This window comes from Desmodus rotundus, chromosome 3 (assembly GCF_022682495.2).
Source record: "Desmodus rotundus isolate HL8 chromosome 3, HLdesRot8A.1, whole genome shotgun sequence".
Classification (NCBI taxonomy): domain Eukaryota; kingdom Metazoa; phylum Chordata; class Mammalia; order Chiroptera; family Phyllostomidae; genus Desmodus; species Desmodus rotundus.
The window spans coordinates 32071911-32209110 of NC_071389.1; the positions used below are offsets into that span (position 1 = coordinate 32071911).

General features: G+C 38.8%; 1 protein-coding gene across 6 annotated transcripts; it reads right to left on the minus strand.

The window, feature by feature from the left end:
• Positions 1-16421: 16421 nt before the first annotated feature.
• Positions 16422-114133, minus strand: SPATA6 (spermatogenesis associated 6). 6 transcript variants are annotated; one of them, XM_045204175.2, is made up of 13 exons: positions 113876-114133; positions 96793-96930; positions 95232-95280; positions 78795-78836; positions 77632-77756; positions 71339-71419; positions 66698-66991; positions 61683-61770; positions 52064-52104; positions 43067-43251; positions 39167-39218; positions 30430-30521; positions 16422-19375 (listed from the first exon to the last, which is right to left on the minus strand). In XM_045204175.2, exons 1-13 carry the CDS (start codon positions 114125-114127, stop codon positions 19195-19197), a joined length of 1620 nt encoding a protein of 539 aa, XP_045060110.2. In that variant the 5' UTR covers positions 114128-114133; the 3' UTR covers positions 16422-19194. The 6 variants fall into 6 exon arrangements, with proteins under 6 accessions (XP_045060110.2, XP_024426837.2, XP_045060108.2 ...); XM_024571069.3 differs by having other exon boundaries at positions 39119-39218; XM_045204173.2 differs by having other exon boundaries at positions 43067-43254.
• Positions 114134-137200: the final 23067 nt, after the last annotated feature.

Below are 137200 nucleotides of genomic sequence, written 5' to 3' on the forward strand. Positions count from 1 at the left end.
ACTTAAATTGAGCTAGTTACAGTTTACTTTCATATTTCAAATCAAATCTCAGCTTTTGCCTGAACTCACAAAGTGGAAGTGTCCAATTTTGACTGTATGTGATCTTACATAAAATCTATAGCCTTCACTTAAAGAAGGAAGAAAAAACCCACCATTGTACTTTACCCCCTGAATAGAACACAAAAGCCCTGGTCCATCTGTCAGTATAGTTTGTATGTAAATTTTAGAGTTACGTACATTCAAAATGGGAAGGGCCCTCAGGAGTCAGCGAGTCTGCCCCCTGCCCTCCTTAGTATGGGTCAGAATCTCTCTGAACAGCCTCTCTGACAGGTAAGGTCACCAGCCCCTGCTTGTACCCCTCCTCCAACCCCTGAGACAGAGCATCCGCCATGGCCCTCACCGATGATTAGGAAGTTCTCTTTTACTGCCTAAGTCTGCATCCCTGCCTTTCCAACCACTTGTACAAATAAACCAAACAATGTAAATATACTCAAATGAATCATCTCCTCAAAAATTACATCCCCCCTATTTGTGATCTATTCTTAGAGGAATAATTCACAAAACTGGGAACTCCCTGCAGAAGCGCAAGTTTATCTGTGATGAGACATACATGAAGACTAATAAAACTTATGCTTTTACAAACCCTCATGATTATTTCATAAAGCATTTCCACACAATTATCTCACCTAGTTTTCAATACCACTCTAATATGCTGAATTATTACAAATGAGGGAAAAACTCAGAGGAGTGAGTGATGTGCCCAAGGCCTGCCACTCAGTAGTAGAGCTGCCCTTTGAACCCAGAATTCTGACTCCACCTTCAGGCCTCTCCCGTTACACCACTCTTGTATACATAACTGTGAGTGCTACATGTTTCCAGGCATGTGGAATTAGTCTGTAAATAATGTACAGTCCAAGCAGAAGCCAATCTAATAGACGAAGGCAGGCAAGTAAGCAAGTTAATGCAGTGCATTGCAATAAAGACTGAAATTAGAGGTAGAAACAAAATACTTTGGAAAAACAGGGAAAGGAGCAACAAACTCCCTGAAAGAGTGAAGGAGGGCTTCACGGGCAGAACACTTACCTTGGGTTTTGCAGGATAAGTAGAGATTGCTGGGTGGAAAGTGGAATGGGATTATATTGAGGCAGAGGAAACAGCACCAGGAAAGACAAGTAGGTGAGAGGGCACGTCTGGTCTGGGGTAGAGATGCGGTGTAGCTGAAGCATCCGGTGTGTAGGGGGATAGAGAGATCAGTTTGGAGAGGTGGGCAGAGGCAATCCTAAGGACAGGGAGTGCCACTGGGAACTGGGTGCCACGGTGTAGCCAAGGATGGGATAGGGTCGGGGAGGGTGAGTAAGGGCGATAAGTATATATCCAAGGAGCATTTACTGTTTGTTTTAGAAAGATCGTAATAGCAACAGATGGAGAATAAGGGGCTAGGGGCTGCTAATGGACGGCAGTTTATAAGATTGTTGCTATATCACTGGCAAGAAATGAGTCTATCGACAGATGAATGGGTAAACAACACATACACACCCACACTGAGATACTCTCCCGCCATAAAAAGGCATAGAATGCTGGAATGCTGGCAGGTGCTACAATGTGGATGGACCTTGGAAACACTATGCTCAGTGAGTGAAATGAGCCAGAGGACAAATGTTGTGTGATTACACTTCCGAGAATAGACAAATTCAGACACACAAAGTTGAATAGAGGTTACGAGGTAACGGGGAAAAAGGGAGGCATATCGTTTAATGGGTCCAGATTTTATGGTGGGAATGTTGAAAAAGTACGGGCAGTAGTGATGGGAACACAATTTAGTGAACGCATTTAATGCCACTGAAGTGTACACTTCCAAGTGGTTAAAATTACATTGCTGTGTGTGCTTTACCACAACACAAATAAGAATTGGTGGGTAGATGGACAGATGCTAAAGCAAATACAGTGAAATGATGAGTTCAGACCTGAGCACACTGATTTGTTGGGGTACCCTTGGGGTACCCTGCTGGACTTACCCGATAGTTGTGTGTGTCTGTGGATCTGGAGCTTGGTGAAGAGATCAGGGCTGAAAAGCTGCCTTATAATTCCTACTTGGGAAAAAACACCTACCTCGCAGAACCAGTATCAGGTCTATGTTTTGGTGTTTGGGGTGGCAGTGCTGCCCAGCAGTGTAAGTAATTTTGGGATATTGACTTACTCAAGATCTTATTTTGTGGGGGAAACAGGGAAGGGGCGAGGGTGAAGCTCTTTGTCCATGCAGGTTTCTGGGAACTGATTTGCATCCCGAATGTTCTAACAGAACTTGAAGCGGAAGAAGTGAGGACAGGAAGGACTGGTGCCCGCTGCGGGCAGTTCTGAGAGGAGGCGGCCTTCTGCTGTCAGCCCCAGCAGGGGCTGCCTCAGCGGCACAGTCACCTTGCCCAAGGTCTCAGCACCCCCTCCCCACCACCCACCAAGTGCAGCCCATATCTGAGGACTAGCGAGTATAAAGGCACAGCCACTGCAGCCTGACGTGAGACAAATCTGTGGGCCATTTTAGCTCCGGAGGCCCCGGTGGGGGTGGCCGAGGCTGCCATCAGGCCCATCACTGCTCATCTTCTCCCTCCGCCCAATCCCGTGTCCTTCCTTCCACTGGTGCGGATCCAGGGCCCTCCCTAGTAAACATCCTGCCCACTAATTCCACTCTCAGAGTGTGAGCCCACCCTGTGACAGGGGTCCACACTAAGCTCCTTCCGTGTTACCTAGTCCTCGTACTCACTGTAACCCCTAACTCGGCTGGGCAGATCTCTGAAGACAGAGCCTAGCTGAACCACACAGCTTTGCATATATACTGGTGAGTAGCTCATGGCTATTTTCTGTTCTACAAACTAGTGTTAACAGGCTTCAATTAATCCACTTGGGCAAGTAACAAAAAGACTATACCACGTGTTCAGCAAGTAACTCCATCCTGGCTGTCCAAAGACCTGCAGAGCAAAAGCCAGTAACCCTTGTGTGTTTTATTTTCTCTCTCCTGCCCCCTGAGTGTTGGCTGGTGTTGGAAGTCTGGGAATAGTCACGGGCCCCGTATTTCTGAATCTTCAGGCAAATTCACGGCTGCCCCCTTTTCTGATCAGCCAATCCATTCTCAACATCCTTGCTTCTGGCTATACAGGCAGAAGAAAAAATAAACCTCTTTAAACTTCAAGGTCACAAAAATTGTACTAGAGAAAGCTCCCAAAAGAAAAACTGGATGGTCACAGAAGACAGGTTTTACTAATAATACGTGTATTTGAGATGTCTGTGCATTGGCATGAATTGAATGAACCAAGGTTGGGGGCAAAACGTCGCTCATTCAAAGCCTTTTGAAGGGATTTAATTTTTTGCTTTGCTTTGCTTTGGTTTGGTTTGTTTTTATCTTTGTATACTTCATTCACAACAAATTTGAAGCCCAATTAAACAAAGTTGTACTCAACTTTGCAGTGTACTCAAATTCCTCTCTGAAGTTTGCTTCATAAGCATAGAGGTGCACACACCTTCATAAATAAGAGGATTTCAAATGGACTCATTCTTTAAAATGTAGCTGCCAGAAGGACAGCAGCTAATGTGAACTGAGCACCACGTGCCAGCCACTGTGCACGCACTTCTGTGCTTCATCTTGATTAATCCTCCCAACCCACCTGAGATAGGTAGGACCTCTGTGTACAGTGTGAATGATGCCTCCCTCAGCTGTGCTACGTGGCAGCCCTGGGGACAGGTGTTATTCTCTTTTTCAGAGAAGGAGGTATAGAATGGCTCAGCACCGTCACCAACTCACACAGCTGGTGCCCACCACCGCCAGGCTGCTCTGACTCAGCCTGGCTTTTACTGCCCTGCACTGTACCTTCCCCTCTGCTGTGTTACAGGATTTACTGGTGGTCGGATAGACAGTCTCTGTTGCCATGACTTCCTTTGTTCCAGCTGTTCTCATGGCCCACACCATCCTGTGCGCTGCTGCCTGCTGAAATCCCACGCACCCTCTAAGGCCCAGCTCCAAAGTCTGTGGAAACTCTTCTGGACCCATCTGCCATCCAGCAGATTTAACCATATTCTCCCTTTGTCCCCGCAGCACTCTGATCGTGGGTATTTCCTGTTTCCCAAGACGGAATAGGAACAGCATTCACAAATGTTTAGTAAGTGCAGCTCTAACGCTGAGGCGAGGACAGGAGTTCCTCTTGTTCCTCGGGACAGGAAGGAGCACCCTCTCTTTGCCTGCCAACCCCTACCTCTCTTTTATTCTCAACCCTTTCTTAATTCTCAGAGTTCACCACTGGTTGGTTCATACTTGTTACAGTATTTTCATGTCGAAGCATAATGCCCCTACTTGTCCCTTTCTCCTTGGGGCTCAAAGCCCCTCGAGAACAGGGCTGAAGTGTCACTTGTCTCTGTATCCCCTTTTCCACAGCACCCAGAACAGGGCCTGGCACCTATGCGCTCAACAAGGTTCAAAGCAAGCCTTCTGTGACCTTCGAGAGTTGTCCTCTGCGTGTGCAGATATGTCCCAGTCCAAGGAGAGACAAGCTCTTCTCGATTGTGTAAATGCGCAGGAAATAATTCAGAGTGTATTTATCAACATGAAGGTGAAGCATTACAAAGGAATAGATTAAAAAATCTATTAGCCCGTTTAAAAATGACTGCACAGAATATACAAAGCCCTATATTTAAGTTCTTCATTTGTGTTGCGATTGAAGGAAGTTTTCCATTTCAGAGAGAAAACGCCGTGAGCTTAGATAAAATGTATCATTAACGTCTGCACCGGGGTGATGATGCACCTGCACCGCAGGCTGTGTGACACCGTATTCGAGACACGCATCCTGGGGTAGGAGTTGTGTGATACAGTGAATTCTCTCACACAGGAAGCTCAGCAGAGCCTAAATGCACTTGTGTTTCTCTCATATTAAAAACTTACATGAAATTAGAACGTTAGGTCAAAGTAACTATACTTAAATGTTTAATAACTGAATTTGGAGTGAGGGTTAATATTTATACTTCCACCCTTCGGACACAGCACGTTCACCCACCCGGATGGAATGGAGCAAACGAAAACTCGCCATAGTCCACGGTGATGACATAACAGCAACCCTCACGAGGTCCCTAACAGGACATGTTCATTCTTATTTTATACAGTCACATCAAGCCTACTGGAAATCGTAACAGAACATTGGAAGAGGAAAAGGAAATTCTGGCATAATGAGATGTGTCAGTTGTCGGCAAGGGAGGAACCGACATCAAAGTAGCGACACCAACGACAGAGCCGTGTAGCGTGGAGACAGTCCCTCCCGGCACGGGGCTCTCCTCCCCCCCAGCAGCCCCGCATCATACCCGCTGGTGCAACAACTGACGAACCATCGAAAATGAATTCAGACATGTGCATCTCCTAATACATATATTCACACATATTCAGTATTCTCTATTTTAATGAGGTTCGGAAGTATGTGGTAAATTTAGATGTTCTAGTCAATAGTTAAAAGAACAAATATTTTGAAGTATAACAATTATTTGAAAAATTCAGGGATTCAGAACTCAGGGTTCAGATGGTGGCGGTTTTACTATCATGGGACTTCATTCAATGGAGAATGTAGAGCCTGTCATGACTTAACTACCCCATTTGTTTTCAGAAAGGCAAAGCAAAGCTTCCAATGCCAACAGATACCACTGATGTTTCTAATTCAAATTAAACTTCAATATCACTGTTCAAATGATTTCACTTCTGACTATACCTAACTTGAAATACAACACAAGTATCTCCAAAATCACTTACATGGTGCGGACAATCCTGCAAAAGGACTTTCAGATGACAGCATGGCGGGGTGTTGCTGAAAATAAAAGGGAGAATCTGATTTTTACATTTCCTTCCCACCCCACCCCCATCTTCACAATCGGCTTAATAATCACCACTAAAGAACCGCACGGCACGCCACGTGGAAGTGTTTACACCTGGCCAGACTTCAGGTCTCACTGGACACATTTCCTCTCCGTGTCTCATAAACATTAGGACACTAGGGCTACATCCTTTACAAGCACATACGACCTAACCAGCCAGAGGATTGTTCAACATTTCCAGTTTGCTACTTTACCTTCTGACGAGTTCTAGTAAGGAGAAGGGAATAAACTGACTTGCATTACGTACAAGATGTTGCCCGCACCAGTGCCAGAAAGGGAAGCAAAATGAACAGCCGGAACATATGGCCGTGAGCTGACAGCAGAGAGAAGCGAGTTCTGCGTGAGCAACGAGGAACATCTTGAAATGTACAAGACATATGTGTTTTAGGAAGAAGACTGAAGTGTTTCATAATAAAAACAGGACAAAGTGAACCATGGGTGCTGAATAAAGTTTTAATTAAAAGTGGGTTTTAGCCTTCAACGTGAATACACAATCTGCTTCACAGATGGATTTTATATTTAAACCTTATCCAAACCAAAAAGTAAGCGAGACAAACCAAGCTTCTGAAAATGGCATAGAGGCTAAAACGTATGTAAACAGAGAGAGAGTTCCAGTACAAACAAACAGGAAGGAAGAACCGCCTTCTGTCTCCTGCTTTCGGCGGCCTGCACGGGGCACAAGCAGGTTATGTAACCTCCCTTCGGTGTGAACACAGTCCTCCTAGGTTTACATGCACGACAGACACAAACAATTAGGAAACAACTGAAGTCCAAACACAGAGACACGGGTAAATTATTTGATAGTACACCAGTGCAACATTAGATAACCACTAAAATACATCTGTGCATCATTTTAGAAAAAGAAATGTCTTTGTATTAGCATTAAACTACTGAGATACAAAATTTGTAAAAAACTAACAACTTTGTAGACTCTAACACCATGCATAAATATCACAATATACAAAAATATTGCCAAGTTATCTCGTTTTTACTTTTATATGAGTACTTCTATAAACCTTCCAGTTTTATTATGCACTATTGTTTTTCTTAAAAAATAGTTCACATTTTTTAAAGGCCAGTTAAAGCTGAAATAGCTACCTAGACAAACTGACATAAAATGAGTTTTAAGTTTATCAGAAAATGTTTTGTCTTCGATGTCCAAGTTACAGTGGTCCTTGTACATGCACAGTTTCATTCGCGATCCGAGGCGAGGAGGAGTCATCCCCAGAGTGGCTCGCTGACTGCAGACGGACAGTGAGAAGCAGACGCCCAGCAGAGGAAGATGCGGCAGCCACTCTCCCTGCACACAGGACCAATGGCCGCACTGTCTTCCTCCTTCCTTGGGGGAAAGGCGTCCGAACTACCTGAAGCTCTTTCCACTGCACTTAAACAGCATGAGTTCAAGCTGGAAAGTCTCTGGCAATGACCTCAGTGTTTGAAAACTATCTCAATGCCAGGAAACCTCTTCTATTACAAAATTATTTCTTAAAGTTCAGTTAGATTTGTGTTTTATGTGAGATCTTTAAGATGGATCAAAAGTACATTCAGGAAAGCCTTCCTTACTAGGTTTTCAGGTTTCATTTTGTTGAGAAGCTGTATTTATTATCGGTACTTACTGATATTCTCCCCACATGAAACCCGAGCTCCAGGCATGCCACGTGAGTTGCCCTCAATTTCTTGCAACTGCTCCATTTTTTTTCCCTTTCCTCCTTTTCTCCTTTCCTTTCAAGTACACTTAAAGTACTTTCCTCCTTTCCTACCCACTCCAATCCAACCCATTCTTCAGATGGAACTCACCCCTCCCCTGTATGCATGAAACCTTTGCAGGTAAACGGCTTCAGTTCTCTCCATCTTTTGAACTCGTATCACTCATTGACTCTTGAGCACTTACGAATTCCTTTGTGGTATCTCTTACTGCGGTCTTTTCAAGAATTTCTATCACATGTGAAACTGGACTGAATAGGCAGTCCCACATTCATGTGTGGTGGATAAAATGGGGAGGGATGCCTTGGGAGTGAGTGATCCCAGCCCCAGGCCAGACCACACGGCCCAGGGTTCCAGCCCGGGGAAAATAAAGCCTCACAACTTCAGTGGGGGTTGGGTTGGCAGAAGAAACTGGTCTCTCAGGAGGGGCTGTTTAAAGGGCCCGCACACTCCTAGAATGAATGCAAACACACCCGCTCTGGGAACCACCACTGGGGTAGTGGCTAAGGGGCACCAGTCACATACAGGAAGTGGGTGAAGTGGCTGGAAGCGGGGCGAGTGCTGAGCAAGCCCCAATGGCTTGTCCCTTCTCTGACCCCTTCCCCACATATAGAGCCACAAAATGGTGAAGTGGGTTGTTCCATCCTGGCAAATACCTAAGGCTCTACCCCATAAAATTTAGCAGGTGCTATAAGACAGGGAGTCAAAACAGCTCTATCTAATACACAGAAACAAACACACGAAGGCTGCCAAATTGAGAAGACAAAGAAATATTGCCCAAATGAAAGAACAGAAAAAAAAAAACAAAACAGAAAAAGAACTAAGCAAAGTGGAGATAGCTAAGCTAACAGATGCAGAGTTCAAAACACTGGTGATAAGGATGATCAGAGAACTCACTGAGTACAGCAAAAGTATAAGGGAAGAAATGAAGGCTACACTAAGGGAGATAAAGAAAAATCCACAGGGGACCAACAATGAAGGGAAGGAAGCCAGTGTTCAAATCAATGATTTTGAATATAAGGAAGAAATAAACAACCAGAACAGAATGAAGAAACAAGAATTAAAAAAAAAAACAGGGAGAGAATAAGAAGACTCTGGGACATCTCCAAAAGTGCCAACATCCGAATCATATGGGTGCCAGAAAGAGAAGAGGAAGAGCAAGAAGTTGAAAACTTATTTGAAAAAATACTGAAAGAAAACTTCCCTAATTTGGTGAAGGAAATAGACATAAAAGTCCCAGAAGCACAGAGAGTTCCAAACTAGTTGGACTCAAGGGGACCACACCAAGACAATCATAATTAAAATGCCAAAGGTTAAAGATAAGAGAGAATCTTAAAAGCAACAAGAGAAAAGCAGAGAGCTACCTACAAAGGAGTTCCCATAAGACTATCAGCTGATTCCTCAAAAGAAACTTTGCAGGCAAGGAGATACTGGCAAGAAGTACTCAAAGTTATGAATAGCAAGGACATATAAACAAGATTACTCTACCCAACAAAGCTCTCATTTAGAATGGAAGGGCAGATAAGGGCTTCCCAGATAAGGCAAAGCTAAAGGAGTTTATCATCACCAAGTCCTTATTATATGAAATATAAAAGGGACTTCTTTAAGAAAAAGATCAAAACCATGAACATTAAAATGACAACAAACTCAAAACTGTCAGCAACTGAGCCTAAAAAACAAAAACAAAATCAAAGCAACCAGAACAGGAACAGAATCACAGGTATGGAGATCATTTGGAGGGTTATCTGCTGGGAGGGGGAAGGGGGAGTGAGGGGGGAAAGGTGCAGGGATTAAGAAGCATAATTGGTAGGTACAAGATAGACAGGGGGATATTAAGAAACATATAGAAAATGGAGAAGCCAAAGACCTTATATGCATGACCCATGGACATGAACTGAGGGGGTGACTGCTGGAGGGGAGGCAGGTACCAGGTGGAGGGGGGCAAGGACAACTATAATAGCATAATCAATAAAATATACTTTAAAAAATGGTATTAGCAAGCACATAGATTTTTTGTTACTGTTTTTGATGAGGATACAATTCAAACCCTATAGTAAGGCATAGGAAGAAGGACCTTCTGTTGACATGTGATGTCAACAAACATTCCTCCCTCATCTTAGGCCCCAATTTCACCACGAACCCTCATACTCTAACCATTCCAACCTCTTGCAGTTCCCTGAACACGCTGTGCATCTTTCACATCCAGAAGCTCTGTTGTCCCGGCTCTCGTCTTCTGATAAAACCACCCATTGAGACCCGGATGAAAGGCTGATTCCTTTGTGGTGTCTTCCTTCACTCATTAAGTGGTTACTTCCTCTTTCACACACGATACATTTAACAATACACTGTATTATAAAGTGTTTGTGAGAGCCCAGGATTTATCTTATTTTATATTTGCCCAATGCCACTCACAATATCTAGTTTATATAGGTTTGCTTAATTGATACATAATAAATGATCTTGATACCTGTTGAGATTGAAAGAGAAAAATAAAACCCTGGTATTTAAAGGTTAGCCAGGAATAACCCAAAAGATATTTAATTCACATGCAAGTCAAGAGCCAGTCATTATTGCTCTTGGCGCTCAAAGTATTTCGTGCCTAAAAATTAAAAAAAAAAAATTCAGATGATGAAGACATTCACAAAGTAAAAATGTTTTAAAAGGCAAAATTTAAATAAGAAAAAGAAAGCCCTCTACGGCCCTTACTACAGTGGAAGCCATACAGGAGGAGACCCCTGGTTCTCACCTGGGCAAGCATCACAATCACCTAGAGAGACTCTTAACAATGCAGTGAAGTTGACTGAACCAGGGACTCCATAGGGTGAGATGAGGAAACTATTTTCTAACACGAGTGAGTCTGATCAGGCAGGATTCAGAGCCACTGAACCGGAACGTAAGCAAAAACGTTACCAGCTTCACACCTGGGTGCTATATAGTCATGCATATTGCACTTCTGAGTCCAAATTACGGCAATTTCCAATTATTTGTGGTACCCACATCACTGAATTCTTTCAGTCCCATAGAAGCCTGCACTGCTAAACCTTTCTGATAGAGCTACTCACAAATCACAGGTTGGCTGGCTTAATTTCCTTTGCTGTTCAGTGGAGCAGGAATGTGTTAATAAGTGAATTGGTCAACAGGTAGGACAGAGCAGGAAGCAGGAAAAGCAAATGTTTGGAGTTATTTGCAAACATATAAACATTTTGAGTAATGGAAAACAAGCCTCCTCCAAATATAGAAGTGAATCAATCACAGAACAAGGATCATCTCTTAACACCCAATACCTAAAGAAAATCAAACAACAGTAGGAAAAAGTTCTATAGACTATTTATGAGAAAATACTAGTATCTGGGTTGAAGTCCTAATTCAGCCCCTTACACACCCACTGTGTGACCTGCAAGAGACACTTAACCCAAACTTGAGTTTTCTCATTTGTAAAAATGAGATTATAATCCTGCCTCACCTAACTGACAAATAAGTTGAGAGACAATAAAATAACTTAGGTAAAAATGCTTAAAAATGTTAAAAGTCTATGTAAAATACAAGCTACTATCTATCATAAGAAATTAGTGGAAATTTCCAAGGCTTTAAATGTTTACTAGGCAAAAATTCACTGAAGTTAAATGTTCTTTTTCTTCCATTTTCGCAACATAAACACTTGAAAATACTTTCTAATTCAAAAGCTGGCATCTTTCCTCTCATTTGGCAGAAACAATTCCCTTCCTCGGGTTTCCAGTGGAACTGAAATGAGTTTGACTGTTTTTGTTTAAGATTATCAACAAAAAGCTTTCCAAATTACGCAGCTGCTGTGCCAGAACACATTCCCCATGCAGCACGGTTGTGGAGACATCCCATGTGAGCAACTGCTGGGCCGCAGAGGAGAGTCAGGACAGCTCCTTTCTCTACCTTCAGGAAAACGCAAAGTGTTTCTAACATGCTCTTGTTGAGGAGAGAGGTAGATTCCTTTCAATGTAACTTTTTATTTAACAGAATATTATTAAAAACAGGGTGCAGCCCTGGCTGGTGTAGCTCAGTGGATTGAGTGCCAGCCTGCAAACCAAAAGGTCGCCAGTTCAATTCCCAGTCAGGGCACATGCCTGGGTTGCAGGCCAGGTCCCCAGCAGGGGGCACGAAAGGCAACCACACATTGAAGTTTCTCTCTCTCTCTTTCCCCCTCCCTTCCTTCCCTTCTCTCTAAAAATAAATAAATAAAATCTTTTAAAAAATGGTGAAAAGGGAGCTATACCTAGTGCTCATTTCAGCAAACATGTTTCAGATGAATCCAGCATATAATCACTCAGATACATCGTCATCGTCATAAATAATATCATTTATAGAGCCCTTACTATGTGCTAAGCATTGTTTTAAGCACTTTATATTTGTTAACTAATTTAATCATCATCATGATTCCACAAGATGGGTAACATTATTTCCATCTTACAGATGAGAAAACTGAGACGCAAAGAAATCAGGCAACTTGTCTAAGGTCACACAGTTACTCAGTGGTTAAAGGGTTAAAGGGCGCTTTGAATCTCGCAGTGTGACTCCAGAAGCTGTCTGTTTAACCACGAGGCTAATTTTCTGGGCAATGAATAATTTACATACAGGAAGATGCAATAGATAAAATATAATATTCATCAGCTAGCAATTTCCAAAAATATATAAACCTCAGATGGGTCTACTTAAAAAAGGTAATACTTATTGATGATAATAAACAGCTATGTTACTGCTTTATGTACGTGCCCTACTATATTGTCATCATTATTTTAGAGTGTACTCCTTCTACTTACAATCAACTCTGCTGTAAAACAATATGCCATGTTATGCCAGCACCTTTTGATTGCATCACTTCTGAGCTTGATTTAGTCTCGTGTTGTTTTGCACAGTAACACGCTACACAGGCTTGTCACTGAGGAGCAACAGGCTACACCACACAGCCGAGGTGTGCAGCAGGCGAGACCCTGGAGGTCTGTGTAACCGCACAAGAAGGAAACTGCCTAAGGACAAATTTCTCAGGGCCTGCCTCCATCATTAAGCAGCGCACAACTGCACACACACCTCTGTGACTAGTGTCGAACAGGATCTTCTGACAAAGGGGGTGATTGCTCAGTGACACCCATTACAAACCCTTCAGGCCTATGGAGATGTTCACCCGGGCGAGATGGTTAGAACTACGTCTACGGAATTAGGGGACTTACTCTAACTTCCACCTCTAACACCTGCCAAATCAAAGGAATAGGATTAGTTTGTAAAATATAACAGTGCAAAGTTAAGAAATAAACAAAGGACAAAATAAACTTCCTATGTCAAAACTGGCTTAACAGAATATACTCTCAAACTAAATTTAGTTTTATTTTTAAAATAATACCTTAACAAGCGGGAGATATCATATATAAAATTTAAATGGATAATGCTCTTAGAAACTGAAGCCATGCACTTAGTTTCACTTGTAAAATTTATGTAAAACCTCTACCAAAGCGCACAGCATACAGGGTTAGTAGCATAGCAGCTGTCTGTGTCCAGGTGGATTTGTTAAACTGATGGGGGGGAGGGGCACAAAATCATTTTTGAGCATACACTTCTTGTCAGGTACGATGCTTTGCTTCATTTACCGAATACGTATACATTTTATAGTAACAATCCCAGGTAGGTATCATTCCCATTTCATGAAAAATAAAGTTAAGGTTCAGCACCTCCAGATAACACCACAGCACAGAATTCAAACACTGGCGTATGTGGCTTTTTCCATAAGCCTGCACAACCTACATACATTCAATAACTAGCAAATTTAAGAGCCATATCCAAAATCTGACTACCCTGATCTCATGACTTAACGTAATTTTGAATTTTATTTATTTATTCACATAACACATATTCCATTAGTTCTCCAACCGGATCCTCAAGATCTTTCAGAGGACCACCTGTGTGTTGACTTGGAATTCCAGCGTCTGTGACTCTTCACCGAGCACCACGTATTATACGAGGCGCTCCGCATGCACTAACTCTGCAAATGGTCACAGCAGTAGGAAAATGGCTTTCATTTCACAAGTGCAAACACAAGTTCAGAAAGGTTCAGCTGCACAGAGGTGACAAATTTAAAGAAAGAAATCCAACATCTGTCAACTCTAGAACCAACACTATTGCTATTATGCCAGATAAAATATTTTTGAAACTGCAAATTCCTCTTCCAGACCATTTCCAAAAAGCAATTATGATAATGCCTAATATATGTCAAAGAATTTCCACATTTATTTTTTATTCAGTCCTAATGCTTCTCTGAGGAATGGGGAGGGCAATGTTTATTAACATCCTATTTCACAGGTACTGAAAAATGAGGTTCAGAATATACTCTCAAACTAAAAAGTTTTACAACTAAAAGTTGTAAAGAAGTGTTTTTTCTGCTATGAAATATTGCTAGAAACAGAATTTTCTGAAAACCTATATATACATAAATTCTTCAATATTTTGTTTGCATACGTCACTAATTTTACTGAAAATCAAACACACAGACAAAAACTCAGGTGAAGAATGAGTTTCATTGACGAAAAGGAGCCTCTAACACAGGGGTGTCAAACTCATTTTCACTGGGGGCCACATCAGCCTTGAGGTTGACTTCAAAGGGCCGAAATTTTAGGGCTGTATAAATGTAACTACTCCTTAACTGTTAAGGAGTTGAAATTACATTCGGCCCTTTGAAGGCAACTGTGAGGCTGATGTGGCCCCCAATGAAAATGAGTTTGACACTCCTGCTCTAACAGGATACACTTATTCTCGATTCTATTACATTTGTTCAAAACATTAAAGGCTATCTCTCACCTTATTTCTGAACTATATCATGAACTCCCAAGGCTACACTTTAAACCTGTACTGCAGCAGAAGTGTAGTGATGCTTGTGACGTGTCTGATGTAGAGTCTATCGTTTCTGACATCCCTAGAGCCCCCTGCACTCTCTCCTGTTCACCGTTTGCGTGGAATGCCGTTCTCCCGTCCTATCACTTGGGGCCTGTGTGTCCGCAAGCCTAACGTGAGTTTTGTAGATAGCACGTAGTGGGGCCTCGTTTTAGCATGCCTTCAGCTGTTCTATGCCTTTTGAGGAGTTTACTCCATTTATGTTTAAGGTAATTATTTATAGAAAATGGCTTACTTGTGCCATTTTGTTGTTTTCTGTTTTGTAGTTCTTTTGTTCCTCTAATCTTGCTCTCTCCCTTTGTGTTTTGTTGATTTTTTTGTAGTGCTATTGATTTATTTTTCTTTTTATTTTATGTATCTTCCATATTTTTTTGTAGTTACCAGGTAGCTTGTTAAAATGTCCATACTACCCAAACTGGTCTACACATCACTATCTCCATCATTCATTGCTATACTCATCAAAATCTTAATGGCGTTTTTCTTACAGAAATAGAAAAAAAATCATAAAATTCATATAGAACTACAAAAGACTCAGAATAGCCAAAGTGATCTTAAGAAAGAAGAACAAGCGCTGGCTGGTGTGGCTCAGTGGACTGAGTGCCAGCCTGTGACCCAAAAGGTCACCAGTCAGGATGCATGCATGGGTTGTGGGCCAGGTCCCCATTAGGGGGAGCGCAAGAGGCAGCCACACACTGATGTTTCTCTCCCTCTCTTTCCCACTCCCTTCCCCTCTCTCTAAAATAAATAAATAAATAAAATCTTAAAAAAAAAAAAAAGAAAGAACAACAAGGCTGGAGGTATCACACTTCCTGATTTTAAACTAAATTACAAAGCCATAGCAATAAAGAATAGGGTCCTGGCAAAAAGAAGGGCATATAGCAATGAAACAGAAGAGAGCGCCCAGAAATAAAGCAACCCACACACAGTCAACTGGTCTTTGATGAGGGTGCCAAGACCACACAATGGGCAAAGGAGAGTCTCTTCAAAAAATGGTGTAGGGAAAACTGGACATCCACATGCAAAAAAAAAAAAAAAAAGGAAATTAGATCTCTACCTTACACCATACACAAAGATCAACTCAAAGTGGATTCAAGATTAATGTAAAATCTGAAACTGTGAAACTCCTGGGGAAACTTAGGAGAAAAGCCTCTTCATATAGGTCCAGACAATAATTTCTTGGATATGACATCAAAAGCACAAGCAAAAGAAGGAAAAATAATAAGTAGAATCACATCAAATTAAAAAGATTGTGCACAGCAAAGGAAACAGTCAATGGAATTAAAAGTCAACCTATGCCACGGGAGAAGAATATTTGCAAACCATGTATCTGATAAGGCATCAGTATCCCTTTTATTTGTTCATAATAACAAAGTTTTGGTTATACAAGATGAAGAAGTCCTAGAGAACTGTTGCACAGCATGGCGCTTACAGTTAATGAACAAAACGGGGACACCAAGAAACTCTGGGAGGTGTTGAATATATCCGTTACCTTGCGTGTGGTGGTATCGCAGGTGTTTGCACATGTCCAAATTCATCAAGATGTACACATATGTGCAGCTCTTTGAATATCCATTAGACTTCACTAAAGCTGTTTAAAAACGTGAAAACTCTGGAAGGTATTGAATATATTTATTGCCTTGGTTATAGTGATGGTATTACAGGTGTTTGCGTATGTCCAAATTCATTAACTTGTACATATTAAATACGTGCAGTTCTTTGCACACCAATTAGACTCATTAAGCTGTTGAGAAGTACAGGGCTACAAGAATGTGTGGTCACATAAGGCAAAGACAGTAACTGGGGCTCCACAGGAAGAGCATCGTACTACCCCATACACCAGCTCTGGTCACCCTGAAACCTTGTGTCAGTTAAAATAAATCTTCAGTGATACTCTTTTCATACACTTCCTCTAACTTCTTAGTTCACACGATTTCTTTATTCATTTTTAGTGTTTGAATGTTGGACATCTGCCCCAGGTTTTACTGCATTGATGTGAGTTCAGTCTGTATTGTAATTTACTGAGGTTCTCTCTGAGAAGAGATAACCAGTTCATTAAAAAACTCAGTAACTATAACAAGCTGAGTTCTTGAACCACGTATCTGCTTGAGAGGCAGGCTGGGGTTGGATTCAAATCCCAGCTTTACCATTTCCTGGCTGTGCTTTTTGCTGGCCACCCGCTGCGGTGTGATCTGTGCTTCTACTGGCCACCCACCGTGGTGTGATCTGTCTTCTCACCGGCCACCCGCTGCGGTGTGATCTGTCTTCTCACCGGCCACCCGCCATGGTGTGATCTGTGCTTCTCAGTGGCCGGCCGCCGCGGTGTGATCTGTCTTCTCAGTGGCCAGCGGCCGCTGTGTGATCCTCAGTTACCTAGTCTGTAAAACTGAGGTTACTTACACCTCCGCTAGTTTACAGTTGTCGTGAGGATCAAATAAGATAATGCCTGAAAATCAACAAGTACAGATGTTGATCCTTAATAAATATTACCTTAATTTTCTTGTTTTAAAAAACTTTCCACATGACACTAAGGTGGGGATGGGAATAAAAAACACGAAACATGCCCTCAAAACGCCTGCACACATTCATACACTACGTAAGTATTAGAGCAGGATGCATTCTCTTCCACCAGGTTCATTTACGTGAATTTTCATAGCGTGGGTGCAACATACTAAGATTAAGATTTAGTAAAAACGAAAAAAAAAGCATCTCATTGAGACAATTTTGCTTAAATATTCACATAAATACTTATACTAATTCTTAATCAAAAGAACCATAGTTTCTAGGTTGTTTACAGCTGAATGGTAGAAGATAGAGAATTCAATCCCTCAGTCAAAAATGCATGCTTTGTGAGTGACAAAAGATAAAGACACTGGGAAAGAAAATATTTAAGGCTCACCTTGGGAACCGAGACATTTGCATTTCATAGAAGGGAATTACACCGCACTGGAGTATAAGGTGCTGGAAACAATTGAGGCAATTACGTTCTTGGCCCATTGCCAAACCCTGCACTTACCGCCCTCTGCAGGAGCAGTTTGGGAGCTGGCCCTGGCCACCTGAGCACTCTACACCTGAGTTGGTCAGCCAAGCAACAAACAGGAAGGCAGGCCGTCGTATTATGACTTTTTTTTTTTTTAATTTAAGAGCACTCTTTTAAAAAATAGATTTCACTACAGAAACACTAACTCAGCTGAGGAACCATATCTCTCTTCTTGAGGACCAAGCTACAACTAAGCTTTTTCTCTTATCTTTTCCATTTTTATCTCTTTGGCTACAAGTATAAATAAACCAGCTGACAGCAACAGTCTTGCCAGGGCATCTTATTTCTTAGATACGGATAGTTAGGCTTTGTATTGTTTTTCGTGGCCCTTCACGTGTCTGTCTTTCATGCAGGTATTTAACAAACTCTGTCTATCTGCTGTGTGCCACAGATGCAGAGGAAGGCCAAGAATGACAGAAAAAGACGCAAAAGTCATTGATAACTCAGTTTTTCCTAAGTGCAATAACAGAGACATGCCTAGGTTGTGGTGGTGGGACTATAAAGCTGACACAAAAATGAAGAAATATATGACTTTATGAACACAGAGTGAACTGAGGAAATCCACAGATACCGCACTATGACTGTTTATTTGCCGGAGCTTCCATCGCAGTCACGGTGAGCTCCTAGAACTCAAGAACCCGATTTATCTCACTCGCCGCTTCCTCCGTATCTCCAAAGTGTCGCTGGACTCACAGGTGTGTGTCTGGGGGTTGGGGAAGGAGCTAACTTCATCAACCGACGGACTTCCCAGTGCCTACTACAAGAGTACTGCTGTAACATTTCACTCCCTTTTCGGTTCCAAGTATCCTTTAAAGTAAAGGATGCTACTTTCTTGGGGCATGTGGTACCTACAAAAACTCTAAATACATTAAATGACAATATAATCCCCACCCAATCTTTTCTTTTGAGTCTCTACATGCTTATTAACAAAGGCTATTTTCTGATTCTGTTTGCACCAAACAATACGGCCCTAGAAGAAAATCAGGCAGAGAATCCTATCTTTAAAAATAAGTTATTCACATTTTGAGTCATTCATGGCCTCTGCTATACTAGATAACTGCTATACATTTTAGTTAACTTAGAGAGTTCTTTTAGGGAAAATGAAGTGAATGGCTATATAAACTTTAGGAAGAAAGTGATTTCTTATGAGCTAAGAAGGAAACAGCAGGAAATACCAGTTAAAACAGGGTTTCATCTGTTGGGAAATTCATTTCTACACAGTGTATCTTTTTGCTCATTTATGAAGAAAAGGGAGTTAATATTAATTAAATCTTATTCAGACAAGATAGCCAGTGAAGCATATGGAAAGAAAACTACAATGTGTTTAAGGCGGACATTTTCCGAGAGAGTCTACTCATGGGTTTCAGACGGCGACCCGACACACACGTTACAACACCCTTCGGTAGTCACAGCAGGCGCTGTGATTTTGCTGCGGAGCTGTGACTCTTCGAGCTCAGCACTCTTTTCTGTGATTAAGAAGGCTTGCCTGTGATAATTTACCATTGGAAGTAATAAACTTATTCAAGTCTCACTAATATACTCAATTAGAACCACCTGGTTAAAAAAAGGAATCCAGATATCGATCGCATCAAACGTTTTCATTGAGAAGGTGACACAGACATTCATACAGTTTATCGTGGACGGCCTCAGAAGCTTTCCTGTGTATGAGAAGCAGAACTACAGGCCTTCTTGTACAAGTTCCTGTATAGCTTTTCCATGCTGTTCTCAAAGATGGGTCGGTGGGATTTTCCTTTGTAAGTGGCTGCCCTGTTGGACCAGTATTCACCGTCATCCAAATGGAGTGCGCCATGTGGCCGCTGAAATGAGCTATAAAAAAGGACACACAAGATGAAAACGACGGTGAAACAGATGAGAGGCAGTACTATATAAATCAAATGCTTATGGAGAACTCCATAGGCGTATATGCTCTGTTTAGACTATGAGAGAGAACAGACAATAAGGCCTGTGCCTTCAAAGAGTGATGCTATTTGCATGAAACAATTACAAAACAATAAAGGGAAAATTGTGTGTGAGACACAGAGTCAAAAAGGCATCAGGGAGAAGACACAGGTGGGACATGGGGAAAGCAGAGCACGGGTGGTGTCAGGTCTGGCCAGCTATGAAAGTGTCCGGCTTCTAACGCCAGGCAGACCTAGTACTGAATTCCACTCCACCCTTCACAGTCTGGAGATCTTGAGCAACTGATTCAACTGCCCGGGGTCTCAGCTTCCTTAACTGTATTTTTGCAGTGTTGTTTGAAAAGCCAAAGAGAGTATATGTAAGTTGCATAGTACAGTTCTTACCTCGCACACAGAAGTTATTAATTACGGGGCATTGGACTACTAGGTATTTCACATATATTTTTATATTTTATCAAAAAAACCGCTTACAACTCTCTGAAACTAGTAACTATGGAAACTGAGACTCGGTGAAGTGAAGGGACTTCCTGAGACTGCTCAGCTAGTAAATGGCGGAGTGGAAAGGGACAGCGTGCCCGTGGTTCCAAAGCCACTCCCGCTATGGCACGCTACTCTCCTCAGGGAGGGGATGAACAGTAGATGCAATAGGAACCACTTTTGGAAAACAGGGAAGAAAAGCAAAGGAGTGTGTATTTAAGTGACAGGGATCCAATGTAAGTCTTAGAGTTTCAAAGAAAAAAGAGAAAATAATAGATAGGAGGCTACGAAATAGTTCTAATGGGAATAGGGGAGAAAAGGCAAGTCTTTCTGAAGGCTTGATAGTACTTTGAAAAAAACATACCAAAGCTATGATTTTACTATTACAAACACTGTAAATTCTGGGCTTACCACATCCTTTGTCAGAAATAAAATGTTGCCTTCTTCAAAGACTAAGTTAATTTTATTTTTTAAATAAATAATTGACCTACTTCAATAAATTAAGCACTTGTTATAGGTAAGACCTCTCAGGCATGTTAGAGATTAAGTTTGTGCATTATAAAACTACATGTCCTGATTATTAAATGCTATAAATATTTTGTTCATGTATTTGGAATCTCACTTCACAAAAACAAACAATCTCTCCCTGAACTTATCAGTCCCTTGATGATCAGTCCCTCTGTCGTCAACTGTGAAGTTCAGTCCTTCTGTCGTCAACTGTGAAGTTCAGTCCCTCTGTCGTCAACTGTGAAGTTCAGTCCCTCTGTCGTCAACTGTGAAGTAGGGACTCTCAGAGCTGCACACACATGTATTTGTTTTTTGGCCTGAAGTCAGTCAGTGTCAGCACCTGAACACAGTAACAGCGACCGTGAAAAAAGGCACGAAGTGTCTGTGTTATCATTTCTAGAGCCTGACACAGTGTCAGTGATGATGTAGGGAAAGCATTTATACACTCACTGTGGAAAACTGTTTGGCATGACCCAGGAAGCTTAAATATGCAGCCTCAACCCAGTAACTCAACTGCCAGATGCTCCGGCAAGATTCTTGCACATGTGGGCCATGTGCAAGCATGTTCACTGTAACATCCTCTGTAACAGAGCTAAGAACTAGAAGCGACGTGAATATCCATTTACCTTAAAACAGATAAATCAAATTGTGGTGTATGCCTGCAATAATATGGTATGCAGCAGGGAAAATTAATAATCTATAACTATAAACATGGATAAAACTAAAAAATCAATTAAGGGGAAAAGCCAACTTCAAACAATTCAGAATTATAATTACATAAAGTTTAAAACAGAGGAAATTAATTTATTAAGGCTAGATACACGTGTGATACAACTAAAGAAAAAATGATTAAGAGAAAAGTCACCATAGCCGTTATCCCTATGGAAGGAGGTGCAATTGCTTAGGGGCATGAGGGGGCTTTGCAGGTGTGCGTTATGGTCTACTTCTTAAGCTGGATGGTGAGTAAGTGGTTATTCACTTATATTTATATTTATAATAGTTATTATTATTATTTAGGATAAACAAACCTAAAGTGAATTCCTTTGTTATACTTCATACATCTTATATTAAATTTTAAAAAATTCACTTCTATGAACCATGACAATAGGTCTCTCAACTTCCTGATGGCTGTGCTGAAATGGGATCCTACCTCCTACTTCCTAGCATTATTTACTAGATCCTGTCATATAGGGAACTGTTCTGCGCAAACGTGGGAAATGTAGCCCAGCCCCCACTCGGAAAAGCCAGTGGGGAGCGAGGTCTGGCACACTGGACCCACACCCACAGACAGGTTCTCCCATGTGGAATGGGGCCTGCATTGTACCTAGGCTGCTATGAGACTTGCTTTTGCTAAAACTCCCTCACCCTGAATGGAGGCAGCAAATGTTTAATGAGTATCTTTAACTTCCTAAAGTCTGTACTAAACCTCTCAAGTATGGAGTGTAACCAGTTCAACCACCTTCCCCCTTGATCTGTAACATCCTTCTCTTTGAAGTAATTAGCAACATTATTTCCTTTGTTATTTGTAAAAGGTAATCACCTACAGCGAACCTGTGCATAGTAAATGAGGACCATCCTCGATGTAATGTACCCAGAAAAGCAATAAAATCCTGTCCAGGCAGGGGTCAGGGTCTCCGGCCCTCTCGCCCTCTCTCACTTAGAGAGCGGCTGTGCCATCCGTTTTTCTCCACAGGATTTCTGTAGTCTGTGTGAATCTGTCCACTGCAGCCACAACACATGGATCCCATGGGCTGGGGTCCTCATCACTGTCAAACTTTCTTACACTTAGTACTACCACTGAAAAAGTTTTGAAAAATTATATAGTTTCTGGGATAACAAAGGTATGTTGAAACATGATTCTCATTACTTCTATCTTGTCCACTCAGTTTCATAGATGTAATTAAAACATCTATGAATTTCTAGTAAGGTCAGCATAATCTTTAAAAATTTTTGAAAGGCCTTAGCCAAGTCTCAATGTGCTTTGATATAGTTACATTTCCTTCATTAGCTTAGCTAACCAATCGCCTAGCCAACTGAATATATTTCATACCATTTCTCACAAGGCCTAACTCCTGTTGTCACTTGAAACAGTGTTTTTGGGGAGGGGGGGGTTAATTCAAGTGATAAATCACATACATATATTTTTCTTTCTTTCTTCTCTCTCTCTCTCTCCTTTTCTTTTTCTCTTCCTTCCTCCCTCCCTCCTACCTTTTTTCTTTTTTCGCTGTTAGGTTTGCAATTAGCAAACCCTAATACATGCGCACACATTTCTGCAGGTTCTCATATCTCTGCAGACACATCCAGCAGACCGAGTCCCCGCAGTGACCTTCTGTTCCACATGCCACTTTAGGGGTCCCACATACTGTGTGTGTTTGGTTGTCTCTTGTTTAGTTTTGTTTTGCAGCAACTCATGCACTAATTAATATGTCACCAAACACAGGTTTGTCTCTATCTCCCTATTGTCCACAACCATCAACGTCACTGTATTCTAATGGCCAGATAATAATGTCCTTGTCTGAATTCTGTATTTTGTTTCATCACCAGACTAGTTATACTACAATAAACCTACTCAAGATAAATTTGAATTTCTAGCACATCACTACCAAACTATCAGGAAGATAACATTAAAAATCATTGTGTAGGTTTGTCCAAGGTTATAAGCCAGATCCCTAATCCCCATATAAATTATTATATTTAATGTGATTGGGCACAGATTTGCTACTGCTTTGGTTTCATTAGACAAGACTTTTTTTTCCATGTCTCAAAGCTGCCTTAAAATACCACCACGATATCTTGCAATGAATAAATAAAATTCAGAAAGCGTTTTAGCTTTCCTATTTACAGAACCTGCTCCATAAACAAAAGCTAGCACGGCCAAAACAGACATTCTAATGCTTTTAGATCTTGCAAATTTGGCAGGGAGTTTATTTCTATTTAAAATTGCAAACTTTATAAATTTGGCAAAAGCACTGTGGTTCTCTGGAGACAATTTGTAAATTGGTTCAAACTGCAAGTCTGAATTGCAAACCAGAGATATGAAGACAGAATGGGCTGTGATGTGGATCGTGAATAGGTAGGTGGAAACAAAGATTATCAGAATCTTAAAAACAATATTTACTTCCAGACATGGAAGCATTGGCTCTCTAATTAGTGAACTGTTAACATACTGAGTCAAATCTGATTTTCCATTATTAGGTATATTAATGAATTTAAAATGTGTACACGGCACTGAAAGATCTTATTATAGTTACAGGTTTTTAAAAACTACATTTCTGTTTTACCATGAGTGTCTCCAGCTTCCATTCATCCAAAGCATTTATAAATTCCTACTATATAAAATACAGTATCAATGCTATATACTATTAAGTGGTTATTTTCAAAGCAGGGACAATACTGTTATTTTACTGAATGCAGTGCATCCATTTTTAGCAACTTATACTCTCACTACTTCAATAGGGAGTCTTCTATTTAATTACAACAATGTTATTAAGAAAAAAAGACATAAGGAACATTAAGACCAGGATAATATCTGAGAAATGGGCAGTTTCAAGTCTAAGTGTTAAAAGGTATAAATTATAAATTTATTTTTTTAAAGTCTAGCATATATGCAAAGAAGAAACATGTCTTAGGTAACTGAGAATGGAGTAGGAGACAAAGAGCAAGACTACCTTTTTGCTTAGAAAAGGGTGGAACCCTGATGGTGTTTTCTCTATCAGTATCAAATGAAGACCAACATGTACCACTCTATACAAAGCCTTCAGGTAGAATAGCTGTAACGTGACATACACAGAGAAGAAGGTCAGGTGGATATTCTACCCAAAGAACATTATGCTAAGTGAAGTAAGCCGGGCAGTGAAAGACAGTACTATATGATCTTACCTATAAGTGGAACCTAATCAACAAAACAAGAAAGAGAGCAAAACAGAGCCAGAGACATGGAAATAAAGAACAAACTGACAGTGACCAGAGGGGAGGGGCGAGGGGAATAACAGGGGAAAGAAGGGGAAGGGTCATCAAGGAACATGTATAAGGACCCCTGGACAAAGACAAAGACAGGGGGGATAGGATTGAAATGTGGGAGGTGGGGTGGGTAGGGCGAAGGAGGGTAATGGGGGAATAATGGGGACAATGTAATTGAACAATAATAAAAAAGATAATTGAAAGACGAGAATTTAAAAAATTAGGGAAGTGCTATTTTTGCTCAAAGAACCAGAGTTGAAAGTGACTTTAAAAGATGATTCATATTCTCTACATTAAACTCGTGACCTAGGAGTCCATATAATGAGACATTTTATACTACAAGAGATGAACTCCTTCCCAGAACACTCTAAAGGTTCCTATCAAGCAAAACTCTGGCTGACAAAGCGTGCAGCACCGCACTGAGAAAGCAGCACACGCTCTGTGTCTATTGGGTGGATGGGTGGGGTGGGTGGGTGGTTGGGAAGTAGCAAGGAAAGTATTCAAAGTCTGGGAATTTAGAACAGATGATAGAGATTATATTATGGTGTAATAAAATCTGAAAGGCATTTTGTATCTTTTAAGACACCATACAAAGATAAAAGTGCCATTAAGGACATCAAATTTTATGGATAAATTACAGCAGTAGTTCTCAAACTTTAACATATGCATTAAAGTCATCCAGAGGGCTTACTACCACTCAGATGACTGAGCCTCAACTACAGAATCACTAACTCAGTATGCCTGAGCGGTCCAAGAATTTGAGTTTCTAACAAGTGCCATGGTGATGCTGATGCTGACGGTCTAGAACCACACTGGAGAAAGCACTGAACCAGAGGGTTAGTTTTTCAGAGGAAAAAATAGTTTTTAAAGCTTAGGGGAAAATTATGTTATTATTTATCTCCTTTTATTAATTAGCAGGAACTATACAGTAAACATTAAAAGAAATCTATTCAAATGAGTTTACTAAAGACTGGTTATTTATAGCTTACTCATAGGTCATTTATTTCCCTTCCTGGAGTGAGAATGTGTAGAAATGAGCCACTGACAACAAATAAGGTCTAACATCTTTCATTATTAATTCTATTGTTGATCCTTACCTAACAATGTTATTAAATATCACTATCATAAAATGAGTTTACTTAAGCAATGCCTTAGAGTTTCAGCAACACAACTGATCAATATTAATAACGTGCCCTATTTTAACATTGGAACTTTAAAAAATAATGAGCTCCTAGTACAATTCAGAGACCTTGATGGGCAGTCAAAAAACAAAGACAAGTAAAATATCTGTGCCCTCCGGGAACTCACAATTAACAGGAGGAGGCAAGGCAGATGTATAATGAAATAGTTACCACTGTGGGATCAATATTGCTAACTGAAATTATATATATGAGAGGAAGGAGGAAGATAAAGGAGGAAAGGCCTAATAGTCTGCTGAGGCCATAAACGGTATCTCTGAAGAGGGAATAAGTAGAACTTAGTCCAAAAGAATGAGTAGGCATTCCCTAGATAAACAAGAGACGCGGGGATACGCAAGAAGACAAGGGTTATTCCAGGCATCATACTGTAACAGAACCAAGTCATGAAGCAGTCTGCATTGTCATGAGACACCAGATACGTCGCAGAGGTAAGAGCAAAGCAAGATTTAACTGTTAAGAGTCAAACAGGATTTATTCTGAAGAGAATAAGAAGCTTACGATGGAAGAATACAGAAGGAATTTCTACTAAAATGGGAGATGGAATTAAGATACAATATACCATATAGCCATAAAAAAGAAGACAATTTTACCTTTCATGACAGCATGGATGGACCTGGAGATTATTATGTTAAGTGAAATAAGCCAGTCAGAGACAGACAAATACCATATAATCTCAATTAATATGTGGGATCTAAATGAACAAAATAAACTGATGAACAAAATGGAAAGAGGTTCATGGATACATGGAACACAATAACAGCTGTCAGAGGAGAAGGGATTCGGGGGACCGTATAAAAGGAGGTGAAGGAGCCCTGGCTGTTGTAGCTCAGTAGATTGAGCATGGGTCTGTGAACCAAAGGGTTGCCAGTTCAATTCCCAGTCAGGGCACGTGCCTGGGTTGCAGGCCAGGTCCCCAGTTGAGGGAGCATGAGAGGCAACCACACATTGATGTTTCTCTCCCTCCCTTCCCCTCTCTCTAAAAATAAATTAAAAAATCTTTAAAAAAATTTTTTAAAAAAAGAGGTGAAAGGATTAATCAAAAAACATACAATGTTTATCCAGAAAAAGTGCAGCCATTGCTAATCTAACAAGAATGGTTTGAGGGACATCAATGTAACCTGGCAGCCAAGGAGAGCAGCCTGGAGTGTGCATGCATGAACAATGACGACTTCACTGTACTAGTCAGTGGGGGTGGTAGACACCATTGAGTGAGCATGTGTACTGTGGCTGTCACATTCAAAATGACTGAGTGAGTAGAGAGATGAATCTGCATCTGATTTTGCGTTAAGCTTGAATATTCCTCTGTGGAAACTATTCAGATGATTCAGAAGGCATTTAGGGATGATGCAATGAGTGTAGCACAGATAAAAGTATGGCACAAACCCTTCAACGATGGTCGAGAATCTGTTGAAAGTGATCCTGGTTCTGAAAGGCCTGCAACAAGCAGGACACCTGAGAATGTTGAATGTGTTCAGGCTGCAATCAACAAAGATCGGCAACTGACGGTGTGACAGCTGGAAGCTGATCTGGGGATTCCAAAATCTACGAGTACTATGTCTGAGATTTCCAAGATTTTGACAGCGTGCTACAGTTGCTAATGACTTGAATCAAACCCCTACCAATGAACCATATTTCCTCAAGAAGGTCATAACTGGAGATAAATGGTGGACCTACAGCTATGATCCAAAAGTGAAGGCCCAGTCATCCCAATGAATGTTGCCGGGTTTTGCACACCAAAAGCAGGTCTGGCAAAGTTGCAGCAAGATCAAGACCATTTTAACTGTGTGTTTTGATTGGGAAGGTGATGTCCCTCATAGTACACCTCTCCAGGCTAAACAATTCATAAGGAGTACTTCCTCAATCTTCCTTGTCGGTTGAGAGATGCAACATGATGAAAGCAGCCGCAGCTATGGGCAACTGGTGATTGGCAGCTTCATCTCAACAACATGCCCACTCATGCATCATGTCTTGTGCAGAGTTTTTTGGTGAAACATGAAATTACCCAGGTGACTCAAGCCCCCTATAGCCCAGATTCGGTGCTCTGTGACTTCCAGCTTTTCCCAAAACTAAAATAACCTTTGAAAGGAAAGACATTTCAGACCGCTGATGAGATTTAAGAAAATATGACAGGGCAGCTGATGGTAATTCCAACAAAGGATTTTGCAGAGTGTTTTGCACAGTGGAAGAGAGGTGGGGAGAACTGTGTGAGGTTGCAAGGTGCCTACTTTGAAGGGGACTAAGGTGTCATTGTCCTCTGTACAATGTTTATGGTATCTTCTCCAATAAATGTCTCTATTTTTCATGTTACATGGCTGGATACTTCCTGGACAGACCTTGTGTACATAACACACAGACAGGGACAACAGTGTGGTGATGGCAGAAGGGAAGGGGGGTTGCTGGCTGGAGGTGGGCAAAGTTTGGGGGGGACGAGGACGGAAAGAGACTTTACTTAGGGCGGTGGGCGAATGTTGTGCAGATGATGTTTTATTGAGTTGTGCACTTGAAACCTGTATGGTTTTGTGAACCAATGTCACCCCAATAAATTCAATTAAAAATTAAAAAAAAATTAAAGTCTCCTTAACCTCAACAATTATTTCTAGGTAAAGAAGACAAATTCTTTATTTAAACACTCAAAAATAGTATTTTAAACTCATATTTTATAAGTTCCCCCTCTGGTTTCACTAATGCAGGTTAAACTCGGTGTCATTATCAAGCCCACTGAGAACATCCTATTTGTTTTCATTATTCTACTCTGAATTCCTTCCCATACCTCAAGTCAAAAAAAAGAAAACTAGCCATAAAACTGACATAATATGGAGTGTAGCCTGAATATTTCAGAGTAGTTTCATAAATAACACAATAAACATGTTTTTTATTCCTAATGGCAATTATCACTAAAGCAACTACAGTTTGAGCATAATAATATCGTGAAATACTACTTATTATGGCTTCCAAAGCGAACTTGAGGCTGCTGCTAATAATCTTGTGTCATCATCAGCAGTCTGTCTGTCTAACAATACGTAGTCAAAACCATGATTGCCTGCTTGTTTCTGAGAAAGCCATAAAATCATAAAACCATTGTGCTCGCCGACTGGTGTTCTTCAAGGGGCTACCAGGCTTCAGCAGTGAGTAAGCTAGTCTAATCGCCAAGGTGCACTTTTGTTTTGAAAGATGAATGTAACCCATGGATGTACTCTCCCCTTCAGAGCAGGGATTTTTTTTCTTTTCTTATTATTTTTTGAAACGACCTTGCTCAGATTCCCTATGTAGCTAGCAAAAAGCCTGTTCAAAGCTTATCTGACGGAGTGTACATGTTTCCTGTCTGTTCTCTGTGACAGGGCCTTTGACACGAGTCTTTTTCTTTTTGTACGTGTTACGTGTTTGTTGTATTAAAGAAAGAGGAATATGCATTTAAAAAGATGAAACCAACATTTCCCTTTTCTAATCATCAGAAACTTTTCTAGACCCCGAGCTACAATTTTTAACACACTTTGAAAAATCACATAAACATGCAGCAACACAAATTTTCTGAATATCAATATATCCTCTAGACAAAAACCTTTAAAAAAACTAAATCTTAAATATTTAATTAAAAAGGACTTTATGATACTTGAGTTAATTACACAAGATCCAATGAATTCAAATTAGAATTAAGCAACATTTTCTCACTTAAAAATGAAGGCTTATTCTTAGTCAAGAGATTTTAAGTCTTTTGACTTAAGATATATTATTTAGATTTTTCTTCCATTTGTTAATACTCAAGATAGCTTTTTAGCGATTTATTACACCTTAGTAAATTCATGAAATTAATCGGATAGTGACCGATGAGGCAGAGATGAAAACTATACTCAATCCTGTGTTACTTAAACATAAATAACCAAAAGTTAAATTACTCAGCTTGAGACTTTGTTATAAATAATTTCGTAATTAATGCATTTATATTGAGCATATTCCTACTGGTAGCAACCTGAAAAATAAACATAAGCAAATAGAAAACAGTTATATCAATAGCTAATTCCATTACAAAATGTGGCTAAAATTTTGGGCAACAGTCATAAAAGGCAAAGTGATATTCTAACATGAACTTCAAATTATTTTTATTCTTACTTCTCTCTCTTTGTGGCCAACTCCCATCTACATGAAGCATCACTTCATGCCTGGTCTTTAATTAGGACTAATGCTCAAATAGGATAGTGATGCCAGAAGTACCATAGAAATTTCGAGAGAGACACACAGAAGGTACTAATAGGAGGAAGGAGCATCCCGGGGCCCTGATACCACAGCACATGTCTAAAATTTAAGAGAGGCAACATGAACTTGAGAAGGAAGTGTGCATGGGTGGTAGATTCTTTCCCCAATCCAGCTCCCAAATACCTAAGTGTTAGAAGTAAAAGGTCACTTAATAGCTCCTTGATAAGAGAATTCTTCCTAATTAATTTCATACTCAAAGGCGGTGGAAGACATAGGGCAGCTAGCATGGATATATAACATAGCCTGAAATAAGCCCTGGATATGTGGATTTGCAGGGAAGTCAGAGAGACTAAAAATCTTAAGTAGGATGAAAGCATCACCATTAATTGACTGTATTTGTTTTCATTGAAAAGCTTCATTAATGCAAATATTAAAATACTTTAATAGGATTTTACATATATTTTAATTTAATTTTAGTTAAATATTTTAAATATATAAAATATAATTAATTAATAATTGCTAATTTCAGTCTAAATTTCCCGTGAATCCAACACACTGACAAGCAGGTTATTCGTATATCAATTATGAGGAAGATCTCCACACTGCACAGAATTCAGCAACCTCATACCTATACTCAGGGTCACTGTCATAGGCACAGTCTCTGCATAAAAGACCTCTTTTCAGTTCTAGCTCATCTTCTTTCTCTGGGTCTCTCTCATCCTGAAAAAGTAAAGATTATTATTAGTTCATTTGATAATTCTAATGACACTCCACATCTCATTGGGAAATGCTCTCCTCCTCCCCTACTACAAGAAATTGAACTAAGTGTTTGCATGTCTTAGGAAAGAAACAAAAGGGTAGGTCAAAGTTTATTATTCTGTTCAATAAGACTAATACGGTTTTGCTTATCAAAGACTGGACACCCAGTAGACGTTTCTGGAATCAGCGAATGAATAGGAATGGATACTGTGTATTAAGATACACAATAAGATGTATAATAGTATCTTACACATTGTTATGTGGAATCAAAATGCATGGCCACTCCTCCTTCTATGGGCAGATTGTTCTTCTAATAGACATTTATTTTCAAAAGAGCATAAGAAATAGGATCCTAAAGCAATAGCTTTGTAAACTGTATCATTCACAGAAGTTATGGTTTTAATATATGGTACTTTATATAATTTAGTATCAAATATCTTTCTCACCTACTGGCCAATACCCTTATTCCTTAGTCAAACTGGAATAGAAATAAAGAAATCTGGTAACAAAAGGAACTGGTAAGCACAAAATGACTACTATAAAGAATAGTGTTAATAATGAATTCACTTTATGTAAAAAGTCAGCTGAAAACCAATTATGAGGAAAATAATTTTTAAAATTTGCTGATAGCATGAAATTGGGAAGAGAGCATTCAGTTAAAAAATGTAAGCAGTAAATAGTAAAGCAAGTTAAGAAATAACAGAAAATGTATAGGAGACCATTCTGCATGGCATGGAGCCAGCTCCCACTCAGAAAAGCCAGTGGGGAGCGGTGTCTGGCACACAGGACGCACGCCCACAGATAGGTTCTCCTGTGGGGAATCAGGCCTGCATTGTACCTAGGCCTCTATGAGGCTTGCTTTTGCTAAAACTCCCCCACCCTGAATTGAGGCAGCAAATGTTTACTGCATATCTTTATAGTAACTTCCTAAAACCTATGCTAAACCTTCCAAGGAGGTAACCAGTTCAACCACTTTTCCCTTCACATTTGCAAATATCTTTCCTTTTCCATGTAATTAGCAACATCCTCTCTGTTTTCTGTAAAAGGTAACCACCTAAAGCAAACCTGTGCATAGTAAATGAGGACCATCCTCAATGTAATGTGCCCAGAAAAGCAATAAAAGCCTGTCAAGGCAAGGGTGGGGCGCTCTCCCCTTGAGAGAATGGCCGTGCTGTCCCTTTTACCCCACAGGACTCAGTAGTCCATGTGAATTTGTCCATTGCAGCCATGACACACGGATCCCATGGGCCGGGATCCACATCAAAAATGTAAATATATATGTAGAATTATTAAAGCTTCTAGGTGAATTGAAACCTTTTATCACTATGAAGTAACTCCATTTAGTTATATTAATGCTTCCCCCCTAACTTTTTTTGGTTCACTATTAATAGAGCTACAATGCCTTTCTTTTAGTTAGTGCTTGGATGGTATACATTCGTCCTTTTATTTTCAACCTTTCATTGTTATTAGGTTATAAATCTTTTTTCTTAAATAGCATGTAGCTAGATGTTACTTATTTTTGTCCAGTTTGATAAATCAATAAAATGAAGCATCTATTAATATCCCAGAAAATGTAATTGGCTGTAATGAACACAAATACACTACAAAAAAGTGTAAGAAATTAAAAAAAAATGTAATGCTTTCAAATAAGAAATAGATTATTTGCAAGAAGAACTAAATGAAACAAGTAAATAATACTAAGTATAAAAATTTTATCCCTGGAAAAAGTTATTCATTTCTAAATTATATAAGTGATTACATGAATCATAAACATAAATCAATATTCCTTGTTTAGTTTTGTCAATGCAATTGGAAAGTTAATTTTTGATATTGTAAAAAAATGTTGACTAAATTTTAAAAGTTCAATTATGAAAAAACATACAAAAGTACTTTTTAAAAACTCTGAGCCTAAATTATTCATTGTACAAAACCCATGTTTTCAGCTGGGTAGTTACTCTTCCAGACCCTGGGGAGAGAAAGATGACTAAGACATGTACCTTCATGCACACACGGAACAAGGAGAGGTTGATTTTTGAAGCTCTACAGACGGGGTGGACCAAAGGGTAGTATTATTAGGAGACACAGTAGAGGACAAAGTAAGGAAAACTTCCTAATCAATAAAGCATTCTGAACACAGAATGGCTGTCTTAGAGGGAGTAAGATCACAGTCACTAAAACTATTTGTGAGGAGCACTGATACCCGTTTAGGTCAAGGATTTCATGGAGGGGAATTCTGCCCTAAGAACAATAAGGACTAGAAGACCTTCATAGCTATTCCCATCAAAGGCGAAGGCTCTATTTTGTGACATTTTATATATATATATATAATCAACACACACACACATCTCTTATAAAAGTCCTTATGTAATCTTTTTTTTTAAAGGTCAGGATACGTAAAAGCAAAAAGGCAACAAACATCACATCTTATTGTAAGTTACTGACTATGGATCAAGCAAACATTTGCAGAGATGCATCATTCTTGTCAGTGCTAGAAAATCCATTCCTGGGCACAGAGAAGTGACTCACCTCTTACTCCTCACCGACATTCCCATTTGCCCACGTGTGAACGCAGAACAAGATGGACAGCTCCAACACTTGCTGAGTGCCCTCAAGGTATCTGGGTACTTTTTATACAAATATCATTTAATCCTTCACTAACCTTATCAAAGGTTCTGAAACTCAGAAATATTAATAAATAAATTGAATAATTAAATAACTTGCTCAAAGATACAAATTATTAAGTGGCAGAGCTGGAATTTAAGTCCAGCTCTAACGTGAAATACATTATACAGCTTCTTAGAAGGCAAATAAACTGAACTATGAAATCAAAACCTCTAGCCCAAGCCATTAGATCATTCTCCTATATGAAAATTAGGCTTAGCCCTGGCCGGGTAGCTCAGTTGGTTAGAGCACCGTCCTAGTATGCCAAGGTTGTGGGTTCAATCCCCAGTCAAGGCATATATAAGAAACAACCAATGAATGCATAAATAAGTGCATAAAATAATCAATAAATTAAAAAATTAGGCTCCAACTCTCTCAGCTAATATCTGTTTAGTTAATTTTTTATGAAGGTATTCTGAAATAATATAGTCCAGAAGAAACTATTTTTCTTTCAGTAAAAGTCATTAATAAAATGAAACTATTACAGGAAGATGGGGCTCGCATTCCCATTACCTGGAATCTTGAATGTTCTCTTAAGATTCCAGTTTGGGGTGATTACCAATAAAGTCTCCATAAACATCTGTGTATATATAGGCTTTTTTGTGAACATGTTTTCAATTCACTTGTGTAAGTACCTAAGAGTGGGATTGCTGGGCCATCTGACGTGTATATTTTGCCCCACACAAAACTGCCAAACTGTCTCCAAAGGCTCGACCACTGGGCATTCCCTCCAGCATTGAATGAGAATTTCCATTGCTCTGCATCCTCGACAGCAACTGCTACTACAGATTTTGGGAGACTTTTGTTTCTGTTTAACAATTCTAAAAGGTATGTGGTAGTACCACATCATCGTTTTAATTTGCATTTCCGTAATGACTACTGAACATCATTTTGTATGTTTACTTGGTGAAAGGTCTGTTCAGATGTTTCACCATTTTAATTGGATAGTTTTTGTCTTATTATTGAGTTTGAATTTTGGATTTTTTATTTTTTGTTTTTTAAATTCTGGATACAAGTCCTTACTCATATATGTGATTCACAAATATTTCATCCAGACTGAGGCTTGTCTTTCTCTTCTTTTAATAGTGTATTTCACAGAGCAAAAGTTTTTAATATTAATGAAGTGCAATCTATCAATATTTTTTCTGTCATGCGTCATGTGTTTGGTGTCATATCTTAAAAGTTATTTCCAAATACAAACTAAACAGATTTTCTACTATGTTTTAGGTCCATGATCTATGTTGAATGGTCTGTCAAGGACTTTTTAAAAAAAAATCCAGAACCATGTGCTGTAAAGGCAAAAACTGCAGTTTACATTTCATGGACTCGGCACTTGTTTGAAAAAGCAGGTGACGCTACTTTTGTAGGTATACTCGTATTTATGGGGCATCGACTTTATTCTCTGGACACGCGCGTCCTATTTTAGTCGGTCTCACGCTGTCCTCACTGCCGTGTTTCACAGTCAGTGCTCAAGTTACATAGTGGGTCCTGCAGCTTTGTTGTTCTTTTTTCAAATTATCTCGCCATTCCATACACTTATTAGAATCGGCTCATCAGTATCTATTTAAGAAGCTTAATGTGGTTTTTATGTCTGCGTGGAAACAAGATGAAAATGGAGAAAACTGGCACCTTCACATTGAATCCTCCTACCTGTGAATACAGTGTTCGACCTTTCCATTCAGTCTACCTCTTTTGAGTTTCGCAACAGTATTTTGTAGTTCATAAAAGGCAGATCCTAAACATATTTTGTTAGACTTGTACCTAAGCACTTCAGTTTCTGGTGCTATTATTACACGTGGTATGGATTTTCTAATTTAAAATTTCAGTTGTTCATTGCTGGCATATGGGGGAAATGACTTTCTTTGTATACTGTGGCCTCGCTAAACTCACTATTAGTTTTAGGAACTCTTCTGTAGATCCTTTAGCATTTTCTAAAAAGAAAATCGTATCTTCTGCAAATACAGTTTTGCTTCTTCTCCCTTTCCAACCTGCATGCCTTTTATTTCTTTTTCTTACCTCCCTGCATCATCTGAGACTCCTGGTATGATGTTAAAGGAATCGTGAGAGGGGACACCCTTGCCTTCTTGCTAAACTTTGGGGAAAGCATTCAATCTTTCGTAAGTACAATGTTAGCTGAAGGTTTTTAAAGGATGCTCTTTATTAGGCTGAGAAAATTCTCTTCTATATCAACCTTACTAGGACTATTATGAATGGAGTTAGATTTTTTGGATAATTTGGAAAAAAAATACATTTTTTTCTTATTTAACCTGTTAAAGGGATGAGTTTACTTTACATTTCTGGAATGAGTCCACTTGATTATGACATATTTTCATTTTTATAAACTGCTAGATTTGATTTGGTAATAATATTGCTGTTGAGGACTTTTGCATATATGTTCATGAAGGATTTAGGCGAGTCTATATTTTTATTTTTGTTAATGTGGTTGTCTGGTTTTCACATCAGAGTAAATGTTGACCTCATAAAATAACTTGGGAAGTTATCCTTTAATTTTCAGGAATACATAAGACTCATTACTATATTTTCCTTAAAGGTTTTGTGGAATTCATGAGAGAAGCCATTTGGGCCTAGTATGTTCTTTTATGGAAATTCTTAACTTCAAATTCAATTTCTGTAATATATATACAATCACTAAAATTATTCCTTCTTGAGTTAGTTCTGGTAGTTTATATCTTTTTAAATTATATCTCTCAAAATGTTTCAGATAGCTTTAACAGCAATGTCAACAAAGCAGAAGACAAGATTAGCAATTTAGAGGACATTTCAAAAGAAAATATCCAAACTTGAGAAAAAAAAATCAAAGTAAGTGTAAGGTACATATGAGATACAGCCTAAAGGTATTATGGAAGTGTAGTGGGAAGCTCCAGAGGGAGAGTAAAGAGATAGTGGGGCAGAAGCAATGTTTAAAGAAAGAATGGCTACTGCTTTTCCGAACCTGATAAACGATAACCTTCATGTTTGAGAAACTCTAAAAACTTAACATAGACTTAGTCCAAGAAAACCACATCTAGTTACATAATAGTAAGACTGCTAAACACAGAGGGTGGGAAAACCCCCACAATATTTCAAAGAAATAATAGCTGATTTTCAACAGATACAAATGAAGCCAGAAGACAATGGAATGGCTTCTTTGACATACCCAAGAAGGTAATTACCAACCTAGAACTTTATACCCCATTAAACCATATTACATAAAATTAAACCAAGGTATTTTCAAACAAACCAAAGCAGAACTCACAGCCAGGAAAATGACATGAAAATAAATATCACAGGGAATTCTTCAAGCAGAAGGAAAATAATTCCAGAATCCAGATGGGAACATGAAATTGCCAGAAAGAATAAAGAATAATAGAAAGGGTAAATATGAGGTTAAAATGAATAAACATTATTATAGAAACAAAATTTGTCTGTTTAATATATGTAGAATTAAAAAGGCATAACAAAAATAGACATACATAAAGAATGTGGATCACAAAGAGTCGAACATTTTTTGGCCCCAGTGTGATTGGGGAGGCCAACAAGGAAATAATACATCAGCTAAACATGTTGAAATCTTTAGGGCAACCAATGACAAAATAATAAAAAAATAAATAACAAGTTATTAAAAAGGAAAATGAATGCAAAAAATGCATATTAATCCAAATGAAAGCCCTATCAATTGACATAAAAATTCTGAATTTTCATTTTTGCAAAAAATCTCATGTGTTTATTATGAGATACGCACTTTAACTACAATGATAAACAGCAAAGGATGGAAAGAATACACACCTTGCATATGTTAGCCAAAAAACATCGCCGTAACTATGCTAGCATCAGAAAAAAACACTGTGAAACAAAGAACAATACTAGCGATAAAGAGGAACATTGCACAATCAAAGGTTCACATCACAGTCTGAAACCTGTATCCAAAACCGAGACAGCTTCAAAATATATAAAATAAAAATTAATAGAATTAGAAAGAAAGAGATACATCCACTATCATGAGACTTGAACATTTCTTGAATCTTGAAACCTACTTACAACTACACAGAAAAAAATAACTCCAACCAAATCACATATTTGTGAAAGAAAACAGTAAGTCTTTAGAAAAAAATAAAGGACAATGTCTTATAGACAAAAATTCTAAAAATGCTAATAAAAAAGAAAAATGATACATTGGACTTACTAGAATTGAGAACAACTTTTCACTAAAAGATACCATTGAGAGAATGAAAATGCAACGCACAGGAAAAAAGAAAACTGCGAAACATATACCCAACTACAAACTCCTACCAAGAATCTATACGGAAGTCTAACGAGCCACAAAAAGAAAGGGAGGCAATTAGTACAAAAATGAGTGGATGACTTGAACAAGTGCTCACAAAAGAGGGTATCCAAATGGTCAATGAACACATTCACTAGTCATCAGAAAACAGCAAATTAAAACTATTATGTGATAAAACACTAATTACTTATGAAAATGCCAAATGAAAACACACACAAGGACGCACGCACAACCGATCAGATAGTTGTGAGGAAGGGGCACAAGCAGAACTCACCCAAACTAGTAGTGGCAGTACAAATGGTTCCTAGTGAACTGTTAGAGTCACTAGGAAAAATCTTTGGCAGCATCTACAAAACTGAACGGACACGTTCACTATGACTGAACAATCCCATGGGTAACTATAAACCCAAATACAATGCATAAACCACTAACAGCAGCTCTATAACAGCCCAAACAAGAAACAACCCAAATGTACATCATGAGAGGAATAAGGGAATCCATGACAGTATTTTCATATGATGAAATACCATACAGCAGCAAGAGTGAAGAACTATTTATTGCTAAACACAACAAAATGTCTGCATTGCAAAAATGTCTGACTTGCAAAAACGAAGTGAAGTAGGTTGGGAAAAAAAGGAGCACACACTTTTTTTGCAGGATGTCATCTACATAAAGATCAAAACACACAATGCTTACTTACAAAACACACTATTAGAAGTCCAAATAATGTTTACCCCTGGAGTGGCCGCAGCTATGAGAAAAAAGGAGGGACTTAACGCAGAGCTGAAAATGTTTTGTTTCTCGATCTGGTAGACAGTTTACATAAGGTGGTATTATTGTATTTCATGGAGCTGTTACTTATGGAAAATGAAATGTATGTTACATATTCTAAATGTATGTTATACTTTGCAAACAAGTTTAATTAAAAAACACTATGCATGTAGAAACTTAAAATGGTACACACTGATGCCAATGTCACAGAACCCAGTTATGTCCCCAGGACTTAGCTTTGGGCCCAACATGACACTCGTGATAAATAATTGTTTTTAAAGCTAATAAATGAAACAAGGAACCAAGCACAAAAGAACGCACAGTAATTATCTCTCAGCTGTCGTTCACGTATACACTTTCTGTTTCATCTCAGAAAACATTCTCATACTGATGTTCTCGAATATTCAACCTGGTAGACCTGACCAGCTCTTTTCCTTTTTTAAACATTTAATTAACATAAAAATCAGCTGGGAGGTTTTTTCAAAATATATATTTCCTCACTCCTCCCTCATGCTACCATTCAGAATCAAATCTATTTATAAGACATGGACTTGCTTTGTACTGGACCAAAAACCAAGATTTCCCATATTTCAAAGGCTGTGAAAAAAATTATCATAAAGTCACTATTTCCTGGCTCTTCATGAGGTAACAATCACTAACTTATGTTTACAGTTCAGAGGATCACATCAAACATTTTGCATAATGACTCGGGTCAAGCAGGAAGTTAGATACAGAAGCAGTATCTTTTCCTTCCCAATGATTAAATATTACAAGTTTTAAGCATCTTGAGTGGTTTTCATGCCGAGTTATAAAAAGCCTTCAAGAGAAAATTTTAGAAACTAACATATAAATGTCTTTGATGAGCCTGATGTGTTTTCAAGACATTTTTTACCCGGTCATGGATCTCATCGCAGTTTGAAGGTGAACACCAATCAGAATGGAATCTGTAGGCATAAAAAACAAAGGTAACTTGTAGCCAGAGGGAGAGAAAAAGATATCTTTCCAAATGTCAGGCACAGAAAGTCATTTTTTCCTTATCCCTATGTGATAATACATAAAGATCAGAACATTTCTCTTCTTTCGACCAAGGATGAAAGGCAAATACAACATCAGGTACTAATTCTTAGCTGTAGTACTAGTTACTCACACTATGTTCAATATATAGTCTTCATAATAAACTCTGACATGAATTTGAAAGAACATATCCATATATCTGACCACTTTAATAATTTATATTCATAATTCTTCAGAGCTTTATCTCTATATAAACATATTTTCATTTTAGAATAATAATTCCATGTAGAATGCCTTTAAAATTAGTTCTTATTTTCCAGTAATTGAATCATATCCAAACTATGTGGAAGAAATTCCTTTCTGCATAAAGAAGAATATAACTCATTTTATGAAATGACACAAAACATTTATAATAGATTAAAATATTACTTATAATCCAATCATGTTCTTATTCCTTCAGAATACAGAGGAACAATGTAAATACTGAATCATTTCGTTGTACATCTGAAAGTAATATAATTTTGTGTGTCAATTACACCTCAATAAACAAATAAACAAGAAATAACACAGGAAACATAAAAATTGAATGACCCCTTCCCAATACCACTTGAAAAAGTAAATATTGAAGAATAGAAAAAAAATATGCCTTTTTTTAGAGTCTGAGTATTGGACTTAAAGATGTTGAAGAATAAATAAATCAAACATTCCTCTTTCTTATGCCCCTCCCAAACTCAAAACTGGCATTAGTATAATTAAGCTATATAAGTAACAATGAAAATTTCTAGATCTGATTATAATGCATCTATATGAAATGCTATTGATAATTCCTTTATAAAGGAATGAGTACTAAAACACTAATTAGGTCACTTAAAATTTGTCTTTTTTACTCACTGTTTTAAAAAGTTACAATTTTGTATGTTTACTCAAAGTACAGACTATTAAGCAGGACAAATGAATTACATTATCTGTTTTAAGGAATATAGTCAACAATGGATGATTAACTATAATCTCCTGCATTTATGAGAGAAGGTGTAATTGCGTCTCTGAAAATACACCGGCAGACTTTGCTACAGATGAAACACATCTTGAACATGAGATCCATATGTAGCTCCCACAGGTTACCGTGGTATCTTTAATGAGACCATGAGAGGCTCCACTAGTCTGTGCTGTGGTACAAGAAATGATTGCCCAATGATCTTTAATTCCATTTACAAAAATAAAAACCTTAAGCATGATTTAAAAGAATATCAGTTCTTTTTTAATTAGATTGGCTAGTATTCCTTAGTCTTATTTTAGCAATAACTCTATAGCCTAATACAAACTATAAGTCATATTATTAATATTTATACTTCTAGGAGAAAACTGCTTCTGAACGATAACACACCAAAATTGAAACCATTTTATGGTGTGCTAACTCTATTGAAGGTATTTTTGAAATGGGCTTAAAGCAAAAAGAGCTTTCACTATCAATAAAAAATTCATTTGCTTAGAATCAGTGATAAAGTTTTTAGAAGCCTGTTTAATACATACACATGATTGAGGAGTCAGCATTTTACAGCAATCTTAGAGAAAAGTTAATTAATTTTAATGAATACTTACCCAGATAAATTCCTGTAGCTGCATGTTTTGTCATACCCCCTCTTTTTTTTCTGGGACATACAATCTACATTTACATCAGTTTAAATTGCTTATTATTCCAATGGATTGTATAAACACCCTATAAACATACTGCTGAGTGACCTAAAAAGTCCTATCAGAGATATCTTATAAGATTTAAAGATGTGGTACTGAGTGTGCTAAAGAAGAAAATTATTTTGTTCCTAGTAATATTTCATAAAGGTATTTTATTTTCTTTTATGGACTAAATCTATAATCTTTTTAAGAAAATATCCTCAAAATAAAGGTGTTTCACCTCAATGAAAGTAAAAAATTTTATCTACCTTAGAAAGTATACCCCAAATTTTATTGTTCTGGATAAATTCAAAACTAAACTCCCATCATAGTCTCTTATTTTAGCAGTACCTTAACCTTCCTCAAGTCATAGATAAAATAGGTAATGTTTAATATTAGAATCACTCATTTTCTTGTAGCAAAGAATTTATCCACATATACCATCATCAAAATAAATGTGTAAATGACCCTATCTACTCTGCACCATCCCTTGCACTGAAATATGAAAAAAGAGACAACTGGCTCTAGCTATCCTCAATGGAAAAAAAATTGAATACAGCCTCAATGAAGGATTTATCAACCTTGAAATGATAGGCTTCAAAAGCTGGGTCAAAATCATATACAAGGATAAAGTAATAAAAGGCTAAAATTGATATTGTACCATAATGGTAAACAATTGGAGAGTTTTGTAAAGTATGAAAAAGTAGAAAAATAAAAAAAATGTTTATAAAAACATATACAAGGAGATACAGGCAAAAAAATATCTTAAACTACAGACACAGTAAAGAACCTAATCAACAAATCACAAGCCCTTAATTCTAAAAGTAGGTAAAAAGAGAATAACACCAACTATATGTCTAAATATCTGAGCAGATATGGGATTCAAAGAAAATCCCTTGATACTGAGATCCAAGTTACCAGACTACAGCAGAAAAACCTCTCTTCCAGAGCTGCTCTTGAACTTTCAAAGCCTATAGGTTAGAGGTTATCTACCTACCCACGTGTCTCTCAGTCCACCTATCCATCTCTCTGAACTCAAGGATCCTGACAGGCATGATTAGAGTGGACTAGAAGCAACATGATCGAAATCCCCATCTCAGCGTCAGGGTCTCTAGCCTGCCTCCGTGTGTCCCTTTTGAATGCTCATCAGGCTCACGAGAAAACAGACACACCTATTTGTTCAGAACAGGATGTTTTGATACACCCTCCACACTGACACATCAGCTTTAATATGAACTTTTGACAGACCCTCTCCAGTTCATTTAAACTTGTTCAAATGATGTCTAAAGGCCCTAACATGCTGGAGAAATGTAGTGTATTACTTTAGCTTTTTAAACCTGTCGTAAAGATAGATTTTATTTCCATGTTGTGGATGGTATTATATCTGTTTGGTATTCAAATTTCTATAAAAATTTTTAAATACTAAAGGTTGGGTGTTTTTGTTTTTTAATTTATGACAACTATTGTTTTCTATGTTACCATGTGAGAGAAGCAAGGAATTTCCAGTTTGGATTCAACAGCAACAATAACAAAAATAAAACAAAACAGATGAAGAGAAATTAAATTACTTCTTTCACATTCAAGTTATTACTAGTGGCTAACTTAGGTTGCAAAAGCATTTTTAGAGGGAGAGCTAGAATCTTGACATGATTTAAATTCTCTGAGGGAGTTGAAAGGAGGTTATTTGAGGAAACTAGGTACCTTATACCAACAGCATATATTATCATCATTATCACCAAAAGGAAAATATAACCTATGTTATTTTTATACATAAGCCACACCTATAATATTAAGTATCTATGAATCTACTAAAAACAAACTGTCACATACTCTATTTTTCTCTTTTATGAACTAAAGTACTTAATTAGTGTTAAAGTCACCCTAATGAATAAACTCACTAAGAATAAACTCACTTCAAGAGAACTGGGTTGAGGAGGACTACCTAACATTATCATAATATACAATATTTCTAAACAAAAACACTTTAGGCCCCTGAAAATGAAATTACACATTTACGAACAATCACTTCACGTATATTATTGCTGTCTTCTCTTTTCTAGTGATTATTATTCAAAAACGTAGCCCAGAAATATGGACTGAGCATTACCTTTCCCTGAGAGAAGCTCGATTTAACACAGGGCTTGGAGAATGCTTCAGCGTTGCTGAGGGTGCCGAATGGACATGTAAGGTCCTTGCTGACTGCTGGGGCTTGCTCCGTGACCTCGGGCTCCAATACTCATCACACCTTTCCAAAGAGTCATCGAAGTCTCTCCCATGGGCTGTCCTGATAACCTGCTTTAAAAATTATATATGTATACATACAATATATAGAGTAACACTGTACAAACACACTTGTCCTTCATAAAAGTTAAAAACATAAATAATGCCAAGCTGTTTTTGAAAGTAAATTTCAAAATGTAGTAATCATTATTACTGTAAGAGTAAACATTAAATGCATCCGTTCATTCCACATGTCTAAAATTTCCACATCTAGAGAGATACCGGAATTTAAATTCACAATCCAGATGAGTCAGGGCACAAACAAAAGACAACTGAGAATGAAATACGCTAAGTGTCAGATACACCCTAATGACAGTAACGGCAGGAGGAAGCCCAAAGACTCCTGAGCTGAATGGTCAAGGTCTCATGGAGGAGGAGAGATGGTAATTAAAACTGTAAGTAGAGAAAGAGGGAGAAAAGGCATCTGAATGTGGAAAAGGCACAAGGACAGATAAATAATGACTATAATTACTTGGCTTTCTCCACAGGAAAGTAATATGAGAGAATATGATAGAGATGAAGAAGGGCATATTGTAAATGAGAGCCTTACATGCTATTTCTCAATACTATTCAACATTTATTAAGCATCTTCTATGTGCTGTATAAAGTACTGAACAAGGTAGGAGATAGCAATTACAGATAAATATAACAGGGGACCTCAAAGATGTTACAATCCAGAATGGGAGACATGGAAAAAAAAATAATGATAAAACACTGAGGAATGAAATTAAAACTAAATACACATGCAATAAATAATTGTGTGATGGGAACATTGCTGAGATGAATTCTTTCCAGAGAATTAAGAGTAAATATTTGTTTTGGAAAGTTTTATATTTAAATGGAAGACTGGGAGGTATAAAGAGGGGGTAAATCTTTGATAAGAATCCACTTCAAACTTTCACCCTTAAGCCTTAGCTTAAAAAATGTTTCCACAGCTCTTGTGAGTTTTCCACAGGTTACTTATGCACTTCCAAAATCAAATGAAATATAATCTCTTTGGCTCTTGGAACCAAATCTCTCAATGGAACTCAGAAGAGTTCCGTTCCTTGGATGACTCCTGAAGAACAATGTATAGAGTCCAAAGACGTGGGTTCTAATCCCTCCTAGTTATGTGACTCTGAGCGAGTCATTTACTCTATCTAATCTTTAGTTTCATTATCTATAAACTGGGGAAATAATCTTGTAAGTTTGCCACAAATATAAATGAAATGAAATTAGTGAAAACACAAAGTAGTGGGCTTGGCTTATAAAAGACAATAATATTTATATTCTCTGTTAACAGCAATCTTCATATGTCAGTATAAAATGATTTTTTTTTACATTTATGGAAATAGTTCTTTAAATGCCTATTCTACAACCTCAGAAATGTAACAATTACAACATTGAAAATATTGAAAACATCAAGAAAAAATCTAATGTTTTAAACCAATATGAAACTATGACAGGTAGAAATGAAAATTTCATATGCTAAATTGATTGCAGTTCCATAAATGTAATGTGACTATGTAAAGGACATACTTTTCAAATCTGTGATATAAAATGGCTTGGTTCTAAAAACTACAGGGGAAATAAGAAGATTCCCAGACAAAAGAAGCCTCAAAGAATACCCCTCCTCCAAACCAGCTCCGCAAGAGATGCTAAAGGGTCTGCTGTAAGAAAAGAAAGAAAAAGACCGAGAGAGAGGAACATAGGTACAAAGGGAGTAAACTGGCAATGAGTAAGTACCTACCAATAATAATCTTAAATGTGAATGGATTAAATGCCGCAATCAAAAGACATAGAAGAGCTGAATGGATAAGAAAGCATGACCCACACATATGCTGCCTACAAGAGACTCACCTCAGAACAAAAGACCTACACAGACTGAAAATGAAGGGCTGGAAACAAATATTCCAAGCAAATGGTCAGGAAAAAAAGCCAGGGTAGTAATACTCATATCAGACAAAATGGACTTCAAAAAAAGGGCCATAAAAAGAGACCCAGAAGGTCACTTCATAACACTCAAGGCAAGAATCCATCAAGAAAACATAAACATTGTAAATATATATGCACCCAACATAGGAGCACCCAAATACATAAAGAAACTCTTGGAGGACTTCAAGAAAGACATTGACAGCAACACAATTATAGTAGGGGATTTTAACACCCTGCTGTCAAAAGTGGACAGATCTTCCAAACAAAATATCAACAAAGATACTGTGGCATTGAACAATGCCCTAGATCAAATGGACTTAACTTTTATATATAAAGCCTTTCATCCCAAAGAAGCAAAATATACATTCTTTTCAAATGCACATGGAACATTTTCAAAGATAGATGACATGATAGGACACAAAACAAGCCTCAACAAATTCAAGAAAATTAAAATCATATCAAGCATTTTCTCTGACCACAAGGGACTGAAACTAGAAACCAACCTCAAGGAAAAAACTCAAAAACACTCAAACTAATGGAGATTGAATAGCATGCTATTAAATAATGAATGGGTTAAGAATGAGATTAAGGAAGAAATCAAAAAGTTTCTGGAAACAAACAAAAATGAACTCACAACAATCCAAAACTTATGGGGCACAGCGAAAGCAGTCCTGAGAGGGAAGTTCATAGCAATACAGGCCTACCTAAAAAAGATGGAAACATTTCAAAGAAACAGCCTAACCCTACACCTACAGGAACTCGAGGAACAACAGCAAAGACAGCCCAGAGCAAGTAGAAGGAAGGAAATAACCAAGATCAGAGCAGAATTAAATGACATAGAGACTAAAATCACAACAATTCTAAGGATCAATAAATCCAGGAGCTGGTTCTTTGAAAAGATAAACAAAATTGAAAAGCCTTTAAGCAGACTCATCAAGAAAAAGAGAGAGGACCCAAATAAATACAATCAGAAATGCAAGGGGAGATTACAACAGACACCACAGAATTACAAAGGATTGTAAGAAACTACTACAAAGAACTACATGCCAAGAAATTTGAAAACCTGGGTGAAATGGACAAATTTCTAGAACAATATTATCTTCCAAAACTGAATGAAGAAGAAGCAGTAAGGCTGAACAGATGAATAACAGCTGATGAAACTGAAGCAGTAATCAAAAAACTCCTGACACACAAAAGCCCTGGACCAGATGGTTTCACAGGAGAATTCTACAAAGTATTTATGGAAGAGCTAACCCCTATCCTTCACAGACTATTCCAGAAAATCCAAGAAGATGGAAGACTCCCAAACTCCTTTTATGAAGCTAGAATCATCCTAGCTTGGGATCCTAATCCCAAAACCAGATAAAGACAAAATGAAGAAAGAAAACTTCAGGCCAATATCGCTGATGAACATAGGTGCTAAAATCCTCAACAAAATATTGGCAAACCACATCCAGCAATATATTAAAAAAGATAATACACCATTATCAAGTGGATTCATCCCAGGGATGCAAGGATGGTACAATATTCGCAAATCAATAAACAATACATCACATAAACAAAAGCAAAGACAAAAATCACATGATCATATCAGAAGATGCAGAACAAGCATTTGATAAGGTACAGCACCCATTTATGATAAAAACACTCAGCAAAATGGGAATAGAGGGAGCATTCCTCCACATATAAGGCCATATATGAGAGACCTACAGCCAACATCACACTCAATGGACAAAAACTTAGATTTTTCCACTAAGATCAGGAACAAGACAAGGATGCCTGCTTTCACCACTCCTATTCAACATAGTATTGGAAGTCCTAGCCACAGCAATCAGACAAGAAAAAGAAATAAAAGGCATCCAAATTGGAAAGGAGGAAGTAAAACTGTCATTGTTTTCAGAGGACATGATAGTGTACATGGAAAATCCTATAGACTCCATCAAGAAACTACTCGATCTAGTAAATGAATTTGGTAAAACAGCAGGATACAAAGTCAATATTCAGAAATCAAAGGCATTTTTGTACACCAACATGAAATATCAGAAACAGAAATCAGGAAAAAAATCCCATTTGATATAGCAACAAGAAAAATAAAATACCTAGGAATAAACATAACCAAGAATGTAAAATATCTGCACTCAGAAAACTATACAACACTGAAGAGAGAAATTAAGGAAGACACAAACAAATGGAAGCATGTATCATGCTCATGGACTGTAAGAATTAATATCATCAAAATGGGTATACTACACAAAGCAATTCATAGATTCAACACAATCCCTATTAAAGTACCAATGACATATTTCACAGATATAGAACAAACATTTCAAAAATTTATATGGGACCATAAATGACCCTGAATAGCTGCAGCAATTTTAAGAAAGAAGAAGAAAGTAGGAGAGATCACAATACCTGATATCAAACTGTATTACAAGGCCACTATAATCAAAACAGCCTGGTACTGGCATAAGAACAGACACATAGACCAATGGAACAGAATAAAGACCTCAGAAATAAACCCAAGTCTCTATGGTCAATTAATATTTGACAAAGGGGGAAGAAGCATAAAAATAGCCTCTTCAACAAATGGTGTTGGAAGATCTGGACAGCTATGTGCAAAAAAATGAAACTTGATCACCGACTTACACCATACAGAAAAATAAATTCAAGGTGCATAAAAGACATAAAAGGTGCATAAAAATAGGCTGTGACACCATAAAAGTCCTAGAGGAAAACACAGGCAGGAAAATCTCAGACATTCCACACAGCAATATTTTCACCGATATGTCCCCTTGAGCAAGGGACATAAAGGAAAGAATAAACAAATGGGACCACATCAAATTAAAAGGCTTCTGTATGGCTAAAGCAAACAGCAATAAATTGAAAAGAGAACCAATTATGTGGGAAAACATATTTGCCAATGATACCTCAGAAAAGGGTTTGATCTCCAAAATATATGAAGAACTCATACAACTCCATTTCAGGAAGACAAACAACTCAATAAAAAAATGGGCAAAAGACTTGAACAGACACTTCTCCAAGGAGGACATACAGAGGGCCCAGAGACATATGAAAGGATGCTCAGCATCACTAGCCATCAGAGAGATGCAAATTAAAACCATAATGAGGTACCATCTCACACAAGTCAGAATGGCCATCATGAACAAATCAATAAACATTAAGTGCCGTTGAGGTTGTGGAGAAAAGGGAACCCTAGTACGTTGTTGGTGGGAATTCAGACTGGTGCAGCCACTGTGGAAAACAGTATGGAATTTCCTCAGAAAACTAAAAATAGAACTGCCTTTTGACCTGGGAATTCCACTGCTGGGATTATATCCTAAGAACCCTGAAACACCAATCCAAAGGAACTTATGCACCCCAATGTTCATAGCAGCACAATTTATAATAGCCAAGTGCTGGAAGCAACCTAAGTGCCCACCAGTAAATGAGTACATCAAAAAACTATGGTACATTTACACAATGGAATACTATGCAGCAGAATGAAAGAAGGAGCTCCTACCCTTTAAGACAGCATAGATGGAACTGGAGAGCATTATGCTAAATGAAATAAGCCAGGCAGTGAGGGACAAAAACCATATGATCTCACCTTTAAGTAGAACCTAATCTACAATAAATAAGCAAGGAAAACATAACCAGATACATTGAAATTAAGAACAATGTGACAGCAACCAGAGGGGAGGTGGGGGGCATAATGGGGGGATGGGAGGAAGGGTTTTTAGGAACAACTATAAAGGACACATGGACACAACCAAGGGCGGGGGTGTGGAATCTGGGGAGGAATGTGGGAATGACTGTGGTGGGGGGGAGTGGTGGGGGGTGAATGCAGAGAACTGTACTTGAACAACAGTAAAATAATTTTTTTTTAATGGTTTGGTTCTACCACACTTACAAGATTCCTGAAAAGTTACTTATATAGTAAGTTAATAAGTTAAATCATATCAATGGCCATATAATTTTTATACTTACAGGAACTTCAAGGTCAAGTTATTGAAAGAAAGAATTAATTACTAAGTATAATGGCAATTTACTTACACAACAAATGTATGTTGAAATTGTACTTACTGCCTGTTAGTACATGCTCTAAAATTTCTCCTTTGTAATGGGCCATAAAATTTAACAAATAAATACAAATAATTATAATGGAAATAGTGGGAAGCCGTTGAGAATAAGGACTGGAAGAAAGAAGCACAGTAGAGCCACTGCTTCCAGGATGGTAAGAAGAAAGTATGGCTCTGATTCAAAGGGAAGAAAAACAAGTCTGGTAACTTGGACCAGTTTCTCAAATTTGCCAGAAACAGTCCTTAGTGAATCCTACTGTAAGTTAGTGATTGATTCCTATCTTATACAATTTAAAAATTCATATGCTAAACTACCTGGTTTGCTCTAAAGAAGATGTACTTTCTTTATACAGGAGAAGAATTTATAGAATTCCAAAGTAATGCAATAAAAACAAGTAATTCCTAAATACATCAATCCTTGGACTGAGGTGTGGGAAACCCTCCCTTCTTAGACCACTGTTCTTATGCACTTATATAAACAGCTTTAACCTACACAACAATATTATGAGGTATTTTTTATTATCTACACCAGGGGTGTCAAACTCATTTTCACCGGGGGCCACATCAGCCTCGCAGTTGCCTTCATAGGGCAGAATGTAATTTTAGGACTGTATAAATGTAACTACTCCTTAACAGTTAAGCAAGAGCTCAGCAGTGCTGCCGGGTAGAAACAAGATGCTGGGCTGGATAAAACAAGGTGGAGGGCCGGATTCAGCCCACAGGCCCTGTGGTTGCCACCTGTGACCTACACTTTACAGGGAAGAAAACTGAAGCAAAGCTAAAAAGCTTGTAAGTGGTGAGGGTCCCGGGCCAGTGACACAGGAGAGGACAATGACAGAAACAAGTGAGAAATTCTCATAGCTCGGGCCTCACTGGATGCCTATATGGAAAGTACCGCAGAAGGTGGGCTCACAACCCAACTTACTAACAACAAGAAATACAGAGTTAAGGGACAAACTGACTCCCAAGAAAGAAAAAAATATTCCTCACCTAATTTTATGATGTGATCATAATAGTTCTACCAAACCCTTCAAGGAAAGTAGAAGAATTCACAAACTATCCTCACTAGTGGCATATATGGGTAGAAATCATATATAAAATATTAAAAATTAAATGTAATAATGTTAAAAATATAACATGACCAATTTGGGTTTATCCAAGGAATACAAGAATGGGGTACCATTAGAAAGTCTATTCAATTAACTACAAAAAAAAATCATTGTCAACTCAAAAGATACCAAAAAAAAGCATTTGATAATATTCAATATCCACTCATAATTTAAAAACAGATATTCTTTGCAAACAGGAATTTTAAAGGGAACACCCTTAACTTGCTAGAGAATATTTAACCAAAATCTACTGCAAAAATCATTCCTAGGTGTGAAGCCCCGGACATGACCCTGTCAAAGACAGGACTGAGACAAGAACACACACTTCATTAGTCTAGGCTGCAGCATATTAGGCTCCACTGCACTAGCAAATTAAGTTGGAAAATCAGGGCTTAATAAAGGTTCACTGTTCCCTGTGCTTTATGGTAATACAGGTTAGCAAGAGGAATTCGCACCTCACAAAACTGCCCAAGGGACACGCTGAAAAACTTACAGCTGTGCCATCTAGGACACAAGGTCTCATTGTCACCGTAACAGGAAAGAATTCAAAGCAGTTCTTCTGTGCTCCATCCTGGAAGCGATCCACATAACTTCCACTTTAACAGCCTATTGGCTAGAACTAGGCCCCCACATACCTGCAAGAGGCTTGAAAACATGACAGGACATAAAGAGCCAATAAGCAATAAGTGTCTGTGTCACGTCTACTGCCACCACTTTTATTTAACACTGTATTGAAGATCCTAGTAAGTCAAGACAAAGAAATAATTTGAAAGACAGTATGAAAATTCATTATTTGTAGATGATACGGTTTCCTGTATTAAAATATCAGTATCTATGACAAGAATGTTACATGCAAATCAATTTCAAACCCATACATCAGTAAAACACAAGAAATGTAATTTTAAATAAAATACTATTTGCAATAGGAAACAGAGCTATGAGGTTTCTGGGAGTAAATCTAACAATGTGCAACATGAATGGGAAAACACGAACAGCTTCAGTGAACCTGGACAACTGAGACCCACTGCATTCATACGGCTTAACATCGACAAGGAACCGAGGTCCACCTACCTCATCTTGTCTTTACCATGAATTATAGGAAATCCTTTCCCAAGGAAAAACGTTACAAACCAGTAAATAACTTCATTATTTGCATCGGGACCTTCCCGTAAAACATTTACGTGAACAACAGTCGGCTCGATTATCAATCAGCTCCCTTCTTGAAGCAAAAAACATTCAATCTGGACAAACAGCCCCTTTCTCAGGACAACAGATCAGTCAACTAGCCAAATCCTTTCCTTATCAAATAACTGTTTATTTATCCAGACTTGCATTAGGACTCCAACCTTTGTGTCCATTAATCCCAAACTTTGTATCACAAACTTTATTATGAGGATGCCCTGTGAATGCCTGAAGTCTACAGATAGTACTGCGCAAGGTGCTACTAAAAGTGACAACCAATTTCACCGTCTCTCCCTCACACATATATCCACACAAACACATTTAAAAAGTAACTAAACCAACTGAACAATCGGAAGCCACAAAATACTTGTAGGAAGACATGGAATGAGAAATCTATTCCAACACTTGACAATGTAGCCAAAACAATGATATTTGTGATATGACAATTATTGCTGGTATATTTTTTTACTATGATAATCTCCAACTTATGTTTGATCTGAAAGCAAGGATAATTATTACTCTATAATTTATACCACATACCTTATAATCCTTGGGTCGGTAGCTGCCAAGATGAGAATGATCTGAAAAAGGATATACAAAAGAAACCATAAATATTTCATATAAAAATTGATTTCATGTTTGCTTTTTGCTGCTAAAATCACTTTGTTTCTATGATTTTAATGCTGTAGCAGATTTCAGAAATATCTTAAAACCCTTGAATGTTACATAAGCAAAGATGGTAAGCAACAAATTAAAACCTGTATTAGTTCTTCAGTAAGTAAATGATTTCATAAATACTTATTTCATTAGAGTAGAAAATACCTGAATATAGACCAGAATAATTTTTAGTTGATTAACCCATCTGTCCACATAAATGGTTATGACATTGATATGGATAAAACAGATAGGTCAGTTTATGATGACATGTAATTTGAATATATAGATTTAATAGAATTGTCAGATGTTCTTGGAGACAATGCTGGAGTCAGTCTGTATAATGAAAACAGGACCAGTTTCAGAGGCGGCAGCACCCTTCCGCGTACAGACCCTGTGACTAGACCCACACTGCAGTCCGGCCCCCCGCACTTTCTGTACAACTTCGGCCAAATCAAGCTCTCTAAGCCCATATTCTCCTCTGGCTGATGTGCCTCGTTCATTATCTGTTTTAAAGATTACATTAGACAGTACATGCAAGGTAATAAAATAAATGTTAACTCTTATTACTAACACCATCATCAACATCATTACTATCGAATTCTAAGTCAAACAAGCCAGGGTTCAATTTCTAATTCCACCACTTATCAAATATATTACTTTGGTCAAATTATATAATTAATCTGTTTCATTCCTCTTTTTAAAAGTATGAAGGCAATGCTTACTTTACTTCAGAGAGTCATAGTGATGATTAAATTATATAGCTTATCAAAGTCCCAAGCACAGTATCTGTAACAAAGTGGATTAGAAAACTATTCTAAATCTCTCCCTAAGATAAAGACCACTACATTATAGATGCGGATTTTGGGTTTTACTCATTATTTAAGTAACTTTCAAGAATCTACTTGTTAAGTATTATAATCTCTGTTACATGGATAGTCACACAAATTAGAGCCATAATTCGCAATTCTACTCCCTTACTCATCATACATTCTGGTCAAACGTATTCTATATTTTACCTTCGAAACTTCTCTAAACGTCCAGAAAAAAAAATGGCTGTATAAATAGAGACCTAGGACAGTCTGTATTCAGTCAATTAATTAGCTTTCATTAATGGCACAAAATGTTGTTTGTTTTCCAAGTGCACTGAACCATGATAAAGAATTGCTGAAACGTTAATGTCTTTCACACAAGGAAAGTTTCACCATTGAATTCAGAAAGATTCAACTTACTTCAAGTGCTTTTCAAAATTATAAAATAAATCGCAGCCCAACTCCTCTCTGTAAAGTCGAGTGCACAGCATGGCCACGAAGAGCAGAATAAATAAAAGAATAACAAGGACACCGAGCCTAATTCTTCAAACAAGCTATTTGAAAATTAAAGTAATAATTTCTGGATGTGGTACCTATTACTTCTGGCCACTATTCTAATATTAAAAACATCAGTATATTAAAATACTTGTATGTGTACTGCACTCCACAAACCATTTATAAACTTACCCTAATTCAGACAGATTTATAATTTTCTCTCATTTTTACAAATTAATCTGTTACTTTGATGTGAGGTTTTTCAATGTTCACATTTAATCACCCTTACCAATAATTACTACTATATTCTAAATGCAGGAGACAAAGGAGATAAGACTCATGGCATGTGGCTCTGAAGTGCTTACAAATTACACTGGTTAAGCTGTACAAAACTGAGTAACGGCAGCATAAGAGAAGAGACTAAGTCAGAATGATGCAGACAATTAATACTATGAAAAAGTCATGTCAGGACCAATCCCTCAAGGTTGAAGGAAGTCAGAAAAACTTCCTGAAGGAAGAAAGAGTTGAGATGGGTCACATTTGAGAAAAGTATGAAAGAACTAATTCAGATTGAGTGTGTGTGTGTGATACTATTAAATTTACTTCTTTAAACCTCAGGTTTCTTTAGAATAAATAACAGTATCTAAAATTCTTGGAGTTACTATGAGTAATTAACCGATGAAATATAAGTACTTAGAATAGCAACTAGCAGAAAACACATTCAAGAAATGTTAGTGATTATGTGATTCTCCAATAACTCCATGAAATAGGTATGAAGGACTAAATATTTTTTCCTCTTGAAATTCAAATGTTGAAGCCCTAATCCCCAAAGTGATGGTATTTGAGATAGGACCTTTGGGAGGTAATTAGGGCTAGACGAGGTCATGAGAATAGGGCTCTCATGATGAAAAAAATGACTCTAGAAAACTAGATATCAAGAGCTTGCTCTCACACACACATTCATGTTCAATCTCTCTCCCTCTATCCCTCCGTCTCTCTCTCAATTTTTCTCCATTCACACATGAAGAAGAGGTTATGTGAGCTTACAGTGAGATGGCCGCTGCCTGTGAGCCCAAAGAGATCTCAGAATGAAACCTACCTTGCTAGGACCTTGAACTGGGACTTTCCAGCCTCCAGAACTGTGATAAAATAAATGTCCGTTTTTTAAGCCCCCAGGTATGGAATTTTGTTATGGCAGCCTGAGCAGACTAATACAATACATAGGACTGTTGTTCTACTCTACATTTAAGGAGTCTGACTTCCTACACAGCTAGCAAGTAATGGAACTGAGGTTTTTGATTAGTTCAGTGCTACTTCCACTAATACGAGAATAGATTTCCTTGCAATAAAACAAAAGTACACAGAATAAAAATGACTTTGTCTCAAAAATGACATCATATCATGGATTTTTTAAGCAAATGGTATATGATATATAATCAATCAAATATGAAGTAGTGACTAACAGTACAGGCCAAAACCAAAAAGTGGCAACCAGTCATTAAACCATTTCCTCAGCAACTATCTAATGTAGAACTTAAAATCCATCTTAATTTAATAAATTAAGAGTCTCTACATCCTTCCTCTCTTCATATCTGGCTCTCACCTAACAGGTTTAGATATGACTCAGTCCTAAAGGATCAATCCTGACTTTAAGCAAGAAGGACTTAAAGTTTTAATCTAAAATTCAGTAGCTCTGTATCAATTCATTGTTTCTATCAAAGTAATTCTTGAGCCCCATACTAATAATTTTTACTGCTATGTGTTCCCCACAAGTCAATCCTGATCTTGGCAACCTCCACAGTACCCTAGTAAGAAGGGTACTATTGTCTTCCTTTTTCATAACTTCAAGGAATTACATCCCATTCTGGTATATAGAGCTACTACTACTGCAAAACACCTAAAGCTGAATGTACATACCTATTTGAACCTTCAAGGAGCAGGGCCCTGGTGTCCATTACCAGCACTTACCCTACTGTTATCCCAATGCCGTGTAACATTCTAAGGCTGGCCAGCCTCTGTTCACCTGTGAATCCCATGGGGAGTAGGGCCAGTGCATTTGCCATATTTCAGTCCCTATAACCAGCAACAAAGCTGAGACATACGCCCAGCTTTGTAAAATAAAACTAGGGCTTAATATCTCTCAGGGATCCAACCTTCTAAAAAGTAAAGGCACATAACAAAGTGTTTTCTATCTCCTGATGCCTTGTGATGTACTCACTTGGTTGAAACTAGTTATTCTGACCTCTAATATTTTTATCATTTACATCTATGATTGTCAAAGTCTCAGTAACAGGAGTCTCAGACTTTCCTCCTCATTTTTTTCTGGTCTGAAGTTCAGGAAACAGAAAGTTCCCTACTTACCAATTACTACAAGAGTGATGATCATCAAAAAAGACATATAAATGACTAATAAGCATATAAAAACACCCAACGCCACTAGTCAAATGCAAATTAAAATTGCAGTGAGATAGGGCTGCATACCCATTAGAATAGTAATAAAAATGGCAGTAACAGTGTTGACAAGGATGTGAAGGAACTAGAAACCTCATACACTGCTGCTGGGAGTGTATTACGGAGCAGCCACACTGGAAAACTGTTGGCGATTGCTTAAAATGTAAACATAAATTTACCATGTGAACCAGCAATTCCATTCCTAGGTGTCTGTCCCACAGAAAATGAAACATATGTCTCTGCAAAGACTTCAGTGCAAATGTTCACAGGAGCACTATTCCTAATAGCCAAAAAGTGGAACCAGTCCAGGTGCTTAGGTGGGAATGCAGGTTTACTGCAAATGGGTATACAGAAACTCTTCTGAATAAGGGAAATGTCTAAAAATGGATTGTGCAAATTTATTAAAAAATCATTTAATTGGCCCTGGCTAATGTGACTCAGTGTAATAAGCACTGGCCTGCAAACCAAAGGATCACTGGTTTGATTCCCAATCAGGGCACATGCCTGAAAACCCCCCAGTAGGGGGTTATGAGAGAGGCAACCACACATTGAAGTTTCTCTCCCTCTCTTTCTCCCACCCTTCCTCTCTGTCTAAAATTAAATAAATAAAATCTTCAAAAAAATCTTTTAATTGTACACTTCAAACAGGTAAACTTTACGGTAGATAAATTTTACCTTAATAAAACTAGTAAAATGTTTAGTAAAAAAACAAATAAAGAAACTAAGCTGTCTATTGCTAAAGGGAGGAGGGACACATTTAAATAAAAGCTGAAAAAATGAGATATTTTGCTAATAAATATTTACATGATGACTACATGCTACTTTATTCAGAAAACAATAAATTTTACCATATATTTCTATCTACTCAAGGTATGACATATTAGGATTTGAGTATTATTTCCAATTTACTAGGTGGGAGAAAAGTAGGTTTAGAATTGTTTTATGGAAAATAATATAATAATTAATAAATAATAATATAAGAATAAACTCTATTTCATGTACTCACAATTGTAAACCTAGTTTTGCCCCACCCTATACTTTACTTTACAAATAATAACCACCAAACACAGGAATTAGTAGAAGCTCATAACAGATTACAATCTTACGTAGAAATGAAACTCATAAAAGAATCTTCAAATGAGAATAAGACAAGTTTCCTCCAAGGGGAGACAGAGTCTGACATCTCTCCTAAATTCTAAGCAAGTAACAGAGGCTGGGATGACGCCCTTGATTTCCATTTCAAAATGACTGGGTAAAGCTTCCGAACATAATTGGGGTGCAAGACATACTGAGTTTGTTCAAAAAGACTGCACAAATTACAGTTAGAACTACATACCACGGAAGTGCTTGAAAAATTTATCTAAATACAATACAGCTGGATGAACGTGGAGCAAGTAGCAGGAGAGGGAAAAGAGGGAACTTGGGGCTGGAAGACGTGTGTCCTAGACTGAACACGGCTACTCTGTAGCTCTCCAACCAATCGAACCCTCTACGTCTCTGTCACTTTTCTTAGTTGAAAACAGTTAAATTCATCTTCACATGATTATCACGAGGACAAAAATAATCAATGGTGATAAAAATGATATCCCATAAAAGTTTAAGAATTATTAGGCATAAGGTAGAGGGTTCGATCCCCAGTCAGGGCACGTACAAGAATCAACCAATAAATGCATAAATAAGTGGAGAAACAAATCAATGTTTCTTTCTCCCCCCTTCCTGTCTCTCTAAAAATCATTAAATAAAAAATATATTTAAAAAAAGATTAGGCAAGATAATTTGGCAAGAAAGTGTTCAAGAAGAATTTACATTAAAGTAACATAGTCACAAGTGAAAATTCACTGCTTTAAAGACTTTGTCATAAGAAATCCTCACATGCACTCAAATAGCTTATGAAAACCCAAATCACAACTGCTCAGCTACCAGCCGGGGGGTAAAATATGAGTCAAAGAATAGAGGCAGCAAAATTAAACAAATGAGAAAGAAAGCTCTTGATAGTGTAAGAGGGTGCAGACAAGGGGCCCCCAAAAGAAGGACTTGTAATGGGGTCCAGAACTCAGGGTGTTTAGGAAATATTAAAAAATATGGGATGTCCTCACCCCAAGTCTGAACTGGGGGATGGGACACGTGGAACAGGGCCATTGAGAGCTGTTCTACATAGCAACAGTTTTGCAGATAACCTCTAGAACAGTCATTTAACATATCTATAAGCTTTGACTGGGTTCATAGATATGTTAAATAGCTGTGGCCAGGCTTTGAGCCAAGGAGATGGGAGTGACTTCCACCCAGGATGCAACTGGGAGGCAACTCCCTCTGGTTACAGAGCCTGCCTGAGAGTTTGGAGATGATTGGCTCTACACCACAGGGCCACGCCTGCCTGGACTTACTATGGCAGCCCAGAAAAGCTGGAAAAATATGGGAATTTGGCAAGTGTCGCAGATTGTGGGAGGAGTCAGAAATGGTGCTGCAGAGGAAGACTGGCACTGGGATTTAAACCCAGGCACAGCAGCCATGACAAAATCACCACGCGGCTTTGGGTCTCCCTTTGCCATGCAGCTGAGGAAGCCAGAAAGCAAGATGTGGCGGCGATGCACAGCTCTCTCTTAGCAGTTTGGAAGAATGCAGGAGAGACGTTGCAGGAAGGAAAGGGGTGAAAGGACTCTTGCTGGTGGGCCATGAGAGGGTGCAATGTGGTTTTGGATTAAGAACTGGAGATCCCAGTGACACAGCTGATGGTGCTGGGAACCGAGGGAGGCCTGCCCGGCAAGCGAGGGTTACAGGAGAGAACTCAGGCAAGCTACCTGAGCCACAGACTTCTATTTCTTTTCCTGAGATATGGTACCCCAGACCAGGCAAAGGCAGGAAGGAAGGACTACGTGTGTTTGTGGGTATTTTAAGGGACTTTGAGGTTTTAATGAAGACATTAAGTCATTACTCTTAAGTCTGTATAACTTTTGAATAAATAATTCCTTTTCTTTTTACCAGTCTCTGACATGGAGAACTATAGTTCTCTGGCAGCAGGCAAGGCAAACCTAGTACAGGGTGACCCCAGGAGAAGGGGGGGGTCCATTCAGTAACATTGTGCGACCCCTTCTCCAGTGGCCAATCAGGGAAAATCATGGGAGACCACATGGGCAGTAGCTTTAAAGTAATAAAATTACTTGTACACGCGCAGTAAAAACCTGCCAAAACTAGCCAGGAAGGATCGGCCCTGTAAGAACAGAATCCCTCCAGCCCCTGCAGTCAATCTCTGCTTGGAGTTGGCCCGCTCCCATGTTCTCTACTATACACTCTGTGTGTTCAGTTCAATTCTTTGTCCCGATCACCAAGAACCTGGTTACCTCTGCCCACCTGTGACAACAGTAGAAAGGCAAGTAATAAATGTAGGAAGAATAATGAAATATTTAAAAATCACTATTTGGCAAACATCATAGAAATAAATTGCTTCAGGCAAAAATCATCAATGTGTGCTAACAGGGTCAAAGTCGAGGAGTCACAAGATATTACACAGTCTCAAGGTATCTCCCCATAATTAAAAAGAAATGAATAGCACTTTTATGATGGAGAAACTAAGCATAAACCATCTTGATCAAGGGAGCAAATTAATATCAACAGTAGCAAAGCAACACCACATACCTCCTGACATGATGCACCAAGAATAACACGTCACTTCTGCTGCATTCTGAAGAAAAGTGAATAATCTAAATCTAATTCATGAGATTAAAATCAAACAATCCCAAACTGAGGGACATGCTACAACATTACTGGCCTGTATTCTTCAAAATTGTCAATGTCAAATACAAAGAAAGTCAAAGAAACTGGTCACGTTAAAGGAAACTAGAGACATGGCAATTGAAGGCTATGCATGATGTGGGATTTCTCTTGCTATAACGATATTATTGGGACAAGTACCAAAATCTGGTTTAGATTTACAGGTTAGTTATTGCTCTTATACCACTGTTAATTTCCTACTCTGATAATTGCATCGCAGACGATATCTATTTGGTCTCCTCGGACTGCCATTACAAAATACCATAGACTGGGAGGCCTAAACAACAGACTTGTATTCCTCATAGTTATGGAGGATGGAAGTCTGAGATCCAGGGGCCACTACAGTCAGGGTCTTGATCTGACTTGAAGATGGCCACCTTATAGCTGTGCCTTCACACGGCAGAGAGGGAAAGCGAGGTCCCTGGTGTCTCTTCTTACAAGGGCACTCACCCTATCGAGGGGTCCCCATGCTCATAACCTCATCTAAATCTAATTAATTCCCCAAGGCCTCACCTCCAAACACCATGCAAATGGGGTTAGAGCTTCAACATATGAATTTTGGAGGAACATAATTCATTCCAGAATGATATCCTTGTCAAAAATGTTTATACACAGGCACACACACAGAAAAGGCAGGAGAGGAAAGATATAAAGAGAAGGAGAGAGAACAGCAAATACTGTATGTGTGGAGTCTGAAAGGTACATAATTCTTTGTACTCCCTCAACTTTCCTGTAAGTCTGAAATTCAGCAAATATATAACTGTCAAGCAAAATCAGACAATTAAGTGCATTCCAAAAGCATCTTCCAAATAACATCAATATTGAAGTTGTTTCTGATTTTTTTGTTCTTAAAGCTTATTTTCCATGTCTGTAAATTTTTTCTAAGGAGAGAAACAGTATTACATCTGTTCCTAATTTCATTTAATCTGACATTCTAGGTATAAAAGACATTAATTACCACATCCATCTCCCTGTTAGTGCTAAAAAGTAAAGAAAAATAAATGAGCACAAACTCTGAATGTTCTTTGAGATCTTGTTTCATTTCCCCACTTAATAAAAAGAGATTATACCTCACAATTTAGAAAGAGAAAGGGACAAAACTCATGACATGTCATGATTATATTTTTTCACTCTGTCTCATTTCTCTTTCTGTCTGCCTTTGTCCGTGTGTAGTAAATTCACTTAAGGGCTGTTGGTGAATGCTTGCTGAACTGACTAGCCAATGTCTGTAGATATTAATGCTCAAATATCCTTAATTAAATAATACAACTTAACCTTCACAAAAATCATCTTCATACTGAATTTCAGAAAATACTTATCTAACCATTAGGACCAGGACTAAAGTTTAAAGATATATTCTTATAAACTATACCTGCGGGATGTTATTTTTTCAGAAATAAAAATGATAGTCTTTATATATTACAATGACAGCTGACATTTGTAATTCCAGTGAACTAGGGAAGTTCACAGGGTAACAGTAACCATGTAATCTTCATTCTTTAATAAATAAACTGATTATCAAAGTAGTTAAGGATTTATTCAAGAATGCCCACTTTGTAAGTAAGTGACAGAACAAATATCCTAATATGTGTGTAAATGTCTGTCCAAAATCTACAATTTGAACTCTTTTTACTGAAGTATTCCCCAAAGTCTGTTCCACAAACTAATATATATTAAGGTGAGAAAAGGGTTCGAGAGTTAAATAAATTTAGAAACTGTTGAGCAGAACAAAATCAAGTTGTTTTTTTAACTAGAAAGGAATACATATTTTGTATCTCAAAGGGGAAGATGGTTTATAGCAGCACAGAAATTCTATTGTTTTTACAGAGGACCTATATAGGTGGCCCACAAGTTATAAAAAGTAGCACTACATCATATAATCCAATAATGCATCAAAGATTGTTTTTGTTAACTGATGCCAAGTTAAAGGCTTGACGGTAGCCATGGCGATAAAGCAATAGAGAGAACTTGTAGCTTACCATTGTGCATTCTGGACCATCCATCTCTTTCACAGTCTCTGCCAGAAGACCCAAAAAAAGTATCAGCCCTGGGACTTGGGGGATCGACCTAGAAAAGAGGAATTCAATGTGAAAACACAGCGTCCATCTCCTTGCAGTCCTACGGCACCAGAAAGCCAGCTGAAGTATACAGACCACACATCTTCAGGTTACCATGGCAGTGGCCGTAGGGTTCAGGCGTGTTTCAAAGCCAGAGCCCAGTGGAATATTTGCTATTCATCTTTAAACAAAATTGATACTAAACTCCAGAAATGTTTAATTATATATTTGAGCCTAACTTTAAATGAACAGAGATATAATTGAAATGTCCATTATTCCATTGCCTAGTTTGTTTTCCATTACAAAGCTGGGGACATCTACACAATGGAATACCACTCAGCCATAAAAAAAAGAACAAAATTTTACCCTTTGCAACGGCATGGATGGACCTAGAGAACATTATGCTAAGTGAAATAAGCCAGTCAGAGAAAGATAAGTACCACATGATTTCATCCATATGTGGAAGCCAGTGAACAAACTGAACTATGAAGAAAATGGGGACAGACTCATAGATGGAGAGCAGCATGCCAACTAGTGGGGGGTGAGGAGGTTGGGGGTGGAAGGATTGAGCAAAAAGGGAAAAGGACTCATGGGCATAAGCAACAGTGTGGTGATTGCTGGGGGAGGGGGTATAAGGGGACTAAATGATAATGGAAAAAAAAACAATGAAGCTTAGATAAAATTTTAAAATATTTTTTTTAAAAAAGTATAGTCATTTGCTACTTATCTCCTTAGCAAACAGATTTTGAATTCAAACATCATCTTTACTTGGCTGTGTTCAGAGCCCAGAATGCTGAGTGCTTTACAGGTTATAGACAATGAGCAAAATAAAAAGTCAGAGTGATAGAAATCTGTGTAAAAAAGACAGCTCTATTCATGAAAATTAAAAACTTTGTGCACTAAAGAACCATATCAAGAGAGTGAGAAGACAACCCATAGGAGGAAATACTTGCAAATTATCTGATACATAAGGCATTAATATATAGAATATATAAACTTCTACAAATTAATAAAGACCTCAGTTAAAAGACTTAAATAGACATGTCTCCAAAAGAGATAATAAACAGTAAATGCATAAAAAAATATCCAACGACACTAATCCTTAGGGAAGTGGAAATCAAAACCACAATGAGAATCACTTCATACCCCTTAGGATCACTATTATAGGGGAAAAAAAACAATACAGTAAGTGCTGATGAGGATGTGGATAAATTTAAACCCATTTGCATTGTTGGTGGGAATGTAAATTAGTGCACCTACTATGGAAAATAGTAGGGAGTTTCTTCAAAAAATTCAAAATAAAATTATAATATGACCCAGCAATTCCACTTCTGGGGATGTACCCAAAACAGCTGAAAGCAGGGAACTGAACAGATGTTTTGACATCATGTTCACAGATGCGTTATTCACAATAGTCAAGAGGTGGAAGCAAGCCAAGTGTCCATCAGCAAATCAATAAATAAAATGCAGCATATATATGTGTGTGTGTGTGTGTATAAGAATATAATCCCACTGTAAAAAGGAAATTCTGACAAGTGCTATGACATGAGCGAACCTTGATGACATTACGCTAAGTGAAATAAGCCAGTCACAAATGGACAAACCCTGTACATACCACTTCCATGAGATGCCCAAAGCAGCAAAATTCAGAGAGACTGAAAGTAGAAAGGGCAGTTGCCAGGGCTGAGGAAAATGGGAGTGGGGAGTTATTGATGAATGGGGGCAGAGTTTCAGTTTAGCAAGATGAGAGAAGTTCTGGAGAGATAGTGGTGATGTAAATGTACTTAATCTCACTAACCTGTACACTTAAAAATGGTTCAAAGAGTAAATTTTATATTTTACCACAATTTTTAAAAATTAAAATTAAAACAAAAGAAGAGTCGAAAGACAAGTCACAGAATGAGACCACAAAATGAGAAAAAAAATTTACAAATCATACCTGGTAAGGTTCTAGAATCCTAAATATAAAAAGAAAACTTAATGAGCAACAAAAAGATAAACAACCTACTTAAAAATGGGCAAAAATAAAAACTTGAATAGACATCTCTCCAAAAAAAATACACAACAGGCTAATAGGCACATAAAAAGATGCTTATCATTAGCCATTAGGGAAATGCAAATCTAAACCATAATGAGAAACCACTCCATATCCCCTAGAATGGCTGTAATAAAAAGAAAACAAATCGAAAATAGTAGGTGTTGTTGGGAATGTGGATAAATTGGAACCCTCACACATGGGTGGTGAGAATGTAAAATGGGGCAACCACTGCAGGAAACACTCAACAGTTCCTCAACAAGTTAAACATAGAATTACTTATGGCCCGGCAATTCTACTCCGAGATATTAAAGCAATTAGGAATTAAAACAGGTATTCAAACAAAAACATGTGTACAAATGTTCACAGAAGCACTGTTACATAACCAAAAGGTGAAAACAACTCAAATTTCAATCATCAGGTGATGGATAAACAAAATTTGGTATATACAAGGTCTATCCAGAAGGTATCCAGCCATGCAGTAGGAAAAATAGGGACATTTATTTAAAAAAATACAGGATACAAAAAACACTGTACACAGGACAATGATGCTTCTGTCCCCTTTAAAGTAGGCCCCTTAGGACCTCACACAGTTCTCCCAGTCACCATCAGCTGCCCCGTGGTATTTTCCTGAATCTCATCGAAGGTCTGAAATCTCTTCCCTTTCAAAGATGATTTTAGTTTTAAGAAAAGCCAGAAGTCGCAGAGCGCCAAATCTGGGCTGTAGTGGGGCTGAGTCACCAGGTGATTTGATGTTTTGCCAAAAATCTCTGCACCAGACGTGATACATGAGTGAGCATATTGTTGTGATGAGGCTGCCAATCACCAGTTGTCCATAGCTGTGACTTTCTGAATCACCTGAATAATTTCTGCAGAGGAATGTTTACTCTTAACACAAAATTTGACACATAGTCGTTCTGCTCATTCAGTCATTTTGAATGCGATGGCCACACCGTACACATGTTTACTGAACAGCATCCACCACCCCCACTGACTAGTGCAGTGAAGTCATCATTGTTCACACATGCACATCCCAGTCCACTCTCCTTGGCTGCCAGGTTACATCAATATCTACCAAACCATTCTCATTATATTAACAATGGCTGGACTTTTTCCAGATAGACCTTGTACGCATACAACAGATTACTCAGCCATAAAAGGAATCAAGCACTGTTACATGCTACAACATGGATGGAAATTCAAAAACACTGTGCTAAATGAAAAAAGCCAGGCACAACACCCCAGATATTGTATGATTCCACTACACGAAATGTCAGAATAGGAAAAGCCATAGAGATAAAAAGCAGATTAGTGGTTGCCAGGGGCTGGAGAAACAAAGGAAGGAAGAGTGAATGCTTAATGAGCACAGGGTTTTGTTTAGGGTAATGAAGAAGTTCTGGAACTAGACAGCTGTGACAGCTGCAGAACGATATGAATGTACTTAGTGCCACTAGAGTATACACTTTAAAATGACTGAAATGCTGAATTTTGTTACGTGTATTTTATCGTAATTTTAAAAAATCCTACTCTGCATAAATAAAATCCTATTCTGGATAAATGAAAAAAGAAAAAAAAATGTGGTTTAACTCTTCTGGAGTGGTTTTTCCAGTTTGTTTGGGAGCTTAATAGTGATTTCTTAAAATTGCTCCATATTCTTTAAGGCTATTTTTCATACAGTGTATCTAAAACTAGAATGTTTTTCCTAAAAGTGTTAACATTTTGCATATGCATGTACCAAATTAAAACTTTGCTTGGTTATCCATTTCTTAAGTGCTTTTAGAATCGTGACTGGCTATGGGGGGCTGCTGGAGGGAAGACGTTCTGTGTTTACAAATACGACTGGAAAACTCCAATTTCCTACGCAATAAGATAAGCAATTTTCTAACTGTATGCTTAGAAGTATGCGTTTCTTTCTATTCATTAAAAAGCTAAGAGAAAAATCACTTTAATAAAAATGTCAAAGTTTATACAAGCCATATTAGAATTATTCTACTTTGAACACTGAGGTGAAAAACAACATAATAAACATTTTAAGAGCAGTTATTTCCCCAAACAATTTTTATGTGGCTAACCTCCAAAATATTCCTGGTTATCTTTATGCATAGGGACCTAGTATGTCCTTTCTTTCAATTTAATTTACAGCTGAGGACAGATATAAAATTAAAAGCATTCTGCCGCTGCCATCAAACAAGCAAGTAAAATTTGGATATTGTTTACAAACAACCATACACACAAGGACTCTTACCAGAACTTAAAATTTCTACGGAAGTGAGACAAATGTAATCACAATGATTTAAACTCAGACCACATCCAAAGCAGGTTTCTGCATGGAAAGATTAAAACTATGCTAGCCTTAACCTCTGCACTTCCAAAGGCCTCATCATCCCCATCAAACGACGATTTCCTCCAAAGATCCATTCATTACATGAGGTTGACCTGACCCACAGGACGGAATTTCAATGGAAACTCACTTTCCATTATAATTTTTAAAAAGTCTGGGGGCAGAGGGGGTGGGGTCTTCCTTTTCATAAAGAAAACTTGGTCCTCTTTTAAATCCCTACTCCGTCAAAGCACTAACGTCGATTACATCTAAGTACAGTGTGTAGAGTCCTTATGCTGTGCATTGTGTAAGAAGAAAGGAAATGGGCACTTAGAGGATTTCACACGCCATTCATAGTGGCGCTTGATCTTTGTGGAGCTTGATCTTTGTCAGGTTTAAAGGCTGGCAAAAAACATGTTCTTTTATTCTAAGTTAATTTTCCATTTTAGATTGCTAGGCTAACAGTTCAGGAAAGAAAATTATTAATACAGGCCAGAAGTTGAAAGAAGTTTTAGAATAATGTTTTCATGAAAGAACAGATTAAAATCAGTTTCAAATGGAAATGTTTAAGAGAACACATACATGTCTAATCACAAATGGAGGTTTATCTGTTTCTTTTTTGAATTCATAGGGTCCCAGATTTAAGTGCGCCAGCCGCCGCCTGGTGTCTTCAGAGAGCTCACACATGCGTCTTTTTGTGTAGGGAGATGGGGAGTGTGACTTTGAAGATATCGTAGGCTGTTCGTAGTTTTTTGCATTTACGCAATATTTATTTCTCTCAGGGGACTTGGATTTTTTCTTTTGTGATCTCGTTGTTCTGCTTTGCAGTCTGCCGTGTGATTTTTCAACTGGAGCCGTATGGCAAATATACCTATCCTAAACATAAAAAATAAAAATTAACTTGGGTAGAAGATAGGTAGATGGATGGATAGACAGACAGACAGACACAGAGACAGACAGAGATACACACTTTTAAAAAGCAATTGACAGCACATATAATTTAATCCAACTAGATCAGGCTTTCCTATTTGTACAGATCCTTGGAAAAGTCAAACCCATATTCTCTTCGATAACGCTTTGTCTAGTAGTTAATAAAGTACACTGTATCAAACTTCCTTCTTAAGTCTAACACGTACGTCATGAAAATTAAAGCCTAATATTTAATTGTTTGAAAAATCTAAAACAAAATCAGAAAAATTATTTTTCAGTATACTAAATGCTAACATGTAAATACTAACATTTATTTGTTATTTATAAGTATTCAAATAATTGGATATATAATTTAAGAGGGCTTTGCTTAATGATGTTACACATATACATGTCTAATTGATTACAAACTCTTTATTAAGAAAACTACTAAATTAAGTCATTCATACTGCTACGATTATAAACACATGTGCACAATGTGAAAATCTGAAGAAATTTATACATATTTTCATGAAATGTATTACCTGTGTTATACAAAATGATTAGAATTTTAAGATCTCTTCCACACTATAACTTTATAATTTAATGACAGAAAACTGTGCCATCTTAATTCTGGTTCCACATTGCTGTTAAACTAAAAATGTATAAAATATATATTATAAACTTTAATGACTAGTATTCTAACTTTTAAAAATATGGTTAGCTAAAATTTTGAAAAACAAATGTGATATTTCTAAAAATTGTTTTGCATTAGGATACAATTTTATTTAATTTCTACCTTATAAATGCATTAAAAGCTTAATTGTAAGTAAATAAGACCTCTTCGCTCATTATGTAGAATTATGACCTTTCCAATATTGGAGGAAATGGGCAGTTAAGAATCTTTGAACACCCTCCTAACATAAATAGCTTTAAAAATCCACCAATCCTACCCCACTCTCTACCTTCTCAATTCTCTTCCCTATTTGCCAAAGGTATCTATTCTAAATAAATAAATAAATAAAATAAAATAGAAATGTGAAATAAAAGGGTGAAGAGTCAAATATTTTTAAGAGGTAGAAAAACAGGAAAGAAAATGTTTTCCTAATTGGAAAAATAAGTCCATGAGTTTCATACAAACCAGCAGCATCCGATTATTTTATCATCTTTCTTCTTTAGCTCTTGCTATGCTCCTGGGCCTTCTCCCACCTTGTTCAATGACTTCAACAAGCAATTCAGAATTGTTCTACCTTATCCCATTTCATCTCCCTCTATGACATCACACTGACTCACAAAGGCAGGAATGTTAGCACATGAAAGGATCTTAAGGTTTAATAAAATGTTCAAGAAATGAATCTTCCCAAAACCTTGGACTGAGACTTCCTATTTCTCAGCTTTAATGAATTATCTTCTTGTACTTTGTCTTAGATTTCATCATTATACAGATCCATTGCATCCCAAACTCTGAAAACCCTTTGCTCACCAAAACTTTCCCTCAACCTGCTTCCTCTAGTCTCACTGACTCTGATGCTTGCCCTCTTGGTGCCTCAGTCCCTGGGCCGCTCCCCCAGATTGTCACACATTTTTAGTGTCTCTTACACCAGACCTAGGTGGACCCATAACCACCCACTTCAGCAACGCTGGACAGTTCCCACTTACCCCACCTCTGACACACCAAACCTAAAGTCATTGACCCCATCTTCTTACTTCATGGCTTTAGATCTGACTACCACTAGAAGTTATAAACTGTGGTGTATCTACTCAGATACATGTTGTCTAACTCTGCTCAACCCTTACTGCATCCTATTACTGCCAATAAAACTCAGAGCAGGTGCGGTTTTAGACGGCTGCTCCTTTGGCCAAAGGATGATAGCGCATGTGACACCAGCAGAGACTTAAAAAGTACTTGCTGTCTTATGCTCCTGAGAAGCCCTCCCGCCTGGCACTGGGATAGAGCCAAAATGAGCCGAACTAGCCTACTAGAGAGAGACTGTGGCCGTTGCCCCAGCTCAAATCAAGCCAATTTCCAGAAATGGAAAGTCCTTCCCTGGACGAAAACAGCAGCCAACTGTGAGACCTGTGAACGAGGCCATCCCAGATCATTCAGCCCTGGCCTAGCCAGTCCAGAGCAAAAGGCTCACCAGCCAGTCCACAGAACTGTGAGAAACATTTGTTTTATGTCACTAAGTCAGTGTGGATTTTTACTCAGCAAAAGCCACCTGATATGGCAGATTAACAAGCACATTAATAAAGCTACTATTGATATTTAATAGTAAATGCTACTTTGCATTCTAATTTGCAGGAGGTAAAAAGAGTAAGTAGAAAACTAGGTTTATTCCAGAAAAATCAGAATAATATGCTTAATTTTTTTGTCCATTCAGTTGTGACAAAACATCCAATAATTAAAGTTCCAAAAGAAATAAAGATCATTATAGGTATTATAAACATAAATAATCTCAATAATTTTTAAGATTTTACTGACTTGTCTCTTAACAACAAAAATGATTTGTCTTATTATATTTGAATCTGAAAATACTGCTTTTATAGCCATTAAAATGTTAATGGTAACTAATATTCATTTTTAAGTTGATTGATCGTGTTCTCAAATAAGGTCAAATAAGATTAAAATTCTGGCTTTTAACATTCAGAATTGTAATGTAAATGTATATACTCTGTTGTGCCTATTTGGATGTTTTCTACTTTATATTTCAACTATTGCCTCTGACCTCCCCTAATTACCTTAATTAAAATAACCTAGTAACAGCCACAAAATTCATTAATTAAATGTTATGTGCCAGGTACACTGCATATATTCTCTAATTTAATCCTTAAAGCAGCCTTATGAGTAACTTGAACCCAAGTCTATCTGACCCCAAAGCACATTTTCTTAAACTCTGTCTGACACCAAAGTCTATTCTCTTACATCTCTGCTCAATAAAGAACAAATGACAAACACTGAAACAGCAAGATAACAAGTCTTCCCAAAAGTTTACAGAGGAAAATATTATTTCCTAAGTCCAATGAAACTACTACTGGGGAGCCAGTTTCACATTTAGAAAGGACTCTTCCACCAAGCTGTGTCCACTTAGAATGTGTATGCTTTTCTGTGTACATTGCTATACTCCAGACATAAAGAGACTTCTCCATCCACCCACTAGAAGGGCATATCCCAATGTGGAGAGAAAACTTTTGTCTGAGCCCAGGTAAGACATCTGTAACAACTTACAATTTCCAATAAGCGAGCAGTGTATAGATCAAAAGCAAGTCAGAAACATATCTCTGCATCTGGAAAGCACAGGTTGTTACAACTCTAATAGCTGTGCCTCAGCTTGCATTTAAAAAAGGTAAATAACTATAGCCAAACTGTGATCTATTAAATATCTTACTAAATAAAATGATTCCTTTGATAATTTTATAAATCCATGTTACCTTTCTTAGCTTAAGTCACAGCAAATTGACTTAAGCTAGGTCAATTTAGACATCCTCGGCAAATTGACTCTAAAACTGATAATGCAGTAAATGAACACTCCCCTCTTTCCATTGTAGGTCCAGGCTTGCCCTCTTTGGGCCCTCTGGGCTTTATACACTACTGGCTCTTCATCACAGGCTGGTCATTGTCACCTGGTCATGATGCAACCACACATGAGTGATACATTAGTAGATAAGCTGTGGACAAGGTAGCAAGACGGTCCTGGTGACTCAGTGAGAAGTTAGACCAGAACGGAATATTAGACCCAGGTATCTCAGCTTACTAAAGGCAGTTTTCAAAAATATAGAAGGCACTTAGGCTGGAGTGTCCAAGCTTTCCTTGATCCGACAGTACCAGAGTGCTTGCCAAACTGAGCAACAGTCCCTTAAAGAATTAGAGACACTAAAGAAATCAAACTTGCTAAACACCAGTATCCCAGCCTGAGAACCTCTGGCCATATTTGCTAAAAAGGTATCCTTTGAACTTTCTGCAGTCACCTGTAACTTTTTTAAGACTTACAGAAGCCTCTGATTTGGTTTTTGTGGGATGTCTTGATCCTAACATATTCCTGACAGCCTGACTTCTCTGCATTGAAGAAAGGCCCATCAAGTTCACACACACACACACACACACACACACACACTGCCACTGTTTATCACGTGTACTGAACTCTTCCCTCTCACATTTATCAAGATGGAACCAAGCTGCTAAAACCTGTGATAATTGCTTTACCTAAAGATTGACCAAAAAAGGTCAAAACAGCTGAAGCCAAATTACAAAAAATTATGCTTGCCAAATGCCCATAAATATGAACAAACAAACCATTAAATACTGTAAATGACTTTAACCTGAGTGCGGCACTTCCTTGAACTTATCAGGCATTCGGTAATCACTGAGGTTGTAGAAAATTCCAGCTTTGGAGCAATTCCCTGAGGGGCAGAAAGAGGGCATTATTAGACATTTCAATTAAAAAAAAAAGGTATTTTAGTGATGCAAATATGACCTAAAGTAACAAAGCTGCTTCATTTGTCGGTTTGCACTTCTTACAAAGATAGATGACATGATACGTAATGCTAAATGTCTGCCAGACACTTTCATAGTTGATGATTCACTTCTGAGTTGATTGTTACTTTTATGAAATACTTAATATGTTTTTTCATTTTCAAGTATTTTCCTGTCAAATTCTTCTAAGACTTTAAACTATGATACAATATTAAAGTCATAAACACACGAAAATACTTAATGGATTTTAGCTCTTTTTATTTTTACAACTAAAGGCATATCTAACTACGTATCAAGAAATATTTTGGATAGTCTCCTCATTTGAAAAAGAAAATCGCAGGTCCTGGATATGCAGCTGTTGAAAATAGAGGAGACAGAAGTCTCTACAATTCCTCCAACATTTCTTCCCACAATGTAGCTTACACTCAGCTCTATGAATGAACCTTGCTTCTATTTCTTATAACATTTCAATCATCGGCTTGAACACTGTTTTGAGATGAGTAAAGACAAACAGTAAAATTCAAAGCAACAGTCACAAAGCACGGGAGAAAATATTTGGAAGCACCCAAGTCACACATTCACCAAAACATTAAAAGACAGTGCCTGTTCTCAGTGCGGCTTCACTGTGGTACCATGGAAGCCAAACATCTACAAACCCAGCCTGTGACCTAATGAGTTTAAAGTTTCAAGCATCACACACGTTTCAGAAAAGCAAATCTGACTTGCCTAAAAATGAACTGAGCAATTGTTTTTCTGCAAACATATCTACCACTAATGATCTCCCCTATGCCTCTTCATTAGTTACCCATTGCCGATAACATATAAAACATCAGTAAATACTTATTATCTCACATAGTTTCTATGGGGAAGGAATCTGGCAGACAGTAAACTGAGGGGCTCTGGCTCAAATGTCTCCTGAGATTGCCATCAAGATGTCATTTGGGCTGCAGGCGTCTGAAGGCTCTGCTGGGCGTGGAGGGACTGCTTCTGGAGAAGGCCCATTCCCACAGCTTTGGCTGGAGCCCTCCATCCTTTTCCAGCTCTCAGCGAGGGCTCAGTTCCTCATCAAACACACCTCTCTCTCCACAGGGCCGCTGGAGCGTCCTCATCGCACGGCAGCTAGTTCTCCCAACAGCAGTGATCCCGGAGCAAGGCAAGGAGGAAGCCACACTCCTTTTGTGACGTGGTCTCAGAAGTGTAACACACTTCTGTCATATTCTATTCATTAGAGTCACTAAGAGCAGCCCACGGATAAAGGAATTAGGCTTACTTTCTAGTAAAGGAGTACAAAAAATTTGTGGACATGTTTTAAAACCACCTGCATCTACCCTCTGACCATGAACTACCTCTCGTGTGTAAACTACACTGAGGTCCTACGAGAGAGAGCATGGACCAGCCATGGCTCCTGGCTCCACAGTCTGGGCTCTTGCTTCCAACCTGTGAATTATCATTCCTTTGTAATGAGAGGTAGACCATGTCTGTCGCTGCACATGTTCTGAGCTTTGGTCCTGTAAATAGAATTCTGGGGGCCAAAGGCCTTTTCATTTTTCACGTCTCTCACCTTTTCAAACCAAGCTGGTGATGTTTCGGCCATTGTAATGTTCTTAAAAACATTTTGGATCTCTCATGAAAAATGTTATTAGAGTTCATGCCTTTAGACAAAAGCCATACTCTTCTCTATCTTGGGATTCTTCTGCAATTGCTGAGGGATAATGCCCTTAAGTATTTTTTTAAACTTATAATTGAATTATTTTCTGGGGCAACATCTTGGGTCTCACTGAGATTTTAATGAAGAATTTTACAGTCACACGCTTGGTTTCCCCATCAGACCACAATTCCCTGAAAGTGCCCTGGAATGACTTTTGCTCAGAAGACTGGATCGCAGTTTATCTTGCTGGCCATTGGGAAAGGCTGGGAATCTTCAGAAACAGTAAGTTCCAACTCCTTTATGTCTAACCGCCTTTCCTTTGATTTTTCTCTCAACTCTCGTATTTTTCCATAAGCAGCAAGGAGAAGCCTCTCTGGAAGTCTCCTTGTACAGACCCCCATTTCATGCGGCGTTTTTCCACAGCCACATTGCTTGCAGGGGACTCTACTGTCGACCTTTCTGCCTTTATGTCACAAGAATTCTTTTTTCTCCTAGTTCTCAAAAACATCTGCCTCACTTTCCTGCAAACACGCACCTGAGCTTCTTCAAGGCTCTTCAATCTTTCACAAACACTCCAGCAACGCTGTTCAACTTCTGCCCTTTGCAGAACATTCAGAGCTGCTCGAATATCCTCATACATGGCAGCTGGCTACCCACAGAGGGAGGGATACAAAAGTGAACGCAAAGAGAAAGCCACAATGCATTTAATGACCCAGTCTAAAGTCTAATACTGTCACTTCACCACGCTGTATCTGTCAGCACCATGTTGTCCATGGAATTAGCTCTGCCATTGGAAAAGAGGAGTGTCAAATCATTTGTGGACATATTTTATAACTACCGTAGCCTGGACTGCAATTGATCACTCCATATACTGCTGGTCACATAGTAAATAATGCTTTAGTCATTATTTTTATTGGTCTTTCAAAACGCGTATGTGTCATTTGGGTTCCCCAAAGAAACAGAACTAGTAGGATATGTGTGTCTGCAAGAAGAGAGAGGGAGAGCACTAGATTTTAAGAAACGTTTCTCACAGTTGTGAGAGCAGCAAGTCCAAATTCATAGGGCAGGCTGGCAGGTAGTCAATTCAGGCAAAAATTGATACTGCAGTCTTGAGTGAAAAAGCTGTAAGCAGCCGGCAGGCAGGGAACTCAGGCAGTGTTTCTGTGTTATAGTCTAGAGGCAGAATCCTTCATTCCGCAGGAAACTTCAGTTTTTGCTCTTTGGGCATTCAATTAACTGGATGAGTTTTACCCACATTATCAAGAGCAATGATAAACCTAAACTCAAAGTCAACTGTTTGGAAATGTTAATCACATCTACAAATATCTTCACAGCAATACCTAGACCAGTGTTTGACCAAACAACTGGGTGCCATGACCCAACCAAGTTGACACACAAAATTAATCATCACGCCATCTCCAATGTCAGTTACTCTATAAAGGCTCCAATAAGATGTAACTCATTCATTTAATCCAATCAAGAGACATTTAACTACCCACTCCAGACAAACTACTGTGCTAAGAGTAAATTTCAAAAGTGAGAAAATCACAGATTCTGTTTCTGTGATGTTGACAGTCTAAAGGAGATGCCATCACCACCACCACCACCATCATTACCTCCGTCCTGATCTCCACAGCCTCCATCATATCACTAACTTTAATCCATCCTACAACCCTGTGGTGTCTCTGTGTTACAGTGCTTTGCTCGAGTTCACTCAGGCAGTCTGTGAGTGCCAGACTGTAATCCCAGGTGTGATTTGAGTCCCGGCCACAGTGATGGGCTCAGGAGGATAGCCTAAGACTCAGGTGCCTATGTCACAAGAATTCCGAGGAAAGGTGGGCCACATTATTTACCCCTAGGATTCTGACACCAGTTTCAGCATATAGGTTTTCCAATGTCACCAAGCAGTTCTCTGTGACATGCGTGGTATCCTACAGTTTAACTCAGCTTTAATACTGCCTACCTGGCAACAGCTCCAGATCCCACAGGTTAGTCCCACAAAACTGTCTCCAACCCACTTTAGATGCCAATCGCTACTTTGTCACCTTTGCTTCTGACCAGTTGGCTATGAATGAAAGGTTCCCATGACCCCCTCCTGGGGTTCAATTAATTGGCCAGAGTAGCTCACAGAACTCAGGATAACAGTTCACTGTTCACCATAGTAAGGATGCAGATGAACATCTAGATGGAAGACATCTGCAGGGCAGAGTGTGGGAAGGGACACAGATCTTCCTTCCGTGCCTTCTCTGGGCACGTCACTCTTCCAGCCCCTCTCTCCACATGCTCACCAACCCGGAGGATCTCTGACCCCGGCCCTGTTGGGCATTTATGGAAGCCTCACTACATAAGCATGATTGACTGTATCGCTGTCCGTTGGTAACTGAACACAATCTCCAGCCCCCTCCCCTTTCTAGAAGTCCAGGGCAGTGCTGAGAGTTCTAACCCTCTAATTGCAAGGTTGGTTCCCTTGGCAACCAATCTGTACCCGAAAGGGGCTAAAAACCAAATGTATATGTGTATTTATTATAAATCACAATATCATAGTCTCACTGCCCACAATTAATTCTGTCCCCTACAGTAAAAGAGCTACTGATTTTTCTACCCAGCTGCATGCAGGTTTGGTGAAGCCACAATTTCACTGGCCAAGGAGGGTGTGGGAGCAGTCCCAGGCAAGAAGGCCACATACTCCCACTTTCACCCAAAGCTTCAGCAGTTATTCAAACATAAACACTCTTAATTTATCTTAATTATCTTAACTGACAATCAGCTTCCAGTGTCCTGAAACTCATGTTTGTGACAATTTTGTCCAGTTTTATACTTATTTTGTGTGGAGAGAGGAATTGGCCAAACTTTCCCTTTATACCACCATTACCAGAAGTCCCATACATATATACAAAAGGCCTCAGTGCACTGGCTGGTGTAGCTCAGTGGATTGAGCACGGACCTGCAAATCAAAGGGTTGCCAGTTTGATTCCCAGTCAGGACACATGCCTAGGTTGTAGGCCAGGTCCCCAGTAGGGGGACCCGTGGGAGGCAACCACACATTAATGTTTCTCTCTCTTTTGCCTGCCCTTCCCCTCTCTCTAAAAATAAATAAAATCTTAAAAAAATAAAATGCCTTAGCAATGCAATATCTTCTGAGTATTTGTCATATGTAAGAATAACTCAAATTAAATGAAGAAAGATAACTGTTAATGGTCCACACTGTTATATTTATATTACCAATTTGGTATACTGTAGCATTTTAAATTACTTTTAAAAGACCATAATTTAAAGTCAGACATTTTTTCATTGCAAGTTTCTAGACAGTTGCTAAAACACTCTTAGAAGACTTTCATAATATAGAATGTGGCTAATGGATACTAAAAATATCCCCAACAAGGTACGTTTTCAGAGATTTGCTAGTCAACTTCCACATTTTCACAAGCTGACGTTGTTGTGTCCTAGGCTAGAGCATAGCACCAATTTAGAGCTGCAGGAGAAATTACTTAGTTCACCATACTGGCTCTCACCACCCCACTCTCTACTCAGGCTACTCTAGCATTTCACAAAGTTAGTAAAAAATGTCCAAGTTGTTTCAAGCTAGGTAAGTTTTGCTTTTTTCTTCTTTGAAACAGCATAGGCTTTTCTCCATTTCTGTAAGTGGAAGCCATTTTCAGGGATGGAAATATTTTGAAATCATCCAGTGAAAGCAGAAGGAAGTTGGAAGACTTTGGGGGAGAGTCTGCCGTCACAAAGCAGCTTTCACTTCTAGGTGTATAGATACAGATTTCCTTTACATGAACGTGTAGCAATCTAGCCAAATCCCACTAACGAACATTTCAGGCATTTCCATTTTGCGCTATTAGAAACAGTGCCGCAAGTGGACACTAAGGCTCTCAGTGTACCAGTGAAAGCGCGTCACCGACATATTACCTAGAGTGTCGCAGGCTATGGGAACCTTCGCCTTTCCTAGATAATTCTTAATTGTGGCTGTTCCCAATTTACATGGCGCAGCAGCATAAGAGAGTCTCCTTCCTTCACACTTCTGATATTGTCAAATTTATTAAATTTTACCATTTTTTATGGCTGTAAAAATGAAAACATGTGGTTGTTTTAATTGGATTTTCTTAAATGTTACTGAGTTGAGCACCTTCCAAAATGCTTATTGGTCATTCTTTGAGAAAAATATAGAAAAGAGAGAAGAGAGACAAAGAGAAAGATAGGGTGGTAGAGAGGAGGGGTAGGAGAGGTGAAGAAAGGGGAGAAATGTGAAGAATATAAGACAAAATAGCATTTGTTAGTTTGGGGGTAGATACATGGGTTTCGTTTACTTATTTTCATTTAATGTCAGTACGTTTAACATAACACTGTACTTTCAGAAAACCATTGTGATTAAACCAAGTTAAACTTGGAAATAGCTCCTCACACTTCAGATACCGAGGGCTCCGCAGTGGGCTAACAGCGACTGGGCGTCCTCACAAAGCAGTTCGGAGGACAGCGGGCACTTACGCGAAGGCCAGGAATCCTGCTCATGGTGACCTGGCGGTTGGAGTCGTGGTGCCCCGAGAGCTGGTTCGGGCCCGGAAACATGAAATCGCGTGTGTTTTCATCATACGCAGACAGCGTTTCCCCCACTACAAGAGAGAGATCCTGTGATTCAAATTATAACAAAATATTCTATTTAGGAACCGAATCGTCAGGTGCAATATACATAATGCCTGATGCCTTACTGAAATACCTGCTTCGGGGTCATGGTTTTTTCTATGAAAGGAAAATTAAAGTTATGTTACATGGATGAACGCATTTCCTTATTCAGACATGGAGCACACTTTTCTAATTATCATACCCCCTTTTGTAGGAGGACGAGGAATGAATATTCATCTAACTTTAGTGAGTAGCTATGAGTTTCTTTAAAAAAAAAGTCTTTGTAAATGTATCAAGTTGCTAATGACATGTACACATCTGAAATTTAATTACAGTCTCCACTAATTTTTCTATCTTCTGTTGTTTTCTACCTGCCATTATAAGGTATTAATTACATGCTGAAAAAAATATAAACATTTTCTGGAATTTGTGGTTATCTGAATTTGGTATATATTTAATGTTCAACATTTTTCAAATTATTAGTTTCCAATAAAATATAGCTCTTTTCACATAAATAAGTACTTGACTAATATAGATTTCTCCTATAATCATAGATATCAATAACAGAAATAAAACTATCCTCCATATTTTAACTCTGCCTATTCTAGGGATTTGTAATGTTTGCTAAATAGGTAAGGTTTTCTCCTTCACTCCCAATAACAGTCTACCCACAAAAACAAAGATAACTGACTACATGATCAACAAAGCATATAATTTTAGAAAAATCACAAAAACCTAACAGTCAGTTTTTATGAATGTCAGAAAATACACTAGAATGAAACCAGGTTATTTTCACTTTCATTCAGTTCTATTTCTTCAACTTTAGAACAGTGTGTTCAAATGCCATTTATGTTAACCTTCCTGTATAAATTATTTTGATCTATTGACATTTTACACATAGTGGACCAATACTAGAAACTCAAAATCATTCTTAATTTCAGAAGAAAAGAAAAAGATGAGATATTTAAAAAGCATTTCACTGAAATGGGTTCACATGTCACTTACTTTACCAAAACATAATACAGTACCTGGTGGAACTAGTTGAATCAACTCAAACAATGCTGTATCATCTGAAAGGTTAAAGAAAAATTTCCTTAAACAAATTAATAACAAACAAATGCTATTTATTTTACCGTAGAACTATCTACAAATTAAAGTAACTACTGAATATACTACATTTTACATATATTTATATCTTGGTATATATATTGTGTGTATGTATATACCATATTTTTGGGACTATAAGACACACTTTCACCGCCCCCCCAAATTTGGGAGGAAAATGGGGGGTGCATCTTATAGTCCGAATGTAGCTTACCTGGCTCTCTGTGGGGGAGGGGGTGGTGGTGGAGTGAGGTTTTTTCCCCTATTTTCCTCCTCTAAAACTCTAAAACCTAGGTACGTCTTAAGGTCCAGTGAGTCTTATAGTCCGAAAAGTACGGTATATATGTGTGTGTGTGTATCTATATATATGTGTGTGTGTGTGTATGTGTATATATAATGTTTTTATGGCTTCACTAATCTATAGAAGAAATAAAACTTTCCACCTCTCTGAAGTTTTCTTTCTGATTTTTTTAAGACTGATTTTTTTAGTGTAGTTTTAGGTTTACAACACAATTGACAGGGAGGTACAGAGATCTCCTGTAATATCCCCTGCCACCACACATGAGTAACCTCCCCCAGTATCAACATCACTCACAGGAATGGTACGTTTTCTACTAAGGATGAACCTATATTGACATATCATAATCACCCAAAGCCCATAGTGTGCCTTACGGTTTACTCTTCATGCAATATATTCTGTGGGTTTGGGCAAATGTATAATGACATATTCCCATCATTATAATATCATACACACTATCTTGAAAATCCTCTGTTCTCTGATAGCTTTTAATAAGCTCATGAAGTTAGAGGAACAAAAATTGGAGTATCATGATCTTGGAAAGAGACGGGAGGGGGGTCTGCGGATACGAGACAATGACCAGATTAACAGGCTAGACTATAGAACTGGATCTTAAAAAGACACACAAGAGTAAACAGTCAACTAAAATAGGTAGCCAGTGCTATATACTGAATGCTTGTAGCCCCTAAAATTCATATGTTGAAATCCTAACCCCCAGTGTAGTATTTGGAGTTCAGACCTTTGGGAGGTAATTAGGGCAAAGTCCTCATAAACAGAATCAGTGGCCTTATAGAAGACACTAAAAAGCCTCCGTGCCCCCTCCGCCATGTGAGAACACAGAGATAAGATGGCCCTGAATGAACAGAAAAGGTACCCAGACAGACACAGAAACTGATGCCTCGATCTGGGACTTTCCAGCCTCCAGAACTGCGAGAAACGAATTTCTACTGTTTAATAAGCCTCTCAGTCTCTGGTATTTGTTATAGCAGGCCAAACATACTAAAGACGGCCACCTAGGAACTGAGGCCTAAATCTGAATCATACAAAATCCTGTCTGAATTAGGGTGATCCAGAATTGCTAGGGCTCCCTAGTAATCTGCCAAAACAATCAGAAGTCTGATCTGAAGGAAAATATCCTCATCTACAGTTTTGAATTATTTCTACAATTTTTACATTCAATGAAAACTGATCAAGTAAATAGAAAAAAAATAACTATTGGGATTAAAAACTGAGAGAAATAACAGATAATAAAAGCAGATAAACAGGAGGTTCAGAAAAAAAATATCAGACTGAGACTTAAAATATGCTTGATATGCTCAATAAAATAAAATACAATTTGCATTTCTCTGATGATTAGTGATGTTGAGCATCTTTTCATAAGTCTGCTGGTCATTTGTGTGCCCTCTTTGGAGAAGTGTCTGTTCAGATCCTTTACCCATTTTTTAATTGAATTGCATTTTTTTTGGTGTTGAGTTTGGTAAATTCTTATAAATTTTGGATATTAATCCCTTATCAGATGTATTGGCAAATATGTTCTCCCTTTCAGTGGGCTGTCTTTTTATTTTGTTGATGGTTTGCTTTTCCATGCAAAGACTTTTGAGATATCACCTCACATCAGTCACAATGGCCATCATCAATAAATCAACAAACAGCAAGTGCTGGTGAGGATGTGGAGAAAGAGCAACCCTTTTGCACTGTTGGTGGGAATGCAGATTGGCACAGCCACTATGGAAAACAGTATGGAGATAGCTCAAAAAATCAAGAATGGAGCTGTCTTATAACCCAGTGATCCCACTTCTGGAAATTTATCCAAAGAAACCTGAAACACTAATTCAAAAGACTGTAAGCACCCCTATGTTCACTGCAGCATTGTTTATAATCACCAAGATATGGGAGCAGCCCGAGTGTTCATTAGTAGATGAGTAGATAAAACAACTATGGGACATTTACACAATGGAATACTATTTGGCCATAAAAAAGAAGAAAATTTATCATGCAATAGCATGGATGGACCTGAAGAACATTAGGCTAAGTGAAATAAGCCATTTGGAGAGAGACAAATACCATATGATTTCACTCATATGTGGAATCTAATGAATAAACTGAATGAACAAGCAAAATAGAAAGAGACTCATAGATAGAGAGCAGGATGACAGCTGTTGCTGGGGGAGGTTAGAGAGTGGAGAGAAGCAAAAAGGAAAAAGCACTCATGGACATGGACAACAGTGTGGTGATTGCAGGGGAAGGTGGGTATAAGGGGGACAAATGGTAATGGGAAAAATACAATAATAAATAAAAACTTACGAGAAAACAAAATAAAATGCAAGATTGAGAATGTTTAACAGAGAACTGGAAACAATTATAAACAACCAAATGAAAAAATTTTAACTTAAAAATAAAACATGATGGATGGATTTATCAGCAAATTACAAATGACCAAAGAGAGATTTTTAGAATTGGAAGACAAATATATATATTTGAGAGAAGCACAAGAAGTCAAAAGGATGGTGAACATATAAAGGAGAAAAAAAAGGATAGAGTAAGAGGATCTAACACTGTGTAATGGATTTACAAAAGAAGGGAAGAAAAATACTCATTTGAACAAAGAGCCTGTATTTTATTCATTTCTGAATCCCCATCAGGGGTGTCCAACCTTTTGGCATGTCTGGGCCACTCAGAAGAAGCAGAGTTGTCTTTAGCCACACATTAAATACATTGTGATATGTAATCAAAAAAAATTTCATAATGTTTTAAATAAATTTACAGTTTTGTGTTGGGCCGCATTCACAGCCATGCTGGGCCGTGTGCGGCCTGCAGGCCGTGGGCTGGACACCCCTGCCCTGCGTTATCTCAGTGACAGAATCTGTACAGGCAATGGAAAAGTTTTAAAAAATGACAAATCTTAATTCGAATCATAGGTCAGTGGAAAAACAACTTTTTACCACCCCTTGAATCACACAACGTATTTCATGAGTATATCATGGCTGTTTCTCATCCCATTACCAATAAATGGAAAAACAGAAAAGAACTGATATTAAAGATGGTACTGAAATAAGAAACAGGCTCTTAAAGGACAGCCCTGTCTTTTCAAAACTATCTGAACACAAAATAAAATTTCATTTAGAAATCAAACAAATTAAGCAAACAGGATAAGCTCAGTGTCATAATTTTCTATACATATCAACACTATTTTTCCTGAGGTCACTCATTCTGCAACCTCAACTATTTGAAAGACATGTTTACAAACAAACCAGAAAATGCACTAAATAATATGGGTCGCCAATACAATAATATTAATTACTATCATTTGGAGAATATCTTGTGTACCAGGACTGAGCTCCTGTAAGCTTCACACAAATCCTCAAAACCACTCTAGCAAGTGATTATCTCCATTTTACGAATTAAAAAAATAAGGTTAAGGTTAGCAAAGATAGTAACTTCCTGAGCTGAGATTTGAGCTCGGCTACAACTAGCTGTCTTCAAAGCTTGCACTGTTTTCATTAACAAGGCTGCTGGAACTAGAAAGTAGTGATTTACAAAATAAGTATGAGGTGAAGAAGAATTATGAATGAGGAATAGGATAAAGAAATAGGACAGTAGCTAGATGGGAGCGAAGATGAAGACAGGGAATACTTCTTTTTTTAAGATGGGAATGTGCAGCATGTTTATATGGAGTGGGTGTAACAAGAGAGAAATGGGAAGATACAGAGGGAAAAAAATTAAAATGTAATAACCAAGGCTCTAGGAATGGCATGAGGAGATGCGTCACGGAAACCAGTATCCAAAATCACTTTGAGCAGAACAGAGAAACTTCATCCTCTAGGACCAGGGGAAAGAAGATAAGAATGAGAAGTGACGCAGGTGACTTTTGGGACAAGGGTACATAGTATAGGAAACTGAGGCGTATCACTACTGGGGCCTCAGTGTCTGTCAGTGAAGTAGGAAACAGAGTCATCTTAAGAATATTGGAGTTTGAGCAAAGACATCTGGTAGGAGACATGGATATGCTTAGGGTGTCTACACGACAAATCAGAGAGGAAGTTCTCCAAGAAGGAAAAGACTGGAAGGTAACACTGAGAAGCAAACTGTGGTGGCACCTATCTGAGGTTCAGGAGTCTACCGGCAACACCAAACTAATGCTGACGGAGCGGGTTTGCCAGACAGATCAAAACTGTAATCTACTACTTAAAAATAATAAAGTAATACCAGAATCTGAACAACTGCATCAATCAAATTTAGAAAAACAAAAGTGAGATAGTACAACTCAGGAAAGAAGTAGAAAGAGAAGGCATTTCAAAAATGCACATTAAACTGTAACAAAACCAAATAAGCGCAACAGATAACACTTTAAGAGAAATTTAACAAAAAATGGGATCTTTCTTAATCATGAAGAAACAAAATATTTAAATATGAGGGAAAATAACAAATATTAAACAGGCAAAAGATATTCAACATACTAGAGCCTGATGAAGAAAACTAAGGTAAAGGAAGAAAATAAATAATAAATAGTATAGTTTAGGAAACTTTGCAGAAATTAAAAAAAAAAGAATCTATAAATAAAAGAGAACACATATCTAAGAATAACAAGCCATAAAAAAATACTTTAGGACATATTCTAGGAAACTATCAAGACTTAAAAAATATTTTATGTATCTAAGCAAAAAGAAATGACTTATAAGTGAAAGAACGTTAAACTTTGAGAAAATGATTTAAATACCTGAGGGAGAATCGGGGTTAAGCACAAAATAAAAAGCTAAAATTATAAAAGCAAACACAGGGGAAAAATTATTAATTCAAGGAAAAAACAAAATTCCTGCAGGAAAGTAATCACGGTATGTATACCACATGGTCAGCTAAAAATACTTTTAATATGGTCATAAAAATATAAACCAAAATTGTAATATACTATGTTAAAAGGAAAGGAAGACAGAAACTGGCCATGTGTAGGTTTTGAGAGCAAGCAGAGAATTTATGAAAAGTATTTATATCCTCGTTTTCCATAAGAGAAAGTAGAGATACTATCCAAAATCAAAAATAAAAATGTTTCAAAGGCAGTACAAGCATGTTAGAGATACGTAGGGGAGTACAGAGAAAAACAAGTTTCAAGAAAATGAAAAGCAGTCCATAGGGGAGTGGGGAATGACGAAGGAGAGGGAGGTCACAGCACTGCTGTTTTTGTGAGAAGCACTGTGTACTATATGTAACTCTGCTATAAAGTAAAATAGTGTAATTCTATAACCTACTAAAAGTAACATTTTGATATAAATAAAAAACAAATTTAAAAAGGTAAGACAGTAGCATTTACATGTATGTATATGTATACACACATATACATGTATGTCTGGTCTAAGAGCAAGTCCTACAGGATATTAAAATTAATGCAAAAATTATTTCATAAAGAAAAATGAAAGTCTAAAATCAAGCCAAGGAAGGAAACAGCCCTTTTATAAAAGACAGAAGTAAATCGAAAATGCCCCACCCCAGCCAGAATCACTCCAGAAAAGGAATGTTGCTGGAAACCAAATCTAAGCTATGTAAGTTACATCTGCTGGAACATGTAATGGAATTAACCTCATTTTATAGTTGTCCTTCATCTTATAACCAAGTAATGACAATTTTCTTCCCTCTTCTGAAAAAATTTCATTTTCATGTACTTTTAGTGTGAGTTACAAAGTATGTGTACTGTAAAACTCCAGAAATCCTAGTCACGTGTAGCAAATCAAAAGCTCAGGAAGTATCTTGAGAGAGTGCCAGAATGCTGTTAACTCTCAGTATCAGCAAGAACAATTGCTATAATAATTTTTCTAAACACTGATTTACTTGCCCTAACTACAAAGGTGAAGGTGAATTCATTAGAATGCATTTGCCACTGCGCATTTAAAATAAAGATTAAATTTAAAAAACAAATAAAATAAAATACGCATTCTGAGTCCTCTATAAGCTCTCCTGAGGATCCAGGCAAGGATATTCACACCCACAGACTCTGAGGATTTATTCTCAGCCTTCAAATCTACACCTGAAGCATTTAAAAAACTGCAAACACCAGGTGAGCACTTGTTCCCAGAAGCTGAAAAGCAAGGGCTCTCGTGCAACTGCCATTTTTCCCTACAGGCAGGAGAAAGCAATAGGGACACCTAGTAATCCACTGCAATATAAATAAAGATCATTATCTTCTCTTGATCCAAATGTTGAAGGGAACGAAGCCAGAACAGCTGTTACAAAATTCCAAATACAAAATATATTTGCTAATCAAAGGATTATAACACTACAAGTAGGTATCTCAGTAGGATAGATCCAATACTCATAAAAGTAATGATGAGAAGCAGGTATTACGATATTTTATTTAACTCCTTGGATATCAAATTTCCAGCATATAACATGTATTGTCATATGCTCTAGAGATATAGCAAACAAAACAGAAAAAGTCTCTGATCTTATAAAACTGTCATTCTAAAGAAAGGAAATATAGAATAAATAACAGCACTAGTAAGAAAACGAGGAGGACCATTCATCACTGTTTGCCCTGAGGTACCTTTTACACCTGCTGTCCTGGTGGAAATATTAAAAGTATACAATATCCTGGTGTAGAAGATATGGTAGCTCTTAAAGACAATGGGATAGTGGGTGAGATACTGAGCCAAACGTGTTGCTCTTTTAGATACATGGTAAGCAAGGCTTCTCATTGTAGTGATACATTTGAGCAGTGACTGGAAAGAGAGGGAGAAAGCATGGTGCTTACCGTATGAAGAGCTTTTCACACAGTGTGTTTGTATCAGTATACTGTGTGTGTGTGTGTGTGTGTGTGTGAGTAGAAGAGAATCTAAACCTTCAGTGAGAAAGGATGTAAACCCCCAGTTTCAACAAAGAAGCAGAAACTTTGCATTCCCCTTCTTGCTTAAAAATGGTTCACAGAATATAGTTGTAGCTATACCTAATTTTATTCTGGTAAATTCCAGACTTAAAACCATCTCCCTAAAGAGAATATCTTCTCTATGAATGTAAAATATCCATTTATGCCGTTAATATCATTGGCACTTAATATTATTTTCTATATCATAAATATATGAGGTCTGTCCAGAAGGTATCCAGCCATGACATATGAAAAATAGAAACATTTATTGAAGATATAAGATACAAGAAACATTGTACAAAGGACAATGATACCTCAGTCCTCTTCAAAGTAGGCACCTTGGGACCTCACACAGTTCTTCAAATCACCATCAGCTGCCCCATCATATTTTCCTGAATCTCATCAAAGGTCTGAAATCTCTTCCTTTTCAAGGGTGATTTTTGTTTTGGGAAAAGCCAGGAATTGCAGGGCACCAACTCTGGGCTGTAGAAGGCTGAGTCACCTGGGTGATTTGATGTTTCACCAAAAAACTCTTCACAAGACGTGATGCACGAGCAGGCACGTTATCATGATGAAGCTGCCAATCACCAGCTGCCCATAGCTGCAGCCTTCTGAATCATCTAAATAGTTTCCACGGAGGAATGATCAAGCTTAACGCAAAATCAGATGCAGATTCATCGCTCTACTCGCTCAGTCATTATGAATGTGACAGCCACAGTACACATGCTCACTCAATGGTGTCTACCACCCCCACTGACTAGTACAGTGAAGTCGTCATTGTTCATGCATGCACACTCCAGTCCACTCTCCTTGGCTGCCAGGTTACATTGATGTCACGCAAACCATTCTTGTTATATTAGCAATGGCTGGAATTTTTCTGGACAGCCCTCACATACTTCCCCAGCATCTTAGGTGATTCTGGGCATCTGGAATTTCCTTAGAGGTATGAAATGGAACTGGTAAGTTTTCCACTAATAACAATAGTATTGGGTTGGCCAAAATCTTGGCTTAGTTTTTTCCATAAAACTAAAGACACATTTTTAATTTTCACCAGTAACTTTACTGATTTGGATATTTGAGTATGTGAGCTATCTTTCATGTGGTAGAACATTGATTGTTCTCAGTCAATGTCTCTATTTGATCGCTATCAACTTCAACTGGTTGACCCGACTGTGGGGCATCGTCCAGCAAGAAATCTCCATCATGAAACTTTGCAAACCACTTTTGACATGTTTGATCAGTCACAGCACCTTTTCCATACACAGCACAAATCATTTATTGCATTTCAATTGCATATTAACCTTTCATAAAATAATAAAGCATAATATGCCAAAAATGTTGCTTATTTCTTCCATTTCAATATTAAAGTGGCTACACAAAAATTCACCAATTTTGATAAGCTTTTTATAATGCATGCTAATGTGACAGCTGTCACAATACAACAAAATCGTTTCAAATGAAGTAAGACAACTAAGTGCTGCTAGAGCCATCTTACAGAAAAAAACAAGTGAACTTCTTGGCCAACCCAACAATAACACACCACCAAGAGTAATTACCAAGGTATATTTTTAAGTGTTTACTGTGTGCCGAAGACTGTTGTAAGCATTTTACCTGAGGTTACTCAAGGACTATTTATCAGGCTGCCCAATTAAGGGGATCCCAGAATCTCCTTGAGCATGTGGGCCACATTCAATTTGCTTTTAGACAACACATTTTTAATTACTGCATTTTGGGTTTTAGACAGTCAGACAGACAAGCACACGTTAGTTTTGTATGTTACACATGGGAAATGATATATGTAACTCACAATTCCTGTGGAGAATAGGTAAGTGGAAATTCTGGAAGAATCCACATAGATTCAGTGTCTCCTTACTTGAAATACTTCCCTTTACATTCACTGACATAAAATCTGCTCTCTTCTTTGGGCTCAACTTTGTATCATATTTGAAGGGGCTGTTTCTACCATTTCTACCATCACTCTAAGTTTGAAGGCTCACTGTAGAGACATCTATGAGCTATCCCCACGCCATTCAATCCCTCTCTTTTCACCTCCCATTAGAGACCTATGTAGTTCTGACAAAGGTGAACAGGTACCACCTGAAACAAAGACATGTTCAAGCTAAGCCAAGAGCATACTATTCAATACATCCTTCATCTCACTGTTATTAGAATAAATCTGAAGACCTGATGGAAGTTATGGAACACAGACCTCTTATTTTTAGAACATGACAGAGAGATATGAGGCCTGAAATTGCTGCAATTTTGCTGCCATGAAATTTTACTGTCATAAATGAGGTTAAGATTGAGGAAGATATCAAAATTATAAAGGTATAAGCAATTAAAACAGAGCCTCAAAATAAATATATCAGTCTGGATCCAATTAGGAGAGAGAAACCACACAGGGAAATTTTAATATAAAGAACTATTAACTAGGAGGGGGGCTAAAGTGATGAGGGATAGTCTAGGAAGAGGTAAAGAGACCTTAAAGCATACGGGGATAGCAGAGAGGAGAGCCTTCCGCCCCGGGTGCAACCAGAGCTGGGAGGAAGAGCTCTCTCTCCCCGAGCTCTCGGGCCCCAGTGCTCAGATCCAGAACTTGCTAGAGAGAGTGCGGCCTTGGCTCACTGAGAGAGAGAAGCTGCTCTCGTGCCTTGCCAATAGAACTTACTGGAAATCTGCCTTCTGGAACTTGTCACAAATCATTCCTCTGGGGTGCCAGGGAGGCGCTTCACCAGAGGCACTTCACTACGAAACCACCCGGGGGAACAGTTACGGGACACTGCTGTTGGCCACAGCGTATGGAAATATCTGGGCACCAGAGTCTGCAAGAGCCACAGAAGTCTGGTCCTGGGGATAAAACAGGCACAGGGCAGGAGCCTGCCGAGTAGGCACACACACATCTGGAAGCAAAACTCTTTCCCTCCACAATGTTACTCCAGGGCCCTCTACTACAAAGCTTCAGGGCCAGCTGGAAAGAAACAAATATTTAAAGGGCCAGATCAACTTCCACAGATCAGGCACAAAGATTGAATTGGAATTGTGGGGTAGTAAATCAATAACCAGCACATTATATGAAGCAAAAACGGATAAAAATGAAAGGAGCAACAGAAAATTCAATAATTATAGTGGAACATTCAAATGTTCTTCTCTCAATAATTGATAAAACAACCAGACCTCTTCTAGCCCCCAAGAAATAAAAGTCAGCAAGAATACAGAAGCCTTGAACATTCTCAACTAACCTCACCAAGTAATAGAAATAGATTGATATAGAATAACTGAACCAATAAGAGCAAAATAATCATTCTTTTCAAGTATACTTAGAATATTTTCAGAAAAAATCATATACCAAGTGGTAGAAGAAAGGAGTAATAAGCATTAAAATTAAAATCAATAATAGAAAAGAAAATAGAAAACAAATCACTGAAATAAAGAATTAATTCTCAAAAAAATATGACCAAAATTGATAAGCCTTTAGGCCAACCATGGAAGAAAAGAAAAAAGAGCACCGGTCAGAGCGGCCATCATAAACAAACCAACAAACAACAAGTGCTGGGAGGCTGGGGGGAACGCTCGTGCACTGTTGGTGGGAATGCAGACTGGTGCGGCCACTGTGGAAAACAGTATGGAATTTCCTCAGAAAACTAAAAATGGAACTGTCTTTCGACCCAGCAATTCCACTGCTGGCATTATACCCTAAGAGCCCTGAAACACTTATTCAAAAGAACCTATGCACCCCAATGTTCATAGCAGCACAATTTACAATAGCCAAGTACTGGAAGTAACCTAAGTGCCCATCAGCAAATGAGTGGATCCAAAAACTATGGTATATTTACACAATGGAATTCTACACAGCAGAGAGAAAGAAGGAGCTTATATCCTTTGCAACAGCATGGATGGAACTGGAAAGCATTATACTAAGTGAAATAAGCCAGATGGTGAGGGACAATTACCATATGATCTCACCTTTAACTGGAATATAATCAACAGAAGAAAAAAGCAAACAAAATATAACCAGAGACATTGAAGTTAAGAACAATCTAACAATAGCCAGGGGGGAGTGGGGAGGTGAGAGTGGGGAGAGGGGATTACAGGAACTACTATAAAGGACACATGGACAAAATCAAGGGGAGGGTGGAGTTGGGGGAGGAAGGTGGGTTCGGCCTAGGGTGGGGTGGAGGGATGGGGAGAAAAGGCATACAACTGTAACTGAATAACAATAAAAATTTTAAAAAAAAGAAGGTTTGCTTTCACCACTTCTTTTTAACATTATACTGAAGACTCGAGCCAGGGTAGTAAGTAAGGCAAGAAAAAATTAAAAGCATACAGATTGGAAGGAAAAAGTAAAACTGCTTTTATTCTCAGGCCATATAATTTTGTATATAAAATTAATCTATAAAATAACAACAATAATAACAAAAACTCTGCCTGAACTAAAAACAAGTTTGGCAGGTTCAAAGTTTAATATCAGTACCTAAGATCAATGTTATTTCTATAGAATAGCAAATAAGAACTCAAAACTAAAATTTTAAATACAATTCTATTCATAATAGTATAATAGCATTCATAATAGTAAAAATAAAATACAAATAAACTTAACAAAAGAAATTTATAATCTGTATACTGAAAACTACAAAACATTGCTTAGAGAAATTAATAATCAGCTACAAGAAATGAACACACCATGTTCACAGATTAGAGATATGATAGTTTATAAAGGCACTTCTCCCAAAATTTATTTCTAGATTTAACATTATTTCTATCAACATTATTCCTATTCAATACTCTTCCTATTAAATTTCCATCAAGCTTTTATGCAAAAATTGATAAGCTGACTCTAGGATAGCCACACAGATGAATGGAACAGACTAGAGCCCTGCAGTAACCTCTCACATTCAGAGTCCATTGGTTTCATCAAAAGTGAGAATGCAAGTAAATGGGGGAAAGCATGGTTTCTTCAGCAAATAATGTTGTGACAACTGTATAGCCACGTATCGAAAGGGAGGGCTGGAGAGGGAGGAAGGGAGAAAGGAGAGAGGGAGGTAAGGAAGGGAGGCATGGAGGGTCTAGAGACCCTTACCACTCACCACACACAAAAATTAACTCAAAACGGATCATAGGCCTAAATGTAAGAAATAAAACTATAAAATCTCTAGAAGAAAAGATAGGAGAACTAGTGACCTTGGGTTAAACAAAGATTTCTTTCACAGACATGATACCAAAAACATGATCCATTAAATAAATGATACATTGGCCTTCATAACTTATTCTTCAAAAGACACCATTAAGAGAATAAAAAGAGAAGCCACAGACGGGTAAAAATATTTATAAATCATATACCTAATAAAGGACTTACATTTAGAATATTTGTATAAAAGAAGAAAACCTTGCAACTCCATAAGATACACCACCCAATTCAAAAACGGGTGAAAGATTTAAATAAACATTGTACAAGAAAGTATATATAAATAGCTGACAACCACATGGAAAGATGTTCAACATCATTCAGTCATTCCTGAAATACGAGATAGCACTAAACACCCCCTCAAATGGCCGTGTTCTAGAGACTGAGCATACCGAGTCGTGGGGATGACGTGGAGAAACTTAAGCCTCCATACTCTGCTGGTGGGAATAAAAATGGTCCAGTGACTTTGGAAAACCTGTTGACAGTTTCTTAAAAAGTGGAACATACTTGCAACCAAGCCAGCATATGGCTGTATATTTACGGCAACATTGTTCGTGACAGCCACACGCTAGGAGCAATCCTAATGTCTCCCCAAAGGGCCAGAGCTGGAAACAACGTTAAATCTAAAGACAAACTTTGGAAGAACTGTCCTCAGAGCTCTGATCTATGAACATTGTGCAGCACTGCATTTTTTAAAGCTGATCTTTAATTTCTCTCAGCAATGTTTTGGAATTCTTGGAAGGGGAATTAAGTCCCATACAACAAAATAATATTCATCAATAGAAAGGAATGAACTACTAACACATAAGACAACATAGATAAATCTCAGAAGCATTATTCTAAGTGAATGAAGCCAGACACAAAAAGCTACATATTATATTAATCCATTTATATTAAATTTCTAGAAAAGGCAAATACAAAGAGACAGAAAATACATCAGTGGTTCCTGGGGACTGGAAGAGGGTACAGAGAAAGACTGCAAATAAGTATCAGGGAGCTTCTGGGAGTGACGGAATTTTTCCAAACTGGATTGTGAGGATGGTTCACGCCTGTTTAAGTTTTCTAGAAATCACTTAACTGCAGTTACAGTGGGTGAATTTTGTGAGATGTGAACTATAACTCACTAAAACTATTAAAGGAAAGGAGAGAAGAATGACTCTACCTTTTCTATAAGAACTGTATTTCACAGTAACCAAACTGCTAATAAAGAAAAAACATTGCTAGGATAGAAACTAATAAATACAGAAAGTATGACAACATCATTTTAAAATATCACATTTGGTAACTCCTAATGAAAAGACGGATCTCAACGAACGCTGAAGCTATTAGAGGAAAGGCTGATGAGGAACTTCATAATGGAGGAGGGAGCCGATGCTGCCTGGGGCCAAATGATCAATCTTAACGTCACTAAACTTAAGACAGTCAGACACTAAATGTCACTTGACACGATGCAATAATGACACATCACCAACTATGAAGGATTCTTACCAAAAAACAAAATCAGTCTGAATTTAATCAGCTCTCTAGAGCTCATTTCAATTTTATAATACAAGTAATAAACAAGCTAACTAGCAATTTAAGAAAGCAATTAGCCAAATCCAAATTGTGGGGCATTCTAAAGGGCCTGGCTTTTCAAACAAATTCACAGCATTAAAAAAGAAAAAAGTAAAGAACACTACCACAGAAAAAAAAGGTGCTTAAGAGCTAAACAGTCATACACAATGTGTGAACCACACCTGGACTCGATCCTGATTTTAGCAAACCAACCTTAAAAGACATTTTGGTGGCTACTGGTGAAATCTGCACAATGACTACATATTTGATGTTATTAAGGAATTACATTAATTTTGTTAGGTGTGATACCAGCATGATGGAGATATATGTGTATGTATAAATATTCATATATCTTATATATTTATATGTCATATATTATACATATCTATGTATATCTATATACATATAGATATATATATATAGAGAGAGATATGTCTTTATCAGCTAGAGGTCATGCCAGAGTATTTGAGGTGAAAGGTGCACGTATAGAATTAACTATCCCAACAATATTTTTAAGCATCAGGGTGAACATGTAATAAGACTGGCAATACGTCAAACATAGTTGAAGCTGTGTAGTAGGTATGTGGTACTTCAACATTCTCTCCTCCTACTTTTAGTGTGTCTTTAATTTTTCATATTAATGAGGGTGAGGGACAATGAAAGATTGCAAAACTGAGAGTAAAAAAAGTAAAAGGGGCCCAAAGCTCACAAAAGAGGTCAGGGCTAAAGACTGATGTGGAAATCCTCAGAAAAGAGGTAATATATATATAAAACCAAGTCTTTGGAGAGTATATAAGGAAAAAGGAGAAACTAAGGAAAAAGAGATCAAAGAAGTGAGGACAGTGGCCCACCAATATTTAAAGCCAAGGCAGAGGAAGGTGAAGTTCAGAAAGATACCAAGAAGTGAAACGTCAGTGATGGGTAGAAGAGACCTAAGAGAAAAATGGAATCAGGGAAATCTAGGCATTAAAATTTCTAAATAATGATAATGACTAAATATTCTTTCATAGCCCCAAAATTTCAAATCAAACAGAAAAAAGTTATTAAAAATTTTTTTTACTTTAAATAATTTTTTTTATTTTTCAGTTACAGTTGACATACAATATTGTATTAGTTCCAAGAGTGCAACCTAGGGCTTAGACATTATGTAACCTACTAACTGGTCACCCTGATAAATCCAGCACCCATCTGACACCATGTACAGTTGTTACGATATTATTGACTATACTCCCTATGCTGTCCTTTATATCCCCATGACCGTTCTGTAACTACCAATTTGTACGCGTTAATCCCTTCATCTCTTTCGCCCATCCTCCCAACCCCCTCCCATCTGGCAATCATCAAAACTTCCTCTGTATCTATCTACAAGCCTGTTTCTGCTCTGCTTGTTTGTTTTTGAGATTCAATTATTGATAGATATGTATTTTTATAACAGAAGAACTTCATAATGATGATATAATTATCCTCATACCTTCTAAGATACACAATTTTCCAGATACTGAGTAAAATGTTCAGGAAATATTAAAAATCATACACCCACTGGCACCAAACTGCCACTGAGTTAGTCTGCTACAGTGAAAGCCAGAAGAGCAAGTGGCAGAACAGCTATAAAAAAATAAGATATTGTCACAGGCCATAAAGAATTCCCTGGAGGAGAGTCACTAAACGGTAAAATCCCTGAATGAAAGACGAGCCAGCCCCGGTCCCTGCCATAGGCCCAGACCCGAGTGCTGCGCCAGGTTCCCGACTGCACTGCGGGAGTCCCAGTGGGGAGTGGACGGAGGGAGGTGTGGAGGGGACGAGTGCCACTGCTGATGCCCAAGAGCGCTGACCTTTTGATCCGCATTACATATTGGACCAGCCTGGTGATCCGTGATCCCTTTCTGAATACAAGGGTAAAAACGGAGCTTTTCATTTTACATCCACAGCTCAAATAACTCTTCCCAAGTGTGTACCTTTGTACGGCTGCTCTCTCAAACAGCTGTACCTTTTTACAGTTGACTCCTAGTACTTTGAAGAATTTACTGTTATCCTCAGCCGAGAAAATATAACATTGTAAAAAATGCAAAACATATACTTTAAACTACCATTACATCAATCCTCTATTATTTACTCTCTTGATTTGCAATAGACTGAGAGTAAAGACATATTTTTGCCTGCAGGGCAGAGCCCTACCTAATATGAATCTCTGTTCTTCCATTATAAACAATCTACATTATCTTAATCAATAAAAAGTTCCAATAAGCCTTTTTGTTTTCCACAGACTAACCACAGAAAAAGAAAAAATTCCCAGCCTCTCTGCAGTACGCTGTTTTTTTTTTAATCATATCCAGGTATATTCTGAAATTCCAAAAAAAAAAAAAGTGCTCAAGATTTTTTAAATTCTTATTAAGCCCTTTTTAACTTTTATTAATTCAAGATTAAAGAGCATAATTCTAAAGTGTCTTAGGATCTGGATTGCAAAGTTAAAAACTTACATTCCAGCTGAGCAACCACATCTCCAGGGTCCACTGCTTCTGGGAACACCTACAGGGGAGCGTGGAGAGGGAGGCAGGAGGGAGAAGAGGAAGTGAAAGGAACATACATATAACATAGTCTTTGTTTCTTCCCTGTGGTTCCCAAAATATGCCTTTCCCAAACAAAGAAACTTTTGACCTTCCTGAGAACTATCACTTCCTCTCTGCTTCCCATGATCACTATGGAAGATTTTACAAACACTGTAGCTGGCTCTGCCACCCTCTAACCTCATCTGCTAGCATTCTTCCTTTGTCTCGTTACCATGGTCATATTGGCCTTCTTGGTGTTCCTCCAACTCATCTAGCTGTGTCTAACAGGAAGCCTTTTTATTTGCTATTCCTCTGCTCAGAATGCTTTTCCCCTAGACCTTCAAAAAACTGATTCTGCCCCATAATTCAGGCTCAGTTTAAATGTAATTGCCTAAATAGACAATCCCCCTATCCCTCAGTCCCCCTATGCCCCTTACCTCCCTTTATTCCCTTCATGACACTTACCACTATCTCAAATTATATTATTTCTGTGTTTACTTAATTATTACCTCTTTCTCCCATTAAAATGAAAGTTCTAAGAGGAGAAAGATGTTTGTCTACCCAGTGCTTTTAAAAGTGCATGGAATGGAGCAGGTTATTAGGTAATTTTTGTGGAGAAAGGGGAGAAGGGAGGGAGGGAAGAAGGAAAGGAGGGAAGGAGCGACAGAGAGAGGGCAATAGAGAAGGAAGGAAACTTTAAAAGTAAGAAATACAACTGGTATATCCAAAAGCAGAGGTTTTAGGGAAAGAAAAGAAAAGAGACTTATAGAAAAAAGTATCACAAGACAGCCATAGTAAAATATGATCTGTTCTTATCAATTAATATTTCCTGTCTCATTTTTATGAAACTATTATTTAGAATTCAAGGTGCTATATTTTACATGAAGTCCACTATCACAATTTTAGAAATAAATTGACCCAGCATGAAAAAGATAAATGGATTCAGTGTAAAACATAATGCATATGTACTTTCTTTTTTTAAATTAATTTATTTTTTTTATTCAGTTACAATTGTCTGCATTTTCTCCCCATCCCTCCACCCCACCCCAGTCAGTCCCACCTCCCTCCCCCACCTCCACCCCCCCGGAGCCTTGATTTTGTACTTGTGTCCTTTATAGTAGCTCCTATAGACCTCTCTCCCCACTATCCCCTCCCCACTCCCCTCTGGCCATTGTTACAATGTTCTTAACTTCAATGTCTCTGGTTATATTTTGTTTGCTTTTTTCTTCTGTTGATTATGTTCCAGTTAAAGGTGAGATCATATGGTATTTGTCCCTCACCCCTTTGCAATGGCATGGATGGAACTGGAGAGCATTATGCTAAGTGAAATAATGCATATGTACTTTCAAGCCTCTAAATTTATGTGACAAATCTTCCTTTGAATTAAATCAAAGTACATAGTCAGCAATAATAATTGCGTTCTGGAATTTTATTCAAAATTTGTAACTATCTTAATTTTGTTTGTTAATTTTGATGTGAGATTTGAACTCACCTTTTCAAACACCATTCTGGCATTGAAGACCAATGGGAAAGTGGCTGGGACACATTGTGTCTTTTTGTATTGGCCAAACACACAGATGCTAAGGTAGATGTCCTCCTTGTCTTTCAGCACCACTCCTGGACAGGTCACCTGAAAGAAATCAGGTAGACGGATGTACCTGCTCTATGAATTCCCTGATCGATCGTGCTAAAATGACATAAAATGTAGCATAAAAACACAAGTCTGCTAAGCTAATAAAAAATATGCACAAATAAAAAGACAGAGAGAGATTCTAGCATTTACAGAGTTAAAGAAAATGCCTTTGTAGCTTTCGTCCCTTTGAGAAATCTTTGATCTTTCCATGTTTGTGCCACATTTGAAGCTCTAGGTACTGGCTCTTGGGACAGACACTAATAGTTTTGAACAGTTGGCCTTAGGCGCCCACTCTATGCTAAACGCTGACATAAACTTATTTAGCATTACTTAATCATGAAGGTTAAGAATCAGCAGAAATAAAGACAAAAAATACCAATAAAGAACACAAACTTGACCTGTATTACCCTAATCAGCAGCCTATACACCCCCTCATCAAAACCAATATGACAAAGTTTCAAAGCAAGGGAATTGTAAGCTTCTAGCCCAATATTTTTTTAAACATAAAATTTCACTTAAGCCCCCTCGTGGATGACAGAAAGCACGCACATAAAATGTGGAGTTTCTAAAAAAGTACATTGCACAGCCTCTCCATTCTCTGCCACATTTCGTTGTCAGTGATTAAAAAAATGCCCTTAACAGGATCTTAAAGGCTCTTTAAGATTTGAATGTTACCTACCCTCGTAGAACTCTCATCCAACATCCCCTAACAACAGGATCGAAGTGTACTTCATTGTTTTCTGAACACACACATTGCTCTCTTGCCCTGTATTCTTCCATTACCTGGACAACTGTTCCTCACTAGTTTGTTCCACCTTCTCCTCATTTACTCCCACCCTCTGCCAGGGCTCACACCAACTGTCATTCCCTAACAAAGAAAGAAAAGTACTTCTCTTGATTCACCTACTATCTTTATTCAGTTCACCCCAACTCATACATTTACTATGAATTTACTATGTGCAAGTGAGTATGTTTTAGATTCTCACAGGGTTTTGTAGCTCTCTTAGGCCCTAATTATTGTCACCATGCATTTTCATTAAATGGACACATCTCACCTCTTTTATTTGACTATGCATTCCCTGAGGACAGAAATTTTATTTTTCTCAATGTATCTAACATGTATCTAAAGACACCAACTTTCAGTATTAAGAAGTTCACAGATTATCTAGTATGGCTTTTGATTTTTTATATATGAAAACAACAGAGCCCCAAGAAAGAACAGGTGGTTTACTTACTTAAAACCACCCAGTAAACGACTCAACACAATACATCCGAAGCGCTCAGAACAGCGCCTGACAGAGCATGAACTCGGCGCAGCTATCGCTGTTACTCTGAAGACCGTTATCTGCCCCAGTAACACAGACTGCTGCGCTTCATAAATGCCGAAGATTCATGTCCCTTTATCCACAGCAGTGAAGATTATTTTCTATGCCAGCTATTGTTTACTCGTATCTACCTCTTATTCTATTTTCCACTTCGTTCTAGTATAACCCCAACTGATTACTAAAATCGAGGTGCTCAGCAAACTTGATTCTGTCAATCGGCTTCTCTGCCTCATTAAAACCAAACCTGTCCGAGAGCTGCTCAAGTCCATGTTCTCCAGAGTGGTGGCTGCCAGCCACTTCTGCCTCCAGATGCCGCTAGTTCAAATTGAAACGGGTTGTTATTCTTGCGAAACACAAGATTTTGAGGACTGATTACAAAAAATGTGACGATCTCATTCATAACTTTCATATTAATTACATTTTGAAAGAATGTTATAACAAATTGATTTAAATAAAATTGTTAAAATAAATTTATGTATTTCTTTTAACTTTATTAATATAGCTAGTATAAAATTTTAAATTACACACACCTGTGACACATACTATATTTATGCTGATAGTGCTGCTCTAATTGTCCTCGCTGAAAAATACTCTTTCCAATTTGTAATATATGCAAGAAGGCATGATTTTTTTCATTTCTACAGATTCTGCCAATCTTTAAAGAGATAGCCATCATCTTTCCAAAAAGAAAGCAGGAAAAGGGAGGGGAGTTAAAGTAAATAAGGCAGAACAAATAGAATATAAACAGTAAAGTGGTTGAATTAAACCAACTCTATAGATAATTTTATAAATATTAATACTATTCTAAGCATTTAATTAAAAGGCAGAAATTGTTAGATTGTATTAAAAAAGCAGGACACAAATATGCTGTATCTGCAAAAAAATCCTACTTTAAAGACCCACATAAAGAAAGTACTTTCAGAATGGTGAAACAAATACCTCCCAAAAGCAGCTCATCTATAAAAGCAACGGAAACACTACCAAAATCTGTCAAGAACAACTTTTTAGAGCTCTGGAAATTAGCCACAGGCTTACAACAATGTGAGGAGTATTTATTCAAGAAAAATATTTCAATTCTGGTAAAAATCATAATATTGTGGTACTTTAACACACTCTACTCCCAATCCTTTCTACCCAGGTCTTCCGTAGCCTTGAAAACAAAAACTTACAATCACAGTAGCCGTGAAACCAGCAGCCCCTCAGCCACTGGAGGAGGACAGATTTAGAGCCAACCAAAAGCCCTATCCCCAGGGAACTGTAACTGACCTGCCTCACAGTACCATGGAAACCCCCATTTATGGGGCTTCTCTTTATGTGGCCTGTATCAGAGCTTACTCATGACAAACAGCCTTTCCCCTCAAGGTGTTTGTCAAAAACAATCAGTAGCAATTATTTAATATCACAGATGCCTGAGGCAGGGGTCTCAACGGGGCAAACAATAAAGGGACCAAAATACTTAAAAGGCAAAGCTTGCGAATCTTTTGTGGGTGTGTGGAGAAGGGTGGTGACTTTGACAGGTCATGATATATTCTTGGCAGTTTAGAAAGTCATGCCCATGCGCAGGGCTGTGCACATGACTCTAAATCACTAAAAAGCCTTACTCTCACCTCAGCCTGACCTTGAGGTTTTAGGCAAGTTGGAAGTGAGCACTAAGCGTTGTACACTGCCTGCCAGGACATAGAAAGCATATCCTAACTTGCAGCAAAGGCTGGGATACTTATCAGTACAAGGCTTTTAAGAAATGTAAATACCATCATTAGTAGGTGGCCATACACAACAAAGAATACAAACTTCAATTCAGGAAAGTAATGAGACAAACAAAGAGCAACAACAGCAAACAACAGTAAACCCTAGGAAGTAGGGGGACTTTGATTTATAGAATTTGGTATTATATTATTTAAAAAGTTGAGTTTTCAACAAAAATTATCACATGCAAAGAAACAGGGGTATGGCCCATACACACAGAGAAAAAAGCAGTCAATAGAAGCTATCCCTTAGAAAGCCCACAAGTTGGGCTTACTAAACAAAGACTTTAAATCATCTTTTATAAACACATACAAAGAATTAAAAGAAACCTTGTCTAAACATGGAAGGGAAGTGTGGCAGTATGGCAATATGGCAACAATGTCTCATCAAATAACAAATATCAACAATCAGATTTTTTTTTTAAATTTAAAGGAACCAAATAGCAATTCCAGAGCTGAAAAGTACAAAACTGAATTGAAAAATTCACTATTGAAGATAAAGAGCAGATAAAAGCTGGCAGAAAAAAAGAACAAGTGAACCTAAAAACATGTCAATTAAGGTTACCCTGAGAAACAAAACAAAAAAAGAAAAATGAACAGTCTCAGAGACCTATGGGACACCATCAAGCACAGCAACACAGATGTATTGAAAGCCGCAGAAGGAGAGGAGAGAGGGCCAAAAAGAATATGTGAAGAAATAACGAACAAAAACTTCTCAACTTTAAAGAAAAACCATCTACACATCCAAACAAGCTCAAAGAAATCCAAGTCATACACGTCTCATCAAATAATCAAATTCGCCAGACAAAGATGAAGAGAGAATCTTGAAAGCATCAAAAGAAAATGATTCAGCAGATACCAGAAATTGACACTGATTTCTCAACAAAAACATGAAGCCAGACAGAAGTGGGAAGCCTTATTCAAAGTGCTGAAAAACTTTCAAATGAGAATTCAGTATCTAGAAAACTTTTCCTTCAAAAAGGAAGAAAAATTAAGATATTTTCAGATAAGCAAAAACAAATATTTTGTCACTAGGAGAACTTCCATATAAGAAATACTAAAGAGAATCTTTCAGGTTGAAATGAAGGGGCACTAGAGAGTAATTCATATCCCCATGAAAAAACAAAGAACACCAGCAAGGTAGCTACTAAGGCAGTATAAAGTATTGATGTATCTTTTCTCTCATTGCTCCACTTATTTAAAATAAAATTTCATAAAGCAACAATTAAACTATTTTATGGGTTTATAAGTATAAAGAAGTAAATTGTAGGACAATAAAAAAGAGAGGAGGAATGCAACTAAATAGAAGCAGAAGTTCTGCGTACTTCTGAAATTAAATTGTTATTAATCCATACTAGATTGTTATAAATTAAGCTGTTAACTGTGAACCCCAAGACAACCACTAAGAAAGTTAACTTTTAAAATACTGTAAGAGAAACAATAGAATTAAAATGGTACTTTACAAATTAGTTAAGACAAAAAAGGTACTAACACAGGAACAGAGAAACAACAACAACAAAAAACCCAAAACAAAGAAAACTACAAACATCACTGAAGGAAACTGAATACCTAAATAAATGAAAAAAATACCAGGTTCATGAATTGAAAGACTCAATATTGTTAAGATACCAATTTCCCAAAATTGGCTATAATTTCAGTGCAATCCCAAGCACAAAGAAAACGAACAATATTGGATATCATGAGATAAATTCCCTCCAAGTGAAAAATTAATTTGCACAATCTGAAAATAATTTAAAAGTAAGTATTTTGGATCTTTCACATAATAAGGGAGAAAACCTCCATTAAAATTATAAAACTTAAAAAGGTAAAAATATTTGGCATCTATATAGAGAGGGGGGCTACATGAGAAATCATGGAATATTTGGTCAATGAAGTGAAAACTCTCAATAGAGGAGACTGAAAATTAATGAGTAAATAAGAATGTAATGCTGATGAATTCTTCTAGAACAAGGATATCAAAATATTCCATCAACAAAAAGCACTTAAGAAACATGGAGAACATAGATAAAAGTTTCCATACAAGTCTAATAGCATTGTTAGAAGAAAGGAGAGAATAGCAGAAAACAATATTCAAAGATATAATAGCTAAGAATTTTCTATAATTGAAGAAACCCATTAATCCTCAGATGGAAAATATACACACAGTGCAAAAAAACAGGCTAAACATAAGTGAATCCACAGTTCTAAACATCACGGTGTACTGGAATATATTAATGGTAAAGTAAAAATACAAAATTATTATGAAAATTTAAGGAGATTATGCAGATAAAAAATTAACATGAAATTGAAGATTTCAGAGGAAAATAAACTTGATAAGAGCAGCAGATAGAGCCCTACATCCAACAAATTAAGTTATATATTGTTTTCAAGTAAATAGAGAGCATTCACAATAATGGGGTAAGTATTAGGACACAAAGAAAATATCAAGAAAATATCATACTAACCTCATTCAATATCCCAGTGAAATTAAATTAAAATGCCACTGAAGACAGTATTATGTATATGTGCAGGTGTGTATACATGAGGAGGTGTATACATACATATAAATCCTATACATCTTGAAATTAAAACAAACTCCATAAGCTAAAGTAGAAATAATCATAAAAATTATAAAATATTTCAAACCAAATAATTTAAAAACAATATTATCAATGCTTTGGGGATGATAGTTAAGCAGCACTTAAAGGCAGATATTAAAATGAGAAATACATTGAAAAATACAGGACAATAGTAACACAAAATTCATCCTAGTGATTAGCAAAAGGTAAGAAAGAAGGAGAGATTCTCACAGAGGGAGTTATACAGAAGGCTTCACCTTTACCTGTAATGTTTTACTTAAGCTGGTAGGTGGGTATATCGGTGTTCATTATGTTACTCTATAACTTTTTGTTTGTCTGAAATATTTCGAAATAAACTTAAAACTAAATGAAATTAAGTATTTGATTCATAAACAAAAATCTAATCAATGAACACAAATAAAAGATCCTAAATAAAAAATTAGCCAATAAATCCACCAAAATGTAGTAAAATAATATCCTAACCAAAAAGAATTTATCATAGATGGAAAAGGTGCAACATCACAAAATGTGTCCTTTTTATAAATATGGGAGCCATATTATATAATAATCTCATTAGATTGAGAAAAAGTACTCAGTAATTCAATTCTAAGAATATTTTTGAAATTAGGAGTAGCAGGAAACATTCTTAACCCAATAAATGAAAATCCTACAGCAATATCATATTAGGTTGAACTATATGAAATTGCTATGCTTGTTCATCGGTACTAAAAATATGGCCCACTGTCAGCAATTTCATAAGATTCAATCTAATACTTAGAGGTGAAACAACAGAAGCATAGTTTAAAATAAAAATAAAAATAAAAGACAAGTATGTCTACTATTATTCTTGCTACTTAACATTATACTGGGGGGGATGGCAGAGGATTAAGTGGAAGCGACACTAACCTTCTCCCAGGACCAACCTGGAATTACAACTAAATAGTAGAGAAATCGTCCTGAATAACTAACTAAACACTAGCTGAAGAGAACACCTATAACCAAGAACAGACAAAAGAAAACACTTCACCACAATGAAGCTGGTAGAAGAGCAGAGGAGGCGTAGAAGGGAGTGGCGTGAAATATTCAAGGTGATGAAAAGCAAGGACCTACAATCAAGGACACTTTACCCAGCAAGGCTATCACTTAAAATCAAAGGAGAAATAAGGAGCTTCCCAGACAAGAAAAAGCTAAAAGAGTTTGTTAACACCAAACTAGTACTGCAGCAAATGTTAAAGGGCTTGCTTTAAGAAGAAGAAAAGGAGAAGAAAAAACAGAGGAAAATAGTATAATAATAAAATGGCACTAAATATGTATCTATCAATAATCACCTTAAATATAAATGGCTTAAATGCTCCAACCAAAAGACACAGGGTAGCTGAATGAGTAAGAAAACAAGATCCATACATATTCTGCCTCCAAGATCCATCTCAGATCAAAAGATACACACAGACTAGATGGAAAAATATATTTCATGCAAATGGAAAAGAAAAAAAGGGCTGGGTAGCAGTACTTATATCTGGCAAAACAGATTTTAAAACCAAGGCTAATAAGAGACAAAGGAGGACACAACATGATGATAAAGGAAACAATCCAATGAGAGGGTATAACCCTAGTAAACATTTATGCACCCAACACAGGAAACACCTAAATATGTAAACCAAATCTTGATGGACATAAAGGGCGAGACTGACAGAAATACAGTCATAGTCAGGGATTTTAACACCGCACTGACTTCAATGGATAGATCTTCCAGACAGAAAGTCAACAAGGACACAGCAGTCTTAAACGACACACTAGATCAAATGGATTTCATTGACATCTTCAGAGCATTTCACCCCAAAGCGGCTGACTACACATACTTTTCAAGTGCACATGGAACATTTTCTAAAATAGACCACATGTTGGGACACAAAACAATTCTCAATACATTTAAGAAGACTGAAATCACATCAGGCATCTTCTCTGACCACAATGCTATGAAAATAGAAATCAGTCACAAGAAGAACACTGAAAAACATGCAAAGACATGGAAGCTAAATGACATGTTATTAAACAATGAATGGGTCAACAGTGAAGTCAAGGAAGAAATCAAAAGATACCTTGAAACAATGAAAATGAGGACACAACAATACAAAATCTGTGGGACACTGGGAAAGCAATCCTAACAGGGAAATTCTTAGAGGGAATCCTTAAAGGGAAATCAATTCTAAGAGGGAAATGTAAATAGCATTACAGGCCTATCTCAAAAAAACAAGAAAAAGCTGAAACAATCTAACTTCACATTTAAAGGAACTTGAAAAAGAACAACAAACAAAGCTCAAAGTGAGTAGAAGGGAGGAAATAATAAAGATCAGAGCAGAAATAAATGAAATAGAGTCTTCAAAAATGATACAAAATATCAATGAAATCAAGAGCTGGTTCTTTGGATAAACAAAATTAACAAACCTCTAACCAGACTCATCAAGAAAAAAAAAGGTACCCAAATAAATCAGAAATGACAGGGAGAAATAACAACTGACAGACACCAAACAAATACAAAGGATTGTAAGGAAACATTATGAACAACTATATGCCAACAAATTGGGCAACATGGATGAAATGGATAAATTCCTAGAAACATACAATTTTCAAAACTAAATCAGGACGAATCAGAGAATCTGAATAGACAGATTACACCTAGTAAAGTTGAAGCAGTAATCAAAAAACTCCCAAGAAAACAAAACTAAAGTCCCGGACCAGATGGTTTCACAGGTTAGTTTTACCAAATATTTCAAGAAGAACTAACACCTCTCCTCAGACTATTTCATAAAATTCAGGAGGAGGGAAGGCTCCCAAACTCATTTTACAAGGCCAGCATTATCCTCATTCCAAAACCAGGTAAAGACACTACAGTGAAAGAAAATCACAGGATAATATTCTTGATGAACACAGACACTAAAGTCCTCAGAAAATGTTAGCAAACTGAATACAGCAATGCACCAAAAAGATCATACATCATGATCAAGGGCGATTTACTTTGGGAATGCAAGGTTGGTACAACATTCATAAATCAATAAGTGTTATTTACCACATAAACAATATGAAGGATAAAACCACATGCTCATATCAATAGATGCAGAAAAAGCATTTGATAAAATCCAGAACCCATTTATGATAAAAACCCTCAGCAAAGTGAGATTAGAGGAAACATACCTAAACATAATAAAGGTCATGTATGACAAACCCACTGCCAGCATCATACTCAATGGGCAAAAACTACAAGCATTCCCCTTACAATTGGGAACAAGACAGGGATATCTGCTTTCACCTCTCTTATCCAAAATAGTACTGGAAGTCTAGCCACAGCAATCAGACAAGAAGAAATAAAAGGCATCCAAACTGAAAAGGAAAAGGTAAAATTGTCATTATTTGTAGATGACAAGATACTGTACATAGAAAACCCCAAAGATTCTACCAAGAAACTACTATAATTGATAAATAAATTCAACAAAGTAGCAGGATACAAAATTAATATCCAGAAATCAGTTGCATTTTTATATGCCAATAATGAACTAACAGAAAGGGAAATTAAGAAGACAATCCCATTCACAAATGCTTCAAAAAGAATAAAATACCTGGCAATAAACCTAACCAAGGATGTAAAAGACCGGTACTCAGAAAATTATAAGACACTGAGGAAAGAAATTGAAGAAAATACAAAAAGTGGAAGCATATACCATGTTCATGGAAAGGAAGAATTAACATCATTAAAATGTCCATACTATCTAAAGCAATCTATAGATTCAATGCAATTCCTATCAACATTCCAATGACATATTTCACAGAACTAGAACAAATATTTCAAAATTTTATATGGAACCACAAAAGCCCTGCATAGCAACAGCGATCCTGAGAGACAAGAACGAAGTTGGAGGAATAATGCCACCTAATATGAAACTATACTACAAGGCCACAGTAATCAAAACAGTATGATACTGGCAAAAAATCGGACACACAGATCAATGAAACAGAATAGAGAGCCCAGAAATAAACCCACACCTTTATAGTCAATTAATGTTTGACAGAGGAAGCAAGCACATACAATGGGCTAAAGACAGTTTATTCAATAAATGGTATTGGAAAAACTGGACAGATACATGCAGAAAAATGAAACTAGACCACCTTCTTACAACACACACAAGAATAAATTCAAAATGGATCAAAGACTTAAGTGTTACACCCTAAACCATAAAAATCATAGAAGAAAACATAGGCAGCAAAATCTCGGACGTTGCTTTTAGCAATATTTTATCAGATACATCTCCCCAGGCAAGGGAAACAAAAGAAAAAATAAGCAAATGGGACAACATCACACTAGAAAGTTTTTTGCACAGCAAACCAAATTATCAACAACATAGAAAGAAAACTCACAGAATGGGAGAGCATATCCACCAATACATCTGATAAGTGATTAATATCCAAAACTTATAAAGAACTTAAAAAACTCAATGCCAGAAACACAAACAACCCAATTAAAACATGGACAAAGGAACTGAATAGACACTTTTCACCAAAGAGGGCATACAGATGGCCAATACACATGTGAAAAGATGCTCAACATCAGTAATCATCAGAGAAATGCAAATTAAAACCACAATGAGATACCATCTCACACCTGTCAGAATAGCTATCATCAATAAATCAACAAAACTGCCCTGGGTGGTGTGGCTGAGTAGACTGAGCGCCAGCCTGAGAACCAAAGGGTCATTGGTTCGATTCCCAATCAGGGCACATGCCTGGATTGCAGGCCAGGTCCCCAGTTGGGGGCACATGAGAAGCAACCACACATTGATGTTTCTCTCCCTCTCTTTCTCCCTCCCTTTCCCTGTCTCTAAAAATAAATAATAAAATCTTTTCAAAAAAGAAAAAGAAAACAAAAAACAATCTTACATACCCAAAGGGCAAAGAAATGAAGTGGCTATTAACAAAAAAGGAAACCTCTAGAATTGGAGATTGGAGTTATGCAGCCGCAATCCAAGGAATACCTGGAGCTACCAATAGCTAGAAGACCCAGGCAGTCATCTCCCGTAGAGCCTTCCGAGGCAGTGTTGCCCTGCCAATACTACTGTTGTGGGCTTTTGGCTTCCAGAAATGAAAGAGAATAAATTTCAGTTGTTTTAAGACACCAAGTTCTGGTAATTTGTTATAGCAGCCCTAGGAAATTAATACAATTCCCAAAGACTCAGTAGTTCCACTTTTAAAGCTATTCCCCAGAGCACTGGGTCTCTGTAAGATCCAAAACCACTTCTATTACAACAAATATTTTACTATTTACCTATACATGTAATTAAAAAATAAGCCAAAACTGAAAAAATACAAAAATAATGTATAACAAAAAATATATTTCTACATGTAAATGCTCAGGTAAGACTAAGCTAGAAGATATAATACTTGTACCTGTGGGCCCTGAGGAAATAAAAAATACCTACCAATAAGGGCTCCTTGGGGGCTAACTTGGCTTTAAAAAACAAAACAAAACAAAACAAAAAAAAACAACAGAGCCCAGGAGCAATTTCTAAACAGGGGCCTCTCACACAAGTAGCACTACTTTAGGGAGGGGCCTGCAGTTCCTGCAGTCCGATGTGGCCTTTAAAGCAGTACCTGGAATTGTATTTCAATCAACAGGACTGAGACTTTCCCCATCCAATCAGAGCTGTACAGCTATATCTTCGTTAGCATCTTTACCCACCTATCAGAGCAGCTCCATTCTGGTCAACCAGAACTGTGCTTTTTAGACCAATCAAACTGTGAGGATTTGGACTCCTCATTTGCATAAGGACTGACACTCACGGACCAGGGGCAGGGTCCCTCTGGCTTAGAGAGTACATTTTCCCTTTCCTTTGAAGACAGAAGACTTCATTTCTCCCATGTCTCCAGAGCACAGAAGAGAGAACCAAGCAGGTTAAGCTGTCACCCCAGGGCAGCCTCACAGCCATGCAGTTCCACAGCCATGCTGTTTCATAATTGAGCTTAAACAATACTGAGCTGTCTCAGGGCAGTGCTGTTCTCACAGCCCTGCTGTGTCACAAATGAACTGTTTGCACTGAAGTTTCCCCCCTCACCACACCCCAAATCAGGAATTCCTGTTGTCATTGAACTGGCACCAGTTACCATCAGTGGACATAGCAATACACAGAATCTACATGAAACGGACAGTTTCAAAAGGATACTAATAGGTGTCACAGATTGTCAACTCAAACACAAGCAGTGCTGCCATTGGTGACATAATTTTTCATAAAAAGAACTCTTTGCAGAGTTCCAAACAAAACAAAATACACTCTCTCCTCTATTTACATGGAAATTGTATTCCTAAAAAATTCACTATATTTTAAAAACTTTAAAAAAAAAGTTTGTGTTTATACATAAAACAGAATTAAGTTCTTAATCTCTAGTAATTATAAACAGGTTTTCTTCTACATATCCAATGGAACCTTCAAGTCATGCAGAGTAGCAATTAACAGCAATAGGACCCCAGCCACTATGGCAAACAGACATAGACACCCAATTTCTAAATTGCTCCCTAGGGTGTACGACCCGCCCCGGAGAAAAACCGACATATGGACAAGAGGCGATATGCACAAACTACACTCATTGCAATACTGTGATATTAAAATATAGGAAAGCTCTGGCATTTAAAAGTTCATGAACAGGGACATAAAAATGAAATCAATCATCTGAACATAGAACATTACAGAGCAATTAAGGAAATGAGCTAGATCCGCAAAACAAAACTGACAAATTTCAAAACAGAGAAGTGCAAAAACAGGTTTATAGAAGGACACATACAGTATGATTCCATCTGTGTAAAGTTTTAAACAAAACAATAGTATAGGTGGCACTTCAGCACAAACATGTAGTAAAGTACAGAAACCTGCATGAAAAGAATATGCTCCTACTTCAGGATACTGGTTACCTTAAATCTAGGAAGAAAGGTCAGGAAAAGGTGCAAAGGGGCCTTAACTAGATTTTTTAACTTTATGTCTTCAAAACAAAAAATTATGCCTTAAAAAAAATTTTATGTCTTTAAAACAAAAATCTGCAGCAAACATGTGAAATGTACTCTCTGTTAAATTGGGGTGGGGGAAATCACAGTATTCAGGGGTTTTCTGTAAATTTGAAGTATTTTATGAAGTATTTTGTGAAGTCTATATATTCCAGGGAAATTTACCACAAACTGTAGCGTAACAGACACCATCCCATAGAAACGTGGATAAGAATCACATTCAGATGAGTGCTGATTGAAAAAGACCCAGACCTGTTTGTCCCTATGCTACCAATAATTTGAGGAAATAATGAGCTGAAGTGAGTAAAGAGAAAAAAATTATACACATAAACTAACCCCAAACTGACACTATTCAGGTAAAGCAAACTGGCCGGTTTCATTGCTCAGGCATTGGGCTTTACTTTTATATTTCCAATTTCTTCGATGTTCTCAAATAATATCATGAAAACTGAACTAGTGAATAATAAAAAGAGAGAAGCATTAAAATACTTTTTCATATCACAGATGTTTTAAATATTAAATGTGTAGGGGACAGAAAATAAAATTCTTTTGCTGCTCTTTAAAAATCAGCTCCTTGGCTGATCATCTCATTCTCCAAAGACTCATTGAGAAAAGTCACACTTTCTTCCTAGCGATATATTTTCTCTCAAGTCATATGCCTCTGCTGAGCAACAACACAACATGTTGAGGTTACCACTAACACAAGACTGCAGCAAAATAAACATGGAGGGGGAAGAGGGGAGAGAAAAATAGAGTGCATACTTTCAAGAGGTAAGCAGAGATAAAACATCTAACTTCTAGTTTATAGGTATTGGAGAACAAATTAAATGTCACTACAAAAAATTCAAACAATAACACAACAGGAGATATTCTCTATGTGAACCCCGTCTCTTCAAAAGGTAATGTATACAAAAAGATTTTTGCGTGAATGGATGTTTATAGTAGCTTTATCCATGGCAACCACAACCTGGTAACAATCCATGTAATCTCAATAAAGAGAATGGATAAACATGGTATGTGTATATAATAGAATTCTACTCCACAATCTAAAGGAACCACTGATTAACACAGCAACAAACAAGGATGAATCTCAAATATACGCTGGCCAAAAGAAGCCAACACAAAATATGACATACTACGTGGCTCCATTTAATATGAAGTTCAAGTCCTAGCAAACTATAGTAACAAATCAGAATAGTAGCTCCCTGTGCATGGGGTTTAAAGGGGCACGAGGGAACTTCCGGGGGTAATGGGTGTGTTCTGAATCTTGACCCGAGTAATGGTTACATATGTGTATGAATTTATCTAAATTCATTGAGGGGGAAAAAGGAAATGTCATGGGAATGAAAAATCATAACTGCTCAATATTAAAATGGACTAAAAAGACCTGAAAAGGAAATGCAACATATAAACTTTGATTGGATCTAGGTTTGAACAAGTTAACTACACAATTCATTTTTGAGACAACTGGGAAACTTGAATATGGACTAGATATTAAGAAATTATCGCTAAGTTCTGACTTGTGTGATAATAGTTTTGTGGTTATGTAGAAATATGGCCTTTATTTTTAGAAGGTGTATACTTAAGTATTTAGGTGTGGAATATCATATCAATCATTTAATTGAAATTTTTCAACAAAAAATATGTATTTTATATATAGGCATATACATACATACAGGTAAATCAAGTTAACTGTAGTATCCTTCCGACTACTCAGTATGTTTGAAAATGTCAATAAAAAGTTGAGGGAAAGAAAGAGCCATCTTTTACAGATAGAGAATGATCCTCTAGGTTTATTAAATGAAAAAAAGCATTCCAGAACAGCTCATATACTATCAATTGTTCAAGAAGCGAAAGTAAAAAGAATATGGAGGAGTTTATTGTACGTGTATATGTACCTCTTTGGTTATATTACAAAGGAAAATAGTAGAAAAGAAAGTAAAAAATGAATAAAAAGTTACCAATAGGAGATGAATATATGTGGGAAATAGGTTTGAACAGGGCCGGAATTGAGATTTCTCTGAATCTATCATTATATAGCTTTAACTTTATGCCATATAAATTCAAAAAATTAAATTGAGAAGAAAAATCTAAATTGAAAAGAAGATGGTAATATCTATGGTCACCTAATTCCTCTATTCAATCAAAGGTAAATTAACCAACCTTGTTAAACTTGTATAGTTATTAATGGTCTTTTTTGCTACTTCAGACCATCAGAGCCCTTTAACAGGGCTTGTGCTGGTCAGAAAACTTAAGGTCTTGTTGCCGACGTGCCCCTTAATAGTTGTGCAACCCTAGAAAAACAGGCATACCACGCCTCAATGGTTTTCTCACCTGGAAAAACGAATAAATGCAATGATAGCTAAGATTTCTTAAAAATGTACAATCCTATGACTCAAACATTTGGTGGGAAAAAAATGTAAACAGGAATGTTTCCACCTGCATAATTTCTAAAGCCTCCATGAACAGCAAAACTCCATTTTACAGCCATTCCTTTTCTGTAGCTAATACTGAGAAGAAAGAAGACTGAAAGGAAATGTGTTTCTCAGACTCCTTTAGGCAGTCTCCAGGTACAGCAGAGCAAAGCACTTCCTCCTAGAAAGTCTGTTTGGACGAAGGAAGGGAAGCAGCAGCGGCCTGTGAGGCGGCTGCACTCAGCAGGCTGCAAAACCCTACTGGTTAGCTGGGACAAAGCAGCAGCCAGTAACCAAGCCTGTTGATTTTTATTAACTGCCAAGAAGGAGCGGTTTATGAAGCTTCATGTATTCTTTTGCTGAGCTAATCTTACTTTCCAAATAATGTGCCAATCTTTGGCAGCTGTGGAAGGAAAACATCTGAAGCTAGGGATATAGTTTCCAACAGAGCAGAGAGAAAAATCTCTGCTGGCTCAAAGACAAACTTGGATCTCCTCCACACCTGCTTCCCACTCTGCCCTAGCCAGCCTTCCTTCTTTAAGACTTAACAAAAGACCTAAAATAGTCTTGTGACTTCCCTGGAGGTTTCCTGGACTGTGCTGCAGCAGCCTCATTCTAACGCGAGGAGAGACAGCCAGGAAAGGGGGGGACGCTGTCAGGGTGGGGTTGAGTAGAAAGAGCAGCCTTGCCGCATGGTGTGCAGGAAGTGAGAGGCCTGCTTGGTGCGGCACTCAGCGAAGTGATGTTGCACATCTGAGTTCCCTCAGCACCCTCAACCCCCAGTTTTGATGGGAGAGCAAAGACTGAGGTGAAAGATAAGAAGACTTAGAGAGGTGGGGGGAGAGAAAAGGGACTGGAGAAAAATTTTGGTTCCAAACTGCTTGCAGATCTAACAGCTCTTTGGAGATTTCCTCTAAAAGAGAAGCTGTAGGCTCATCTGAAGAGGAGAATGAGGGGGTTCTATAAAGAATTAAGGGGAAGGCAGTTTTCTTGTAGCCTGGAGAAGTCCAAGTCCTCTGCCTGAGCTGGATTTGCACAGCAGGTTCGGGGAAAGGAGCCTGTTCAGCAAGTCTGGAGAGCCTGGATGGGGTTGCAGGTCCTCCAGGAGTTCAGAGAATAAGCAGTTTCTCTCTAAAAGTTGATGTCTTTCTTAGGGTAACGGGAAGGATTAGGGGCACCTCTCATCATCGGGGGCATTTAGGGATTAGAGGGGCCTGAAATTATTTCTGAGGGGTTGGCGCCAGGAGGGGAGAGGGTAATGGCAAGGTGCTTTGTGAAATGAGGACACACTTCAGTTGCTGGGTGTGGGAGTTCGACTTTTTAGACTGAGAGTGAAAGGTCACCAATCAGAAGGTTAGAAAGTTTACAAAGTCTGCCTGTAGTGATTTGGGAAGAAATGCTCCCTATCCTCCCCTCCCCCCCCACACACACCCGCCGCGCTCCTCAGAATGGAGCAAAGCGGGGCCAATAACACCCTAAAAGGAGCAGAAAAGAGAAACTTAAAGAGAAGCCCACCCCCCAAAATAACTCCCTGGAAAGTTGGGGGCGGGGAGAGGATCTCTGAAGCGGTTTGGAAATGGTTAGAAGGAACCGCAAGTGGAAATTGGGATGAAGCCAGGCGAGCTGAGGTTGGGCTCAGGCCTCTGCGTGGCTGGAGTGGGAGGGACCTCAAGCGTTTGAGGTGGGGAAGACCGAGGTGACAATGGGTCCAGGCTACCTAAGGATGATTCGGAGGGTGAAGGCTGTTTGGAAGGTTCTCCGAGTTGAACAGAAGCGTCCGGAGTAAATTCCGAGAACTCACTGACACCAGGAGGCTGGGGGCGTGACCTGTACTCACAGAGCGGATCTCCAGCGCCAGGGCGCACTGCAGTGCCTTCACCTTCGGCATCCGCGCAGGGCGTGGCGGCGGGGAGGGACCCCTGCCGCAGGCCCAAGTGAGGCGGGGAGACGCGCTGCGGAGCAGGGACAGGGAGGAGACGAGGTGGCGGCTGCGGTGGCAGCTGTGGCCCCCAGGCCGGGGCCCGCGGTCCAGCCTGGGTCCGGCCGGAGAAGCAGCAATGCGTGGGGCGCGGACTCGTTGCCATGGCATCCAGGAGGGCGGGGCCGGAAGAGAGGCGGGGCGGGGACTCGCTGGAGCCAGCCGCACTAGGGTGATGGGCTGAGGGCGGGGCTTGGCGAACGCTAGGCGGGGCGGAGCCGCGTGAGGAGGCGGGGCCTCCTAAGGGGTGGGGTGAAGTCGGGACAGTTCTGTGACATCAAACTCTGGGCCCAAAGGCAGACAAAGGGGAGAATAACTGTTTGTGTGATGGAACAGTGCACAGGTAGAGAGCGGGACTTAGGAACCCTGATTTCCAACGTGGAAATGATACATTAGGCTAGTGGCGTCCCTCTGCGGCCTCAATTTCCCCAACTGTTAAAGAGTAATTTTTGTTAGTTCTCTTTGGAATTTCACTTACACAGTTTACACGACAGCAAGAGGAAACTGAGGATTAGAGGAGACTTGCCCAAATCAAAGGCATAATCATAGTTTTACCTTTCACATTTTGGTGTTTAATCCTTCAAAACCCAATCTGTGTACATGATGTTAGATAGGAATCTGGGATTCTGTTTTGTTTGTTTTTCTTCTAGAGAGTGAGTTAAATTTCCCAACAATATCTCTTAAACTTTCTATACTTCCCCTTATTGATTTGTGGCACCACCAGTGTCTTATAGTAGTAACTACCTAAAGTTCTATCTCCAAGCTCTCTATTCTCTTCCAGTGTTCTGTTTGTCATCTTGCAACATTATCACTGCTCTGTTACTATAACTTCTTAATATCCTGTTTGGCAAGTCTCTTTTTAAAATGAGATCGATGTAGCTTTTTGTGATCCTTTATTGCTTCATTTTATTTTTAGAGTAACTTCATCAGTTTCCTCAGACAGTCCAAATGGAATTTTTATTATGATGCATTAAATTTATAGACTAATTTGGAGAACTGACATCTTAGAAATATTACATCATCCTATCGAAGAACATAAAATGTTCATCCATTTATTAGCGCATCTTTTATGCTCTACTAGAGATTTTACATTTCCTGCATAAAGGTTGTGTTTAATTCCTACATATTTAATTATAGGTTTTTTCCTTAATAGTTTCTTATTTTTTAGTATCTTTACTGGTTTGTTATTGCAACTCTAGGAAAAAATTAGTTTTATAGTTTTAGCTGGCAAATAAAAACTAAAATCTGTTAAATTCTTAATGATTGGAATAGTTTCTCTGTTTGTCCCACTGTTTTTATTTGATATTTTTCTCCTAGAGATGATAAAAAATTACCACAAACTTGGAGGCTTAAAACAACACAAACTTATTATCTTACAGTTCTGTAGGTCAGAAGTTCAACTCAGGTCTAGTTGAGCTAAAATCAAGGGGTCACCTGGGTTCCCTTCTGGAGACTCCAGGGGAGGATCCGTTTCCTTGCCTTTTCCAGAGGCCACTAGCATTCTTTGGCTCATGGTCCCCTTTCTCCATTTTCAAAGCCAACAGTGTCTTGTCAAGTTTTTCTCACATTGCATCACTCTGCCCTATTCTCCCACCTCCCTCTTCCATTATTAAGGATGCTTGTGATTACATTGAGTCTACAAGGCAATCTCCTTTTCTGAAGGTCAGCTGATTAGCAACAGAAATTCCATCTGCAACCTTCATTCTCTCTTTGCCATGTGCCATGTAAGACAACATAATCAGAGAATCAGGGATTAGGATATGGATATCTTTGGGGGTCATTATTCCACCTACCACAGGCACCAAAAAGAATAATAATATGTTGTACTGAAACAAATCAAATATGTTAAAAATCCACAAGTTATTAACTCAAGGGAAAAAAGCATTAGTCAGTTGTGGATGATTTAAGAACCAACTTACTCTGAAAACTTGTAAGTGAAAAGAAAGAATCCAGCATTCACCCTGAAGTTCTTGTTTGAACTACACCTCAGGGTAACCAAAGAGTTGACAAGTTTTCTTTGCAGAAAACTTTCAGGTATACATGAACAGGAATGAATAATTAGAATATATGTGGCTGCTAAAACCATTGGTGAAAAGCTGATGAGGAATTTTTATAATAAGTAGGTCAGCCTGATAACACTCAAACACACTGATCAGTCTTACCAACACGAAAAGAGAGACAAAAAGACATTGTGTCCCGTCTGAGGTCATGCAGTTAGGAGTACACAAGACCGCCTTTCATGCCAAAAATCAAAGTTAAGTCTGGCCAAGGATCCAAATCTATCACCAATATGCTGGAATATAATATTCAAACTAAACTAACCTGCTAAACAAAACTATGGTGATGCAAGAAAGAAAGACAATGTGATTCTTTCAACAAATAAATGCCAAGAAAAAACAAGAAGGGAGACCCTACATATTTTTAAAAAGTCTGAGCAGACATAACCTAATATAAAGTATTTGAGACCATAGGGGAAATTTGAATGCTGACTAGACATATGATGATCTTAAAGAACTTTCTTTAAAATGTTTTTAGAAATAATAATGATACTGGGGTCTTGTTCTTTAAAAATAGAGCCCTTATATTTTAACGGGTCATACACAATGTGGAACTGATATTTTGGATTTGCTTCAGAAACTCCAGTGGAGGTGAGAGGCGGAAGTGACGGAAAGTGGGTGAGGGTGTGGATGAAACAAATCGGCCGTGTGGTTCTTCAAGGTGGATGACGGGTAGGCTGGAGTTCATTACACTATCATTCCTTCTTTTGTGTATGTTTGGTTCCATATAAATTTGTACAAAAGAAATAGGTGTTAAACGGTGTCAAATGCTTTAACTTTATAAACTTTAGCCTATTTATGAAGTGAATGATACTGGTAGATTTGTCTGCTGCTGTGACATCTTTGCAGACCCATACCGTTATTTTCGAATATGCTTTTGTATTATGTTACCCAATGTTTTATTTAGGTTTTTGCATCTATATTCATAAGATAATTGGATCTATAACTTTTTGTTCTTTGCTGTCCTTTCCCAGTTTTGGAATCTGGATTACACCATCCTCATGAAATGAGAGTATGTATGAGACCGTTTGCTTACTCCTGTCCACAGGTCTCCAATGTTCTCTTGCTTTGTCTTCGATCTTTTTTTCTCAGACTCTTCTGTTTGCACATTTTCTATTGATCTGTCTTCAAGGCAATGGACTCTTTTTCCACCATCCCTGATCGGCTTTTAAGCTCATCCAGTGAATTTTTTCATTTGAGTTAATATGTTAATCAGTTCCAAAATTTCTATTTGGTCTTTTGTTTTGGTTTTTTAGTTCCACATGTCTTCTGAGATTCCCTATTTGCTTACTCATTAGGACCAATTTTCCTTTACTCTTTGATATATTTCCCTTTAATTTTTGAACATTTTACAATAGCTACTTTAAAATCTTTGTATCCTCTATTCAACATCTGTGCCCTATCAAGTTATGTTTCCACTAACCTCATGTTTTCACCACTATGGATCACATTCCCTATAGCTTTGTGTGTCTAGTCATTTTTCAATTGAATACTGGATATTCTGAAGAACACATTTTAAGACCCTGGATTCTGTTATATTTCTCTGAATAATGTTTTAGCAGGAAGTTTAATTACTGGATGATTACCTTAAACATATGCAGACAATGATACATTTATTAGTAAAGATATGGGTAAAACCCTAGATGTTTTTAAAGCCCCTCTAACTTGATAGGACTCAACTCCCAAACTCTGTCCCCTCTATAGGTTTGTTGGGCTTGGTTATAGATGTTGTTAAGGCAACTCTAGTGCAGGCCTTACTATAGGACATAGTCCTTTCTGGTAACATGCAGCCTTTCTGGCCTATCAGTTGGAATCCAGGAATATTAACAAAGTGTTAAAAAAAAAAAAGATCTCTTCACAGTGGAACGTTCACAACTCTAATGTTCCCCAGCAGATCTTGATCTCAAGAAACTCCGTTCTGCTCCGAACCCTGTGGCACTCGTTAACTGGAAAGTTTCAGGTGATCTTACCCTGTGCTTATAAAGCTCATCCCTCAGCCTCGAACTTGTGGGGAAACTGCTCACAGGTTTCTAGGCTCTCTTGGCATAGCTCCTGTCTCATCGGCTTGGGTGGCTGCTATAACAGAACACCATAGAGCAGGCAGCTTATAAAACCAGATTTTAATGTCTCACAGTTCTGCAGGCTAGAAGTCGAGATCAGGGTGCCAGCATATTGGGTTCTGGTGAGAGCCCTGCTCTGGGTTTCAGATGGCAGTTCTCTCTTTGTGTCGTCACATGGAGAAGTGGGCAAGGCAACTCTCTGGGGTCTGTTTTATAAAAGCACAATCCCATTTGTGAGGGCTCCATGCTAAGGACCTAATTACCTCTCAAAGACCCCACCTACCAATACCATCACGTGGGGCTTAGGATTTCAACATAGGAATTCAGGGAACACATTCAGTCCATAGCAACTACGGACTGATGTTCCCTCTCTCATAGCTTTCAAGTTTCAGCCTCATACAAAAGTTCAGCTGCCAATCTCCAGACATAGAATTTTGGTAAAAAATCTGATATGCATGAGTAGCAGCATTGTAATGGTGCCACTATAATTAATGATATCTCAGGGAGATTTATAATCCCGGGTAGCTTCTGCACTTCCCTTCTTTCTATCCTCTATAACATTTTACGGGAAATAGTCCAATAAAAAATGTTAGCTCTTAATCTTGCCCAAAATGCCTACCTCATTTGATGAATATTTTGAAGGAATAAATTAGAGAATTTGTTATACAGTCTGTTTTGCATTTATGAAGTGAGGATGGGCACTCTGACTCTCTAGCCAAATGGTCAGGTGGTCAGAGGCATTTTTAAAGACCCCTGTTGTTTTTCATTCATATTCAGTCTCCATAAAAGAAGCAATTTCTAACAACCAGTGTCTTCATTAGTTATAAGATGATTAACAATAGTAATAACCATAGTAACCATTCAGTAACACTACACTATATATCAGAGATTGTTCAAGGTACTTTATATACATAATTATATACCTCACACATCTCTGCAAGGTAAATGTTTATATCCCATTTAACAAACGAGGAAGCGAGCTCAGAGTAATTAACTTGCCCACGCTCACAGAGTACCAGGCCCAGCAGGAATTTGAACCTAAATCTGCCTTACTCCGAAGGCAGTCTTCTTTCGGCTATAAAATGCTGCCTCTTATTATTTATGATCTTAATACTATTAATAACAAACATACCAATTAGTTTAAGATACAGCACAACCCAATAATCATGACAACAGTAATTGCTATATTAATAGGACAGATGTTATATATAATATGTCATTATGATCTTGCATTTGGATATAAATTTTTTTCTCTCACTTAATTTGATTCTCAGGATGAGTCTATATATTTTAAAGTAGAAGTATTTCTAAACCTCTCACACTAGACCATAGGTGTATTTATCACTGAGAATGGTGTCAAAGACTTAAGAAAAACAAGACGTAAAATTTCGGATATAGTTTGGAATGAAAAGATAAAGCAAACATCACCCTGCTGTAAGAATTTCTTACATAGAACAGCATGAATTGTACCCCTTAGGGGGGGAAAGGGTGTTTTGGCTTACAATGTATTATGCAACTATAATAATAAATACCCAGGAGAATGTTTTGTTTTATTAATATTGTCTCCCTATGCAAGGTATGCTAGTTCAATCAATAATACCTAAATTGCCATTCCTCTGACTGAGTTTTAGAAAGAAATAAGCAATGAGGAATCACTTTCAATTTCTCACGTAATAACCTGGGGGAAATGAACAAGTACTAGACAAGCTTGCTTTTGAAAAACAAGAGGTGGGCCCAGGAGGACGCACTGTAAAATTCTGAACCCTAGTTACAAACTGGGTCTGCTGGAAATGGGCACTACTTCCTTCCTGGCAGGTGGCCTCCTGAGACTCCACCCCACTGCCTCCTTCCAGGAAGGATAAGGCACCAGCCAGTAGCGTTGCATTGACTGCAAACTGCATCCCCCCTAGGGAAGAATTTCTGAATGGGGAAGGGTCCCCTTCTGGTGTTGACACTATGTAGCTATTGGGAAAAGAAGGGGATGCTAATGTAAATAACATTTGTTTTAGGCACAACTACCGAGCTGTAAGCACCTGGGACGCCGAATATTTGAGGTAAACTGAGTGATAGCCTCACAAAGATGGCTACGTCCTAATCCCCCAAACCTGTGAATATTACATTCTATGGCAAGAAGGACTTTGTAGATGTGCTCAACGTGTTGATCTTGAGATGCAGAGATTATCCTCCTTTATTTTATCCAGGTGAGCTTATGTGATCACAAGGCAGCCAGCAGGAGTCAGAGTCAGAAAACAGGGCGCTGTGATCTTGGGGGCAGAGGGAACAAAAGGGATGTGGCAGGGAGCCACGAGCTGAGAACTGAGAGCAGCCTTTAGAAACTGGAAAAGACAGGGAATGGATTCTCCCCTAGAGACTCCAGAGGAACCAGCCCTGCCAACACTTTGATTTTAGATCTGTGAGACTCACTCCAGACTTCTGGCCTCCAGAAATGTAAGATAATAAAGTTGTGTTGTTTTAAGCCACTGAGTTTGTGGCTGCAATAGGAAACTATTCTTGATTTAGTCAAAAACTGCACGTGGGTTAGAAGTTAAACAGGCTGCTTGCAAATCTCTTAAACTGGTCTAGAGTTAATTGTGCAACAACAATGGCAAATTTAAAAATCGTGGCACAAATAGAGGACTTTTTAAGTCACGCTGTCAGGAAACAAAAAGCATCTTGGCAGGGGCTCCTGGGGATGGTTGCTGAGTGGGCTAAGTGGTAAACAGTCTCTTTCAGTCCTTCCTAGGCCACCTGTCAGTTTCAACAAAATTAAATTCTAATAACAGTCCCTGAAAATCAATCCGGCCTAGTAATTGAGGGCGTGAACCAAAAACATGAGACCACACTGGCAACAAGTGGCTGCCTTTCCTCCCCACGTACCCCTTGATATTTCACTCTGGGTCTTCTTCCTCAAGTGGCTGTGGCTGCCAATGCCACTGGGAGTCTTCGTTTCCCCTTGCTCTTATAGGGAAGAAGAATGGAAATGAGTTGGGTCTCTTCCCACTTTCTGAAATAGATATGCAGCCTGACCCCTACACTGCCTTTTACGTTGCTCCTCTCTGAGCATCTATTCACCAGAACAAGATTGGTTTCTCATCTCCCCCTCAAAGTTCTGGGATTTTTTAATTAAAAAAAAATAATAATAAAGTAAGAAGCTTTTCTGTAATTGGTTTAACCAACTTTCAGATAAATAATGGTTGACAATACTTAAAATTATATATCTGGTCCCATCCAGATCAATTAAATCAGGACCTTCGGATTATTTGGACTTCCAGTCAAGATGGAGGCACAGGTAAACACAGCTCATCTCCTTGCACAACCACAGCAAAAATTACAACTAAACTACAAAACAAATATCACCCATAATCATCAGAAAATCGAGCTGTATGGAAGTCCGACAACCAAGGAGTTATAGAAGTTGCATTCACCCGGAGGGGTAGGAGGGGTGGAGATATGTGGAGATGCTGAGATGTGGAACAGGTGGTCCCACACCCACATATGGTGGATAAAAATTGGGAGGTATACCTTGGGACCAAGGGATCCCAGCCTCATAACAGACCACCCAGCCCAGGGTTCCAGCACCAGGAAGATAAGTCCCCATAACTTCTGGTTGAAAAAATCAGTGGGGGTTGGGACAGCAGAAGAAACTGTGGGATTCTCAGGTATATTCTCTTAAAGGGCCCACAGCAGACTTAGGACTCATGCAGACTCACTCCCTCTGGGCTCCAGCACCAGGGCAGCATCTGGAAGGGCACCATATGGGGAGAAACTGAAGTATCTGGCCTCAGGGTGAGTGCCTGGAGACAGCTTCTCCTGGACAAAAGTCCAAAGGCCAGGCAGTCTCATTGTCCCCTTTCTGAGCCCTCCCACACACAGAGCCACAGAGTGGTGACACCATATCTGAGACTCCATCAACCTGGTTGCCCCTTCCCCCAAGCAATTACCTAAGGCTCTGCCCCATCCAATTTACTGGTGCATTTGTCCACAATAGGCCATACTACTAAGAGAGAGAGTCAAAGCAGCTCTACCTAATACATAGAAACAAACACAAGGATGTTGCCAAAATGAGGAGACAAAGAAACATGGCCCAAATGAAAGAACAGAACAAAACTCTAGAAAAAGAACTAAACAAAGTGGAGATAAGCAATTGATCAGAGGCAGAGTTTAACTGGTTATTAGGATGCTCAAGAAATACATTGGGTACTTCAACATCTTAAAAAGACCCAGGCAGAAATGAAGATTACACTAAGAGAACTAAGGAAAAATTCACAGGGAACCAAGAGTGGAGTCAATGAAACCAAGAATCAAATCAATGATTTGGAACATAAGGAAGAAAAAAGCATTCAATCAGAACATCAAGAAGAAAAACGAATCCAAAAATACAAGTATAGGCTAAGGAGCCTCTGGGACAACTTCAAATGTACCATCATTCAAATCAGGAGGGGTGGCAATTAAAATGCCAAATATTTAAGATAAATGGAGAATATTAAAAGCAGCAAGAGAAAAGGAGACAGTTACATACAAAGGAGTCCCTATTAGACTGTCAGCTGATTTATCAAAAGAAATTTTTGCAGGCTAGAAGGGACTGGCAAGAAGTATTCAAAGTGATGAAAAGCAAGGACCTAGATTACTCTATACAGCAAAGCTGTTATTTATAATCGAAGGCCAGATAAAGTGCTTCCCAGAGAAGGTAAAGCTGAAGGAGTTCATCATCACCAAGCCATTATTATATGAAATGCTAAAGGGACTTATTTAAGAAAAAGAATATCACAACTATGAACATTAAAATGGCAATAGATTCACAACTATCAACAACTGAATCTAAAAAACAAACTAAGCAAACAAGCAGAACAGACACTGAATCACAGATATGCAGATCATTTGGAGGGTTTCGGTTGGGAAGCAGAAAGGGGGAAAGGTTCAAGGATTAGGAAGTACAAATTGGTAGGTACAGAATAGACAGGGTGGTGTGAGGAACAGTATAGGAAATGGAGAAGCCAAAGAATTTATATGCATGATCCATGGAGAGCTAAGGGGGGAGATTGCTGGAGGGCATGGAGGGTACCAGTGGAGGGGGGCAAAGGGGAAAAATTGGAACAAGTGTGAGAGCATAATCAACAAAATATATTAAAAAATAAATCAGTACCTTTGGGTGAGAGGCCTAGTCATCTATATTATATAAATTTGTTTAGGAATAGTCAGGATTGAGAACCACTAGTCCAAGCCAGTTGTGAACATCTTATTCCTGGCCAAATTTTAATCACCAGTTTTATGAGCTGAATTGTGTCCCCCATTACCTCAAAATGTGACTATTTGGAGATAGGATCTTTAAAAAGGTAATTAAAGTTAAATGAGGTTATTGGCTGGGCCCTAAATCCAATGACGTCCTTAAAGAAGAGATTGGGACGCAGACTCACACAAAGGAAAGATGGTGCAAAGAAATAGAGAGAAAACGGCATCTACCAGCAAAGGAGAGAGGCCTCAGAAGAGACCAGTCCTGCCGGCACCTTGATCCTGAGCCTTGACCCCCCAGAACTGCGCAAAAATGAATTTCTGTTGTTTACACCACGACGGTCAACCTAACACAACTTGTTAAAAAAAAACAAACAAAACTCAAATCCATTCTACATTTTCATCTTAGGAAGACTCGTTCTCTGAACTCTGAACATTAGCATGGGCCGAGCTTCTCTTCTTTTCTGTCATAACAGCTTCCGCCTTACAGGAAAATAACAAATGCTTGGGTAAATTGCTTTTACTTGCAAATAACAGAAAACTCAGTTACCATTGGCTTAAAAAATAAGGACATTTCATTATCTCTCGTAACAAGAAGGCTGGAGGTGGTCAGGAGAGGGATGCTACTGGAGCTCAACTGGTTTGAAAGCCCCGGCCTATCTCTGAAGTTCACTGGTATTTTTAAGTATTTTTTTATGTGTGTTTTCAGTTTTTTGTCTTCAGGCTGGCTGTCCAATTCACACCAGGAAAGGGACAAAGGAAGGGAAGCACCAACTGATGAGACAGCCATGATTGTTGCTTTTTATAGGGAAATTAAGACTTTTTAAGAAGCTTCCCAGCAGACCTCCTTTGCTAGTCACCTGGCCTCCTGCAGCTGAAGGGGAGGCTAGAAGGGAAATACCTCACAACTGAGAAAAGGATGTTTGTGAGTGAGGACAAGTGGTTCTCAATCCTGACTGGAATCACCTGGAGAAATTAAAAAACAATGGGTACCTGGACTTCATTCCCAAAGGGGCAGATTATATAGATGAACTCTGTGGGTGATTCCATTGTGTGAGCAGGTTGAAAACCACTGGTGCAGTCCAATTATGGCACATCTATGGTACCACCTGGACCAAAACTGTGACTCAACTAGCCAGCAGGGGAGGAAAATAGTAGGCTCCGGATTAGCACCTGTGGCAGACACAGTTAGGCATTATTTGCTCGTAAAACGAAGGCAATGCAGCTGGATTTATGTGTATTTGGATATAAGATGTAAAGAATCAATTGATCTCTATCTCTGCTCTCTCCCTTTCTCCTCCACCACCCTTCCTTTTTACCTCCCTTCCCCTCTATTTTCCTTTCCCCATCTCCTCCATTTTTTCTCTTCATCTTCCTTTCCCTACCTGTAGCACAGTTTCATAACCAGGGTTGGACCTTTATAAGCAGACTTATAAGAAGTGTTCCCCACAGAACGAAAACAGATCATCCAATCACTGGCTGAATGCTTCCAGTGACAGAAAAGGTACTACCTTTCGTAGAGTCACTTCATTAGACAGTGTGACAGGAGCTCTGCACTGGGGCAGCTGCCCAGCAAGTGAGGGCTGGGTGCCATTGTTTCAGGCTTTAACTACACAGAGAAAGAGGCACCTTTTTTTTTTTTTTAATTCACATGAAAATATCCTATAGGCTAGCAGGGACCCTGGTATTATGAGGCTACCCTTTCTACCGATGCATGGCTGTGACTGTTACAAGTTCTCCTTTACAATGAGGCAAAATCTACCTCCTCAAAGATTGCACTCGATAACCCATTCAATGGTTTGGAACTGCTTGGGACACATTTTCTCCCTCCTGTCTGGTCCCTGTGACACCTTTTATCCCCCAGGTTGCTGAGCCCTGGTTCCTTCAGCCTTTAGGCTTCAACATGGCTCAAATGCCCTTCATCATTCCCCTGGAGTCTTCTTGGGGTTCGTTGCTGAGTGATCAGTGGCCCACTTAAGTCACAGCACCTCAGCATTGTAATAGGGAAAGTCTGCCCAGAGACTGGGTGACTTTATTGTCCTCGAAGGGTAGAATGAGGATGTGGAAAATAAAAGCCTCCATTCGCAGAAATCACCTTGCTGCCGGCCATGAAGGGGAGAGACGTGGGAAGGCACAAGAACATGCAGCAGAATTGGCATGGAAGCCAACAGAGGAAAGAGTTTCTGGAGTGGGGTGACGGCAGTGCCCCATGCTACTGGAGTTTGGTACGATAAGTACTGAAAGTGCTTAATGGATTTGAAATACAGTCATTGGCGACCTCCATTAGATGAGCTGAAGTTCATGGATAAATGCCAAGTAAAGCAGTATAGGCAGCAATTGCAGAAGAGTGGAAAGCTCATAGACAGCCGTTACAGGTGGGACACAGTTCAGAGGGTGGATGGAGGGCAGGGGGTGTGTGCGTGAGTGTGTGTGAGCATGCACGCTTAGTGATGGAGAGGTTTCAGTGCGGTTATAAGCTCAGCAAAAGGAGGCAGCAGGGAGTTTAGGAAGGGCTGCAATCGGGAAGCAGGAAGATGATTAGAAAATGGGAACACTCCTTTGAAATTCAAACACAGACAGGTTTGGGGAAGTGCCTTTTATAAAATGAAGCCATCTCAGCGCTAGTATGTCCCTCTGTCCCTCTCTCTCCTCCCTTCACTGGGTGTTTATGGAATCCCTGCCACTCAGCATGGCAGACACAGAAAAGAAAAAGACAAAGCCTTTGTCCTTGCAGCACCCCTGGGCTGGATGGAAGTGGCCCTGCCCCTCACCTGTCACTCTTCACCACCTACAGGACCCAGGCCTGCACCACGGGTAGGCCAGGGACTGGAGAGAACTCTTCCCTCGCAGCGCACAATGTCCTGTTTCCTTTCAATCTTTCTAGATGTTCTCACATTTCTAGTCATTTTGTCAAAGCTGAATAAGAGAACACAGCTCACTGCCGTGGGCTGGGGAGGGAAGAGAAAAAGTTGGGATAGACCAAGTAGGGAAGAAATAAATTACCTCGAGACAGACGGCCTAATCCTCTCCTGGAAAGAACTGTGTTTGTTTGGGAAAGTAATTTCAAGACTTTTCTACAGGTGCGAACAGGGAAACCCAGAGGACAGCCCCGGATCATCCAGCGCGCTCAAGCTTTGTACGGTGAAGTGGGAGGAGCTCTGACTGGGTGTGGGAGGAGGGAGTCTGGAAATGCCGAGATGTGCGAGGGAGCAGGAAGGGCTGGAAACACCATGAGAGCAGGCAACGCATACGAGCCCCTAACAATTCACATCTGAGTAGGAAACAAAGTGAGTTGGTGGTGGGAAGGGAGGCAAAGGCCCTGAACTTCCCGGTGACACTGTGTAACTGTTGGTTTCTGCACTGGGCTGGCCCAGCAGCCTGTGAGACCCTTGAAGCCAAGGGCCAGGTCTTGGCTGTTCCACACCCAGCAGCTATCACTGTGCCTCAGCAGTTGTGGGTTTTATGGACCCTGAAGCTTATATGTGTAATTTGCAAGTCCCCTTTAAGAAAAAGAATACAAAGTTTAGTGATGGAAAATTAAGAAAGTGAAAAATTATTTAAAATGAAGGAACAAATCACAAATTAAATGTTTTTAATCTCAAAATCCAGAAAAATCACGTGGTATTTTTGTTAATTAACCACGTGATATACATACATTTATAATACTTTTTCCTGCATTTTTTTCCAGTATTTTTTTATCACCTCTTCATATGACTGCGTGCAATCTTTGTAAGGTCAGTTCCTTTTCAGATGACAGAAAGATAATTAGTATTTCTTCTAGCATGATTGATTAAAAGTGGGTATTTAGTTTCCAGAATTCAAAAAAGTTTATTTAGCTTCACAACTCCTTATTGTGTCTATTTCTCAGACTGTTACTTTGGCAACCTCTGCCAAGTTTCTTGTATTGGGTGCTACAAGAATTCCAGGCATTTTGCATCTGCTTGCCTCTCCCAATCCTGCACTCTCTGAATTGACACCACTGAGTGCTTTGACACCTTTGGGTGGCCACCTTGGGTAAGCCAGTACTATGGGAAGTAGCAGTGTTCTTGAAAGCCATTCCTATACCCGGGGCAGCTGGCAATGGCTGAACTGTACATGGGAAGTGACTGTGAAGCACATAAACATAACCCACTAATCCCAAACTTCAACTTGACTCCCCTTTAGCTGGATCCCCAAATTGCCATGTCTACTTGATTGCTGCCACGTGTGAAGGCAATTGAGGTGGAGGAGAAATTAGAGTGGACAAAGACAAGGGTCTTAGAAGATTGCTATTAAAATCTTCCTTGTGCAATTTACAGAAAAATATGATTAAGTGAAGACGGTACTGGGGAACATGCCGGTGCAAGTTGGGGGCCCTGAAGCCTCTGGGACGTACAGTAAATCTGTCGGTCTGACACATAGCAGACACGCAAAGAATGAACAGATATGAAAGGGAGAGAAAGCAGGAAGAAGGGGAGGAAGCAGGAGAAATAGCGCTGATACCTGACAAGGAGTTGCTGGGTACTGCTGGTTGTTAATGGGATATCAGTGGTACCCCAGCCTGACCCCAGCCAGGGAAACCAGCTTTGCTTGTCCACTGGGACTTCTGACCTCCTGGGAAGCTGCCTCTGTTCTCCCTCCTCTTCACCCCAGCTGTTCTAGCCACACAAAGGGCTATATTCTCATCGCTGTAGCAGGAAGTTTGCCAATCACCAACCCTCCCTGTGTGCCTTTGATTTGCAACATTTAAAGGGCATGAAGAGCTGCATTCAGAGGCAGGCTTTTAAACCTGAAGTTACCCTAGTGAGAGTCCCAACTGAAACATCCTCGCTGGCAGCAACCACTGAGCACAGCTGGGCGGATGGCAGCATTTGCCTTATAAAACATTTGACACTTTGCCAGTAAACTGTAAAGAGAAGAAAGCCCCTGTCTAGTGTGAAGTTACAGAGCCGCTTTGGAATGTGCTGACCAAAGCGACTAGCTGGCCCCAGCCCTGCTACGAATACAAGTGTAGTTATCAGCACAGCAGGCCTCTGACCTATGCCCCTACTCAGCAAAGCCACCGGGATTTCATGGCCTGCCCCAGAGCCCTCTCTTCCCCATGGGGGTAGGGGTGGGGGGGTGAAGGGTGTCCTCAGGAACCACTGAAACTGTCCGGCCATGGGTGCCGCGGTCATCTTCCACTTCACCTCTCTGTGGCTTTGTCTGTCAACCGGTGCTGCTACCAGCACAAAAGAAGAGAGACCCGAACCTCCGCTGCCGTCATTGTCATTCCTTAGAGCTGTTTCTTCACTTGCACCCTTGCTCCTCTGCTTTCCCAGTCCTTGAAGGGGGAGTCTCTCCAGCCAGTGAAACACATCCCCCTCAGTCAGACTCCAGAGGGTCTGGTAACCTACTGAAAACAGTCACTTACAAAGCTCAGCAAAGGTAAAGGTCCTTTCCGATGCTCATACCCATTCCTGACGAGCGTGGGTCATGCTGCTCGGGGCCAAGTTGGAAGGCAGTTGAATGGCAGCATCCAGTAGCAAGAGCAAAACATGATTCTTTCCTGTCAACCCCCAAACCTACAGAAATTCCAAGACAGGAGTGATGGGCCTCCTAGTGTAGGAAGAATTCCTTGAAAACCTGTGAATGGACTTGAGGATTCAAGTGCCAGGAATCTGGGCTCAACCGTCAGATTCAAGTCCTCTCACTACTTCTCCCCAGGAGGGCTGGGAGTTCTTATACAAACAGGTTTCCTGGAAACTTTGCTCCCCCAGAGTTCCTGTCTTAGTCTGGGTTGCACAGAACCCTCAGACGATTATCTGAGTACAAGCCGTTTATTGAGCTGGTGGTCCCAGGAGACTAATCAGAGAAGGAAGGAGGCCAATAAAAGGTACGTTTTCAAGCAGGTCACTACTGTGGGCAACTGGAGCTTAATCCCACTGAGAGCCAGTGTAGAATATACACCTTAGAATTATCCCATCCAAGGGGTGAGGAATCTGGTGTCCTTATCCATATATTCCCGTAAGCCACTGGGTGAGTGCTGATTCCAGCTCTTCTTGGTCTGCCATGTGGGCAGAGTGGGCTCCAGCAGCTGCAGAAAGCAGAGAACCACAGTTGTGGGCAGCTGGAAGTCTGGCCAGTGAGCACCAACATGGTGCATCTGAGATGACAGGGGCGGGACACTGATGTGGGAGGCTGCCGTCCCCAAGGTGGACAAGCAGGACCCTCTCATGATCCATAAAGAAGGCCACAACTGTTACAGAACAGGCGGGGGGTGGTTCATGATAAATTATTACAGAAAGGATCCCTCCCCTGTAGTAAGGATCTCTGGAGGTTCCCCCCCCCAACACACACACATACCTACTAGGTTCGAAATGTCCGCCGCCAGAGGAAAGACGTCTCTCAATGCCAGAGACTGGTGAAAAGGAAAGAAATTATTTATTTAAAAGTTACACAAACTTAGAGTAATGACTTAATGTCTTCATTGAGATACTAAAGTCCTCTAGAACACCCACAGATGCACAGCCCTTCCCTCTCCCTCTGCCCAGTCCGGGGTACCGTGTCTCAGGAAAAGAAGTAGAAGTCCGTGATTCAGGCTCCCGGCACCATCAGCTGTGTGGCTGCTGCAATCTCCAGTTAATCCAAAGCCATGTGGCACCTTCTCACGGCCCATCAGTAAGAGTCCTTTCTCCACTTTTCTTCCCAGCAAAGTCTCTCCTGCTTCCTAAGCCACGTGGCAACAAACAAGGAGCACTCCAAAACCGCATGGTCCTCCTTCCTCTCCTCCAAAACTGCATGGTCTTCTCTTTTCACTTCGCCAAAGCTTCACAATCCTCTCCCTTCTCCCCCCAAAACTTGTGGTCTTCTCTCTCTATGGCTGCCGTGCCTAGGTTTAAATCCTAGCACCAGTCTTCCTCTGCAGCCCCATTTCTGACTCCTCCTACAATCAGTTACACCTGCCAGCATTCCCTATCCTTCCAGCTTCACTGGGCTGCCATAGTCAGTCTGGGCAGGTGTGGCCCCATGGCATGGAGCCAATCATCTCCAAGCTCTCACGCAGGCTCTGTAACCAGGGGGAGTTACTTCCCAGTTACATCTTGGGTGGAATTCACTCCCATCCCCCTGGCTCAAAGCATGGCCACAGCTATTTAACATATCTGTGAAACCAGTTAAAGGTTATAGATGTTAAATGACCATGCCAGGGGTTAGCTGCAAAGCTGTTGCTACCCATAACAGCTCTGAATGGCCCTGTTCCACGTGTCCCAACCCCCAGCTCAGGTTTGTGGGGGTGAGGACATCCTATATATATTTTTCTAATATTTCCCTGGACACCTTGAGTTCTGGACCCCATTACAAATCCCTTCTTGGGGCCCTCCTCTTGGCTGCACCCTGTTTCACAACCAAGAAAAGGTAGTTCAGATGATGTCCAGAGTGTGATCATAGTCTGTACAGAAGCCCCAGGTAACCCATTTAGTAAGGAACAACTGAGAATATAGGAACTGGACCAGTCCTAGTCCCTGGGCCACTGGGCACTAATAAGAGTAAGGCAGGGAGCTGGGGTTTAGAATAGAAATCTTAGTTCAAAAAGGAATTGGGTTTGAAAGGAAGGGAAACTGAGGCATAAACCTGCATTGGTGTAGACAGATGGTTCTCCATGAAAATGACATTATCCTATAGGTGTTTCAGAAACATGTGGGTCTTTTAAAAATGACTGTTGCAATAATTGGGGGGCAGGTACTCCCGGCACTTAGTGGGCAATATTAAAAAATGCCAGGCAGTTCCCCATAATGAATTGTTCAGCATCCTCAACTCCTATTCCTTTACATATTCTTATAGGGGAAAAACTTATTTATAAATATCTGAATTTGCAGGCTAGCTTCATTTCACATATAAACTCAAAACCTTTTTTTTTTTTTTTTGCATACTTTTAATGCAGAGCAGTTTTTCCAGGGATAATGCAACTTCCTATTAAATCACGGAAAAAAACTGTGTTTTGTTCAGAACCCTACAAGAGTTTAGAAAAACACATTGCTCTCAGCTAGTGGCAGTATTTGAGTCACAATTCAAAATACCTGGCTGAGTCCGTTTGCATTAGCAGTTCCCACCTTTAGGTAACTTTACAAAGAGAAGAAAGCACGTGCTGCTTCACTGTATCTTTTCATGTAGCTGTGCCAGAGCATTTCCATGCGGAAAGACATGGTATTCTATCATATGTTACTTGTCTTTTATTTCTCCTTTTAGAATAATACATGCATTTTTTTAAGTTGTACATGTATGCAAGTTATATTTTCTGTGAAATTCTTATTTAAAAGTGTTACATGATTTTTTATTTGAACAAAAAAAAAGAGCATTGGTCTGGTAGGACTAGACTCAGTCTGCTCTGCACTTAACAGGAAAATCCCAGGAAGAGCAAACGTAGCTCCAGACTCCCCAGGCTGGCGAGGACCAGCTGCTGCCATCCTGGCAGCTGCCTTCACCCTGCATCGTGTGGACTAATTCTGACGTTTGCCTTCAGATTTTGGTATCTGTTTTACAAAGGCTATCGACAAATCTGGTAACAGCCAGACCTGAGTGGCTAAGGTGTCAAGGGATCTTAAAAACCTTAACTGCCACCCCCTCAAAAAAAAAAGTGGCTAAGAAGGATTGGAGGATTAGAAGTAATTACCTTGGAAATATGATTCAGGAGTGAGCAAAGGTAGAATGAGGGACCTAAATCCTATCATTTAATCGCTGGCGGGCTGACACGGAGCAAACTGGCTCTGAGTGGCAGAGAGGAGAAAGCTAAGACTGGTGGTCATCTTAACTGCAATAAAATAAACACAGACAAAATATGAGGGTGCAAATATGCTCACTTTTTTCTAATCAATTAATCAAATTCTCCCTTACTTTACTCCTTAGATGAGTTATTTTCTGGAAGTCTGGTGTATCTCTCCTGAGTCTTCTCTTCATTCCTCTGCTTGTATAAGAATCAAATCCAAACCCGGGTCTCAGAGCCAAATAGACACAGAATTAAGCTCGGGGTATTCCACTCCTGCTGTTGCATCTTGCTCCCACGTGGTGGCACTGTTGGAGACAGCCCGACAGGGTATACAAAGATGCTGCCGCCAGCTGGGGAGTTGACAGTAATGATTGCCGTGGTTCTTTGAGGAAAAATGACCCTATCCTACAAAACCCCCATACTTTGCCCCTAAAGTTTTCAATTCTTAGTACTTGCTCTTTCAGCTTAAATACCCAGCCACCTTTCAAGGAGCAAGCTAGCCATGTTTGCACCGTGACTCTGGTGTCTGACTCTGCAGTCCCTTACCCTCCTCTAGTATTTCGCTGGCCGAACGGCATCTTTTCCTCTTGAACTCTCAACATGCAGTTTCATTCTCTCCATTTCTCAGCTCATTTGCCCATCTTTCCAAAGTTCTCAACTCATTGCTATCCCTGCCTGTTTGGGGGGGGGGGGGTCAGTGTCTCTTATTGCACAATGAAGGTAATCTCCTAATATGCCCCTGGCCAAAATTTACCTAGCAGGCACCTATTCCAATGGATTCAAGGGGTGGGGGGCGGGGGGCAGATTTTAACCTGAGAAGGAGCTTAAAATCCGGAGCTCTGTAAGGTCTGCCTGGGGAGGTGGTGAGCTCCTCCTCTCCAGAAATATTTAAAAGAGGCTATTTGAGCAACTCCCAGACCAGTATTTCAGCAGCACACAGAACAGAGATGCCTTCTGCCATCATGCTGACATTGTGGCTCGGAGAGGACAAGCCTTGCCTGTGAGACAACCCCCCCAGCCCCCCAAATGTGACTACTATCACAGTTTTCCCCTTTTGTCGAAACTAATGAGTCACGATTCAAGTACTGTTTTTCTGTGACTCCAAAACCATTTTGTTTAATGAGGTACTAAGTCTTTATAATTAGGCCCAGAAGGAAACGAGGACGTGGCCCTTAAGAGCAATAATTATTTCAGTTATTTATGGTAATAAAAAATTGAAAATAGGAATTCTTCCTCAGAATGTTACTATTTATTCTTTTACATATTGCCTAACAGGCAATTACCCTATTAAGGCGGCATTTTGTCACTAAAGACATTAATTGAAATGTAAATTAAATGTAAATCAGCTAATTAAATTGATATGTAATGAACTTGTTAGGCAGGCCTTTCTGATCAGACACATTTCACTAATAAATAAGCATTGCAGCCAGCTCAACACACAGTGGGGCGAAGGGTACCTGAGCTGTTCCCTCTCCAGACCTTGGGATGAAGAAGGGAGCGGCTACGGTACCCAAATCTTCAGGAAGGGGAACAGTTCAGGCAGACCCTCAGAAACATGGTTCCCTTGTGATACCTTTCCAGGACTCTTTTTAGTGGTTTCATCAGATACGATGCTTTCAGATGCAAAAGCTAGAAAATTTAACGCAAGCTGGGTCAGGTGAATGGAACATCCAGGAGTAGGATGGATTTCAGAGGGGCTTCTCCATTTCTCTCTGGCTCTATCAGCTGTGCACTCCGCCCTGAGTCGGCTTCATCTTTCAGTTGGTATCTTCATGGATGCATATCACAAGCAGTGGGGTTGGCTGTTGTTTCTACAGTCACTGAAGGGAAAACTGAGGCTTGTGCCAATTGAACCAAGGCAGCTTTGCAGCTGGTATGTGCTGGTACAGATGTACCAGTTGTTAAAATAGTGAAAGACTTTCATACAGTTGGTAAATAACTACTCCTCCCCCTAAAATAGCTGCTTCCCCCTTAAATGCATCTCCTCTAACCTGGCCTCCCAGAATCCTGCAGACCAGTCCAAATTCAGCAAAGAAAGGGTTAGTGCCTGACATAAGAGGGGGCCTTCGGAACCTTGCTCCGGTGCCATGGCTGGCACCTATTCTGATTGGGTGGTGCCCTTGCTAGGCTGGTTCTTAAATATTTTGAAAAATGTTCCCATATTGGATCACTCCTAAACAAATCTCTGTGATTAGGGAAATTCCATCTACTGATTGGCTACACCCCTGAATTTACAACATGACAATAGGAAAAATTTTTCTTGATTACTCTAGACTCTCAAACTTGAATGTGCATCAGAATTGCTTGGAAGCCTTGTTAAAATGCAGGTTGCTGAGCCTCACTCCCAGAGTTTCAGATTCAGGAGTGGGCCTGAGACTGACTACATTTCTATCCAGAGTCCAGATGACACTGACGCTGCAGGGCTGAGGACCACCCTTTGAGAGCCACTGCTCCAGGTCTTTGCTGTGCTTGGGAGAAGTGAGAGCATCTTATTCAAACCACTTTCTGTGTTGGGTAGTTCAAACGAGGAACCTGGGTGAGAAACGCTGCTCCAGGCTAGGGGTCAGCACACTATGGGCCGCAGACCAAATGCACCCTACCACACCTGTTTGTAAGTGAAGTTGATTTAGAACTTCATGTTAGAACAGCTTTGTTCATTTGTGTATGGATTGTCTACATCTGCTTTCATGCTACACTGGCAGGGTTTAGTGTGACTGAGACTATGACTGGCAAAGCCTAAAATATTTACTAACTGATTCTCCTTGAAAAAAAAGTTTGCCAGCCGCTGCTCTGGACTAATCAAGGCCCACCTCTTGGGTTGAAATTGGGATGATCTCATCCACTAGCCTGACCCCACACAACTGAAGACGTGTGAAACGGATGGAGGGAGAATAAACCGTGTTCATCAGAGTCCTCATCGGTTAAGTGGGTACGATCATCCTTGCTCGAAAGGTTTGTTATTTTGCAACAAAGTGATCAATTTACACAAGTGTTAGCAGAAGCATACAGAGAGGTTTATTTAGCCCTGAAGATAGGGGTGTGAGGCCTAGCAAGATGTGTATGAGTGCAATCCCCTCCGGGGACTTCAGAAACCCATTCACCCACACGCAGACTGACCTCAGCCATGTCCGCAAATCCCCTCCAGGTCTGGGGAACCTACTAAAAGCTTCCCTCATACCTAGCACTTTCCAGAAAGTGAGACACAGATGGTTTTCATCGAGATAAGACATCTGAAAACATTCATCCACCCATTCAGTTCACTCATTCACTTACGAATTATTTACTGAGCTCCTACTTCACATAAAAACTGTTTAAGGGACGCAGCAGCGAACAGAGTGGGTCCTCCTATAGAAGCTCACCGGGAGCTCGGCTTTGCCCATGCCCACAGAAGGTCTGTCATTGTTTCGGGGCCGATTTGGTGGAAAAATCCACCATAGATGCCCTTGATCAGGTTTGCTGAGAGTTTGCCAAGAGATCTTTATTTTTTGGTTTTAACTTTACTTTTTTTATTCTACTAAAATAGTGAAATATACTGATTTCAAATGCTAAAAAACCAGCTTGCATCCCAAGAATATACCTGACTTGGTCAAAATGCCTCATCCTTTTTATAAATCAGTATATTTGATTGGTTAAACTCTTATTAAGGATATTTATATCTGCATTTATACAAGATATTGGTCTGTCATTTTCTTTTCTTAAATGTCTTTCCCCCCCTCAGTTAGGGAATGTAGCCACAAACCGTAACCTGGCAAGTTTTGCTGCCACTTCTGTATTCTGGGAGACTTGGTAGAGATTTCATATTTCTTTGTTCAGTGTCTGATAGAATTCACCAGTGAGACTACCCTGGCCTGAAATGTTTTGGTAGCAAGGTTTTTAACTATAAATTCAGTTTCTTTAATAGATATAGAACTATTTGTATAATCATTTTTTTTCTTGAGTTAGCTTCAGTAGTTTTGCGTGTCCATAAAATTTTTGGATTTCATATAATTTGTCAAATTTATTGGCATAAAGTAGGTAATAATATTTTATTATTCTTCATTATTTCTAGGATCTGTACTCATATCCTCTCTTTCATTTTTGACATAAATAATTTGTATCTTCTCACTTTTTACTGATGAGCCTAGCCAGAGGTTTACTGATTTATTGATTCTTTAAAAGAAAAAAAAAAAAAACAACTTTAGAGGACAGAGGATTATGCACCCGGTTCCTAGGCACCACCGCAAACTGAAAGCACACATCTGGGAATGCATCCCAAGGAACTAGCGTGATGGGGACTGGGGTAGTTGAACGTAAGACTGCGTAAGGGATATTTTACCAAATGGGGTGTTAACCTGTGACTGAGGACTTAGCATCCCGAAAAGATACCTGAACCCAGTCCTAACATGCTGCCTTATGGTTCCTTTAATCTTGTATACACACACACACACAGGATGGCCTGCAGTAACTGAGGGAAGTGCTAGAACTGCCTTGGCAAAGTATTAAAAAGGGCTAAAAGAAGTATGGTCTCGAGGGGCCTTGGTTGTTTGACCGGTGTATGGAGGCACACAGGCCCACTGTGTTTGGGACATCACAGCAAACAAACCTGAGGAGCAGAACGTGTCAAGCAGCCCTAAAGCCCTGGAAGACATGTGTGCTGGAGCAGGCAGGCAGCCACAGTCGGTGAGGTGGCATTGGGTGTTCAGGCAAAGGAGCACACATGTAAGCAGCTACCAGGGGAGGAAACAGCTGGTGTTACAGCTCTCAGTCCAAATGAATGTGGCCTGTTTGAGAAGCAGGAAGAAGGCCAATGCGGCTGGAGAACAGAGGAAAAGGGCGAGTGCGGTGCGAGCAGAGGTTTGAGAGGTGCTGAGGGGCCACATTACGTAGGGTCTGGGTGCCAAGTTAAGAGGCACAAATTTAAATTGGCCCATTTGAAGCTTTTTTTTTTTTTTTTAAATTTAAGCATGGTGGACACAGAGGACCAAATGAAGTGCACTTTGCAGGGGAATGACATCTCTGTCTGTTCAGGCTGCTATAACAAAATTCCTTCAACTGGGTGGGGCTTAGAAAGAGATTTATTTCTCACAGTTCCAGAGGCTGGGAAGTCGAAGTTCAGGACGTTAGCACATTTGGTGTC

What these genes read in the sequence shown, in the direction of transcription:
- SPATA6 (XM_045204172.2), bottom strand. Translation starts at nt 114,127, where the DNA reads ATGCCATGGCAACGAGTCCGCGCCCCACGCATTGCTGCTTCTCCGGCC. An exon ending in GCAGGATTCCTGGCCTTCGC is followed by an intron (nt 71,420 to 77,631) that starts GTAAGTGCCCGC and finishes TCTGCCCCTCAG; the next exon opens with GGAATTGCTCCAAAGCTGGA. An exon ending in ATGGTCCAGAATGCACAATG is followed by an intron (nt 52,105 to 61,682) that starts GTAAGCTACAAG and finishes ATCCTTTTTCAG; the next exon opens with ATCATTCTCATCTTGGCAGC.